The sequence below is a fragment of the Aquarana catesbeiana genome, linkage group LG01 (assembly GCF_042186555.1).
Source record: "Aquarana catesbeiana isolate 2022-GZ linkage group LG01, ASM4218655v1, whole genome shotgun sequence".
NCBI lineage: Eukaryota > Metazoa > Chordata > Amphibia > Anura > Ranidae > Aquarana > Aquarana catesbeiana.
The window spans coordinates 697,156,025-697,300,203 of NC_133324.1; the positions used below are offsets into that span (position 1 = coordinate 697,156,025).

The 144,179-nt window shown below is 43.8% G+C and overlaps 1 protein-coding gene across 1 annotated transcript; it reads left to right on the forward strand.

Moving 5' to 3' along the window:
• The first annotated feature begins 39,656 nt into the window (after window positions 1-39,656).
• Window positions 39,657-40,161, forward strand: LOC141127577 (large ribosomal subunit protein eL42-like). Its single transcript, XM_073614178.1, has 2 exons — window positions 39,657-39,971; window positions 40,084-40,161. The coding sequence occupies exons 1-2, from the start codon at window positions 39,657-39,659 to the stop codon at window positions 40,159-40,161; spliced, it is 393 nt and encodes a 130-aa protein (XP_073470279.1).
• Window positions 40,162-144,179: the final 104,018 nt, after the last annotated feature.

The following is a 144,179-nucleotide window of genomic DNA, read 5'->3' on the forward strand; positions in this document are numbered from 1 at the left end:
AGGCTGGGCAGCAGACAGGAACACATCAGGCTGGGCAGCAGGTTCCAGGTCGTCGAGCTGAGCAGCGGGCAATAAGACATCAGACTGGAAAGCGGGCACATCAGGCTGGAGAGCGGGCACATCAGGCTGGAAGGCGGGCACATCAGGCTGGAAGGCGGGCACATCAGGCTGGAAAGCGGGCTCACTAGGCCCGAAAGCGGGCTCACCAGGCCGGAAAGCGGACACATCAGGCTGGAGAGCGGGCACATCAGGCTGGAAGGCGAGCACATCAGGCTGGAAAGCAGGCTCATCACGCTGGAAAGCGGGCTCACCAGGCCGGAAAGCGGGCACATCAGGCTGGAAGGCGGGCACATCAGGCTGGAAAGCGGGCACATCAGCCTGAAAGGCGGGCACATCAGGCTGGAAAGCAGGCTCATCAGGCTGGAAAGTGGGCTCATCAGGCTGGAAAGCGGGCACATCAGGCTGAAAGGTGGGTACATCAGGCTGGAAAGTGGGCTCATCAGGCTGAAAAGCGGGCACATCAGGCTGGAAAGCGGGCACATCAGGCTGGAAAACGGGCACATCAGGCTGGAAAGTAGGCACTGGCACCTCTGGCTGGAATACTGGCACCTCCGGCTGGAACACTGGCACCTCTGGCTGGAACACTGGCCCCTCACGCTGGAACACCTCCGGCTGGAACACTGGCACCTTCGGCTGGAACACTGGCCCCTCAGGCTGGAACACCTCTGGCTGGAACACTGGCGCCTCCGGCTGGAACACTGGCCCCTCAGGCTGGAACACCTCCGGCTGGAACACTGGCACCTCAGGCTGGAACACTGGCCCCTCAGGCAGGAACACATCAGGCTGGGCAGCGGACAGGAACACATCAGGCTGGGCAGCGGACAGGAAAACATCAGGCTGGGCAGCGGACAGGAACACATCAGGCTGGGCAGCGGACAGGAGCACATCAGGCTGGGCAGCGGACAGGAACACATCAGGCTGGGCAGTGGACAGGAACACATCGGGCTGGGCAGCGGACAGGAACACATCAGGCTGGGCAGCAGGTTCCAGGTCCTTGAGCTGAGCAGCGGGCAATGAGACATCAGACTGGAAAGCAGGCACATCAGGCTGGAGAGCGGGCACATCAGGCTGGAAGGCGGGCACATCAGGCTGGAAAGCGGGCTCACTAGGCCGGAAAGCGGGCACATCAGGCTGGAGAGCTGGCACATCAGGCTGGAAGACGAGCACATCAGGCTGGAAAGCGGGCTCATCAGGCTGGAAAGCGGGCTCACCAGGCCGGAAAGCGGGCACATCAGGCTGGAAGGCGGGGACATCAGGCTGGAAAGCAGGCACATCAGCCTGAAAGGTGGGCACATCAGGCTGGAAAGCGGGCTCATCAGGCTGGAAAGTGGGCTCATCAGGCTGGAAAGTGGGCACATCAGGCTGGAAGGTGGGTACATCGGGCTGGAAAGCGGGCTCATCAGGCTGGAAAGCGGGCACATCAGGCTGGAAAGCGGGCACATCAGGCTGGAGAGCGGGCACATCAGGCTGGAAAGTAGGCACTGGCACCTCAGGCTGGAATACTGGCACCTCCGGCTGGAACACTGGCACCTCTGGCTGGAACACTGGCCCCTCAGGCTGGAACACCTCCAGCTGGAACACTGGCCCCTCAGGCTGGAACACCTCTGGCTGGAACACTGGCACCTCCGGCTGGAACACTGGCCCCTCAGGTTGGAACACCTCCGGCTGGAACACTGGCACCTCAGGCTGGAACACTGGCCCCTCAGGCTGGAACACTGGCCCCTCAGGCTGGAACACTGGCACCTCCGGCTGGAACACTGGCCCCTCCGGCTGGAACACTGGCCCCTCAGGCTGGAACACTGGCCCCTTAGGCTGGAACACTGGCACCTCAGGCTGGAACACTGCTACCTCAGGCTGGAACTCTGGCACTTCAGGCTGGAAGGTGGGTACCAGGACATCAGGCTGGAAAGCGGACATCAGGACATCGGACTGGATAACAGGCACTGGGACGTCAGACTGGATAGCAAGCACTGGGACGTCAGACTGGGTTGCAAGCACTGGGATGTTGGACTGGGTTGCAAGCACTGGGACGTCAGACTGGATAGCAAGCACTGGGACGTCAGACTGGGTAGCAAGCACTGGGACGTCAGACTGGATTGGATTAGCTGGTGCGGAGGCAGGTTGGGTTACTGGCAGGATCGTCTTGGTTGGAAAAAACTTTTGTTTTTTCTTGGGTTTAGTCACTGAGGCTCTGTAGGTGGGGGGTGCAGCAGACTGGAAAGGAGGATTGGGATATGGTGGAAAAGAGATAACCGTAGGTGGGGGAAGTTTTTGTGGATTAGTAGGCAGCTGAGAAGAGGCAGGTGGGTTGAATGCAGGATAGGTACAGGGAGCAGAGACCGGATATGAGTATCTAGTTGGGAGCAATGTATACTGAGCTGCAACTGAGTTTGGCGTGGGTGATGGGGAGACAGACTTGTAGGCAGGTAGGTGTCTGATGGCAGAGGTGGTTTGTTGTGGGTTGGGTGGGGCTGGTTGTAACATATTAGACCATGCTGAGAGTATGGGTTGGACAAAGGACAGATCACATGCTGCCTGTCTAACAAGGGTCTGTACTGAGTGAATACACCCCAAAAGCTTCTGCTGAGAACAGATGGAATAGTGCTCAAAAAAGCATGCGGAATCATCCTCTAACAGCCACACCAGAGACTCCACCTGATCAGCACTGAAAGGGGAGTAAAATCATCACTGGTCTTAAGAACACAGGACAGGGCTAGCTCAGCACATATTTGGATCAAAGGCTGCACATCCCCAAACAACATACAGCCCTGGTCAACCAGGGAGTGAGCCAAACGGATGATCTCAAGTAGCTGGTCATTGGTCCACTCTTTTAGTGAATGGCGGAGATACTCGCCACTTTCTGACGCCAGCAGAGCATAATATGGGATCACATTGGGATTCATTCCAGCAAAGCCAGTAGAACCAAGATGGTTCCTTTGTGCAGCCACTTCTGGTCAGGGATGGCCTTGGTATTCTGTCATGTACCAGATAAGACCAGAACTGTGTGGACTGCAACAGAGGAAACCCAGACGTGTATAAGTGAAAATATAAATGATTTATTAAAAATAAATGAATAAATATAACACAACCACCTCCAAGATCACTCAGTGCACTACAACCAATACAAAACAGAACCCCACAAATAATAATAATAACAGAACAAATATATACAAGTAAGAGAAATACCGAGATCATAAACAGAGCCAGGCCAGGGTCATCAACGGGAGGTCAGCAGCTGGGGAAGGGAAACAAACAGGACAAGTGAGGATGGATGGATCACAGGAGGGATGGGTTAGATACAAGGCTCAGGGTCCAGAGCAAGGAAACAGACAGGGAACTAGAACAACAGGCTCCAGGAATCAGGTCTCAGGTACAGGAATCAGGTTTCAGGAATCAGGTAAACAGGATGCAGGCTGCAGGTCAGGGCTCAAGGAAAATACCAAGGCAAGATGTGTGTGCACCTGCTGGGTATTTATACTGCAGCAGCTAATTAAAGTCAGGTGACACCTGTCTGCAGAGGGGAATACCTGCTCCATACTGCCAGGATTCCTCCGCTGGTGGACACCAGTACTGCGGCCCAAAGGTGACAAAATACCAGCAGGGAATAGCTCTTCTGACAGCTCCAAACTGCCAGGAGACACCTGCTGGTGGACCTCAGTACTGCATGCCAAATGATCGATATTACCAGTGGAGGGGACATTTCCTGACAGGTCTTTTGTACCCCAAAATGTCCTACTTATTATCATGGAAAGTCTTTAATATCAAGAGCCTTACTTGTAATGGGACAAATATTTAGTTTTGAGCCCAAAGCAGACCATCCTACTTTTTTAACGAAGGTACCTCTGGGTCCAAACACTGTCTGGAGGCCTGTTCAATGGCAATTTTTAGATCAGGCTGAGTAAGACAAAGAAAATTTTGAGGAGACAGGATGGTACCATGTTCTGCTGTCTGGATGGCTTCAGGGAACATCCGGGAGAGTGTGTCTGCTTTTCCATTTTTGGAGCCTGGTCGATAGGAGATGTGGAAGTTGAACCTGGAGAAGAATAATGCCCAGCGAGCTTGTCGGGGTCTGAGACATTTTGCAGCCCTGAGGTACTCCAGGTTCTTATGATCCGTGAAGATCATAACGGGATGAGACGCACCCTCCAGAAGATATCTCCACTCCTCCAAAGCAAATTTGATGGCCAGCAGCTCAGGGTCTCCAATGTCATAGCTTCTTTCTGGCGTGGTTAGTTTCCGGGAGGCGAAAGCTACAGGGTGAAGAAGAGCCTTATGACCCCGTCTTTGGGACAGGATTGCTTCTGTAGCTGACTCTGAGGCATCCACTTCCAATACATAGGGCAAAGCGGGATCTGGGTGTTGTAGTGTTGGGGCGGACATGAATAAATCCTTCAGTTTATTGAAAGCTTCCTGTGCTTCTTGGGACCACTGGAACCGGCTCTGCTGGCAAGTCAGTTGGGTGATGGGTGAAATGATTAATGTAAATCCTTTTATGAACCTGCGATAAAAGTTGGCGAAGCCCACAAACCTTTGGACCCCTTTTTTATCCACAGGAGCTGGCCATTCTTGGATTGGTTTCACCTTCTGGGGATCCACTGCGACTCCATCAGTTGAAATGATGAACCCCAAGAATTGGACCACTGTCTTTTCAAACTCACATTTCTCCCCTTTTAGGTAAAGTCCGTGTTTCCTTAGAATCGTGAGTACTTTCTTCACAAGAACTTGGTGCAGCTCTATGGTGGTGGAAAAGATAAGGATATCGTCAAGGTAAACGATTACGAAGTTGTCCAAGTATTCTCGAAAAATATCATTCACCAGATGCTGAAAAGTAGCTGGGGTATTGCACAGCCTGAATGGCATCACTAGATATTTGAAGTGTCCAAATCTGGACCTAAAAGCTGTCTTCCACTTATCCCACGGGTGTATCCGAACAAGGTTGTAGGTGCCTCGTAAGTCTAGTTTAGAGAAGATTGGGGCGGTTCGGAACCGTTGGAACAGCTCTGGGATAAGGGGGAGTGGGTAGAGGTTTTTGATAGTGATTTTGTTGAGCTCCCTATAGTCCACACAAAGTCTTAGTGTGCCATCCTTCTTCTCAACAAAGAAAATCCCTGCTCCAGCTGGGGAAGAGGAAGGGCGAATGAACTCCTTTTCAAGGTTTTCGTCAATGTAGGACCGAAGGGCCTCCAACTCGGTTTCCGATAGCGGGAATATACAGCCAAAAGGGATCTCAGAGCCAGGTAGAAGGTCAATGGGACAGTCGTATGGCCGGTGAGGAGGTAGACTGTCGGCCTTCTTGTCAAAAATGTCCATAAATTCATGGTATACTGAAGGAACCTGCTGGAGATGATCGGGTACCAGCTGGATGGTCAGACAGGAGGTAGTGCTGATGGGACCAGAAATGAAGCAATGTTGGGAGCAGTAGGCAGAGGAAAAGGAGATTTCCTTCTTACTCCAATTAATGTGAGGATCGTGAGCTTGTAACCATGGAAGTCCCAGGATGATGGGGAACATGGGTGAGCATACGATGTCAAAGCGAAGAAATTCCCGATGACCAGAGTCTGTAATGGTGAGAGTGGGTTTGGTCTCCTGGGTAACGTGTCCTGAGCAAGGTGAAGATCCATCGACCAGATGTATTTGGAGACTTTGTCTTTTATCTTGTAGAGGAATATGCAGGCTTCGGGCCAGGAATGCATCCAGGAAGCAACTGCAGGCCCAGAATCAATGATGGCCAGTAGCCGGATGTCCTCGCATGCCACCTGTAGGGAGACAGGAAGGACAAGGTGAGTGGAGGTTGAACCAGCTACTTGAAAGTTCATAGCTTTACGTGAAGGAGACTTAGTGGGCCTCACAGGACAATTGCCCAGAAAGTTGCCTGCCCCTCCACAGTATAGACATAGGTTGGCTTCACGCCAGCGTTGCTTTTCGTCAGGAGTAAGTGGAGCCCGGACCATGACCCAGTTGCATTGGTTCACTTTCAGGAGTGGAAGAAGGAGGGACTGAAGGAGGTGAGTGAACTGGAGGGACCCTGGGTAGCATGGGGGGGCCTGGGGGGCTGGAAACATTCGGAGAGTCGTTCCCGTAGACATCTGTCTAATTTTATGGCTAGTTGGATCAACTCTTCCAGGGTAGAGGGAGAATCAACACGTGCAAGTTCATCCTTAAGGGTTTCTGAGAGTCCCTGGCGGTACTGATATTTGAGAGCCGCCTCATTCCATCCTGTGTCCCCAGACCATTTTCTGAACTCGTGTAATCCTCCACCGGTCTTTTGCCTTGGGTTAAGGTATGCAAGATTGTTTCAGCAGTGGCTGTGCGTTGAGGGTCATCGTACAATTGTCCCATGTATTCAAAGAAAGTTTCCATGGAGTTTAGTAGAGGACTCTTCTGTTCCAGGAGGTTATGGGCCCAGGCTTGGGGTTCCTCGGACAGCAGAGAGATAATGAACCCCCACTTTTACTGTCTCAGAACTAAAAGTCTTAGGTTGGAGAGCCAAGTATAACAAACAAGCATTCTTAAATGCTCTGAACTTTTTTCGATTTCTGGAGAATCGCTCAGGTGTGGGAACCCTGGGCTCTGGAAGAGTCATAACCACTGCAGGAGCTGTGTTGGATCGATCTTGCGAAGAGGTTGCCCCACTGGAGGATGCTGGGGCTGTATCCACAGGAGCAGGAGATAATGTTAGGTGCTGGAGACGACCTTCAAGTTGAAAATAGCCATCTTGTAACCTCTGGACTGCCTGCGTGAGGGCTGTTACCAGCTGGCATAGAGCCTCGAGAGGGAGACCCGCTCTGTCGGCCTCAGACATGGCTAGTTTGTACTGTCAGGGTACTCACCAAGGCCGAGGTGCTGAGAGCGGCTCCCCTTGCAGCTAAGCGCACTCTACCCCTGAAGGTGGTACAGAGGGTATAGGGCACAGAGAGGCATGGGTCGCCAGCAGGTAGATGAGTCTTGAAAGGAGAACTCTTGCAGAGTAGAGGTGTGTAGCAGAGATGAACCGGACACCTGGACTGAAGTAGAAGACCTGGCTGGGGCTCTAACCCAACAGACCCAATAGTGGTTGGGACTGAGTGCAGGAGGGTGCCGGGAGTTAGGCACGGAGTACCCAGTGAAGGCAAGTCCTTAATGCAGGCCGGGGTCATACACAGGTAGCAGGTAGGTAAGGAAGTCCTTAAACAAGCCGGGGTCAAACACAGGAGTAATGCAGCAGAGAAGTCTTGAAGGCAGGCCAGGGTCATGCACTGTGAGCTGGTAGTAGAGAAGTCCGTTAGACAAGCCGGGGCCATACACAGGAAAACAGATGGCAGAGGAATTCTTGAAGCAAGCCGGGGGTCAAACACAGGAGGCAGGTAACAGAGAAGTCCTTTAGACAAGCCAGGGTCAAAGTACTGGAGAGAGGCAGAGCAGGTCAGGGACAATCTGGGTCACAGCAGGTAAACACAGGTAACAGAACTCAGGAACTGAACACTGGAAGCTGAAAGACAAACCAGCAATTAGACAGGGAACAGATCAGCCTTTTATAGGCCAGCATGGGGGTGTAACATTAACGCGCGCACGCTCCCGCGTCATTGTTCCATGTCATGAACCCATGTGCACTGTCCTGCTGTATCGCGCACCTGCATGCGCCGGAGCGTGACTCGAGGCGCATGAGAATGTTCCGATACTGGCAAGTCTTGCTTCTATTATTTCTCTGACAAAATGTTATTGTTGTCCTCCAATTCAGGCAAGAGGCCATTTTTTTGGGGCCCAAACTCATTTGTAACTCTCCCTTCCTTCCCCTTTCCAAAACATCTGCCCATTACCTCCCCCCCACCATAACATTTTTAGAATAGGCCACTAGATGGGGTGAAGAATCAGATAAGTTGACCTTACACATTTTTCTTTAAATACTCATTTAAGTTTTATACTTATGTTGGCCAAGCATGTTTGTGTCAAATCTGCTTGCAATGTTATGTGCAGAAGTAGTCATTTCTTTTTGCTTTTTTTAATCCACAGTTTCCCTCCAACCCACAGCAATGGCAGGACGTTGCAGCCCAGTTCCATCATCAGTGGGATTTTCCCAACTGTGGTGGTGCTATTGATGGAAAACATGTCTGGATTGTTCCGCCACCCAACTCTGGCTCATTTTACTTCAATTATAAGGGTTTTTGCAGCATAGTCCTGCTAGCTGTAGTGTCTGCCACATATGAGTTCTTGTTTCTTGATGTTGGGAAGAACGGCAGCAACTCTGATGGAGGAGTCATTATGCAGAGTTCTACAAGTGGCTCCAGAATAGCACCTTAAACTTGCCACCTGCTGAGGAGAATGTTGAGGGCCTCAGTTTTGTTTTTGTTGCAGATGAGGCCTTTGCTCTGGGGGAACATCTTATGAAGCTGTTTCTTATGAGGAACCTCACCCAGCGGAGAATATTTAATTACAGGCTCTCTCGTGCTGAAAAGGTGGTTGAAAGCGCCTTTGGCATCCTCTCCAGTCAGTTCAGGCTGCTTTTAACACCAATTGACCTGGCACTATACAAAATCAACCATGTGGTATTTTGCTGCTGTATACTTCATAATTAATAATTTTTTATGGAGGAATACTAGCAGCTACCTTGCCTCAGTGCCAACTGATGCGAACCCTGTAGTGGAAGGCCCAGCTGAAGAGGCTGCAGCTCGGCCATCTGTGGGCATGATGACAGCTCTAGAAACTGGCCGTGCTGGATTGCCCAGCCAAAATGCAGAGATATGCGTAAAAAATACCTTGATTTTTTTGCGGGTAGAGGGGCAGTGTCTTGGCAGCAAATTGGAGCTGATCCTGAATAATATTTTTATTTGATCATAAACTCATATTTCATTTGAACTACTGATGTCTGTGTTTCTTATCTGTATAATATGTTCTCAAATGGCCTTTTTTTGGGCCACTTGCTACAATAGTGCAAATGTACCTTATTTGCGACATGAGGTGACAATCTCTTCACCAGCTAACTATTATGGTGTGCTGTGTGTCTGCTACACACACACACACAATGTTTTTGTTCTTGATGTATCTAATGCATGAATTTCAAAAACATTATGCCTATTCAACTTCTTTAATTTTTTGGAGGCCAAAAAATTGCCGGAGTTGGCCACATTTAAGAGCACATTGTCACTGTAACTACAACAACTTAACAAATACACTGTTATTGAGCATTGAAATAATAAGCCACACATTGTTTAGTAAAAAACATTTTATTCAAAGCACATTCACTTGTGCGTTTTGAGGTTTTAAAACAAACCAACATTTTGGTGTATAACATGTATGTTTGCCATTATTTTTCCTTTTTTGTGGCTAAACAGGCATGTTCGAAAACATAAGATACACATCCCCAACTCAGGAACTTACAAAGTTCAAGTTTGGTAAAGTGAAGGCCAAATGAGACATTAGTATCCCAAGACTGTGTGTATGTTGCCTTCCTAAGTTGGGGTGATCTCACCCCTCTCAAAGCCAAAATTTGCAGCCACGTACAAGTAGAGGTCGAACTATTAAATGCCCCTTATGATCCCCTGCCAAAAATATGTGTAGTTCCAAACATGTTATGTTAGAAACCCTCAAAACACACAGTGTGTCAACATGTGCTATCTCCCATCATGGGGTATCAATGAACGCGTTTTGGAGGTGCAACCCCTTCCTCATACCTAAAGTAGGTCAGGGGAAGGGGTTGCAACCCTGAAATACGTCCATTGATACCCCATGATGGGAGCTAGCACATGTTGACACACGATGTGTTTTGGGGCTTTAGCAAACTAGATGTAGGGAAAGACACACAATTTAGGCATGGGATCATGAGGGAAATAAGAATGTTAAGGCACAATTTGTGGGCATCTTCAAATTTTGGCTGTTCTTAAAAACACAGAAAGATTACAATTCACATTACTTAGGGTAGTGTTTCCCAACTCTCCTTCTCAAGATGCAAACCCAGGTCAGGTTTTCTATATTTGTTGAATTTGGCACAGGTGATGTTGTCATTTTCAATGTTAGTAATTCACACAGTCGTTTTTAGACTGAGGGAAATACAGAAAACGGGACCTGATGGTGCACCTAGAGGAGTGGAGAAACACTGAGTTCGGACACTAAACATTCTCATTTAAAAGTCCAAAAAACATAAATATTAAAAGTGCAAATAGGAGCCAACAAGTGGACCAAGAAACTTCCAACCAGGCAAGAGGAAATTAAAATTTGGCAAGAATCAATGGGCGTGGCCGGCTGCAGAGGGAGATGGATGTGTGAGAGCTGAGCTCCTCTCCTCACATATGCAACCACCCTCATATTATAGGACATAGGTTAAACAACTCAGCATACACCATCAGTCTATTTGCTGACAATGTTATACTCATGATCACAGACGTAGAGACCTCATTAGCCTCGATACATCAAGCACTCAAAATGTTCAACAGTATATCCTACTACAAAGTAAACGACACTACTACATCCTTGGCATCAATATACCTCCTAAAACTAGGCGCAAAATGGAACAATTATACCCATACACGTGGAACACCACCAGTATATATCACCTTTACACCGAAGACTGAGGAATTGTTCAAAGCAAATTACTCCATATTCTTAGATAAACTACACCCCAAACTCCAAGTTCTAGCAAAAACAGAATTATCCTGGTCCGGGAGACTGGCAGCCTTTAAAATGGTACTACTACCACAATTTCCATACCTATTTAGGACCATCCCTATCCCAATGCCTAACATCTTCTTTATTAAAGCCCAATCTATGATCAACAGATATCATTGGCAAGGAAAGAGGGCGAGGTGTGCATTCACCAAACTAATCAATACTAGGAAGGCAGGAGGAGTGGGCTTAGTAGTATTTAAAGACTACTACATTGCCTCAATATTGGCGCAAATTAAAACATGGTTCCCTCAAAGCCCCAATACCAGATGGAAAGAATTGGAAAATATACAACTTAAAGGTGGCGATCTTTATCACTTTCTTCTTACTAGTCAACAATACACCCCTAGATACGCATCACTTTCTCCCACCATCACAGCATCACTTTATGCCTGGAGAGCTTTGTTAAACACTCCATCTCAGGACTCCATTACCTCCACGCTATCAATGCCTACCTATAGCTTGACACACATCATACCTGACTTAAATGTCTCAAGCTGGGTGGAAAAAGGGATAGAAAAAATTGAAGATATGATGATAGGTCCAACTCCAAAAACCTTCAGGTACTTACAAATAGAATACAACCTAGCTAACTCAGAATATTACACATACCATAGAATTACACATCTACTACGCTCCAACTTGAAAACAAATATTGAGATGCCATGGAGAGTACTCCAATACTACACAAACCCTACCACCAGGATTAAAGGTATATCGTTGTTCTATAATATACTGAAAAATAAGGATATACCCTTGAAAACAACTCATATGATTGCCTGGGAGAAGGATTTAGATACCTCTTACTTCCTGGAACAATGGCGAAAGGCACTTCACATCACGTACGCTGAGACAAAGAGTGTCAACTTATGGGAATTATGGCATAAAATCCTCTTCAGATGGTATCTGACACCCCATAGAATAGCTAAATTCTCACCACAAAGTTCCAATACCTGCTGGAGGAACTGTGGTGCTGTGGGAACATTGTACCATATACTCTGGTCTTGCCCTACTATAATCCCCTTTTGGAAAGGAGTATATGGAGTAATTTCACAAGTATTGAATATTAAAGTACCCATGTCGCCGGGAAATGCAATTTTATCTTTAGACATAGAGTTAATTCCACCAGAATACAGGACCATAGCCGTGCACATTCTTCTGAGTACACGATTGACGATAATGCGCCATTGGAGAGATCAACAAACCCCGTCTCTACATGAAGTAATAAATACGACTAACACTCATGTAGTGTACGAGATGTTATATGCATCAACCCAAAACAATGACAGTAAAGCCCAAAAAATATGGGAAAAATGGCTAGATTGGTACACAATGAAACATAAGACCTAATTGTATCACTTATAAACCATACTGTACTACCAAATGGAAGTAACTATCTGACTGTGTTTTTCTTCTTTTTTTCCTTTTTTTTTTTTATTTTATATTATTTTATACTTTTATATTTTATAGTTCTTACTTTTTTCTTTTTCGAACACCAATGTCTTTTTCATATACTTCTTAGTCTAACACTAGATGTTATCTAACAATGAAAACAATACAACAACCCTGAAAAGAGGGTTGGGGGTCGCCGCTCACCTCCTGAGCGCAGTGTGTTCCCAGTTGGGGTGCCTGGCAATCTATGCAGGGTAGTGGTGTTCCTCACTCTTGATCTAACAAGATATACTTTATATATCACATTTTTTACCTTGGTTTACATGTCTATTGTATACAGACTTCGTTATAGAATAATCCTCAAGACTGTGTAATAAGCTGAAGAAGTCTGAGTGACTATTTTTCTACATGTTTTTTCACTTATGTTCTGTGAAATATTCAATAAAAAAAATATTGATTTAAAAAAAAAAATGGTAAGAATGTCTACAAAATCACAGATTCTTCACTGTAAAGCAGTGGCAGCCTCGTTTATTTGCTCCAGATTCTTCAAACAATGCAACATATCTGCACTCATTTGGCCAATTGTGCATCTTGGAAGATCATGACCTAGTAAGAAGAGAAAAAAGTATTAAGGGAACGATCGTCAAGTGGCTGAGGCTCTACATACTGAGTTATGGTCAAGTTACTAGTCAAATGCAGGAAATACTTACCTACCCAGTCTATTGTTGCTTGCAACCTGCTTGCCCTTCAGACACCTACACTACTAGTAATGTACACACTGCAACTACTCTGTAATCTTGGCCCTGGTGCCTGGGTCTTCAAAACTCGAGTACCTAGCAACACTGCTATCTCCTTCAACCTCTTCCTTCTCAATGCTAATGTTAAGGCACTACATACTTTGCTAATGTGTGGAGTGGGTGTTTGCTTGTTCAGCTATACACTCGACATGTATACACATTTGAAGCCAGATTCCAAGACTGCGTACTTGCACAAATCAGGGGGGTCCCGAATACTTTCTTCCTCTTCGGGGTCGCTTTGGCCCTCAGTGTGACTTGCGTCAAGGACAGGTTTGTGCTAGGTCAAGGAGTCAGATCCCATTCCTCCAAACCAACATCCTGGGTGAGCTGACCACACTCACTTTACTCTAAAAAGAAACAATACACCATTCATTAAACCACCCCTTGTCCCATCTGTTTCTAGCATCCATTTTGCTACATTAGTTGACCAACCTTGCACTTGGTCTGATAACAATGTTTGCTCCTGACTAGTGGACTCCACCATACTGCACTGTGGTTTTTTTACAGTGAAAAATGCATAGAAAAGGAAAGGTGATGTAATTTTACAGAGGGCAAACACTGGACAAGTGCCAACATTGAAGAAGTCCTGTGGTTGCCCCCCCACCCCTCTTGTCTCCTATGGGATAGGGGATACTGTATATTATGATCATTCTAGCAGGCGTGATTGTGATCTCCGGGGCCTCTCCTCTATCCATGTCTACACTGGCAAGGCTGCATTAATGGGCACTGATGAGCCAGGCAGCAACCAGAAATTGTTCTTTACCCCTTAAGTTCTGCCCTAAGCACATGGCCTTTGGCCCACCTAGAATCACCCCTGTCGGTGGCTAAATGAGTGTGTTTGAAGTTGTCACTTACGTTTTTGGTGGGAAGATGGCCTTGTTGCCTCCCCTGTTGGGGCCCGAGCAAGGGTAGCCTCCTTTCGTCCCTTCTGGTGGCTTGGCTGTTGCCTCATTTTTTAGTACCTCCCTGTTGAAAGAAGCGAAAAAAATGAGGTCCAAAAATAAAGGAATCTCAAAAAACAGAACCAAATAAGAATGTTCATATCTGCTTTCTATTTTACTTCATCTTTAAAATAACAATTCAGACAAAGATTATAGAAAACATTATATATAATTCTCTTGAGCTACTTGGAGAAAGCACATATACAGACCGCTAATTTACACACATACATATTGGTTAAATACAAATATTGCTTATTTTTTTTGAGGATCTTATGTATGGACTCCATCTGGTCTTGCTCACGGTGTTTGAGATCAGACCATCGTTTTCTGATTTGGTCCTTTGTTTGATGCACCAAAAATTTGCCCTGCAAAACGGCGATGACCTTATCCAAAATGCTGTCCTTTCGGCTGTTGGGCCTTTTGTAATTGCGCAGCTTGCAGTCGTAGTCGTGTTTCTCTAGGATGTGCACCATCTCCACCATCTCACCCTTGCTCATGGGGGTTGCTTTGTGCCTCCTATGAGCTCCACCACCGTGGGGATGCCTGTAATCCGCCGATTCTGCCATGTTGTCCCTCCCGAATGTTCCGGCTGTGTGCGTCGCATGCAGAAGAGAGATGGTCACACCCCAGCGCCATGACACACTGAAAGCGGAGTTTGACGCATGCACAGTGTATATAAAGCCAGAACGCATGGTCGATGGAACGGCCGTAGGAACGATCTTGTAGGTAACGACGTTTGTTTGCAAACGCAAGAAGGGAGCCATAAAAGGAAGGGACAATTTGAATTTAGGGCATAGGTGGTTAGTGGCCTATACTGCTTAGATTGAGGCCTATATTGGGACCAACTTATGAGTTAAGCCAGACATTATGGTTTGTCTTGTGTTCTGTCTTGCAGACATCATATAATTTATCATGGTGGATACATTTACAGCGCCTGATTTTTTACCACAATTCATCGACCTGTACAGGGAGCTGCCCTGTCTCTGGAAGGTCAAGAGTCGAGATTACTCCAATAAAATCTTGAGGAAGGCAGCACTGGAGAGACTGCTCGAGTTGGTGAAGTCTTTGTACCCCAGGGCAGACATCAACTATGTCAAGAACAAAATTTCCAACCTGAGGAGTACAACAAGATCATGGACTCTGAGAGATCTGAAGCAGCAGCAGATGACCGATATGTCTAGAGGATATGGTACTACAACAGCCTGCAGTTTTTGACCGACCAGGCAGAACCCAGATGACCAAACCCTAACAAAAAAATCAAATTATGTCCCATTTTCATACACAGGAAAGTGTCAGTCAGGAGGAGCCCATGGCCAGCAGCCAAAGAGCCAGATCCTTCCCCTATGCCCTCCTGCTAAAAGGGCCAGGAAGAACAGGAATCTGGATGAGGCCACAGCTTCCTTCCTCAGCCAGGCCACTACTGCCATATGTACTGACCCAGATGAGTTTGAGGGATTTGGCGTGGTGAGAGCCAATAGGCTAAGGAGGATGGCTGGTGACCAGAGGAGAAGGTGCGAGGAGCTCATCCTGTAGCTCCTCAACAGGGGGGCGACAGGTGAGATCTATGCCACCAATCACCTGTGTGATTTTGTGGGCCCACATACACAACTTCCGCAGTCAACCCACCCACCACAGCAACCCCACCCACCACAGCAGCATGGCGGTCAATGGCAATACCAGCCCCAAGACCTCCAACAAGGCCGCTGGTCTGGGGATTTTCACCCCTTCCACATTTACTAATTATTATTTTATTTTTTGGTTGAATAATGATTTGATTTGTTATATTTTCTATATTTTTGGATGCATAAAATGCACTTTTTGGTTAAGTTCTATTGGCAGATAGCATGTCTAATTTTATTTGTTTACTTTTTTTAATGCACAATAAAAAAGTAGTGTAGAATAATACTTGGCTATGTTTTACTTCAAATGACAGTTTGGGAGTAGGCCAGTGCATTTTCAAAAATACAATGTAAAATTAACAAGGAACACCAACATAGTTGTATCTTTGATATTAAAAACTACAGGATATACTGTATTTGGATGACTATATTTCGAAGTCTATTGTTTACCAGACTGACTGCCCGCCAGTTGCACTTAATTATATGCAACAACACTGTTTAATGTATGTACTTATCTTTATGTATAAAAAAAAATTGTTATTTGAAAAAAAAAAAAAAAAAACTACAGGATAATAGTGTTGTGGTAACTTGGCCAAAAAACAAAACAAAAAAACAAGCATGATAATATTATTCTTGATATCACTATTTGAATTTGAATTCAAATATGTTTGCCATAAATCCATCAGTATCACCAGCAAAGCAGCTTCATTATTATACCATTAAAGAAGAAGAGAATTGTGCGCTGCATTTTGACAATTCATAATTTTCTAAGTCACCAATGTTAAATCTCCATTACGAATGCTAGTTTACAAGACCGACCGCTTCCGGCTCGTCCTTGCTTCCGAGCATGCGTGTTTGTACTTTGGACTTTTGTGTGATGGACTTGTGTACAGACAATAGGAAAATTTAACAACAGACCGCTGTCCACCAAAAATTTACTAGCCTGCCATCCAACATTTGTTGGTGGAAAGTTGAACAACAATTGTCTGATGGAGCGTACTAACGGTCGGATTTTAGACCAACAGTCTATCATCACACAATTCCCTGCCGAAAATCCGATCATGTGTACGAGGTTTAACTCTTCTGAAATTCCCTCGGGAGCAGTGTTATATGGTCATCTTAAAGTGGAGTTCCACCCACTTTTACAACTCTTCAGCATCCCTCACTAAACTGTGCACTGTAAACGAATTGGATACTTTTTTTTTTTTTCTCAGCACCTACTGTATATCTGCTGTTTTCATTTTTCACTTCCTTCTCCCTGGCCGCGGCCCATCGCATCATTTCCTGTTTGCAATGCCTTCTGGGAAGGGGTGGAAACTTCCTCTGACACTGCCGTTGCTATGGAAACCTGACCTGAAACCTATTACACTGCTTGTGCTGCGCTGAGCATGTGCGAGATCTGCAAGGATGAGATCCAGGAAGAAATAGAGTCTGGCTTCAGATTCTCACACTTAAGATGGCCACGGCCTGCTGTAAGTTTATAAAATAACAAACTACTGCTATAAACTAACAAAACAGACCTTAGTTTACAGACTAACTTTACTAGAATACATTAAGCTTGTGTATTATAGGGGTATTTTTTATTTAAAAAGTATAATTTCGGCCGGAACACCACTTTAAATGCATATAAAGTTCAACTGAATCTTTGTCTTATTATTGTGCAATGTTTGTTTTTTCAAAAATGTATTTCTTTCTGCCTAAGCAGTATTGCTGTATTTGATAATTACTAATCATTACTGAAAAGTGTACGGGGACTAGTCCTGGTTGATCTGGTGATGGAGAGATTATTTAATTCTTAATGCTAACTAAATGCATGTGAACTTACTATCGATCAGAATGATGGGCCGCACTTAGGATTATGGTATTGCCAAAATGTAATGAGAATTCATAAAATATGCAATGTCACTGTGTATTGTTGAAGCCTGGGTATGTTTGTTTATGTTGAACTGAATAAACTTTTCTTTGGATTAAAAAAAAAAAAAAATCATTACTGAAAAGTAAACAAAAATAACAAGTTACGGTTGGTTTATATGAAACCTGTTTGATAATATTCACAAATACAACATAATTACATTTCTGGTCATTTAAAAAAAAATGATAGAATTTTCTGTTTTAGAGAAATTTACAATTTAATAAACATTCAATAGTTACTGTGTAGTGAATGTTTTTTATTTAGGTTCAGACTCCACACAAAGATGGTAGATGAATTCACAACAGAGCATACAATGAATTTGTGAATTGGCTAGGCACAAACATATCCAACATACAACAATAAATATTTGCTTTAGGAAGTTTCACAAATGCATAATGAGGATTCAAAACCGTTGTTCTTAAAATCACTCCACGTGCTGCAGATGTTGAAGGTTAGATACCTGTATAATATCTTACATTTTTGTACTCAGCATTACCTTTTTGTATATTTTTGTGGAATCCTGATTTTTTATACTGAGATTAAATTACACACAGGTGGACTCTATTTACTAATTAGGTGACTCCTGAAGACAAATGGTTCCACTATATTTTAGTTAGGGGTATCAGAATAAAGGGGGCTGAATACCAATGCACGCCACACTTTTCAGACATTTATTTTGTAAAAAATTTGGAAAACCATTTATTATTTTCCTTCCACTTCACAATTATGTGCCACTTTTTGTTGGTCTATCACATAAAATCCCAATAAAATACATTTAGGTTTTTGGTTGTAACATGACAAAATGTGGAAAATGTCAAGGGGTATGAATACTTTTTTAAGTCACTGTAGATGCAGCTAAATGCAGCTCTTTGTTCATTAGCCTCATTTGTTGCAGATAAAGTCCAGTCTAAAACGTATATTTACTTAGTGGACACATAGGGGGGAATTCACAGACACCTTTTAGAATTTTGTCAGGCCAGCAAACAATTGTTGGTGCTTGCACCCAATTCTTGTACGTATCACAAACAGGTACATCAATTTATTGGAGCCCAGCATGAGGTTGGAATGTGCATACTAGACACTCCTTCCTTGGTGCACTCCCTCCACAGCCACATCACCCGTAGTGCTGATAGTGGAGCATAGCCCAGGATTTTTGTAGTGGGGAATTAACAGCACATGACAGTGGACAGAGCCATAGCTTCTATTGAGTTTAAACGAGGCTTTCAAATCCAACCAACACTATCCACTGTCAATCAAATGTAAGGCAAACCTGATGGAGAACTAGTCTCTCAGTTCTCCATTAGGGTTTGCCAACCAGCAACTCAATCATTTCTCAGATACAGACATTGCTATAAATGGGTAATGACATCACCACTACCCCTGTCTCCTTGTTAGCCCCAATAATAGAGCCCTGTGACATTCATGACAGCTTTCTAACACAGACATGCTCCACTCTGAGCACTGACGTACCTCTGTATGCCAACTCAGAGCTGGTCATAATTTCCTAATCTGCAAACTGGTTGTAGTATTTAACAAATCTGCCACTGCCGGAGGCACATGCACGGAGGGCTCCAAGATGGCTGCTTAAGCCGGAGCTCCGCCTCACCCAATTGCAGCCAATTAGCGCACCGCATGACTGCCTGTTGTTGATTCATGTACAAGGGGATGGCAAGGAGGGACCTACGGCCACAACTCAGCCGAGAACCGGACCCGTTCGGATCCAAGATGGCAGCCGCAACACAGGCTTGCTCTAACATGGAGGAGGAGATGCCCGCGCTTACAGCTCTTCACCCCCACTGGCAGCACCCAGCCCCACAGTGAGTACTGGCCTCACAAAGGCACCCTCCCCAGCCTCCACAGAATCATTAATAGGCCACACAATGGAGGATACCTCACACAGACACACTCATCAATACAGCAGATCTGTTCAACTATTAAGGCTGACTTTCAGAACCTGGGGGACAGATTGGATGCTATTGAACACAAACTGGATAATACAGTAGCTAGGACCAACCAAAACTCTGACCACATCCAGATTTTACAGGACCAACTGGACACAGCCCTCTCAAGGATTGACAACCTTGAGAACAGATTGCGTAGATATAACTTTAGAATGAGGGGCCTCCCGGAGGAGATTACTGATGTCTCAAAAACAGTCCAGAACTTTATTAAAGACCTCCTTCCTGGCATCCCCCCACATAAGCTGGAATTGGACCGTTCTCACAGAACATTGGGCCTCCCATGGCAAGATGGAGCCCCTAAGGATCTACTGATCAAACCACACTTCTATTCTGTGAAGGAGGATATCATGAAAAAATCTTGCATGCAAACGTCTCTACTTTGCCAAAACCATCCAGTGCAGATTTTTGCAGACATCTCCACATCGAACAAACAAAGACGGTGGGCCCTGAAATCACTGCTGAATGTCCTCACGCAGAAAGACATTAAATACTGGTGGGCCTTTTCGTTCAGGTTCAAATTCTCCTTCAGGTCCTAACCCTCCACTCCTTCTCCAGCCTACAAGGAGGGGAGAAGCTGTTCCTGAGCCTGAGGCTTATCATGCTTGGCCCCCTCACACCCCCCCAACCACCCTACCGGGAGCCACCAAACGTCAGACACCATCCAGCCTTATATCTCCATTGTGGAACAAGAACACCTTCAAGCGTCCTTAGGAAGGCAGACCTCCCTAATTCAAGAAGTATCTGAATCGCCACACCTACCATACTGGATTTACCCAGTCTCCAGGAGTTACACCATTTATAAAATCCTTCTCCGAGACACTCACAAGTTGTTTTATGGTTCATCTTTTTTCAAAATTCATAACTTTCCATCCAGCTGGCCACCAAATTTCCTACACTATCCAGACCAGATCCCTGAGGCCCTGGAAGACAACCTTTACACTTTACTACCTGGAACCAAGCTCTGATCCATGAGATGAGGAAGTGTAGTACCTTAAAAGCATCCTGTACTTGAAAGGACTTCCTAAGCAATGCTAAACGCGTTCCTTTCACCATTTCGCCTTACCCACCTTATCTCAGTCCCTAACCCTTTCCCTCCTCCCTGACCCCATTAACTTGATTTTCACCCTCTCACCCACCTCGTCTACCCCTTACCACACTGGACCTCCAGCCTCTCCTCCTAAGCTCCTACCCAATCCTGACTGGGTCAGATCTATCAGTATATATATATGGACTAGTTGTAGTCAGATGTTTCTGTTTTTTATAAATTTACATACGTTTTGGTGTGTCTAGGGTGGCATGTTTTTACCCCTCCCCCGACCTGATGGTTATGGATTCTCCATACCCACCTGGTGGGAACTTAACCTCTCTTGTTGAGGTTGAGATGATAGATGGTACTAGGGGAGGAGAGAACACTTCTCTCTTTGGCCCATCGGGGCTCCGAGTGGGCTCCCCTGTTCACTTTTGTCTTTTGTTTCTCCTTGCCTGTTCTTACCTATTTTCTCTTTCAGCCAGTCTCCATGAGCTCTCCATCTTTACAACATCAACCAAGGTCCACAAATCCCGGGTCGGGATTCCACGTGCAGTCTAGGCGATCCTCTGAGGTGAGTGACAGAATATCAGGTGAGATTCATTCCCCTCTGCTCGATGGCTAACAACTCTATTCCCTCTCCCCCACTGCGTATCACGTACCATAATGCACAGGGGATAAATTCACCAATGAAACAACGGAAAATTTTATCTATGCATTCACAAAAAATAGACGTCATCCTGCTTCAGGAGACAAACTTCACAGGGCGATATAACCCCTCCTTCCTGCATACCAAATACCCCACGTTCTATCTTTCAAATGGGGAAGGAAAATCCAAGGGAGTGGCAATCCTAAGGGCTCGGAGGGCAGATTTATTCTCATAAAAGGCACCATAGACGACCAATTATACTCCTTTATTTCATACTATACACCCAATCAGGGACAGGTTGCTTTTTTCCAGGCGATGCTTAAAACGCTAGACCCCATGGTGGAAGGGACTGTGATATACGGGGGCGACTTAAATACTGCCCTGGACTAAGGTCTAGATAAATCCAGACCCCCTGGATCCCAACTTATCAGACCCCAAACAGAGCCTAAAAATAGCTAAGTTAATTCACCTACATGGTTTAGTCGATGCATAGAGAGAGATGAATCCAACTAGGAGAGATTACACACGCTTCTCGTGCCCGCATCAGTCCTATGCTAGGATCGTCCGCATTTTCATTTCCACTACCAACATCCCTGCCATAGTTAAATCAGCTATTCGGGATACAGTGTGGTCAGACCCCTCTATAGTCACACTACCCCAAAAGAGAGGCTACATTCGTTCTAATCTCCTTCAGTGGAGACTTAACGAATCCATCCTCAGTCACCCGGTCAGGGCTATGGAAATAGAAAAAGCCATAAAAGAATATTTTCTTCTAAACAGGGTTGAGGGGGTGTCAGCTGAAACTCTATGGGCGGCCCAGAAGGCCACCATTCGGGGCAAAATAATACAAATCTCCTCACAAATTAAAAAAGAACAAATGGCAGACATTGAAAGACAAGAAAAAAAATCCAAAAACCAAAAAAGCCTCCATAAACAAAACCCCAAACGGGTGCACACAGATAAACTGGATGCAATCCGTCTCTCCCTGAATCTGGCTCTCACAGCCAAGGCCAAAAAGAGCATCAGATAAAAAATTTTATCACCACAGAAATAAAATAGGCTCCATGTTAGCAGCCAAACTGACCCCCTGTCTAGACAACGCACCCTACCTAAAATACATGTCTCAGGTGGGACACGCACTTTAATCCGCAACGCATCATGGAAACTTTCCATGTATACTATGAGAAATTATACAACGGGGGGAACAAAGATAACGAGGCCCATAGGAATTTATTCCTGGATTCGCTCCCAATCCCAAAGTTAGAATCCGGACATTGTGAAAAACTGGAGGCCCGATATCAGCGGAAGAAATTATCCAGGTTATTAAGAACCTCAAACAGGGTTCTGCCCCTGGACCGGATGGCTTTTCCATGACATATTATAAAACGTGTGCGGAGACCTTAACTCCACACCTAGCAAAATTCTTCAATTCCAAAACTTCAGGGGCCCCATTAGAGAGACAGCTTAACGCAGCTTTCATCTACGTTATACCCAAACTAAACAAAGACCCGGGGGAGGTGGGGAACTATAGGCCCATTTCCTTAATCAACAATTACATGAAGATCATGACCAAGATCCTAGCAGATCGCATGGCATCCTTCATTGGTCTGTATATTCATAAAGACCAAGTGGGATTCATCCCCGGTCGACAGGGTCCAGACCAAATTAAGAGGGCGATAGACATTATATCAATACTACAATCCAAATGGGCCAGGAAGGGCAGCTAAGATGGTTTGTTACTTTCGCTTGACCTACAAAAAGCCTTTGATTCAGTCTCTTGGCCCTACCTTTTCAACATATTGCACCTCTGGGGTTTTGGTCAGAAATTGATGGGTCTTATGGGGGCCCTCTACTCCCTATTAAAATAGCTAGAGGGACAAGACAGGGATGCCCCCTTTCCCCCCTTATATTCACAGTGACGATAGAAACCCTGGCAATAGCTGTTTGTAACCATCCTGATATACAGGGTGAACAGGAATAGATTCTGGACAGCTGCACTCTTAAAAATAGCCTTGTTTATTGGGAAGATTCACATCAAAATCAAAGGTAACAACAGACAAAAGAGAGCTGACAATTCGCACTAACGTTAGTGCTTACTCATAGCTAACAATCATACAACAGGAAATAGAATAAATACTTACTCTAGTGTTAAACACATGTGGCTAAATGATTAACTGATAACTCAGACTTTTAATGAGCACAGGTGTAGGTGAAGTCCATAGTTAGCCATCATGGGTAACACCTCTTAGTAATATAGCAATTTTTCATGCTCGAGTGTGAATAGATGTGCTAATTCAGCAATGCATAAAGTACATATGTATGTTAAAGTGCAAAATGTGATATGAATAAAGAAGAATATATTTATATTCTTCTTTATTCATATCACATTTTGCACTTTAACATACATATGTACTTTATGCGTTGCTGAATTAGCACATCTATTTACGTTTTTCTCTTCTTTGTGTATACATTTTTTATTGATACACATTTTCAATTCTTTATTCACAGCACTTTATTGTCTTCTTTGTTTCATTTTTCATTCATCACTCATACATCCATTTCTTCACTTCTCAATCACACTCAAGCATGAGAAATTGCTATATTACTAAGAGGTGTTACCCATGATGGCTAACTATGGACTTCACCTACACCTGTGCTCATTAAAAGTCTGAGTTATCAGTTAATCATTTAGCCACATGTGTTTAACACTAGAGTAAGTATTTATTCTATTTCCTGTTGTATGATTGTTAACTATGAGTAAGCACTAACGTTAGTGCGAAACGTCAGCTCTCTTTTGTCTGCTGTTACCTTTGATTTTGATGTGAATCTTCCCAATAAACAAGGCTATTTTTAAGAGTGCGCTGTCCAGAATCTATTCCTGTTCATTGCTATTAGCAATTGCCAGCATCTACGGCCTCCGAACCGAGAGGTATTTCACTTCCTGGCTGTCGAATACCCCTGGAGCGGTGATATCTTTTCCTCTGATATACGGGGGGTTGACTGCCGACAGCAGACGCATAAATGCTCCCTGTTTGCAGATGACCTATTACTCTTTGTCACATCACCAACAATCTCACTCCCAAACATCTGCAAATTACTGGAAGACTTTACTAAGGCCTCGGGGTTAAGGGTCAACATCTCTAAATCCCAAATTCTAAATATAACAATCCCACACCAAAACTCCTTCCAATTTGAATGGAGTGACTTTACCATTTGTTACCTGGGAGTAGAACTCTCCCCGAAAGTCGAACAACTTTATCAGGTTAACTTCCCCCCACTGTATAACGAGCTTGAAGTGGAAGCATAGGCGTGCGCAGCCTATTGCATTAGGGTGTGCACCCCAAAGCTCAAACACACATCCGTATATATATATATACCTATACACTGTATTACCAGAAGTGGGACGCCGGCCTTTACACGCACATGAACTATAATGGCATCCCAGTCTTAGTCCATAGGATTCAATATTGAGTTGGCTTCAACTCTTCTGGGAAGGCTGTCCACAAGGTTTAGGAGTTTGTCTATGGGAATGTTTGACCATTCTTCCAGAAAAGCATTTGTGAGGCCAGGCACTGATGTTGGATGAGAAGGCCTGGCTCGCAGTCTCCACTTTAATGTGAAGGCCAGTCAAGTTCCTCCACCCCAAACTCGCTCATCCATGTCTTTATGGACCTTGCTTTGTGCACTGGTCCAAATCATTTGGTGGAGGGGGGATTATGGTGTGGGGGTTGTTTTTCAGGGGTTGGGCTTGGCCCCTTAGTTCCACTGAAGGGAACTCTTATGCCCTGTACACACGGTCAGATTTTCCAACAGAAAAAGTGCGATCGGATTGTGTTGTCGGAAATTCAGATCGTGTGTGGGCTCCATCGGACTTTTTCCATCGGAATTTCCGACACACAAAGTTTGAGAGCTTGCTATAAAATTTTCCAACAACAAAATCCGATCGGTTAAATTCCGATCGTGTGTACACAAATCCAACGCACATAGTGCCACGCATGCTCAGAATAAATTAAGAGACGAAAGCTATTGGCTACTGCCCTGGTTATAGTCACGACATATGTGTTTTACGTCACCACGTTCAGAACGATCAGATTTTCTGACAACTTTGTGTCACCATGTGTATGCAAGACAAGTTTGACCCAACATCCGTCGGAAAAAATTCATGGATTTTGTTGTCGGAATGTCCGATCAATGTCCGATCGTGTGTACAGGGCATTAAGGCATCAGCATACCAAGACATTTTGGATAATTTCATGCACCCAACGTTGTGAGAACAGTTTGGGGATGGGCCCCTTACTGTTCCAACATGACTGCCCACCAGTGCACAAAGCAAGGTCCATAAAGACATGGACTGAGCAAGGGTGGTGGAAAATTAACTTCAAGCGCAAAAATTCACATTATATTAGTAACTAAAACATATAAAATTAAGTGTAGCAATCTAAACAATAAAAATTCCAAAGTGCTATAATGGTGTGAACCTCCCAACTAAAAAGTTGTTGCACTTGAAGTTAATTTGTATTGCATTTATCTGTAAAGGAGTTTCCACCATACCTGCTAAGTTAAAAAAAAAATGTCTTATTATCATTTTGATGTGTATTACATGTGAAATCACATATCACTAGAATGATTGCACTTGTAGTTAATCTGTATGGCAAATATCTATAGGAGGGGTTTCTACCATTCCTGCTAAGTTTCATTTTTTATTTATTTTTTCAGTTTGATGTGTATTATATGTGACGTTACATATCACCGGTATTGTGGTAATATTGACGTTTATTGAGATTTCCATACATTAGAGGGTTCCACAATTACTGTTAAGTTATTGATTAGTAAGTTAGCGCTGCACTTTTTTTTGTGGTGTGGGAACACATAACAGTGCTTAGTGGCAGGCCTTTTACTGACACTTTTTAAATTTACCTCCAGTAGTTTATTGTAAATAGTAGTGCAGTGATTACGTATTACACTAAAGATCGGCATGTGGCATTAATAAACAGACGGATTTCAGTTGTGCCCCACCAGGCCGGCCCCCATAGACAATGTGCCTAGCTGCTGAGTTCAACTGCCCATCCCTGCACTCAGTGCACGGATGGGCACTGATAGGCAGCGCTCATAGGCACTGATAGGCAGCACTGAAAGCCAGCACTGATTGGCACTGATAGGTGACACTGATTGGCAGCACTTATGGACACTGATAGGCAGCACCGATTGGCAGCACTGATGGGCACTGATAGGTGGTACTGGTTGGCAGCACTGATTGGCAGCACTGATAGGCACTGCATGATGGCACTGATAGGTGGCACTGATTGGCACTAATTGGCAGCACTGATTGGCAATGATAGGCAGCACTGATGGGCAGCACTGATGGGCACTGATATGCAGCACTGATAGGTGGCACTGATGGGCATTGATAGGCAGAACCGATGGGCACTGATAGGCTGCACTGATAGGCAGCACTGATGGGCACTGATTGTCATTGATAGATGGCACTGCTAGGCAACACTGACTGGCAGCGCTGATGGGCACTGATAGGCAACACTGATGGGCACTGATAAGTGGCACTGATTGGAAGCACTGATAGTCAGCACTGATTGGCACTGATAGGCAGCACTGATTGGCACTGATAGGTGGCATTGGTTGGCACTAATAAGCTTCACTGATTGGCAGCACAGGTGGACACTGATAGGCAGCACTGATGGGCACTGATTTATGGCATTGGTTGGCACTGATAGGTGGCACTGATAGGCAGCACTGATGGGCACTCATTGTCAGCACTGATGGGCACTGATTGGCACTGATAGGCAAAACTGATGGGTACTGATAGGCAGTACTGATGGGCACTGATGGACAGCACTGATAGGCACTGATAGGCAGCACTGATAGGTGGCGGCACTGATTGGAAGCACTGTTGGGCACTGATTGGCACTGATAGGTGGCATTGGTTAGCACTGACTGGCAGCACTGATTGGCACTGACAGGTGGCTGGGATTGTCTCTGATAGGTGGCATTGGTTGGCACTGACATATGGAACTGATGGGCACTGACAGGTGGCACTGGTGGGCACTGACAGGTGGCACTGGTGGGCACTGGTTGGCACTGACAGGTGGCACTGATGAGCAATGATTGGCACTGACAGGTGGCACTGGTGGGCACTGATTAACACTGACAGGTGGCACTGATTGACACTGACGGGTGGCACTGATGGGCACTGATTGGCACTGACATATGGCACTGCTGGGCACTGACAGGTGGCACTGATAGGTGGCATTGGTTGGCAATGATAGGTGGCACTGATGGGCATTGATAGGCGGCACCGATTGGCACTGATCTAGGAGAGGCTAAGTTTCCCATTGAGCAGTCAGCTAGGCATGTAAGAGCCGCTCAGTGTGTGAAACTAATGTAATGTCACTGCTTGCAGAGAGGAGCTGTCAGAACTCAGAGCTGATGTCGGGGTGGGTGGGGCCAAACAGCTACCCTATTAAACACAAGCCAATGGGATAGGGGCTGGGCGGGCAGCTCCATGTATGTGGCTCTGCCCCTTTCTATCAGTTACCAAATACCAGCCAAAGGAATAGGGGCTGGGTGGGCTGCTCCGTGTATATGGCTCCACCCCCTTTCTTAAGCAGCCCAGTCATTGAGTGGTGTTTAATAGCTGATAGAAAGGGGGCAGAGCCACATACACGGAGCCGCCCGCCCAGCCCTCAACATCAGCGTGTTTGATAGGCTAGCTGTTTGGTCCCGCCCACCCCCGACATCAGCCCCGAGTTTTGACAGCTCCTATCTGCAAACAGTGACATTACACTACAGTTTAACCACTTCAGCCCCGGAAGGTTTTACCCCCTTCCTGACCAGAGCACTTTTTACAATTCGGCACTGCGTCGCTTTAACTGCTAATTGCGCGGTCATGCAATGCTGTACCCAAACGAAATTTGCGTCCTTTTCTTCCCACAAATAGAGCTTTCTTTTGATGGTATTTGATCACCTCTGCCGTTTTTATTTTTTGCGCTATACACGGAAAAAGACCGAAAATTTTGAAAAAAAATGATATTTTCTACTTTTTGTTCTAAAAAAAATCCAATAAACTCAATTTTAGTCATACATTTAGGCCAAAATGTATTTGGCCACATGTCTTTGGTAGAAAAAATGTCAATAAGTGTATATTTATTGGTTTGCGCAAAAGTTATAGCGCCTACAAACTAGGGTACATTTTCTGGAATTTACACAGCCTTTAATTTATGACTGCCTATGTCGTTTCTTGAGGTGCTAAAATGGCAGGGCAGTACAAAACCCCCACAAATGACCCCATTCTGGAAAGTAGACACCCCAAGGAAATTGCTGAGAGGCATGTTGAGCCCATTGAATATTAATTTTTTTTGTCCCAAGTGATTGAATAATGACAAAAAAAAAAAAAAATTACAAAAAGTTGTCACTAAATGATATATTGCTCACACAGGCCATGGGCATATGTGGAATTGCACCCCAAAATACATTTAGCTGCTTCTCCTGAGTATGGGGATACCACATGTGTGGGACTTTTTGGGAGCATAGCCGCGTACGGGGCCCCGAAAACCAATCACTGCCTTCAGGATTTCTAAGGGCGTACATTTTTGATTTTACTCCTCACTACCTATCACAGTTTTGAAGGCCATAAAATGCCCAGATGGCATAAAACCCCCCCAAATGACACCATTTTGGAAAGTAGACACCCCAAGCTATTTGCTTTGAGGCATGTTGAGTCCATGGAATGTTTTATATTTTGACACAAGTTGCGGGAAAGTGACAAATTTTTTTTTTTTTTTGCACAAAGTTGTCACTAAATGATATATTGCTCACACAGGCCATGGGCATATGTGGAATTGCACCCCAAAATACATTTAGCTGCTTCTCCTGAGTACGGGGATACCACATGTGTGGAACTTTTTGGGAGCCTAGCCGCGTACGGGGCCCCGAAAACCAATCACTGCCTTCAGGATTTCTAATGGCGTACATTTTTGATTTTACTCCTCACTACCTATCACAGTTTCGGAGGCCATGGAATGCCCAGGTGGCACAAACCCCCCCCAAATGACCCCATTTTGGAAAGTAGACACCCCAAGCTATTTGCTGAGAGGCATGGTGAGTATTTTGCAGCTCTCATTTGTTTTTGAAAATAAAGAAAGACGAGAAAAAAAAATTTTTTTTTTCTTTTTTCAATTTTCAAAACTTTGTGACAAAAAGTGAGGTCTGCAAAATACTCACTATACCTCTCATCAAATAGCTTGGGGTGTCTACTTTCCAAAATAGGGTCATTTGGGGGGGGTTGTTGCCACCTGGGCATTCCATGGCCTCCGAAACTGTGATAGGCAGTGAAGAGTGAAATCAAAAATTTACGGCCTTAGAAAGCCTGAAGGCGGTGCTTGGTTTTCGGGGTCCCGTACGCGGCTAGGCTCCCAAAAAGTCTCACACATGTGGTATCCCCGTACTCAGGAGAAGCAACAGAATGTATTTTGGGGTGTAATTTCACATATTCCCATGGCATGTTTGAGCAATATATCATTTAGTGACAACTTTGCGCAAAAAAAAATAAAAAAAATTAAAAATTGTCTCTTTCCCGCAACTTGTGTCACAATATAAAATATTCCATGGACTCGACATGCCTCTCAGCAAATAGCTTGGGGTGTCTACTTTCCAAAATGGGGTCATTTGGGGGGGTTTTGAACTGTCCTGGCATTTTATGCACAACATCTAGAAGCTTATGTCACACATCACCCACTCTTCTAACCACTTGAAGACAAAGCCCTTTCTGACACTTTTTGATTACATAAAAAAATAATTTTTTTTTGCAAGAAAATTACTTTGAACCCCCAAACATTATATATTTTTTTAAAGCAAATGCCCTACAGATTAAAATGGTGGGTGTTTCATTTTTTTTTTTCACACAGTATTTGCGCAGCGATTTTTCAAACGCATTTTTTGGGGAAAAAACACACTTTTTTTAATTTTAATGCACTAAAACACACTATATTGCCCAAATGTTTGATGAAATAAAAAAGATGATCTTAGGCCGAGTACATGGATACCAAACATGACATGCTTTAAAATTGCGCACAAACGTGCAGTGGCGACAAACTAAATACATTTTTAAAAGCCTTTAAAAGCCTTTACAGGTTACCACTTTAGATTTACAGAGGAGGTCTGTAAAATTACTGCCCTCGATCTGACGTTCGCGGTGATACCTCACATGCATGGTGCAATTGCTGTTTACATTTGACGCCAGACCGACGCTTGCGTTCGCCTTAGCGCGAGAGCAGGGGGGGACAGGGGTGCTTTTTTTTTTTTTTTTTTTTTCTTTATTATTATTATTTTTTTATCTTATTTTTAAACTGTTCCTTTCATTTTTTTTTTTTTTTAATCATTTTTATTGTTATCTCAGGGAATGTAAATATCCCCTATCATAGCAATAGGTAGTGACAGGTACTCTTTTTTGCAAAAATTGGGGTCTATTAGACCCTAGATTTCTCCTCTGCCCTCAAAGCATCTGACCACACCAAGATCGATGTGATAAAATGCTTTCCCAATTTCCCAATGGCGCTGTTTACATCCGGCGAAATCTAAGTCATAGAATGCTCGTAGCTTCCGGTTTCTTAGGCCATAGAGATGTTTGGAGCCACTCTGGTCTCTGATCAGCTCTATGGTCAGCTGGCTGAATCACCGGCTGCATTCTCAGGTTCCCTGTTGAGACAGGAGAGCCAGAGAAAAACACGGAAGACGGTGGGGGGGCACTAATTAGCTGCTAGGATTGCTTTTACATGAAAGCCGATCGCTGGCTGAAAAGAATGATACCAAGATGATACCTAAACCTGCAGGCATCATTCTGGTATAACCACTCAAAGTCGTGAATGGCGTACCTGAAGACAAAAAAATGGTTAACAATAAAGCACAGTAAACGGTAAGGTATAAAAAATTGCACATCTGAAAAGCAAACATGATAAAACATAACAACAATAAAACATTGCAGAATAGAATACAGTAAAAAAGAGCAGAACAATAGAGAGAGAATAGAGAGAGAGAGAACAATAAAACGACAACTATTTTTTTTTTATTTTATATTTTTGTATGTGTTTTTTTTTTTTTTTACACTTTTTTTTGTAACTAACTTTTATAACTGTAACCGGTTCCAGGTTCGGGTCTCTCAAAATGCGATGGCATCTTGGGAGACCCTGTGAAAGTGTGCCTAGTCTGTGCAATGCTGTACCCTACGCTAATACTCAACTAGTGAATGGTAGCGTTCAAAACATTCACCAATGCAAAGACCAGGATTGTCAGGACAGGAGGGACAATAATAGCGGGTGTCACGCCTATATCCGCGCTTGCTGCAGACACGACATCTTTTTTGGGGGGGTTCGTTGGGTAGGGGTACTCGGGAGGACATAAAGAAAATGCCTCTCATGCAGCCGACTGCATTTGGTTGGGGATGTGAATGGGGGAAGTACGGGCGCTGCAGAAGCGGTGGGTTCCCAATTAGGATTGGCGAATGCAGCAGGAAGGGCATTATGGGCACGACGGGCCTGTGTTTGTCTTTTTGGTGGCAGCGGGACACTACTTGTGCTTGCCACCTCACCAGCTTGAACTGCACTTATGGGACTCGCCACGTCACCAAGTGTTACTGCAGTGCTGGTTTGACTACGACCGGGGTGTACTAGGCCGCTGGTGCTTGCCAGTTCACCAAAACGCTACCAAAAAAACTGTTAGCGATCGCAGGGATCAGGCCTGACTCTGCGAACGCTGCAGTTATGCGTTTAGTGTTTTGTAAGTGACAGTGATCGATCGATACTGCACTTGGGTGGGCTGGGCCGGGCGGAGGGGCAAAACGCAGGTGCTAGCAGGTATCTGGGCTGATCCCGCTAATACTGCGTGTTTGGGAACCCTAAACTGCTGGGGACGCTAGTATAGATCTGATCGGATCAGATATTGATCCGTTCAGATACTATACCACTAAGGGTGGTGTACGATGCGTGCGTGGGTGTTAGCGGTACTGGCGCTAACCTGACGCTGCCTGGGGCTGGTGCTTGCCAGTTCACCAAAACGCTACCAAGAAAACTGTTAGCGATCGCAGGGATCAGGCCTGACTCTGTGAACGCTGCAGTTATGCGTTTAGTGTTTTGTAAGTGACAGTGATCGATCGATACTGCACTTGGGTGGGCTGGGCCGGGCGGAGGGGTAAAACGCAGGTGCTAGCAGGTATCTGGGCTGATCCCGCTAACACTGCGTTTTTGGGAACCCTAAACTGCTGGGGACGCTAGTATAGATCTGATCGGATCAGATATTGATCCGTTCAGATACTATACCACTAAGGGAGGCGTATGCTGCGTGCGTGGGTGTTAGCGGTACTGGCGCTAATCTGACGCTGCCTGGGGCGACGCATATCACCGCCGGGCGATCAGGGGGCTAAACCTTTATTCGGTAATAAACGGCGGGTGCCCTGACACTATAAAAAATAAACAAACTAACCAGCGTCACCCGTAACGGTTATACGGTGATCAGTGGTGAAAGGGTTAACTAGGGGGAAATCAAGGGGTTAAAACATTTATTAGGTAGTATGTGGGGGTCCCTGTCGCTATAAAACGCTGACGGCGAACCTAAATATTTACCTCCCTAACTAGCGTCACCAGCGACACTAATACAGCGATCAGAAAAATGATCGCTTAGTGACACTGGTGACAGGGGGTGATCAAGGGGTTAAAACTTTATTAGGGGGGGTTAGGGGGGTATCCTAGACCTAAAGGGGGGTAATACTTATTGCCCTAACACTGTAACTGTCACAAACTGACACCATGCAGTAATCAGAAAAAAAAAAAAAAATACTGCTTGCTGTCAGTTTGTGACGGGGGGGGGTGATTGGGGGGGGATCGGGGGGGCGATCGGGGGGGGGATCGGGGGTGTAAAGTATGCCTGGCATGTTCTACTGTGTGTGTGTGTTGTGCATTCACATGTCTTCTCTCCTCGGCGCTGGGACGGAAACTGCCAAGCCGAGGAGAGATGACATCACATCCTCTGCCTGTGTGAAACTACACACAGGCAGGGGAGGATTCCGATTGGCTGGGAGCGATCGCGAGGGGGGGGCCACGATCGGATGGTCTCCCCCTCGCCTCCCGACGCTCCCAGTCAAATGCCGACCGCTGCTGGCACCGGGGGGGGGTCCGATCGGACCCCCCGCCCGCGGGAGGCAGATCACGTACGGGTACGTGATTCTGCCTGCCCGTGCCATTCTGCCGCCGTATATGTGCGTTAGGCGGTCGGCAAGTGGTTAAAGCACTAAGAGGCTCTTACATGCCTCCCTGACCGCTCAATGGGAACCTGTCTCACAGGCAGCTCCCTATACAGTCTCTTGCAGCATCTTACAGCAGATCTCCGGACACACATTAGGGTGTGCCCAGGCACACCTGGCACACCCCGTGCGCATGCCTATGAGAGGAAATCAAAGGTTGGGCCCTCCATGAATTATCCTGGCTAGGGAGGATAAATGCGATCAAGATGACGCTCCTTCCCAAACTACTATATCTTTTCAGATCCCTCCCGATTCCACTGAGGACAGATCACCTACTAAAGTTCCAAAGCAAAATTTTGAAATTTATTTGGGAAACCTCAGGTCACCGTCTTGCGAAGAGAACTCTATTTAGACCAAGAACACAGGGAGGGTTGGGGGTCCCTAAATTAGTTTGGTACTACCGAGCGGCATGCTTGGCACAACTATCAGTCATCTACACATGCCTGGAAATACCTGATTGGCTACACATAGAGCGGCAAGCAGTCCCGACTCACACGTTGGACTTTCTTTTTTGGTGCCCTCCAAGAGACCACCCACCAATCATGTCTCTTGTACTTTCTAACTCGATAGCCCTTTGGGTTAGCCTGAAAAACCTCCCCTCCCTAACTTCAGATATGCAACCGCTAGCACATATTTTTCATAACCCCAAATTCACTCCAGGTATGAACATAACGGCCTTCCGCTGGTGGTTGGATAAGGGGTTATACCGTATTGGCCACTATCTAACTCCTAGGGGTCCACTCTCCCTTAGTGATTGCAAGAATAAACTGGAAATGCCAGAAAGGAGCGGTATAGATTTCTACAAATTTCCCACTTCTTAAATTCCCTATGGAAGAACAAATCAGAACCCCCAAGATTTACGGTTCATGAACAATGGTGTGGCCAAGAGCAGAGGGGGGGGGGGGTATTTTGACTATTTACCTGTCACTGGCCTCAGATAGCACCAAGCTACCTTACATGCATGCATGGGATAATGAAATCCAGGTTAGCTGGAATGCGAAACCTGGAATAGAAACTTTTTCTGAGCCTATAGAGGCATACGCATTAGAGATTGTGCATCAACAGGATCAATGCTTCACATCTGGTGGGATTGCCCGAAGCTGAGGGGATTTTGGAACAGAATCTTCGACATGATTCTCAAGGTAACAGGATATCAGATCCCTAAAAATGCCCAAAGCTGAGGGGATTTTGGAACAGAATCTTCCACATGATCCGCAAGGTAACAGGATATCAGATCACTAAGAATTTTGGGTGCTAAATTGACCATAGCAGGAACATGGAAACAACCATGGCATGGCAAAGGGAAAATAGCAGCCAAAGGGAACATTTCTTGAATAATGGCCCAGGAGAAAATGGTTAGCTCCCTGACTGACACAGTAGCTAGGTTTGATTCTACATGGGACCCCTGGGCGACCTATATAGGTATTTCTGGATGAAAAGGTACACTTCAAAAGATGTGGAGAGCTCATGGAAGATTGGCTGAACTGCTTTCTTTCTTCTTTTTTCTTCTTCTCTACTTTCCTTCCTCCTTTGTGAAAATCCCCTTTCTACTCTCTTGTTATTACTCGTCTTTATTTTCGAGCAAGGAGATACTTACTGCCTACTACATCTAGGCTCAGTTGGTTACCTAACCTGCAGTAGTTGGTATAAGAAATGTTGATTGAAATGTTTTGTATGTCCTGACTCTCTTTATTGTCCTGGAGGCATGCAGGTAACCTCTACAGTTCAACCGTGTTCGACAGTATCACATTTGTTGTAGTTCTGAAAATTTCTATGTACGGAAAATCTTGTTTGCTCTGTTTGATCTAAGGCTCAATAAAAACTTATTGAAAGAAAAATCTGCCACTGCCAGAACAATAGGTTCATAAAGTGATCGCTTGTCGCTTGTATTGGTATTGCTACTGAAAGTGGTGCAAATGCTTGCCTGAATTAGGCGCAGGTAGTTTTAAAAGGACCTACTGCTAGAAAAGTGTAATTAAGCTTTTATTGAATTCCCCAGAGACTGTCATCCAAGTGTTTCTAGTTTGCAGCACAGAATTCACTTTGCCCGGCTAGTCAAATATCTATGGTTTCAGGTATTCTCTTCTGGTCCAGAATCTGACCCCATGAAAATACAAAAAACAGAGTGTCCACTGGTTCAAGTCACTTCTAAGTTTATCCAGCTTTGCCCAATGTCACTGAAGCATAAGACGGAGGTTGAAAAACGAAGAATTATAAAAGACCGTGGTCCTGCCTTGAAGCTCTGCAAGAAACCTTGTAAATCTAACTACCCTACTCAGATAAATGGTAAATTGAGGCTAGTGCACTTGCTTACTTTAGCAATATTTCCTGGATTTCTTGGGTAGCTTCTGTAGAATACCGATTACTTTTATTCATTTCACTTGCATTTTGAGGAGGACGCTTGCAGGGTACATCAATGGGTAAGTAGGGCTTTGGCTACTGAACGACTTGCTGATCGGGCCTTTTTCTGACATTTGTTGCTTAAAAGTTAAAATCAGTATTTTTTGCTAGACAAATACTTATAACATTATATAAATTTTTATAGCAGAGACCCTGGAGAATAAAATGACGGTTGTTGAAATTTTTTATGTCACACAGATTTTATGCACCATTTTTTCAAACGCAATTTTTTTGGGAAAAAATACACTTTAATGAATTAAAAATAAAAATAAAAAAACATAATATATACCCCAATTTTTTCGTATTATATTAAAGATGATGTTATGCTGAGTAAATAGATACTCAACATGGCATGCTTTAAAATTGCACGCGCTCGTGGAATGGCGGCAATCTATGGTACTTAAAAATCTCCATAGGCGACGCTTTAAACATTTCTACAGGTTACCAGTTTAGAGTTACAGAGGAGGTCTAGTGCTAGAATTATTGCTCTTGTTCAAACGTTCGTGGCGATACCTCACATGTGTGGTACAAACACCGTTTACAGTTTACATATGTGGACGTGACCTACGTATGAGTTCACTAATGCGCGTAAGCATGCGGGGACACAGGGGCTTTAAAAATTTTTTTTTTTTTTCTATTTATTGTATTATATTTTTTTAATTTTTATACTGTCCCTTTAAAAAAAAAATGATCACTTTTATTGCTATCGCAAGGAATGTAAGAATCCCTGCGGTAACAATACAGTATGACAGATCCTCTTTATGAAGAGATCTGGGGTCTGAAAGACCCCAAATCTCTTTTCTGCCCTTAAAAAAAGTTTTTTATCTTTTGTTTTAAGAAAAAAAAAATCCTGTTTACATGGCCCAAGAACCGGAAGTGACGTCAGCGTCGCTCTGGCCCTCCAAGAGCATAGAGATGAACGGTGGCCATCTAGCCATTGCTTATCTCTATGGAAAAACCCTGCCGACGCCAGATGGTTCCCAGAGCTAACGATCGGTAACGTTAGCTCAGGAACCACCGGGAAGAGATGGGGGGGGGGGGCACCTCTCCCGTCGCTTCTAAAAGTGATCTTGCGGTGAATCCACCACTGGAATCATTTTATTGGGAAAGCCAACCACCTGAGGAAAAAAATACCGGGATTATGGCATCTAGCTGTAGCCATAATCCCAGTATTTAACCTCAAAATCATGATGTATATTTACAGTTAGGCGGTCGGCAAGTGAAAACATACTGTATATGGCTTTGTATTTATTTATTTTTTCTTTGTTTATTATGCACAGGGAAACAATAAAGTTTTAATTTTTTTAGACAGATACAGATGGAAAAATAGCAAACTCTCTGTGACGCTTGCTCATTGTGTGTGCATCACAACAGAAGTGCAGCAGACAAAAGTGCCTAGCTTGAACATTGTTGGATACTGTTGGATACGTTGGATACGAGAAGTACGAGATACGAGATACGAGAAGTACGAGATACGAGAAGTATAACATATTTCTGATTGTTTTCCTTGATTGTATTACTTTGATATTGTGGTTGTTGCTGTGTTGTTGTTTCTATAAGTGATTGCTTATTAGGGCAGAACATAGATTATGCCATTTTCTTTCCTTCCACAATGGGTGGATGTGGGAATCCCTCCCACCACGCTATTTTATTCTGCTAGCGGGGAACATGGAGAGCCTTCTCTGCCCCAGCAGAACATAATGAATCGTGTTGCCAGCTAAGTCAGCAGCACTAATCACTTGGGAAAAAACAGACAGGCTGGTTGTACACGAGTCGATCAATAGATAGAGTAATGTGTTCCAATTAGTATATATAAGAAGAGTAAGCTATTATACTAATCAGTATGGCTTTTAAGTGGATTAATTACTCCGTGGAGTTTGCTCATTGTGAGTGCATCAGGACAGAAGAGCAGCGAACAAAAGTGCATCGTTTAAACATCAGCAGCTTGAATACATCAGGAATTTGGAGACAGTAGTATTTGTTTTTATAGTAACAATAGTAATTTTTATGAAGCTATTTGAAAAACATGGGGCTATCCCTATTACACCCCTGGCGGAGAAGAGAATGGACTCTCAATATGCAGAAAGTGGCAACAACTGTTATAAAAGAATTCACATTTTATTGTACAAAATTGATTAAAAAAGAAGAACACATATCTATATATATGAATAAAATCAGTAATTACAAAGATACATAGTTTCCTCTAGTTGATGTTTGCTGGTAATATGATGTCCTCAGATGATATTGAAGGCACAGGATGTGATTAATCTTGATGTATAGTGAACCCTACATGTTTCGTGGTAATGATCGCTTCTTCAAGAGAAATTACTTACTATCATCTATGGTAAAAACAACAATCATGATAGCAAGCTTATAAAGGATATATTATTGAATATCTATATTCATATCTATGGATATATGTTCTTCTTTTTTTAATCAATTTGTATAAACTTATTAATATTACAATAAAATGTGAATTCTTTTTTAACAGTTGTTGCCACTTCCTGGGTACCGAGATAGTCCATTCTCTTCTCTGGCATAATAGGGGTAGCCCCAGGCTTTTCAAATATTGCTATCATTAGGATGGTGGTACCCCCATACTTGTAACACTATAGTTGCTTTGAGGCACATACCTCATCTATTTTTTTGAAGATGTCTGGCCTAGTTCAGTGCCAGTACTTGTTTGGCAGTTGCTTTCTATAGTACTCTTTGGAAGCTGGGTTGCCATCCCATCTGTATGCAGATTTACAGGCTACATGGTGGCATTGCTTGCTTGAACACCCATACAATCCGATTCTGGTGCGGACCAAAAAAAGGATCCTGTACGTGTTTGGCCCGAATGAAAATAACTGCTCCAGGTGTACCTGATACGCCCACTGGAACACACAAATGAGTGCTAGCCCCCGCCCGTCTCCATGGTAAATTGTCAAAATAAGAAACGGCTGCACCTCATGTGGGCTCCAAGTAAAGTTTATTGGAATATGAAAATATCCAAAATGACACCAGAGGACACAAGCAGTGGCCAAGGTAGACGCGGTTCACACAACAGAAATGTGCTTAATCATTTATTAACTTAATGATTAAGCACATTTCTGTTGTGTGAAACGCATCTACCTTGACCACTGCTGGTGTGCTCTGGTGTCATTTTGGATATTTTCATATTCCAATAAACTTTACTTGGAGCCCACATGAGGTGCAGCCATTTATTTTTTTGACATACGTGTTTGGTCTGAATGGGATGCGAATTCAGCCATACAATCAGTAGTGCAGTGCAAATCACATGCAATATCTGACATTGCATCAGTGGGAACTGGCACTAAGGCTGCTTGTGGGGGGGCGCTAAAACACACCTTTGCCTGAGTAGACAAAAATCCTTGCATCGGCCCTGCTTCCCAGGATGTTGGTTCAAGCATGCTGTGTGTTTTGACAGTGTATGACAGATTGCGGGGTGGTATCCCCTTTGTAGCCCGAGTGGCTCTTTTGACTTCAGGCAGTTCAGCAGGATCTGGTGGGGAACTTGATTTAGTTGGTCGACCTTTTCTTCTGGTTTGCTTAGCATATTCACTTTACAGCTTTCAGGGATCTGTGATTCTGGTGATGGGCTATCATCAAAATAAACACTACGGCTTATTGTCACTTTGTCAGTCTTTGTGTGTAGGATTCTGTAATCCTTAGTTTGCTCTCTGTAGCCTACTAGAATGCCCTCTATGTCTCTGTTCTCCAGCTTGGATCGCTTCTCACTTGGAATATAGGCATATGCTTTACATCCAAACACTCTGTTGTGCCCTATGTTAGGCTTTGATCCATGCCACATTTCGATTGGAGTACTTTTAATGGCTCCTGAGGGTAGTCTGTTCTGTAGGTAGGTTGCAGTCATGACTGCTTCTACCCAGTATTTGTGAGGTAGGTTGGCATCTGACAACATGCATCTGGACATTTCTATAAGAGTGCGTTTGAAGATGGTGAACTTCCCTAAAACCCACAGAACTTATTGTGAAAAATGTGGGAAGCATCAGCTCCACAAGGTCACCCAGTACAAGAAGGGGAAAGACTCCCTCTACATCCAGGGAAAGAGGCGATATGACCGCAAGCAGAGCGGGTATGGTGGGCAGACCAAGCTGATCTTCCATAAAAAGGCCAAGACCACCAAGAAGATTGTGCTGAGGCTGGAGTGTGTCGACTCCGACTGCCGATCAAAGCGGATGTTGGCTATAAAGAGATGCAAGCACTTTGAACTTGGTGTAGACAAGAAGAGAAAGGGACAAGTCATCCAGGTATTTTCTGAGATTGGTTGAGAAGATAACTTCCATCTTATTCTCTATCTATTTGGATTCCCAGATAGTAGCTAATATTCCCAAGCTCTTTGATTTCAAAATTTTCTTTCAGCTTGTTAACTATCTGATTGTAAACCCCTTCTGGTTCAAAACAAGTTACAATGTCATCGACATAGATAAGGATATATAGCCATCTGTCTTCTTGAGTCTTGGAATAAAGACAGGGGTCTGCTTTACTTCTTGAGAATCCTTCTCTAGTAAGTATTTTGTTCACTTTCTCATTTCACATCCTTGCAGATTGCTTAAGACCATAGATGCTCTTCTGAAGTTTAGACACAGGGTTGTCTCCTTGCCCAAACCCTGGTGGTTGCTCCATGTAGAGATCTTCCTTAATGTCTCCATTTAGGAAAGCAGTTTTGACGTCTAGGTGTCTGACTTGCATGCCCTTCCCTGCTGCAATGCTAATAAGCACTCTGATGGGGGAGTGTTTTACAACGGAAGTGAATGTTTCATTGTAATCTTCACCGAATTTCTGAGAGTAATGCCCTGTACACACGGTCGGACATTGATCGGACATTCCGACAACAAAATCCATGGATTTTTTCCGACGCATGTTGGCTCAAACTTGTCTTGCATACACACATGGTCGCACAAAGTTGTCGGAAAATCCGATCGCTCTGAATGCGGTGACGTAAAACACGTTTGTCGGGACTAAAAACGGAGCAGTAGCCAATAGCTTTCGTCTCTTAATTTATTCTGAGCATGCGTGGCACTTTGTGCGTCGGATTTGTGTACACACGATCGGAATTTCCATCAACTGATTTTGTTGTTGGAAAATTTTATAGTAAGCTCTCAAACTTTGTGTGTCGGAAATTCCTATGGAAAATGTGTGATGGAGCCTACACATGGTCGGAATTTCCGACAACTAGGTCCTATCACACATTTTCCATCGGAAAATCCTATTGTGTGTAGAGGACATAACTCTTGGCAACTAGTCTGGCTTTGCATTTGTGGCTAGCTGAAGGAAATGAAAACTCCTATGGAACCAGACTATCTAAAGAGCAATGAAGCAGAAAACTTGCTACCCAACAATGACATTTTTCGCAGAGCACTTTTCTACTGTCACTCTTTAAAGTTTTTGTGTCAATGTTCCCACATTTACAATCCCAGTCAGCAGGTGGAGTTCTAGGCTCCTTTGCAAGTGTTTGTAGGCTATTATTAGCAATTGGTGCACCCTGGGGTTTAGTCAGGGATGCTCCTTACAAATTTACTTACCAGGAGTACTTACCCTGGTTAATTGTTAGAGATCCATTGATTTCTCCCTAAGCTTGGCTTGGTTGTACTTTTCTCTTCTACCACTAGGTGGCTGGGCACTTGGTGGTATTAGATATGAGAAGGCTAACTCAAGGTCAGGTTATGGGTATATGGGTATCTTAGCCAATAGGCAGGGGTTTTCTTGAATCCCTTGGCCTGCTAGGAGAACCTATATATTCGGGTGGAGTCAGGTGATCTATGTTCTGTGCCACCTGGACGGCTGTCTGGGTGGACGTGTGTCGGGCTGCTAGGCTGGAGATTGGGCCTATCCCGGGTGCATCTGGCTGCTAGGCTGTGTGAGGGCTTCCAGAAGGAAGAGAGCAGCTCAGGGTTGGGATTGCGACTTGCAGTCTAACCAGAAGTGACAATTCTACCGGCTGGAGAACCTGTCAGTGGTTGGAGGTAGAAGGAAAGCTGTCGCCACAAAGGGACCATCCACCTTATTACCAGGGCCCACAGTGAATAACTGAAGCAAGTACCGGAGCAGCATTCTCACCGAACGGGCACGGTGGAGAATCAGGAAACTTCAGGCGGTGATCAAGTCAGGGACCCAACCAGCGGAGATGACGCTTGCAGAGCAGCCTTGTGAGTCAAGCCAGGGACCGAGCCGGTCAGCAGGGGTGAAGCTTGAGAAGTATCTGGTGTGCCAAGTTAGGGACCCAGCAGGGAAGCATGGGTGACGCTTGAGGGAGATACCACCGGAAAGATTGGAGGAGCTCAAGGGATTCAGAGTCAGTGAATCAGAGGGTCTAGCAAGAGACCGGGAGCTCAGTGTTGAAGAACTACAAGAGGCAGTTGTAGTGAAGCTGAAGGAACTGGTACGTTTGAGTTAGGAACTGTTAAAGACTGTTGCCAGACAGCATTCCTGCATGTGCAGATGTGGCGCCTTGCTGGGGCCTTTCACGGTATGGCTGTCCTCCTATTGAAGTCTCGGAGTCTGCCAATTGAATCTACAAATACTTAAGGGTGTCCTGGCACTAACACTCTTTCCCCAAAAAATACAAAAAAAGGACTGTTAAGAGAAATAAAATCTCTTTTACAACCAAGAAGTGTCTGGCGCCCAATAACTTTGTCCACCTTACATCCACTAATGATGTCAGCTATCTTTGGCCTGGAAAGTTCTCATTAGAATGGACAAGGCCAGAGACCTTGCTACACTATTCTTTTCTAAAATGTAAAATGTAAAGAGTATCTACAGTACACGCAAAACTTAATATTTTGGAGGAGTGACTCCCCTCTTCCTGTTCCATTCTCTATCCAGGCAGACCATAAGGAGTTTCAATCAAGGAACCAGACCCTGTAGTTACAACAATCCAATCCAACAGGGACATTTTCAGGTCATATTGAAGCTTGTTATTCCTACACATAACCTATGACCCATCACTATATTTGGGTGTTTCAATTGCCAATAGGAGTGAGCAGGAAGTACAAAGGAGCAGGTAGGCTTTGGCAACATGAGGAAGTGCCAGAGCTTTGTCTGTCAGAACAGACCGAGATATGATTGTAATGCCCCGTACACACGGTCGGATTTTCCGATGGAAAATGTCCGATCGGAGCGTGTTGTCGGACATTCCGACCGTGTGTGGGCTCCATCGGACATTTTCCATCGGATTTTCCGACACACAAAGTTTGAGAGCAGGCTATAAAATTTTCCGACAACAAAATCCGATCACGTCAATTCCGACCGTGTGTGGCCTGTTCCGACGCACAAAGTGCCACGCATGCTCAGAAGAAATTCTGAGACGGAACAGCTCTGTCTGGTAAACTTAGCGTTCGCAATGGATACAACACTTTCGTCACGGTGCAATGTTAAGAATGGTTTAATACAGCGCACTCTCTTCTTCTTTATAATGTGAGAAGAATTAAGTAGTTTTGCTGCTCATATTCATACGGACTTCTCACAAACTTCTTTTTTTATTATTTAGCGGGATTCCCTTAATATATTTAGATTTGTCACATCTGACAACATTTTTTTTGTGTTGGTATTTTTTGTTTTGTTTTTAAGGCAGATTATTGTTTTTTGGTTTGTCTTTTTTTTAAGGCTGATCTTTGTTTTATTGTATTTTTAGTTTTACTCCAGAATATTTTTGTGTGTGTTTTGTGTGTCAAGTTACCACAACACCATTGATAACTTGTATTATTTAATCTGTAGGAGATTGTTTGGTGTTGTTGTCTCTTGTTAATTTCACATTGTACTTTAGAAATTTACCAGAATCGTCACCAACAAACTGTCCTTTTTGGATGAAAACACACATAGGAGAGTATAATTTTCCCAAAAAATTCCTTTATTAAGGGCTCACAACTAAACAAAGAGGGAGGCAACGCTGGAGAAACAGCAGAAATGGGTGAAGCCTTGGACCCCCAGGGCACACATCAAGTATTTTCAAGCAAAATTGGTGGCCTGAGGAGTCCTTATCTAAGGGAGTGCAGTCTGGTCCAGAAGTCCCAAAGATCCGGAAAGCAGCAGATGACATCTGTGTCCCCAGGCTGTGGTCATACGAGAGACTGCATCTTTTGTCAGACCAGACTGAACCCAGGGCCATCACTCTCTGGTCTTCTTTCCACGCTTCCTTCCACGCTGTGGCTGTGGTGGTGGAGTTGTGGCAGCAGGAGGAGGAGGATGGTCCAACTCAATCACGTCGGTCTTGGGTGTTAGTTCCCCACTCACCCCCTTACTTAGGACTTTATAAAGCAGGTCCTCACATAGCTTGCGTTGACCCTCCTGCATGCCCTGCAGTTTTGTGGCAGCCATGCAGGCAAAGGCCTCTTCAGGAGTGGGTAAGGCTCTGAGGGACGCAGAAGCCTCCTGAATAAGCCTGAATGCAGAATCCTGCATGTGAGTCGTCTTCCTCGCTCTTTTGTATGGATGGCGGAGGGGAGGAACCTGCGATTCTGTCAGGCTGCGACTTGTCCCAGGCTCCTCCTGGCTGCCACTAACCCCCGCCTCCTCCTGGCTGCCACATTCCACAGCCTCCTCCTGGCTGAGGTCTTCCTGTGTATGAAAAAGGGACATAGTTTTAGTTTTTTATTCATCAATCACACACAATTTTAACCTCCTGACTGTTGCAAATTGAATGTTAACAAATAGAACAGACTATCATTCTGAACCCAGCATTTTTCATTCTTGTCCCAATTTTGGGTGCCCACTACTGTCTATTGATATGAAAAACACTTTTTTCCAATCAGCAATTAGTGATCAATAATAACATTTAATAAACATCATTTATTTATTGACCAGAAATCTGTAGAAGAATGCTATACCTGACTCCAGCTGGGCTCCTCCACTTCTTCCTGGCTGGAAGGCCCAGGTTGGACATCGGAAGCCTCAGCTGGGGTAGAAGGAAGAGTGGAAGGAAGAGTAGAGAGGGATTCCCTGACTTCAGTCTGGTCTGACAGAAATCGCAGTCTCTCATAGTACCACAGCCTGGGGACATAAACATCATCTGCTGTAGCTCCTGATCTCTGGGAATCTGTGACCTTCTTGCGTTCCCTAAGAAAAGTGCTCCTCAGGCCACCAATTTTGGCTTTTAAATAGGGGATGTTTGCTGTGGGGACCACCGGCGTCACCAACTCCAGCAGTTTCTCCAGCGCTGCCTGCCTCTTTTGTTTGTGATTATAATGCGGGTGTTTCACCTGCCACAGACAGGGCAGCTCCCTGTATTTGTCTATGAACAGGGGGAGGAAATTGTGGTCGTTGAAGCCATCCATTTTCTCTGCAAGACACAACACAAGACAAACCCTAAGGTCAGGCCAAACTCTCCTAATCTTGTTACAATATAGGCTTCAATTTCGAAGCTGTATAGGCCCAAGTTTAGATCTTACCTTCGTTATCACGATCGGCGCCTCTGATGCTCCTTCCTCCGCTCACAGATCGTACGTACTAAGCACGCGTGTTCCGCTTTATACACACTGCGCATGCGTGTAACTCCGCCCGCCCCTGACGTTCTTTCTAATCTATTCCCCGCCCCTTTTCGTTCGGCGCAGTGGGGGAAGAGCACATGACGGATACACAGCAGGTGTGTGCTAATTATAGCAACGAGGAGGAGGAGGAGGAAAGGCCGGAGCCGGAAATGTCCCGATCCAGAAGGAGACGATTTAAGGCCTCAAATATGTCCTTTGTGGAGATGTTGGAGATGGTCGAGATCCTGAAGAAGGCCGACTATGATGGAAAGTATGGACCTTACCCCAACCACAATGTCAGAAAGGCCAAGATCATGGCGAAAGTGGTCAAGAGTCTGCACCGGAATTTCGGGGTACGACTATCGAATGTCGAAATCGTATGAAACTAATTTGTTTGTGTAGATGGGTTTGTTACTAGAATTAAATGAATACTAGATTCTGTGTAAGGAGAGGACACTCAGCAGCAGTTTTCACATCTGGACGCGGGAGCACTAGTGTGGGACACAAGAACACCCTTTTTATTAAGGGGTCCCACACAGGTGCTCCAGTGTATACTATAGGGGTGACTCCATCTGTGAAGCTTGTACAAAACAGGTAAGTATTCAAGCTTGACAAAGGACACTGAAAATGCTACATTTTGGAACTCTGCCAAAATAGACAATTGTACCACACATCCAAGCAATGTTTCCTATTTATAGTTCTGCCATCAAATATCTGTGTGCTAAGTATAGCATTTTTGTTTTACATAGGGGAGAAAAGACTCGGAGGACACCCCTCATCCGAGGAGACCACAGACCCCCCACCTCGGGAAGAAGGGGAAATACCCCCAACCCAAGATGTGCAGGAGGAGGAGGAAGACGTGGTGGAAATTGTCACCACAACAGGTGAGTGTCTGCGACCACAGGCTCAGGTAAGAGATGGATGCCGGCATATTTTTGATACCTGTTTTTTTTTGGTTTCTCTCTTTTTAGGTGATCGTGATGTTGTGGATCCAGATCCTTTCACATCAGAAAGTGCCCAGATCCTGATCGGGGAGATCATGGGCTGTAATTTACAATTGGAAAACCTCAAGAAAAACATCAATGATGTTATTAAAAAAAATAAAAACATCATTGATGTTTTGGGGCGAGTTTAAAACCCCTCCAAATCCCTTTTTTTTGTGTGCTACAATGTTAAAAATGTTTTAGCGATTTTTCGAAAAGCCAAATTTGGAGGATGCACACAGTGTGTCAACATGTGCTATCTGCCATCACGGGAGATCAATGTAGGCCTTTTGGTGGTGCAACCCCTTCCTCAATAATAAAGTAGCTGAGAGGAAGGGGTTTCTCCCCCAAAACACGTCCCTTGATCCCCCGTGATGGCAGCTAGCACATGTTGACATTGGGAAATTTGTGTGCATCTTCCAAATTTGGCTTTTCCTGGGGTGACTTCAACCCATCTGAACGCAATATCAAACACAGTTCCTAAATACTCATGTCTGATATTGCCTTCAAGTTCTACCAAATGTGAACTTTGTACGTTCTAGATTTGTGTCTTTCTTGTTGGTTTTACACATGCCTGTTTTATCTTAAATGGACATTTATCTTTTTTCTAATGCTACCCCAAAAATTGTTATACAACAAACATGTTGGTTTGTTTTAAAAACCTTTTCTAAATGTACATGTGATTGTGCAGGTATTAAAAAGATTGTTAATCAAGAATGTGTGGATTATTGTCTCAACGCTACAACACTTTTGTGGTGATGTAATTGCTGCTTTATGTGAAAATGGGGGTTATTTCCTAAGGGCAAATCCTCTTTGCACTACAAGTGCAGTTTCAGTGCAGTTTCAAGTGCACTTGTAGTGCAAAGTATCTTTGCCTTTAGTAAATAACATCCAACAGTGCTTTGTAAGGTTACACAATCACGCCATTTTCAGGACTCCCCACATTGCTGTCAGGGTCAGCTAAAATAAACACAAGCAGTAAATGTCAACAAAGATTAGCTTTTCTTTTGGTTTTTATTTGATAAAAGCTTCACAAATTTGCTGGCATATTGATGGCCCCCCTACCCGCAAAGAACTCAAGGTATCTTAACCGGACATCACGGACACTCAGTGAGGGCAAGCCACGACGGCCACTTTCAAGCGCCGTCAGGGTTGTTTCATTGATCATTCCGGCCTCAGGCCCAACAGAGCCAGCATAGTTGGCAGAATGTTGGCGTATAAAGTTATGTAGAACACAGCACGCCAGGATTATATGATTAAGTTTATACTCTGCCATATGGATGGGTGTCAGAAATAGGCGGAACCGGCTGGCCATGATTCCAAATGTGTTCTCCACCACTCTTCTGGCTTTGGCCAGCCGGTAATTAAAAACCCTCTGTTCCGGGGTGAGGGTCCTCATCGAGAATGGCCGCATAAGGTCCCCCAGTGCAAATGCTTCATCCGCAACAAAGACGAATGGGAGTCCTTCCACATTCTCTTATGGAGGTGGCAAGTCCAAGCTGCCATTCTGGAGACGCCTGTAAAACTCTGTCTGGGCGATGACTCCACCATCGGACATCCGGCCATTCTTCCCCACGTCCACATACAGGAAGTCGTAATTAGCTGACACCACCGCCAACATCACAATACTATTGAACCCCTTGTAATTATAATAGTACGACCCCGAGTTGGGTGGTGGGACGATGTGGACATGTTTCCCATCAATTGCCCCTCCGCAGTTAGGAAAGTCCCACCGCTGGGCAAAGTGGGAGGCCACAGTCTGCCATTCCTGTGGCGTGGAAGGAAACTGTTGAGGAAAACAAAAAAAACTTAGTATTTTTGCACATAAACATGGAAAGCAGATTAGACACAAACATTCTTGGCCAACATCCAGATAACATTTATTAAGGGGAATTTTACAGCACCAAAGTATAAGGTACACCTATCATATTCCCCCTCCCCCCTCTCATGGGCCATTTCTAACATTATAAGGGGGAGGGGATCTTGGACAGGTAACCCTCTCCACTTCATTGAGAGATGAATACCTAAATACAGGGTATTACTTGGAACAGCCCCTCCTTAGTTACACTATTGGCAGCCCACTGGACAGGTAAGAAGTGTCCTAATACAAAGATATAAATACACACTGTACACATTTGAGCCCATTTGGACATTCTGCTATTACCTATCAAGATAATAAAAGAATCCAAAAACTTGAAACAGTACCATTTGAAAATATACAGGCAGGCCCTTGCACTACATGCTTTGGGGAATTCATCCATACATCTGACCACAAAAGAGATGGGTATAGTGTGTATGGGTTTGGCAAAGTCAGCAAATAGATGATTGAGGATAGATAGAGAATTGTGATCAGCTGACTTAGCAGTTGGGGGGAGGGAGGGTTACTAAAAATGATTTGGGGACACCACAAAAAAAAGCCTCTGGCACTCTGCCTGAATTTAAAGCACAAATCACATTTCAAAACATTTTAGGGGGTGTTTGGGGTAAAGCACTACTATGGAGCTGACAAAATACATTGTTAAGTGACTACATGAGGTGAATATAGGGGCAGGAGAGCATGCTGGGGAGGTAAGTGAAGGCAAATATGTATGAAGGACTAAAAAAATAATTACATAAAAATCCAGCATGCATGAGAACAAAGGGGACATTCACAGCATATTCCAATCATGGTAATTTGGGAATGAGGAGAGAAATACAATATATTAGCAAACATTCAATACAATAAAATGTGATATTAAAAGGGGTGCCTAGGGGGAGATGCCTGTTGAGAACCTCAAGTCCTGCAGGCTTCTCCCTGTCACCAAGTACCGCAGGGTGGCGACAAGCCTCTGCTCCAGAGTGATGGCTTGCCTCATGCAGGTATCCTGCCTGCTGATATAGGGGGTCGGCAAAGCCAACAAATGGTGAAATACGGGTTTTTTTCCTGCCTCCAAATGCCCCTCCATGTCAGCCTGTGTGTCCATGCACACATAGGCTTTTAGCAGTGTTTAGTGGCAGGAGCTTTTAGAGCAGGGATATGCAATTAGCGGACCTCCAGCTGTTGCAAAACTACAAGTCCCATCATTCCTCTGCCTCTAGGTGTCATGCTTGTGGCTGTCAGAGTCTTTCTATGCCTCATGGGACTTGTAGTTCTGCAACAGCTGGAGGTCCGCTAATTGCATATCCCTGTTTTAGAGGCTTTTAGAGGCAGGAAAAAAACCCACTGCCAGTGAATCAAGAAGCAGCAGAGTTTGGGCAGAAAAAACGCTTGACGCTACTAAAAGCTACTAAAAGCTGCTAAATGCACCTAAACGCAGCTGCTTGAGCATTAATTACTTTCAATGACCAGAATAAATTATTTATTCTGGCCAATTAAATGAATTAATGCACAAGAGCTTGACACTTGTAAAAGCTCCTAAAAACATGTAAAAGTTGTAGACACTTACAAGCGTCAGGCATTTTTTCTGGAATAACGCTGCTGGCTTCTAGAAGAGTTAAAAAAATGCCCTGTGCGCATGAGGTGCCACATATGTCTGTTTGTATAAGGAACTGATACAGTGCCTTGAAAAAGTATTCATACCCCTTGACATTTTTCCACATTTTGTCGTGTTACAACCAAAAACGTAAATGTACTTTATTGGGATTTTATGTTATAGACCAACACAAAGCAGCACATAATTGTGAAGTGGAAGGAAAATGATAAATGGTTTTCAAAATTTTTTACAAATAAATATGTGAAAAGTGTGGCGTGCATTTGTATTCAACCCCTCTGAGTCAATACTTTGTAGAACCACCTTTCGCTGCAAGTACAGCTGCAAATCTTTTTGGGTATGTCTCTACCAGCTTTGCAGAGAGTGAAATTTTTGCCCATTCTTCTTTGCAAAATAGCTCAAGCTCTGTCAGATTGGATGGAGAGCGTCTGTGAGCAGCAATTTTCAAGTCTTGCCACAGATTCTCTCTTAGATTTAGGGCTGTACTTTGACTGGGCCATTCTAACAAATGATTATGCTTTGATCTAAACCAGGGATATGCAATTAGCGGACCTCCAGCTGTAGCAAAACTACAAGTTCCATCATCCCTCTGCCCCTGGGTGTCATGCTTGTGGCTGTCAGAGTCTTGCTATGCCTCATGAGACTTGTAGTTCTGCAACAGCTGGAGGTCCGCTAATTGCATATCCCTGATCTAAACCATTCAATTGTACCTCTGGCTGTATGTTTAGGGTCGTTGTCCCGCTGGAAGGTAAACCTCTGCCCCAGTCTCAAGTCTTTTGCAGACTCTAACTGGTTTTCTTCTAAGATTACCCTGTATTTAGCTCCATCCATCTTCCCATCAACTCTGACCAGCTTCCCTGTCCCTGCTGAAGAAAAGCATCCCCACAACTTGATGCTGCCACCACCATGTTTCACAGTGGGGATGGCGTGTTCAGGGTGATGTGCAGTGTTAGTTTTTTGCCACATATAAGGGGTTATTTACGAAAGGCAAATTCACATTGCACTATAAGTGCAAACTACAAGTGCAAAGTGCACTTGAAATTGCACTGAAAGTGCACTTGGAAGTGCAGTCGCTGTAAATCTGAGGGGTAGATCTCAAATGAGGAGAAGCTCTGCTGATTTTATTATCCAATCATGTGCAAGCTAAAATGCTGTTTTTTTATTTTCCTTGCATGTTCCCCTCAGAGCGGTTGGCGACTGCACTTCCAAGTGCACTTTCAAATCAATTTCAAGTGCGCTTTGCAATTGTAGTTTGCACTTGTAGGGCAAAGTGGATTTGCCTTTAGTAAATAACCCCCATAGTGTTTTGCTTTTAGGCCAAAAAGTTCAATTTTGGTTTCATCTGACCAGAGCACCTTCTTCCACATGTTTGCTGTGTCCCCCACAGGGCTTCTCGCAAACTGCAAACGGGACTTCTCATGACTTTCTTTCAACAATGGCTTTCTTCTTGCAACTCATCCATAAAGGCCAGATTTGTTTAATGCACTACTAAAAGTAGTCCTGTGGACGGATTCTCCCATCTGAGCTGTGGATCCCTGCAGCTCCTCCAGAGGTACCATGGGCCTCTTGATTCATTCTTTCCTTACTCGGCCTGTCAGTTTAGGTGGACGGCCATGTCTTGGTAGGTTTGTAGTTGTGCCATACTCTTTCCATTTTTGGATGATGGATTGAACGGTAATCCAGGTTTATAACCTAACCCTGCTTTAAGCTTCTCCACAACTTTATCCCTGACCTGTCTGGTGTGTTCCTTGGCCTTCGTGATGCTGTTTTTTCACTAAGGCTCTCTAACAAACCTCTGAGGGCTTCACAGAATGGCTGTATTAATACTGAGATTAAATTACACACAGGTGGACTCGATTTACTAATTAGGTGACTTCCGAAGGCAATTGGTTCCACTAGATTTTAGTTAGGGGTATCAGACTAAAGGGGGCTGAATACAAATGCACGCCACACTTTTCAGATATTTATTTGTAAAAAAAATGAAAACCATTTATCATTCTCCTTCCACTTCACAATTCTGTGCTTCTTCAAGGCACTGTATACTGTGTATACATTATATATATATATATATATATATATATATATATATATATATATATATATATAAAATTTTTATTATTATTTATTTATTTTAATGTATATATTAAAATACTTCTAAGGTGATGCACTTCCAAAGATACAAGAAATGAGGAAAAAAAAGACTTTATGCTCTAAATCTGATTACTTTCAGCAGAATAAAGTGTGTTTAGTGTATTAGTTTAAGCAAGGACAGGAATTGGTGTAGAAAGCAATTATTCAAACGCACATAATCATCTCCACTGAGCTCAATAACACACGAACCAAATAGAATGAGCAATAGCAGTAGAGCATCTAATGGAAAGAAATATAGTCAATGATGTGTAGTTTCAGTAGAAAAAAGTAAAATAATAGCAGTCAGTAACCCAATGCACAGTCAATGATGTGTATTTCTACCAAAAAAAGAGGAAAATAATAGCAGTGAGAAACCCACTGCACACGGTACACGGTAAGTGGACACAATGATGAGTGGATGCGGACAGTTTACATTGTTCATGAGGTGTAATGGATCAGGAATCAATGACATCAATATGACATTAGGATATACAGTCATTCTCAAGATATAGGACAAATACGTATTCATGCGAAACAAGTGCCTGTATTTTCAGATAAGATTCAAGTAACTTTATAAAAAAAAAACTTTCTGTATGTGGCAGCAATATAGCTACAATAAAGCAATTTCAGTCATGGTACCTCTGCAGATATAAAAATGTAATATATTTGTGCACAGTAACACTGGAAAACATGTTTAACAATATTACAGTGTGTGCAAAAAGCGTTTCTCCTGAGAGAGTTCTCTACTGTTAGGCAGGGCCATGCTTTTATGTTTTTTGTTATTTTTTCTTTTTATTTCTTTTTTTTCCTTTTTGTATTGTCACTTTAGGGCTCATGCACACTGCATCACAAAGAAGCTGCTCCTACAGGCTTTTTAGCTTTTTTGAGCTCTCATTTTTTTCTGCCTGGAAACTCCCCTCCATGTTAGCCAATATGTCCATGCACACTTTGGCTTTTTTTTTAGTTTACAGGCATATGCTCTTACAGGCAGAAAAAAAAACCCACCAAACTTGCGTTTTTGAAAGGAGCTTTTGAGCAAAAAAGACGCCTAAGGTGTCAAAAAAAAAAATCAAAAAAGCATGAAAAAGCGAAAGAAGCATAAAAACGCACAAAGACAAAAGGAGGGAAATGAGCTGAGGGGAGGGATTGTGAAAGAAAAAGGTTATGCTCAAAAAAGCTCAAATAAGCTCAATAAAAACTTAACTTCAAGCTTTTAGGCACAGAAATAAAAGCTCAAATGTCAAAGCATTTTTTTTTTTTTTTTTTTTGCTGCAGTGTGTATTAGCCCTACAAGTGTCATGTTTGTACTATGTTTAAAACTTCAATATAAAGAACTTTCTAAAAAAAAAAAATAAAAAAAAAAATAGGTGTATGCAAAAGATAAACAGTGGATGGGTTAGTACATTGGCGCCTGTTCCCCTCTTTTCTTTGTTGTTAGAGAAATAAACGGATGTTCTGGTACATATCCTATGGGGATCTTGACAAGCAGCGAGAGGTGGATGTGTATGTCAGATGACAAAGATTTTCCCATGGCTTGACTGTTCCCAAATGACTACTGAGATGTCAGTGCATACCTAGTATAGTCCCTATTAGTGAAATAGTTCTTATACTCATAATAAATATAGCTACATAGTAAGAATACATTTGCATGAACCTAGATTTTAATCTTTAGTTTGCAGATTACAATTATTGTTTTTTTTTAGCAGAGCTTTTTAACCAAGAACATTTAAAAAATGCATGCTAATGCAGCTGTGTAATAAATAATACATCATTATTTTTTTCTTAAATTAGTGTAAGTACTTTCATTTCATTAGACTGCCTCCTGCAGTCTACTGTACAGCGGAGCTTGGAAAGGGGGAGGGAGAAGCAGCACAAGGAGCTGACCCGGTGTGAGCTGCGATGCAATGAAAGAATCATGTTGATAGGGAGAGAGTGAGCTCATCCGTTTGCTGCTTCTCCTTTTACTGTCCAGTAACAGGGTGGCAGTGGAGATGAGACCTGTAGTGAAAGTGAAACTGCAACATAGTTGGCTCCCCCCCGTTAGACAGGAAGAGGGGGTAGAGGGGGAGGGGGGAGAAGGGGGGGAAGGAAGTGAGAGAGATCCTAGTCCTGTCTGCAGTCCCTTCAGTGGGAAGGTGTGTGTGACATAGTACCTTCCATGCAGTGGTCAGGTACGTTCATATAGCTGGGTGAGGACAGGGGGTCACTGAGCTGCTCCATCCAGCAGATGTCTTTGCTGCTGTCCTTGGCTGCCTGCTCCCGTTGCCTGCCTGTCCTCGTTCTCCAGTCACCCTGTCCATTGGTCTTGGGTTGGGAGGTCTTTGGAGCTCTTCTCCCTGCTCCAGGGCAATCGGTTCTGGCAACTTCAGTCACAAAGGCACCAGCTAAGCGGGCACTAACAATTTGCCCTATTTGAAGCTCAGTAAGCTCTGACATCCATATTTTTGTCCATGCGCTGTATATATCTTAAAGATATAAAAAAGCGTTCTGGGCTTCTTTCTAAGACAGTTAAATCAAGATTTGGCACTCTCCAAGTGATTTGCCCTAATGAGGCCAGTAGACATTTTTACCAAAATTGGAAGGTTCTGAAAACATTGAGGAAAACAAGTGTGACGGATCCTATTCCACACTCCACTGAGTGCCTCCGTCAATAACACCACTTCCTCCAGTATGACCATCAGACAGATATAATATTATAGCTGCATTAAATACAAGTCTAGTCGATAATAGCTTGTAGAATCTTGACTGCTTTATTGGGCAGAACACAGCCTTTTTATACACATTTAACACAAGGGGTTAGATAACGAGGTAGGGCTGACTCATGGACAATCCCCCCCTCCCCTCTAGCAAAAACTTAAAAGACAATAATATAATTAACATGTCAATTAACACAACACTTAAGGCAGACCTGGTGACCAGACAGTTCATCTCTGCAGGTTAATGTGATCAGCAATTTCAAGAATCATGTATTGTTCAGAATAAACAATTGAGAATAGTCTTTGGGCAAGTTCAAAAAAATAAAAGATTAATATAGAAATACCAAATAACAGGGTGAATGTGGACAGAAAAAGGTCCTTGCAGCCAGTGTCCGCGACAGTGCCCCCCCCCTGTCTCATAGTCCGGCAGACCCAACTAGATCCACCACGGGTCAGCTTGGGGCTGTCCGGGAGAGTTTTATAGTTCCGTTTGCCGGGAAAGTCCATCAGCATTCCCATTCTGCTTTCCTGGCCGATACTGTATGGTAAAATTGTAGGGCTGCAGTGCCAAGCTCCATCGTAACAAACGTCCATTATCCCCGGAGACCCGATTAAGCCAGATTAATGGATTGTGGTCGGTGAGCACCGTAAAAGATCGTCCGGAGAGATAAGGTTGGAATTTCTTGAGAGCCCATACCAGCGCCAAACACTCCTTCTCCACGGCTGCATAACCGACTTCCCTGGGTAGCAGCTTCCGACTGATGTAGGCCACTGGGTGCTCACCGCCATCAGGTCCTACTTGGCTCAGTACTGCCCCCAGCCCGAATGTAGAGGCATCTGTGTGGACACAAAAACGTTTGGTTGGGTCAGGGGCAGCTAGAACAGGAGCTGAAGTTAGTGCATTCTTTAATCGTTGGAAGGCAGCTTCACACTCAGGGGACCACAGTACCTGTCGGGGAAGGTGCTTCTTAGTCAGGTCTGTCAGGGGCTTAGCGATGGAACTATATTGCGGGACAAATTTCCTATAGTACCCAGCTGTGCCGAGGAACGCCAGGACCTGGGTTTTAGTACGGGGGGTCGGCCACTTGGCAACTGCCTCAATCTTAGCAGGCTCAGGTCGTTGTTGTCCACTGCCTACTCGATGTCCAAGGTACTGTACCTCAGACATCCCTATGCTGCATTTCTCTGGCTTAAGGGTTAGTCCTGCAGCCTTGATGCGGTCTAGCACGACACCCAGATGAACCAGATGGTCCTCCCAGGTATCACTGTAGATCGCAATGTCATCCAGATATGCACAAGCATAGTCCTGGAGGCCATCGAGGAGTTGGTCTACCATCCTCTGGAAAGTCGCCGGTGCATTCTTCATCCCAAATGGCATTACTTTAGACTGGTATAAGCCAAATGGGGTAATGAACGCCGATTTATAGATAATAGATTCCGCATCCAGAGGAATTTGCCAGTATCCTTTGCATAGGTCAAGGGTTGTCAGGAATTTTCCCCGAGCAATGCGATCTAACAGATCATCGACCCGGGGCATAGGGTAAGCATCAGTGGTGGTGCACTCATTTAATCTGCGGTAGTCTACACAGAAGCGAGTTGTGCCATCCCGCTTCGGTACAAGGACCACCGGGGAAGCCCAGGGGCTGCTGGATGGCTCAATGACTCCCAATTCAAGCATCTCCTTAATCTCATGATGCATCCCCTCTCTCACTGCGTCAGGTATCCGGTAAGCCGCCTGTCTTAGCGGCAGTTGTCCCGGGGTCTCCACACGGTGCACTGCCATAGTAGTGTACCCAGGGACTGTGGAGAACATTTCCCTTCTCTGACTAAGGACCTGTCTAGCTTGTTCTCTCTGCGTCGGCCCTAGCTGGTCGTCAAGCTTTATCATCTCTATCCCTGCAGTAATTCTATTTAGCTCCGGGAGCACCAGCAGGGGAAGATTCTCAGAATCTTCCACAGCTGGAGCACATATAGTGGCTACCTCTCCTGATCTTTCCCAGTATGCTTTCAACATGTTCACATGAAAGGTCCGTCGGACTCTTTCATCCGAACATTTAGCCACTAGGTAGGTTGTGTCACAGAGCTTTGCCACAACCCGGTAAGGTCCCTGCCAAGTGGCCTGTAACTTGTCCTGCTTGGTTGGTCTGAGGGCAAGAACCTTCTGCCCAACCTCCAGGGTGCGGTTCCGAGCAGTACGATCGTACCATCGTTTCTGCCACCTTTGGGCAGCCCGAAGGTTCTCCTGGACAGTGTCCGTGAGCTCCTTCAGTCTGTCCCTAAACTCAAGAACGTATGCTACGATAGAGGACCCTTGGGGATCAATTCCCCCTTCCCAGTGGGCTCTGACTAGATCTAGGGGCCCCCTCACCCGCCTCCCATACAGTAACTCAAATGGGGAGAACCCGGTAGATTCCTGCGGCACCTCCCGATAAGCGAAGAGAAGGTGTGGCAGATATCTCTCCCAATCCCTGTGAGAGGTTGCAAATGTCCTAAGCAGCTGTTTCAGTGTTCCATTGAACCTCTCACACAGTCCGTTGGTCTGGGGGTGATAGGGAGAGCTCTGTAGGGGCTTTATCCCACACAGCCTCCATAACTGCTGAGTGAGCTCAGCAGTGAACTGGGTCCCCTGGTCAGAGATGATTTCCCGAGGGAAACCCACCCTGGCAAAGATCCGGAGCAAAGCATCAGCCACAGTTTCTGCATGGATATTTGCCAGGGGAATGGACTCCGGGTACCGGGTGGCATAATCCACCACAGTAAGGATATATCTCTTCCCAGAAGGACTAGGTCTGGGCAATGGTCCAACCAGGTCTACGGCAACACGGCTAAAGGGTTCATCAATGATCGGTAAAGGGTGTAGGGGAGCTTTCAGCGGGCCCCCATGCTTACCCACCCGCTGGCATGTGTCACAGGTCCGGCAATACTGTCGGACATCCCCTGTAATCCCTGGCCAAAAAAACGACTGAGTCAGACGGTGGAGGGTCCAGGACATCCCCAGGTGTCCGGCTAAGGGTATGTCATGCCCAATGCGCAGCAGGTCATGACGATATTTCTGCGGCACAACCAGCTGCCGCTTGGGTGGATGGGAGGCTGTCTTTCCCTCAGTAACCCGATAGAGTAATCCCTGGACCCACTCTATTCGCTCCCTCTCCAACCCCCCAGGGTCCAATCCTGCTCTTTCCCTATAGCTAGCTAAGGAAGGGTCGCTAAGAGTTGCCTGAGCAAATTCTTGGGGAGAAGCCCAAGTCGGGGTAGGGATAGTTGGGGTAGTACAGTCTAGGTCAGGGGTGACAGGTCTTACCTGGGTCCCGTCCTCGAGGGAGCGCACCTCCATCCGGGCTTGCTGGCGGGTGGTAACAGGATAGGCTTCCGGGGATACATCCAGGGAGAAGGCTGAATTTAAACGTCCCAAATCGTTGCCCAACAAAACCTCTGCAAGTAAGTTCTGCATTATTCCCACTTCCACTTCTTTGGCCCCCGAACCCCAATCAAGGTGAACCCTGGCAGTGGGGACCCGCATAACATTTCCCCCGGCCACCCGCACAGCCACAGACCGTCCCGTCTGCTCTGCCGGGTTTATCATTCGGGACTGTATCAGGGTAATAGTAGCTCCCGTGTCCCGCAGTCCCTGGGCAGCCCGACCATTAATCCACAGAGCTTGTCGATGGTGCAAACGATTATCTGTAGTGGCAGCTTGCACAGGGTCTGCCTCATGTAGAATTCCAATATTCTCCTCGCTTGGGTAAGTCACATCATCTCTCTCCAGACAGTGTGCAGCAGCCCGGGCAGGTCCAAGGGGCCTGTTGTTCCGCGCGTCCTGGGAAACATTCTGCGGACAATACCTCCTAACATGCCCTGATTGGTTGCATCTGTAGCAGAGGTCCCCTTTTCCTCGTGAAGATGGCAGCTGAGTGGGGCCGGGGATCGATGACTGGTGTGAAGGGGCAAAGCTCCGTGGAATGTTGGGCTCTGGTTGTACAGTCCGCCTTGAATCCACGTATTGGTCAGCTAGGGTGGCAGCTTCATCTACTGTGACTGGCCGCCGATCCTTTACCCAGTCTCTAACCTCATGTGGGGTATGATCGTAGAATTGTTCCAGGAGGATTAGCTGGAGCGCATCTGCCATGGTAACAGCTTGGCGCCCGGTCATCCAACTCTCCGTTGCTCGGGTCATTTGATGAGCCCATTCTGTGTAAGGCTCTCTCTCCTTTCGGCGGAGGTTGCGAAACCTCAAACGGTGTGCCTCTGGAGTAATGCCGAAGCGAGCCAATAGTCTTTCTTTTACCCGGTCATAGTCCTGGCTGATCTCATCAGGGACATTATTGTACGCCTCTGCAGCCCTTCCTGTGAGACGGCTGACCAGGAGCGTGACCCAATCTGCTTTATTGACACCTTGGAGACCGCATTGACGCTCAAACATTTGCAGGTAAACATCCATCTCATCTTCACCATCTTGAAACATGCGGAAGGCGGCATAGGGTAGCTTTTTGCGGGCCGCCGGAGCTTCCCAGTTGAACATAACTGACGCTCCTTGGTCCCGCTGGAGTTCAGCCATTCGCAGCTGAGACACCTCTGTTAACACTTGACTGATAACCTCCTGCGGGGGGTGAGTACCATACAAGGCCAGTCGCCACTGGACGTCACGCTGGAACTCTGTCGCCTCTGAGGTGTCTGCTGGTGGGTTGCTGGCCTGGTCAATCTCCATTAGTTCGGTGATGAGAGTCGCTTTGGATTTGTTGCTGGAGACTTTTCCACGGGCTTCCAAGAGATCCTTCAAGGTGCTGCGCTTGAGTCTGGCGTAGTGATGTTCCATCTGCTGTTAGGAGCAGGGGGTCCCGGTGGTGATTTGGGTGTGCCTAGGCAAGAGGAAGCATCCCAGACCTTGCCACCAATTGTGACGGATCCTATTCCACACTCCACTGTGTGCCTCCGTCAATAACACCGCTTCCTCCAGTATGACCATCAGACAGATATAATATTATAGCTGCATTAAATACAAGTCTAGTCGACATAGGCGTGCGCACGGGGTGTGCCGGGTGTGCCTGGGCACACCCTAATCACCCCCTGCTGTGTCCAGAGATTTGCCCCAAAATGCTGCATCCAAGAGAGTGTGTGGCCCGCGCTGCCTGTGAAACAGTTTCACAGGCAGCAGAGCGTGAGAATTGCCAGAGCTGTTCAGTGTATGAAACTGTCAGATAATGACACTGCATGCAGGGAGAGACACCAGCTGTCAAAATGTCGGGGTGATGTCGGGGTGGGCGGGACAGAACGGCCATCAAACACCAGCCAATGGGATGGTTTCTGGGCGGGCCGCTACATTTATGTGGCCCCGCCCCCTCTCTGAAGCAGCTCAAACATTGGCTGGTGTTTATAGCGCTTGGTCCCGCCCACTCCCGACATCGCGGCTGAGTTGTAAGTCATCACAGCTCAGCCGCGATGTCGGGGGTGGGCGGGATCAAGCGCCAACACCAGCCAATGATTGGGCTGCTTCAGAGAGGGGGCGGAGCCAGAGAAATGTAGCCGCCCGCCCAGACCCATCCTATTGGCTGGTGTTTGGTAACTGTTCAGTCCCGCCCACCACCAACATCACCGTTGACTTTTAACAGCTGGTCTCTCTCCCTGCATGCAGTGTCATTATCTGACAGTTTCATACACTGAACAGCTCTGGCAATTCTCACCATCTCGTGAATGTGAAACTCCCCCTCTCTCCTATCTGTGCCACCCAATGCTGCCAATCAGTGCCACCCAATGCTGCCAATCAGTGCCAACCAATGCTGCCTATCAGTGCCAACCAATGCTGCCAATCAGTGCAAGCCAATGCTGCCAATCAGTGCCAACTAATGCTGTCTATCAGTGCCAACCAATGCTGTCAATCAGTGCAAACCAATGCTGCCTATCAGTGCCAACCAGTACTGCCTATCTGTGCCAGTGCTGCTTATCAGTGCCAACCAATTCTGCCTATCAGTGCCAACCATTGTAAACCAGTGCTGCCTATCAGTGCAAACCAGTGCCGCCTATCAGTGCCAACCAATGCTGCCTATCAGTGCCAGTGCTGCTTATCAGTGCCAACCAATGCTGCCTATCAGTGCCAGTGTTGCCTATCAGTGCCAACCAATGTTGCCTATCAATGCCAACCAGTACTGCCTATCTGTGCCAGTGCTGCTTATCAGTGCCAACCAATTCTGCCTATCAGTGCCAACCAGTGCTGCCTATCAGTGCAAACCAGTGCTGCCTATCAGTGCCAACCAATGCTGCCTATCAGTGCCAACCAATGCTGTAAATCAGTGTCAACCAATGCTGTCAATCAGTGCCAATCAATGCTGCCTATCAGTGCTGCCTATCAGTGCCCATAAGTGCTGCCCATCAGTGCTGCATATCAGTGCCCATCAGTGCTGCCTATCAGTTCCAATCAGTGCTGACAATTAGTGCCCATCAGTGCTGCCAGTCAGTACCCATCAGTGCTGCCAATCAGTGCCAACCAATGCTGCCAATCAGTGCCAACAAATGCCAATCAGTGCCAACCAATGCTGCCTATCAGTGCCAACCAGTACTGCCTATCCGTGCCAGTGCTGCTTATCAGTGCCAACCAATTCTGCCTATCAGTGCCAACCATTGCAAACCAGTGCTGCCTATCAGTGCAAACCAGTGCTGCCTATCAGTGCCAACCAATGCTGCCTATCAGTGCCAGTGCTGCTTATCAGTGTCAACCAATGCTGCCTATCAGTGCCAACCAGTACTGCCTATCTGTGCCAGTGCTGCTTATCAGTGCCAACCAATTCTGCCTATCAGTGCCAACCAGTGCTGCCTATCAGTGCCAACCAGTGCTGCCTATCAGTGCCAACCAATGCTGCCTATCAGTGCTGCATATCAGTGCCCATCGGTGCTGCCTATCAGTGCCCATAAGTGCTGCCCATCAGTGCTGCCAATCAGTGCACATCAGTGCTGCATATCAGTGCCCATCAGTGCTGCATATTAGTGCCCATCAGTGCTGCCTATCAGTGCCAATCAGTGCTGACAATTAGTGCCCATCAGTGCTGCCTATCAGTGCCACCTACCAGTGCCCATCAGTGCTGCCAGTCAGTGCCCATCAGTGCTGCCTATCAGTGCCCATCAGTGCTTCCAGTCAGTGCTGCCTATCAGTGTCCATCAGTGCTGCCAATCAGTGCTGCCAATCAGTGCTGCGAATCAGAGCCTATCAGTGCCCATAAGTGCTACCAATAAGAGCCCATCAGTGATGCATATCAGTGCCCATCAGTGCCACCTATCAGTGCCAATCAGTGCCCATTAGTGCCAATAAGTGCTGCCTATCAGTGCCACCTATCAGTGCACATCGGTGCTACCAATTAGTGCCCATCAACACTGCCAATCAGTGCTGCCTATCAGTGCCCATCAGTGCTGCCTTAGCAGGGATGGTGGAAACCCCTCTACCGATAATTGCAATACAAATTACCTTCAAGTGCAACAACTTTTTAGTTGGGAGGTTCACACCATTATAGCACTTTGGATTTTTGATTTTTTAGAGTGTTACACTTAATTGTATATGTTTTAGTTACAGTTATAATGTGAATTTTTTGCACTTGAAGTTAATTTCCCACCACCCCTGCTAAGTCCATGTCTTTATGGACCTTGCTTTGTGCTCTGGTGCGCAGTCATTTTGAAAGGGGCCATCCCCAAACTGTTCCCTCAAAGTTGAGAGCATGAAATTGTCCAAAATGTCTTGGTATGCTGACGCCTTAAGAGTTCCCTTTTCTGGAACTAAGGGGCCAAGCCCAACCCCTGAAAAACACCCCCACACCATAATCCCCCCTCCCCCAAATGATTTGGACCAGTACACAAAGCAAGGTACATAAAGACATGGATGAGCGCATTTGGGGTGGAGGAACTTGACTGACCTGCAAAGAGTCCTGACCTCAACCCGATAGAACACCTTTGGGATGAATTCGAGTGGAGACTGCGAGCCAGGCCTTCTTGTCCAACATCAGTGCCTGACCTCACAAATGCCCTTCTGGAAGAATGGTCAAACATTCCCATAGACACACTCCTAAACCTTGTGGACAGCCTTCCCAGAAGAGTTGATACTTTTATAGCTGCAAAGTGTGGGCCAACTCAATATTGAACCCTACGGACTAAGACGGCATTAAAGTTCATGTGCGTGTAAAGGCAGGTGTCCCAATACTTTTGACAATATATATGTATGTATGTGTGCTTGAGCTTTCGGGTGCACACCCTAATGCAATAGGCTGCGCACGCCTATGCTAGTCGATAATAGCTTGTAGAATCTTGACTGCTTTATTGGGCAGAACACAGCCTTTTTATACACATTTAACACAAGGGGTTAGATAACGAGGTAGGGCTGACTCATGGACAATCCCCCCCTCCCCTCTAGCAAAAACTTAAAAGACAATAATATAATTAACATGTCAATTAACACAACACTTAAGGCAGACCTGGTGACCAGACAGTTCGTCTCTGCAGGTTAATGTGATCAGCTCTTTCAAGAATCATGTATTGTTCAGAATAAACAACTGAGAATAGTCTTTGGGCAAGTTCAAAAAAATAAAAGATTAATATAGAAATACCAAATAACAGGGTGAATGTGGACAGAAAAAGGTCCTTGCAGCCAGTGTCCACGACAACAAGGAACAGCGTCTGGTGCTGGAGGCCATGGATAAACTATGTGATTAAAATGGTGTAAAGAAAAGTGTTTTCGCTCAATATGATATGGCATAATGCACCAAGTACTGTAATTTAAAGGCTGTTTCCACCTTTGTGGCCAAATTTGAAAAACGGCCACAGCATATTGTGATAAACATATGTATTGTCTGCTGACTTTTAGTCAGCCACAGGTAATTGTTTACCCTCCAGCCTTAAAGTGGTTGTAAAAGCAGAAGTTTTTTTTTTATCTTAATGCATTCTCAGCCCCCCTAATACTTACCTGAGCCCCATCGTGATCCAGCGATGTCCACAAGTGCCTCGGCCATCCAGCACTCTCCCTCCTGATTGGCTGAGACAAAGTCTGTTAGCCAATCAGAAGAGAGAGGGGGCGGGGCCGAAACAATGGCTCCGTGTCTGAATGGATACACAAAGCTATTGCTTGGGTGCCCCAATACCAAGAGCACCGAAGAGGGTCCAGATCTGGGCTGCTCTGTGCAAAACCACTGCACAGAGCAGGTAAGTGTGACACGTTTGTTATTTTTATAGAAAAAAAACAAGACTTTACAATCATTTTAAGCTGGTCAAAGATGGGGTGAATCAAACCAGCCAAATTTTGATCCATGCTCAATGGCTGAATGAAAAAGAATTAAATCATCTATGGCGAACTTTAAAGGAGTTGTAAAGACAAAAAGTTTTTTTATCTTAATGCATTCTATGCATTAAGATAAAAAACCTTTTGTGTGTAGCAGCCCCCCCCAGCTAGGGTTGCCACCTCATCCCTTTAAAACCAAACACATATCAATTACACAGGTTCTGTGGCTGATTAAGGTGGTAACTAAACTCGCTTGGTACCTTATCTGCATTAAATGAGCCTCAGAACCTGTGTAATTAATATTTGTTCGGGTTTAAAGGGATGAGGTGGCAACCCTACCCCAGCACCCTCTAATACTTACCTTGAGCCCCTTCTCTATTCAGCGATGTCCACGATTCCATCCGGGACTCTGTTCCTGATTGCTTTGGGGCATAGCCAAGGTGCCATTGGCTCCTGCGGCTGTCAATCAATGTTAGTTAGCCAATCAGGGGAGGGGAGGCAGGGCCAGGAAGGTGCTCTGTGTCTGAATGGATACACAGAGCGCTGACTCGGCTCGGGTGTCCCCATAGCAAGCTGCTGGTCTATGGGGGCACTCGTCAGGAGGAAGGGGCCAGGGGCAGCGAAGAGGGACCCGAGTAGATGAGGATCTGGTCTGCTCTGTGCATATCCACTGCAACAGGGCAGGTAAGAATAACATGTTTGTTGTTTTTTTTTTAAAGCAAGACTTTACAATCACTTTAAGCTAGGTATACACTAGTAGATTTTCGAGCGAAGATTCCTACAAAAAAATCTCAGTATAGTCAACAACTTGACAAATGTCATTTGAAATTTTGATTGCTTTTAACATTTGATTTTGGAATTAATGTAATTTCCCATACAAACCCACATACACAGAAAAAAGTTAATTCTAGAAATATTTTCAATCCTGCTCCTTCAAATTTCCTCCTCACTATGGTTAGAAACAAACATCAATTTCACCCCACTAATGATTAGAAAATTTAACAATGCTCTTATGGAAAATAAACATTCTCATTCAAAAATCTGCTGGTGTATACCCAGCTTTACAAATAAAACCAAGGAATTTCCAATCGAATTGACCTGTCTAACAGTATGTGTTAAAAAAACACATGTATTCTGATGGATAGATGAAGAGCAGGTGACTGGAGGGCACCCAACCCTCCTTAAAGGCGCAGGAACACACTGAACACCCAGCATACATGTGCTCCCACAGTGGAGACTCTTAAAAGTTAGAGGTAGGGTCTGTAGGATACAGGGTGCCTTGCTGGGGCCTGCAGCTTACGCATGTATTTGCAAATGTGTGTAGCCTAAACCCCTGTTTTTAACGCATACTGTCAGACAGGTCAATTCGGTTGGTCGCAGGCTAGATGGTAAGTTGAGCCTGGAAATTCCTTGGTTTTATTTGACATACATTTGCCCTTCCAGTGCTCCTTGCTGTGAAGACCAGTTATAGGTGGGGGCAGTGACCTTTTTTTGTATACCCAGCTTTAAGTTGGTCATACACTATGCAAATTGTATCCAGTTCCTGATAAAGCAGCCACAATTTGCTCTGTGGGTGGCCCTCTTGCCACCCTCCCATCCCAACACCCTTCAATTAAAAAATGCAATCAGATGCAGCTGCTGTTTAGAAAGTACCAGCTGTCAGAATACAATAGCTAGAGTGGGGAATTCATCCATTTGTGCTGTTTAACGTTGATGGAGGAACCTGTTCAATTTTTGAAAAAAGAAATTCTAATAGTGTGTAGCCAGTTTAGTGCACATCTGCATAAACACTGGAGGTAAGACAATTAACACCTCTATAATGTGGTCCAGGATTTTTGGGCAAATGGTTTCCTCTTATCTGTCTGCAGAATGCACAAAGCTTTGTTGGGTGCTTTATTTATGCCACAGCGGACATAAATGTATAGAAAAGATACATTTATATGTTATAGAAGTACTTAAATATGTTAAGAAATACTTAAAATGAAAAATGTACAAGGATCATTTTTACTATATGTTGTCAGGATTACAGACAGTATGCAGACATGTGGGACACTAGAAAATATTATATATACAATACCAATACCCCAAGGTTTGGTATCTAATGGATTGCCTCAATTAGAGGAGAATTTTAGAAGCAGGTGTTACTAAATGCACTTGGGGGAGGTCATACATAGATGGTGTATATTACATGAAAGCACATTATCTCCCTGTGCTCGGTTTCCTTAGAGAACATTTGTCAGGGTCTGTTGACACCTGTACTTTAAAAGAAACGGGTAAATAAACGGAGATAGTGAGTCAATAGGAGTTTGCTATTATTGGCGTTGGCTTTTGCTGTTATTTGTTGTTGATGGAAGACAGTACAAAGTGAGAAAAATGTATTAATTAGTTAATATTGGAAAATGTTGCTCCAAAAGCACAGCACCATTTTCACACTGGGCAAACAGAACCACTATACCTTACTCAGATTTAAATATTTACAATTTTAAGAAAAAAGACATAAGAACACTTCTGAGTAATAAATAATTCCAACTTCCGATTAGTGATTCTTAGCTCATGAATGGCTTTTTTTCCAGAATATCCTCTCCAGTAGTTTAGCTGCAAATTCCTGACATGACTTTTAGCAATTCACAGCTAAATTCCATTTCCATTTAATGGAAAGAATGTTTATTTTGGAACGATTTGAAATCCACATCATATTCACATTTGAAATCACTTGTTCTACAGGGGCATTGCTTCCAGGGTTACATAGGATTAGCTGGATTAGCATCCGAAGCTGATTATATGGTACCATTCTTTCACTGAGGTGGGAAAAGACTTAACTCTATTTGTTAACCTGAGTATACACACAGTTTTTCAGTTTTTTTTTTTTTTTTTATTCAACGCTACGGGCGGAAACGAGGGGTGAAGCGCAAGCCAAACGCGGACCACGGTACCGTTTAACACCCATCCATATCTGCTGGATTAGCTTAGTGCCGGCTTTAAGGCACTTTTAAATGTGAGTGTACATCTATTGGTTTTTATCTATATAAAAGTTTTAAATATACTGCGCAATGATCGTTTATCCATTACCTTACATGAGGAAAATTTAAGCATAGCTGGTGAGCAGTGATACTAAGGTGGAGTGATACTAAGGTGGAGTGGTTATCCCATGAATGAACCAAAGGCGCATCATTTAACAAGTTCTGGTGAGTGGCCAATCTATAAGGTGGTGGTGTGTCACAAAGTCACATATGAATAGAAGAGACACAGGAGCACGATAAGAACACAGTTACAACGATTGATAGAAGATTTTTTGATTCTCATCTTGGGGACCTTGAAATGTATAATGCACAAGTCAACTAATTTGATTTATGGTTTTGTTTGTTTTGGAATTTTTCTTTGTGATTTTTACACAGACGATGGCTATTGGTATATATGCACGTGTTAGTTAATTTGATTCATGTTTTTTGTTTTTTTGTGACCTTCACACAGAAGTAGGGTACTGTAATATTTAGAAGATACTGTCGCATGATGTAAAATATTTTTTATGACATAATATTAGAAATAGATATATAACATTGTGAGTGGTGGAGATATATGAGCAACGCCACTAGGACTTTGCTGTCTGATCTGCAGCTTTTACCCTGTATAACTGTTCCTGTAATCCTTATCTGATACCTGTCTTTGATCCAGCTTACTCTGACTATGCTTGCTATCCATTATCCTGACCCCGGCTTGCCTTATTGACTCTGCCTTAATCTCTCCGCTGCTTGATATCCTATTGCCAAACCTTGCCTGCATCCTGACCATTCCCTGCCTAACATCTATGTCTGCATCTGATCATCTGTTACCAACCCGGCGTGTCTGACCACGCATCCTGTATCGCCTCTGTTCTGCATGCACCTGCCTAGTCCCTGTTTCCTACTGCCACCAGTCTGGAATCTGCTGACCTGCCAACGCCTGCCGTTTAATCTGCTGGCCCACTCTAGTGACACATCAACCACACGGAAGACGATCTAGGCACCCATAAACTAACACGCTTTTGCAACCACTATTACAACATTGGTGGTCCCTGAGCAGGGGTTGTACAAGAAGCCTTTCCTCTGAACATCAGGCTCAACCGTCAGGTACGTGACAAAGAGATACCTGGAATACCCTGTTCATGGTATCGACCACTACACGCCAATACATATGTAATTTTGGGCATCTCCAGAGCATATGTATGAAATTGCCGTTATCCCATTTACATCTAGAGGACTCAGGTGTTGGTCTCAGACCCATGACATGCAACTTATGAGGGGTATAGTATACCTGCAACAGAATATATATAGCATTTTGGACTTTAACATCAGTAGTAACCCGTTCTATTCAGGCCACCACAATTAGTATTTTTGATATTAGCAGAAAGCCCGACTATTCTGTTAGTAATTTCAAAAAGTATTATTACATCTATTATATTAGGGTTTGAGGTGCTCACCCTCAATTTGCAAAAAAATCTACTAGCTTGGTTTTACCTGAAACCTGACAGTTACTACCCTGGTTATTGAAAAGTACATATCTGGCAAGCCCAGGAAATCATCTCTGATGACAATGGTTGGGTGAATTTATTGGAAGAGTTAAATATGGAGCTGTAGCAACGTCTGCCTGTAACTCCTCTATTCATTTTGTACTAGAACTTTGTAATTAGTGGGACTGCTTTAGCAGTCCCACTATTGTTATTGGATTTTATTTATTTTTATTCTTTAATTTTATTCCGTACATTTTTTGGCTCTGCGTAACTTCTGCATACTTTCAGCTATTAAAACCATTCAACTATTAAAATGTTCGTCTCTTTCAGCTGATGATGGGACTTTTTCAACTTTTTTTCTACCATTTATACTTTTTAAAATATTAAGCTTTTTATCACTTTTTTTTAACATTGAAGTCAATGGGAGCATGCTTCAGATCCTTAAAATCTTCTTCCGCTCCCAAAAGTTTCAGCTCCTTCATACTTTCACCTACAGACGCCAAACAAACTTTAAAATGTTCACAAAATATTCAGCTATCTGGCTATCTTTTCAGTTTGATATCTTTTACAGTTTTTGTGAAAAGCTTTTTATTTAGAGGTCATTTCAGGAAATTTTAGCCATTAATCAGAGTGTACTGTGTTGCTTTTGTTGCCATGGTTACCAAAGCTTCTGTTATACACAGGGGGGAGGTGGCTGCAGCATCTCAGCTCCAATTACAGAGCCCGGGGGAGGGGACAGACACACCATGTACTGATTTATAATAGAGGAATATGATGGGGCAGTTTTGATGGTGGCAATATGATGGGGCAGTTTTGAATGCACAATTCTGACGGGGCAGTTTTGATGGTGGCAATATGATGGGGCAGTTTTGATGGAGCAGTTTTGATGGGGCAATTCTGATGGGGCAGTTTTGATGGTGGCAATATGATGGGGCAGTTTTGATGGGGCAATTCTGATGGGGCAGTTTTGATGGTGGCAATATGATGGGGCAGTTTTGATGGTGGCAATGTGATGGGGCAGTTTTGATGGTGGCAATATGATGGGGCAGTTTTGATAGTTACAATTTTGATGGGGCAATTCTGATGGGGCAGTTTTGATGGCAATATGATGGGGGCAGTTTTGCTGGGGGCCATTTTAGCAATTCAGCTATTCAGCATTCCCACGCATTTTCCCCAGGGAATGCATTTTCTAGTTTATTTTTATTCTTTAATTTTATTCCGTACGTTTTTTGGCTCTGCGTAACTTCTGCATACTTTCAGCTATTAAAACCATTCAACTCTTAAAATGTTCATCTCTTTCAGCTGATGATGGGACTTTTTCAACTTTTTTTCTACTATTTATACTTTTTAAAATATTAAGCTTTTTAACACTTTTTTTAACATTGAAGTCAATGGGAGCATGCTTCAGATCCTTAAAATCTTCTTCCGCTCCCAAAAGTTTCAGCTCCTTCATACTTTCACCTACAGACGCCAAACAAACTTTAAAATGTTCACAAAATATTCCGCTATCTGGCTATATCTTTTCAGTTTGATATCTTTTACAGTTTTTGTGAAAAAGCTTTTTGTTTAGTGGTCATTTCAGGAAATTTTTGCCATTAAATAGAGTGTACTGTGTTGCTTTTGTTGCCATGGTTACCAAAGCTTCTGTTATACACAGGGGGGAGGTGGCTGGAGCATCTCAGCTCTGATTACAGAGCCCGGGGGAGGGTACAGACACACCATGTACTGATTTATAATAGAGGAATATGATAGGGCAGTTTTGATGGGGACAATTTTGATGGAGCAGTTTTGATGGGGACAATTTTGATGGAGCAGATTTGATGGGACAATTCTGATGGAGCAGTTTTGATGGTGGCAATATGATGGGGCAGTTTTGATGGTGGCAATATGATGGGGCAGTTTTGATGGGGCAATTCTGATGGGGCAGTTTTGATGGTGGCAATATGATGGGGCAGTTTTGATGGGGACAATTTTGATGGGGCAATTCTGATGGGGCAGTTTTGATGGCAATATGATGGGGGCAGTTTTGATGGTGGCAACATGATGGGGCAGTTTTGATGGTGGCAATTTGATGGGGCAATTCTGATGGGGCAGTTTTGATGGTGGCAATATGATGGGGCAGTTTTGATGGGGCAATTCTGATGGGGCAGTTTTGATGGTGGCAATATGATGGGGCAATTTTGATGGAGCAATTCTGATGGGGCAGTTTTGATGGCAATATGATGGGGCAGTTTTGCTGGGGGGCATTTTAGTAATTCAGCTATTCAGCATTCCCACGCATTTTCCCCAGGGAATGCATTTTCTAGTTATGGCTTCACAATTCATTCTAGAATGACTATATAACCCCTTCATGACTAGAGCATTTTTTAACTGCCAATTGCTCAGTCATGCAACACTGTACTCAAACTACAATTTTATAATTTTTTTTCACACAAATAGAACTTTCTTCTGGTGGTGTTTAATCACTGCTAGGTTTTTTCGTTTTTGCTATAAAATGAAAAAAATACCAAAAAGTTTGAAAAAAACCCACATTGTTCCAAATTTCTGTTTTAAAAATTTGCAAATAAATGAACTTTTTTCTTAAATTTAGTAATTTTGTAATTTGGTAAAGATAACCCAAATCGGTGTATATTGTTTAGTCTGTGTGAAAGTCAACAGTCCAAGGTATTTAGTAAGAGGCATGGTAAGTTGTAATTCTTTGTCACAATTTTCTGGAAAATTAAGAAATTAAATAAAATGTGTGTTTTTCCACATACTGTCACCAGTACAGTGTTGTCAGTGTGGCAGTGATCAGGGACACTGACTGGTGAAAACATGAAAGAAAAAAAAATTATTTTTTTTTTTATTACATTTTTGAAACTTTTATTTATTTATTTATTTTTTTCCATACTTTCATCAGAGTAGTTAAGTATCACCACAGTGAACTTTATCCCTGACCTATTTGGTGTGTTCCTTGGCCTTATCTGGGGTCCCTAACTGGCGCCCCAGGCCCCTCCTTTTCGGCGAGTGCCCCAAAGGAAAGCCCCTTTCCATGGGGGCACCTGTAAGTGCTTGCTCCCGAGACGCCCAGTCTGTGTCTATTGACACAGACTGAGTGAATCGGCCTCGCCCCCCCCGCTTCCTTGTCATATTTGATTGATAGCAGCGGGAGCCAATGGCTGCGGCTGCTATCAATCTATCCAATGGGGAGGGAGGCAGTGGCGAGAGTGGCTGTTCTTGCGCACATCGCTGGATTGGATCTGGCTCAGGTAAGGGGGAGGGGGGCTGGGAGGCTCCTGCAGCACAGAAGGTTTTTACCTTAATGCGTCAGGGTAAAAAACCTTGTGCCTTTAGAACCACTTTAACTGTCATGACTAGCCGTCAGGTACCCTAGCCACCCAGTTTCACCGGGGAGGGGATAGTGTGCATGTGCTCGGCGATGTACCAGTATGTTGCCCAACCTGACTGTGCCCCCTGCTAACAGAATATGTACTGTTAGTGGCAGCAAGTGGTTAAAAAACAACCTAATTAAAGTATAAGAACATTCCATGGATTTAAAAATATAATAACATTTTACAGTATAAAATGCAAACCTACCTTACAATATGACTAAAGTTAAATTTTTGTCTGACTCATACTTCTTGAAAAATGACTGGTGCTTTGTGTATACATTGCACTCCTGTGTTTCCTGGATGCTATGTGTTTTGTAACACATGCCCTATCACTATTAGCAACTGTGAATAATACCTGGCACAGTTTACTTGCTGCCTGGGCTGTTAAAGTCAGTAAGAATTTATTTAGCAAACATTTGTTTCTCTGTTTGTCTCAACATTACACATGCAAGAGAAACAAATAAAGATGTGATAATGATGCACATAAACTTAACTTGACTTCAAAGTCCTGATTTGAGCGCTCCAATGGAATCAGGCAAAGATTTTTAAACAGGAACAGGCCAGTGTGCAGAGAGATGACAATGAAGAGCAGAACTTGCTACAAAGTTTCCACAATTCATGATCAATTCCCTTAAAAGAAAAAACAAAAAACAAACACTCAAGTGATATCAACAGCTATTGTGCAAGTCAAAAGTATAGAAAAAGTTTACAAACATGGTATGCATTTACTTACCTGCTATAGGGGACATGGGAGAAAAAGGACCGTCTTGGAAACCTACAGGTTCATGCCAGTAACAGTTAGGCAAGTCGGTATTGGAAGCGTACATTGACACCCATAAAATGTATGTTTTCCTTATGGAGAAGAGGGGTTGTTAATCAGCAATTGCCTGAAAAGTTCTGCAGCGTTAGATGCATGTTCACTACCTACTCTGGGGTCTGTGGGAGATTATGGACCACTGTGGCAACCTTAAAGCAATAGTAAACTAGCGGGTATGCCATTCCTGCAGAGGAAAACAGTGTAGACAAATCCGCGCTTGATAAGTGGGGCTGCACCGATACCACTTTTTTATCACAGAGTACAAGTACTGATACTTTTTGTTCAAGTACTCTCCGATACTGATTACCAATACTTTTTTAATGTTACATGACAGTGGCACTAATATGCAGCACTGATGAGCACTGATAGGTGGCACTGATCTACACTGATAAGGCGTGAACTGTGTCAGTAGTTTTCTTTTTTTACAATTTATATATCTTTTTAAATGCTTTCTAATTTTATTTATTATTTTTAACATTTTTCTTTTAAATATTTATTTATTACCATTTTTCTTTTTTTTTTTAATCAACCCTGTTGGTGGGGGGGCTTTGGTGAGATATATTTAACCCCTGACAACTCCCCTTTGAGACAGGGAAATGGACTGAGGACACAGATTCCCCAGTCCCTTTCTCTGTAGCCTCAGCTGCACTGAAGATGAATGGACAAGATGAATGTTCATTCATAAACTGAGGCATCGTAGATACAGTTTTTTATTGTTTTTTAAAATGTAATTATTTTAATACTTTTAAATATTTATTTATTACAATTTTTTCTTTTTTAATCAACCCTGTTGGGGGGGTGCTTTGGTGAGATATCAGGGGACCCCTAACATTTCCCCTTTGAGCCAGTGAAATGGACTGAGGACACAAATTCCCCAGTCCCTTTCTCTGGCAGCCGCGGGAGGGAGAGGAGGAGGAGCGGCTGTCAGAAAAGCTATACAGGGAGATCTGTGCTTGTAACTGCCCCCACCGCCGCACCGATCATCTGTGAGGCTGTCCGGCCCCCCTGCTACACTGAGGATGCCGGGTGTACCGGCCTCCTGACAGGTATTCGGTCAAGCATCAGAGCATTTAGTATCGGTATCTGTGTAACCCGGTATCTGTGCAACTCAAAAAGCAGCTTGCTAAAAAATTGTAATACCAATTCTTGTAATATATGTGTCAAAGCAGCGCTATAGATCAAACAAATAATGTGCAAATAATTGCAATATGAAACAAAGAATGAAGTGCAGAAAGTGTAATATGGAACAGCAAACTATAAGTGCAATATGAGAAAATATTTAAACATGCATGTTCCAATAAGAAACAGTAGACAAAGTGCCAGAGAGTGCAATATGGAACAACATTCAATAAATTGCGGATATACATGCAACATTTAACCGTGCATAAAAGTAACAACAAATGTGAAAACAAACACGGTGCAAGCATAAACATCCTTATGCCATAAATAAAAAGGAAATTGTGAAGTCCATAGTGAGAACAAAGATCATTAGCCTGTGTTCTTCCAAACTATACTATATATTCCAACTGTAAAGAAATCCACCACTGGCTAGGAATAATCATCATGCCTCTTACCAGAAAAGATGGGCCAAAGTTTATAATGGGCAAAAGCGCATGTAGCACAGGCTGGGTGGTCAGCAAGAAAAATGATGGTCATCACTCCACAGTCAATTCCAATGGAATGCCAGGAAAGAAATACGAATCTCCATTGTGGAGTCCATAATAAACATCAAAGTTTATTGAAAGCTTGCAGGGTTCACTGACAAGCTTCACAGCAGGGAGGATCAGCAGGCGGATAGTGTAAAGCATGGAGCACTAGATGGTGCTTTAATATAAGCTTACTAGTAGGTAAAAATACAAAAACAAGAGTTTACTACCACTTTAAGGCCTACATTGGTCACAAATGGGTCAATGTGAGAAGCCTTCAGTAAGGCTCACAAAACCTGTGATGAAGATCAATAATATATTTATATGTATTATATGACCCAAAATCATATGTGAGCTACTGTGTCCAAAAAATCCCTGACACGCTACCGCAACAATCATCCCCGGTTGAGTTGGTAAAGTAATAACTCCATATCGGCTGTCATAATACTAATATTCACAGCATTTCCATTGACACACAGAGCGCAGCTTGGCCCCGCCCCTGACTCCCGCTTTACTGGCTATGATTGAATGTAGTAAGAACCAATGGCTCCCATTGCTGTCTCTGAGCTAATGAGGAGGGAGAGAGCTTCTGCACAGCACTAGATCGAGATCGGGCTCAGGTAAATATTTAGGGTGACTGGGGGTGCTGCTTGCAGAAGGTTTTTTACCTTAATCCATAGAATGCATTATGGTAAAAAAAAAAAAAAACTTTCTGGCTTTAGAACCACTTTAATGTTTCTGAAAATGTTTCGAGAGTGCTTTGGTAATATTACCATTTTGTATTTTCCTACTATAAACTTGGACTTGCAAAATATGACTTTGGATTTTTGTGCGGTGTTGTTGTTCAAATAATACCTGGAAAAAATAGAAGTGGAATTTTATCTCTTTTCACGTATGTAAAAATGGACTATACCTGGGGGAACAAAGATATTAAAACGTGTCCTGGGGGGGGGCGTGGCCGGACGCTGACCAAGCTGGACGTGTGATTTCCTCGCTCCTCACGGACCTGCTTTGAGATCGCATTTCCTGGGGACACAGCTCCACTCTGATGGGCAAGAACAGAGCCAGCAAAACACCAAGACAAGGGGGTACCTCCGGACGCTCTAATTCGCGGGGTCCCCGATCCAATCTTGCTTCTCGCCGCTCCCGGACTCCGCCATGCTAGACATGGACTGCATCGCCTTCATCCAGAGGCCTGGGAGGAGAATCGGGCAGCTGCGGAGGCTCCAGCGGATGTCTCAGTGAGCGGTATGATTACCCGCAGCAGACCCGCTACCAAAACCTTAGCTCCACCGATGAGGTCCGGTCCTACTTCATCTCCCCATGGAGAAAACTCCCCGCCATCTTGCGGCCTACACACTGCGCCGCTACAAACAGCTCCAGGGGTGAGTCTCTCTTTGATCCCCCCCTCTTGCTGCTCACCCTACCCACGAACAGGACTCACTCTCCCTGCGGGGCACCCCTCCTGCCTTCCAACACTGGGGACTGTCTCCTGATCTCCAGCAGAGCCGCTAACAATCCCTGCCGTGGCTGTGGCCTACTTCTCCAGCCACCCTAACCCTATCCTCTGCCCCAGGCTCCCCAAAGCCACAGAGGCCTCTCCGTTCCCGCGAATCCAGCACCGCGGCCTTGACTGGAGAGCCCCCACCATCATCTCCTGGCCCGCACATGAGCCCCGCAAGGGAATGGTTTGAACCCTGGGCCCCCCCTTCGCAGCCCCTGGCTCACCAGCAGCCCCTACCCAAGATACCCTCCATCCTCACAGCAGATGAGCTGATCTCTTGGCGACTACAACTACACTCACTGCCCACAAAAGCAGACTTTAAAACGCTGATTTCTGAGGTCAAAGAAGCCTGCCGCAGCGAAATTAAGACTCTCTAAGCAGATTTTCGCCAACTGGCCACACAGGTAGAAGACCTAGATGAAGACCTGCAAGCCACTAAACTCACAGTCCATCGAACTCAATCCCATCAAACAGATGATCGATATATGCTCCGTGACATGCAACGTCACTTGGAAGATCTGGACAATCGCAATCGCCGCAACAATATTAGGATTCGGGGGCTCCCGGAGTCTTCTGGTCCAGAAGACCTACATTCGATTCTACAAACAATTTTCAAAAATTTGCTGGGAGTCCCTACTTCCATGCACAATGAAATGGACAGGGCCCACAGAGCTTTAAGGCCTAAAGCAAGGCTCGGGCAATTAAACCTATCCTTGTGTATGGCACCCCAATTCAACTTTTCCCTGATCTTATATGGATCACTCTGCAGAAGCATAGGCTGCTCCAGCCACTCCTCCACTCTCTACAAGACAACAACATCAGCTATCGATGGGGGTTCCCATTTAGCCTCACAGCTACACATGCCGGCAAGACGGCGACGCTTCGAGTTCCTGAGGACCTTCTTTTTTCTGTGAGACTCTCACTGTCCCTACCCCAGATCTCCCAGGATGGGACATTATCCCCCCCCCCCCCCATCGACCGGCTGGCAAAAAGTTCTGGCCAAGCGTAGAAGACAACCCCCAGATGGCCCTCGGATGAGCCCCAAACACCGGCCTACATGAACATTACTACTGGCCTCCTTGATTCACCTCTTTTTTTTTTCCCATAGTAGACGGGCCCGCTCCGGAAGGGACACACTGACCGGGCACAGTTTGATATACTTAGCTTTGGTTTGTGTGTTGACTATATTAACTAGGTATTCGCCCCTAGGTGTTTAGTCCCTTCTACTAGGAGCCGGATCCTGTCCCTCCTGGACATTATGTCCTCTGAGGTCTGGACCGTCAGGTCAAGGTTTTGACCTCTCTGGAGTCTGGTCCAGACCCGGACGACCTTAAGTTGGTGGTTCATAGCCTGCCTGTTTTTGCCCACAGGTTCAGAATGTTTGATTTACTTATAACGACTAGTATTGTCCCCTAGCCTTTGTTTAAATATTTAACAGTTTGATCTCTTAGCGGGTCCTAGATCATAGGTACCGATTAGACTTTTTCCCGGTACTACCCGCCTCGTTTAGTTAGTGATTTAATAGTCCCCCTGTAATTATCACTTACACCCTTCGTTCTTGATAGACGATGGGGGTAACATGGGACTTTTACTTATTGTGTTGATTATGGTACACTCAGTTTTTTTTGTTTACCTGTTCTTTTCTTTTTCCTTCCTCTTCTTTTCTTTCCCATGGCTCGTCTCTCCTGGGCCCCTGAGTTACTCCTTGGATGGAGGGGACTGTCCCTGGTCTTGGAACGCATCTCCCTGGGCTCATAGGCCAGATAAGTATACCGCACCACGATACATGCCTCTTTATCATTTCTCGTCCACACTTAAACCACAACATGGTACGAATACACTCACATAATGTAAATGGCCTTAACTCTAATTTTAAACATCAATTAGCACTACGAAGTTTCAAGGACTCTGGCGTGGAGGTCATTTTTATACAAGAAACACACTTTAACAAAACAGGCACTCTGGCGTTTGGGTCGCGATTATTCCCCACGGGATACCTTGCCTCTAGCACTAAAAAGAAAGCAGGGGTGGCCATCTTGATTAAAAAGGGATCTCCGTTCACTCCCACTTCCTCTTACTCTGACCCTCATGGTCGTTTTTTGATCCTTAGTGGCAGATGGCAACAATCTGACATAACTTTCTGCAACATTTATGCACCAAATGTGAATCAGATGCCCTTTGTGACTAAGGTTTATAACCGTCTTTTCCGCACTAAACATTCCTTTTTAGTCGTAGGCGGAGATTTTAACCTCCCGTTCTCCCCCACTTCGGATAGAACATCCCTCACCAAAAAAATCCCCTCTGCGCATCTTTCCAAACAATCTCAACAATTTCATCAGGTCACTCGTAAATTTGCTCTGTTTGATGCATGGCGCGTAGAACACCCAGTGGACCGTCAATACTCCCAATACTCTCACCCATTTAGCACACATGCTCGTCTAGACTACTTTTTTGTTAATGCTCCCTCCTTGCGTGCGATCGCGGACATAAATATCCTACCTATGTCATGGTCTGATCATGCGCCAATCTCTTTGACACTTAAACTGCACCCTTCTAAAATCAAACACTGCCATTGGCAGCTAAAGACTTCCTCTTGAAAGATCTCACATATAGGTTGGAAATTGAGAAAACTTTAAAACTATACTTTGTAGAAAATAATACCCCTGAGATCTCTGCAGGAACCCTCTGGGAGGTACATAAGACTGTTATAAGAGGACAATGCATTTCAATCTCCACAGCTTGGAAGAAAAACACCACACTATTGAGACAACAGACGGTACAGCGCTTGCAGGAGCTAGAATCCAGGCTCATAAACTCATCCTCAATCCGTTTATTGAGGGAAATTATACGGCTCAGAGCTACACTCAAAAGTATAGACATAGGCAGAGTAGAGAAAGCCCTTCAGAGATTACGCCAGCTATACTATGATAAAGGCAATAAGGCCCACACCCTGTTAGCACGTAAACTCCGGGAAAATACACACACGTCGGCCCCCCCAAACTCTACAAGACCCAACAGGTACCCTTCACTCCCATGCTGACCGTATTGCTCAATTACTTAGGGACTACTATTCAGATCTCTATAATAACCCTTCCATACCGAATTTACCTATCCAAGATACTTTTACAGAACATGTCAGGACTTATCTTGCCACCAGTGGGGTGTCCACTTTATCATCAGAGGCCCTACACTCCCTTAACTCCCCTATTACTGACGAGGAAATTTCTGACACTCTAAAACACCTCCCAAATAATAAGGCTCCGGGTCCTGATGGCCTTCCTTATGAGTATTACAAGACATTCCTACCTACCCTACTGCCACATATGGTTTGTTTATTTAACGGTTTTATGGGCAAGGAAGAAATACCTAGAGACATGCAGACATCACACCTTACGCTTATACCCAAGCCCGATAAAGACCACACGCTGTGTGGGAATTACAGACCCATAGCGCTATTAAATTCAGATCTGAAAATCTTTACAAAAATACTGTCCCTCCGAGTAAATGAGGTCCTCCCCTCCCTGATCCATAAAGATCAGGTTGGCTTTGTCCCGGGTCATCAAGCAGGGGACAACACTAGAAGAGCCATCAATCTAATAGATATCATTAACAGACAAAAAAACAAAGTGCTTCTCCTTAGTCTGGATGCTGAGAAAGCCTTTGATAGGCTCAGCTGGCCTTTTATGTTCTCCCCCCTTGAGCATCTGGGCTTTCGGGGGCCGTTCCTCGCGGCGATTAGGCACCTGTATGCAACCCCAACCGCTTCTATCAAAACGCCTTTTGTGGCAACCACCTCCTTCCCTATTTCGAACGGAACTAGGCAGGGTTGTCCACTCTCGAGCCCCTGGTGGCCCAGATCCGGGGAGACCCAAATATTAAGGGGGTAATGGCTAGAGGTCGCGAATTTAAAATTTCACTGTTTGCGGACGATGTCCTCTTGACCCCGACACAGCCACATATTACTCTCCCTAACCTCCATAAACTTTTGCAGGAATATGGATCCCTATCGGGCTACAAGGTTAACCCAACTAAATTGGAAGCCCTCCCGCTTAACCTACCTTCAGTGGAGGTACACCATCTGTTGGAAAACTTTCCATATGCTTGGAAGTCACAGTCCATTAAATACTTAGGGGTGCACCTTACGCCTCGATATGAATCCCTATATAATGCAAAATTTGGACCTCTATTCGCATCCATCCGATCCCTTCTGACCAAATGGAGACACTATCCGATGTCTTGGTTTGGTCGAATCGCTTTGATCAAAATGAACGTATTACCTAAACTCCTGTACTGCTTTATGACTCTCCCAGTACCCATCCCATCGGCCCACCTCACAAAACTCCAAAATGACCTTCTAAATTTTACATGGATTTACAAACAACGCCGAATAGCTAGATCTGTAATGTTTGCTTCCAGAGGGAACGGGAGTTTGGCCTTTCCGCACCTTCAATGCTACTACTATGCTGCACAACTGAGAGCCATAACTTCTTGGGTCACTCTTCCAGCGTACAATCGCTGGACTCAGTTAGAAAAAATATGGCTGGCTCCCATTCACCCGCACAATTTATTGTGGAACGCCAGTGCCGATGCCCCCGCCTCTGCCCTACTACACACTATGCATCTCTTACGCACTCAGGAGGCGGCTAAACAATACCACCCCCCTACAATCTGAGGCCTGTCTGGTGACGGCCTTCTTTATAACACTAAATTACCTGACAGCTTAACCTCTCAGATAATCTTCCCATGGCAGCAAAGAAAATTCTTTCATTATGGACACTTGGTGGACCCGGTGTCCAGGATCTTGTTATCCTTTGACAAACTCAGAGCCAAATATGAGCTCACCCCTAGTGCTTTTTTGGCTACCTCCAGATACGGCATTATGCACTCACCATCTCCCCTACCCTCCAATTTTCCAAGCCATCCCCTTTTGAATGTTTGGTTCTATCAGGCCCCATGCAGAAAGGTCTGACTTCAGACATATATAAGATCATAAACTCATATGACATGCTTACTAGGGGTAGACATAAATACATGCATAGGTGGGAGGAACAACTTGGAGAGGAACTGACACCTGAACAATGGGCCATTATATGGAAATGGGCAGCTAGGAGCTCTATATGCACACTTTATAAAGAAAACTCATACAAGGTGCTCCTTCATTAGTACCTTACCCCATCACGTTTGCGGGCCATATACCCGTCGGCCTCAGATCGCTGCTGGAGGTGTCGCCGGGACCGGGGTACGCTATATCACATTTATTGGAGCTGTTCCTCTCTCCAGCCCTACTGGCGGGCAGTTCAGGACCTCCTTCACTGGCTATTTGAGGTAGAAATTCCTCTCTCTCCTAAATTTTTCTTATTGGGGCTCCCTCCCGCCATACTTCCAGGACTAGCCAAAAAACTGACAACGCAAATACTCACGGCAGCCAGATGTATCTTTCTGATTTGTATACCAGAATTAAAGACGTAGAGATTATGGAATCCATGACAGCCAGACTTACAGATGGATTGGATAGACACATAGCAACATGGGAGCCTTGGCGCAAGCGAATGGATCCCCCCGCGATTCCATGAAACCCCCCCCGCCTTGTAGGATGTACATACTTGGGGCCCCGGGGAGATGAGCCTTAATATATGGGTTCTTTTTATCTACTTCTTTCACTTCCCTTTTCTCTCTTTTCTTCTCTCTCTCGTCTCTTACCCCCTCTTTGAGCAGCATGGACAAAACACTATTTATGTGCTCGTCTAGATTCCTAAGGTCCGGTTGTCCTTTTTCCTAGAGAAATTTGTTATGACTGCTATGCTTATATTGCCTCTATTTTCTCTATGTTTATGTTTTGTTGTACATACGATGTTAGTTTCAACAATTGTATTGTATAATTGTAGAAACTTAATAAAAATCGTCAATTATAAAAAAAAAAAAAAAAATAATGGCTTATTGGAGGAGGGTCTGCTTGCTTGCTCGGGAACTTGGACTCCCATGTCTTATGGTCCCAGGGTGTTTGGTGGGACTACCTGCACCCCCCAGTGTAAACAGAGAGGCCTGTCATAGTCCTGTGAATAAGTTTTTTCAGACCAGATGTACAATATGAGTGAGTAACCTGAAAAGTGGTGAATAGAAGGGGTGGTTACTGGGGTCCCAGACCTGCCACCACTGAAAATTAGAGTGTAGGCCTCCACATAGAAACTGGCTTAACAACTCACCACAAGGGATCACTATAACTATATATATATATATATATATATATATATATATATATATATGTATAAATATAGTTTGGTTGTAAGGGCTCAAGGTCTTTTACCAGCATGCATTCTATGCATGAAGGTAAAAAACCTTCTGTGTGTGGCAGGCCCCCCCAGTACTTACCTAAACCCCATCTTGGCCCAGCGATGTGCACGAGAGTAGAGGCTCTCTGGGTCTCTGCCTCCTCATTGACTGAGACAGCAGCAGGAGCCATTGCATCTAGCTACTGTCAATCCCAGCCAGTGAGCCAGTGAGGAGAGAATGGGGGCGGAGCCAAGCAACGCTGTGTGTCTGAATGGACAAACAGGGCAGCAGCTTGGAAGCGAGCCTGATTGGGTGCCCCCATAGCAAGCTGCTTGCTATGGGGGCACTCGGCAGGAGGGAGGGGCCAGAAGCACCAGCAGGGGACCTGAGAAGAGGAGGATCGGGGCTTCTCTGTGCAAATCCACTGCACAGAGCAGGTAAGTATATAAGTATAACATTTTTTTAATCAGCCTTTAATATTACTTTTCAAAAGTTAAGAAAAAATAAGTCACAAAAAATTTACACCTAAACCCCCCAAATATATTAATAATGTATTTATTTTTTTGTGTCAGGGTTAGGGTGTTTAGTTATTTATTATTTTATTTTTAATGCCAAAGGTCAAAATCGCCAATAAAAACGTGTAAGTTGTGCATTAAAAACGCGCCAAAATCACGCATAAAAACGCACAAAAAAACACAGGCCACAACACTCATTTTTATTTCTAAACATTTTGTAAACTTCTTTTGTTGTTTTTAAGTAGTGTAAGACAAACTCAAGCACATAGTATATCAGGTAATCAATAGAGGCAAAGGTTTTGGCAGTTCAAGGCTATGAATCTGCCTTTTCTTTTCTCATAAGAGTTGACCTTTAAGGCTCTTCTATTGGTTCTTGTGCATTCATAATTGAATCTGCTCTTGTAGTTGATGTTAGTTTGTTTAGCATATTGATTTGTCTCACAGTTAAAAAGGAAGCATAGCTGAAATTCAAAAACTGATAAAAACCCAGAAGAATTTAATAAAAAAAGAACATATTTTTAAAATAATATTGTAAGGATGAACGGCCTGTAGAGAGGAAAGGGAGGAAATTCAGAGTCATTGTGTACTTAAGTGCACCTTGTCAAGACTGACATGAGGGTGGAATGACTAATACATTCATCAAATAATATTTAAATATGTTTATAAAAGCCTTGAAAGTATTGAATTTAATTAAGGCTGTGTACACACAGATGTTCAATTTCAAGTTTAAATGTTTTATACATGATTAGTATTGTATAAGGGTTCAGAAACGCTTTCCTATATTTGCTAAAAGAGCTCAGAAATATTTTCAGGCTCAGTGAGCAGAATACCTCTCCAAGGCTTCCTGTAAGGGAAGATCCATTGACCAGTTGGTGTAGGCACCTGTCTATATGTGCATATCAGTGCACAGCTCTCCAGGTGTACGCTCAAAGGGGTCAGTTTGTGGACTTCACAGCATGTGTGTGGGCATGCATTCCACATCTAGCACTAGAATTGGCTTCAAGCAATGCTAAATGATCTTCAGCTGTAATCCTTGTTATCTTTCCAACACTGCCAAGTGCCCACAGGTTTTGGCCTAGGCAGACAAGGCCCAGTCCTAGGGCGGCACTTTGCGGGGGGCGACAAATAAGTCGCCCACCCCCATGACAAAGGCACCTGCCCCCTCCTCCGACGCCGCACACAGGTCCACCATCAGGGAAGTACAGCTGAAGAGAGCAGTGGCGTCGCGGGTGCTTAGGGGGCCAGGAAGCAGTTTTAGTAGGTGCCCTCAAGCCGCCCCCCCCCTTGGTACAGTGGTGACTCTCTCTCTGATTGGCCCTCTGCTGTGGCCAATCATGGGGAGGGAAACAGCGGGCAGGGAAGTGAGCGGCGATGCGGTGAACCCAATTAGAGCCGCTCTTTCTCTTCTCCCTTCGGCTGATAGGAGAAAGGGGAGGGGGGGGCGAGTGGAGGAGATACATAGACAGCCCACAGCTCGCCACAATGAGCTCCAACGCTGGGCCTCCAGTCCAAAAATAGGGGGGGTGACACCATTTTTACTGCACCAGGTAACACCAACCCTAGAGATGCCACTGTCCAGGAGCCCAGTGCCACAACAAGTTCCAGCACTGAGCTCTGGTAACTGGCCAGACAGGGGTGCACTAGGGTGGGCACCCAGGACATCTGCCACCTGGGTTCCCACAAGCGGCGATCAGCTTCCCGTAGCAGCTGACACTCTCTCCCCACTGTCAGCCACACACACTCCTCGGCTCCTCCTCGGCTCCAATGTTCTAGTGTACACAGCCAGGAGGAGGAGGAGCCACAGAGGAGGGACACGACTTCAGTGCAAGAGCCGCGCTGCTGGTCTGAGGTCTGTGTATAGTTTACAGTGGAGGGGGACACAGTAATTGGAAATGGGGGGCAGATAACAGATGCACACATGGAGTGATAGGAGGGGGGTAAGGGGATATGTGCTGGGTGCTTTGGGAGGGAAGAGGATATGTGCTAATGGGGGGGTCTGATGCCCCCCCCACAACTAGCACATATCCTCTCCCCCTCTCCCCTCCCCAAGCACCCGGCACATATCCCCTTACCCCCTCTCTCCCCCCAAATGAAAATATGCCACATCCCTCTCTGTCTTCTTCTCATGGCGTCCCTCTGTCCTCTTCCCGTGGGGTCCCTCTGTTCTCTTCCCGTGGCGTCCCTCTGTCATCCTCCCATGAAGATGACAGGGCGGATTTTAAAAAGGAAGGGGTTTGGCATTGACAGGAAGGAGTGGCTCATATTTAAATTAGGGGGTGCGTGAATTTAGTTAGGCCTGGGGGAGCACAAAACCTAAATACACCACTGCCTGTGGGTGCTTGTTCTCCTTACCTGATTCTCAATATCCATTTCTAGTGAAATACCTAGACTGGAGATGGATAGTGTGGATATATGCCTCTCTATCAGGAACCATGTATCAGACCAAGACAAAAGTATAGTTAAATCACACTTGTTTATTAATAATAATAAAAAGGTAAACAGAGTAAGGGTGGTCAAAAAAAGCCAGAGTTCAGTACCTGGATCAGGTAGTCAGCCAAGCCAATGTCAGAGAGCCAGAGGCAAACGTAGTAGTACAGCAAGCAGGATCAGGAGCCAGAAGGGACGTCAGCCGAGCAAGTCTTCAACAGGAACGCAGGAGAAAGTCTCTGCCTTGACAAAGGCGAAGGCAGAGATTAAGTGAGCTGGACGGCTTTAAGTAGGCAGGACTGACGAGCAGAATCAACAACAGCTGGGTAACTGTGGAGAGAGATGGGAGCTGGCAATTAGCTGACAGCTGAGCGGTCAGCAGAGAGAAGGAAGGACTGAGCCCAGCCCTGACAGTACCCCCTCCTCAACGACCACTCCCCCTCGGAGGACCACCAGGCTTGAGGGGAAACTGTCTATGGAAATCACAGAGGAGGACAGGGGCATGTATGTTCGAGGATGAGACCCGAAAGCGTTCCTCCGGACCGTACCCCTTCCAATGCACCAGGTACTGTATGCGCCCACGAAACCTACGGGAGTCAACAATGGACTGTAGTTCATACTCCTCATGGTTCTCAACCTGTACAGGGTGAAGACGTGGCACCGAGGTGGTAAAACGGTTGCAGACCAAAGGTTTTAATAAGGAGACATGAAATACATTCTAAATATGCATAGCAGAAGGAAGGTCTAATGCGTAAGCCACTGGGTTAATCCTGCGAAGAATACGGAAGGGCCCAATAAACCGAGGTGCGAACTTCAGTGAGGGAACACGAGGTCGGAGGTTGCGAGATGGAAAAGAGATGTGTAAATATCGCACTGTCCTGTGAAAAAAGCTAGATAAGCGGCTAATACAACAAGTGATCTAATCTTGCAAGGAAAATGTGGTATAGAAAAGTGCAGCGCTAAAGAATGTGAAGGTAGTTAATAAGACTATTTCGTATAATGCAACAAGTAATGCTTATCAGTGCATAAGATCCATAAGCATGTGATAACATATGATTGACATTCTTAATTGTATAAATTGAGTCCATACACAGGTGACACACAAAAATGTGGCACACATATACTTGGTGTTCTTAATTACATAAATCCAATAAAATATACATATATATGGAGCCACGGCCTAACATGGAAAACCAAAGTGACAGATACATATTCTATAAAAGTCTATAAAATGTATATTATAAATATTATCCAACGTGGACAGAATTTTTTTTTTTTTTTTTTTTTATAATTCAAGAAGGACAGACATGAGAAAGCATACTGATTTAGGATTGATTAATAAAGGCGTTAATGTCCCACTCGACATTGAGCACCAATGGCAAGTGGGATTGGAGCTCATATATTCAGTAAGTCTCTAACTGTGATACGCCCCGAGTTAAAGTCCCTCCCCGCCCGGATGGACATTATTCTAATGTCACCCTTAAATGTAACCTGGTTTGTGTATATTTTTGATACAAAGTTTATCAATATACACATTTACACTGTTTTGTTTGTAAGAACCAGTGAAATACAAGGTCTATTAATACACATATTTACACTGCCTGTTTGTAAGAACTGGTGAGACATGTTTATTTGTTGTTTTTACTATAAGTCCACCTTGCAATGCAGGACCTTGTACATACATTTTAATTTTATATACACATGTTATTATTTAATGTTTTCTAGTAGGACACTCCGTTACTAGTCAATTTATGCAAATTTTCGAGAAGGTGTCTCACTGTAAACATGGAGACGTCTCCGCTGTGAGCTCCACCCGTCTCCTTCCACAGTGAGGCTAGAAGGGCAGCGTCGTGATGTCACGACGCCGGCCCCTTAACTCAGACGCCGTCAGCGATGCATCGATGTGTTCCGGACATGCGCTCTGTGAGTTCTCTGAGAGTAAGAGCGAGGCTTGCAACGCAGGATGTTATCATGACGTGCTTTACATTTGTGTGCCTCAATATATCTATTCAAAGCGAGGCTTGCAGCTCACGCGGCCAGCGCCATTTTGCGTACCCGGAAGTTGCTGTCATTGAACGGCGTCGCCGATTGGAGCCACGTCTCAACATGGAGGTCTCTTACTGTATATATAGGGCAGTGTATGCAGTGGTGTGGTACCCCAGATGATGTCCTAAAGGACGAAAAGCGTCGGGATGGATTACTGACACCACTGACACTGCCATACCATCCATCTATTAAGCGCTTTTTTATTCTTAACAAATGTGAGTGTTTTTTATCTTCAATAAACATGCTTTAAGCTTTTTATACAGTATTACGCTATGTGTTCTCACATTCCTTCCACATATACTTTGGATGCCTGATTGGACCTGCCCTTTTACCAAATATATCCTTGCAAGCACCCGGGCCACCTGGAATTGCGTTTTTTGCAACAGTTACCATCAAGGATCCCCACTTTACAAGCTTGATTGACTCAGTGGGTGTATGCCTATCTGTGTCCAATCTTTGTGGTAAGCCTCCTATAAGAGCGGTGGTGAATCTCCTATCAACACTTTATTTTCAATTTCACTTTTTCCGGAGGTTGCGAGATGACAGACAGACCCTGTCCCCAACCTGGTAGGAAGGCACAGGTGCGTCTGTGGTCAGCATGGAGTCTGTACCTATCATTAGCATGACGCAAAGCCTCCTGGACTTGTGCCCAAGTGGAACGAAGACCACAGAGATGCTCCTCTAATGCAGGAATACTCTGCAGAACAAACGAGTCAGGCAACATGGAAGGTTGGAAACCATCATTTACTATAAACGGGGACAATCGGGAAGCAGAATTCAAGGCACTGTTGTGAGCAAACTCTGCCCACGGTAATAGGTCTGACCAGTTGTTATGATGGTCAGAATTATAGCAACGTAGGAATTGCTCCAAGGACTGGTTGGCTCGTTCTGCGGCCCCATTAGACTGCGGGTGATACACAGAGGAGAAAGCAAGCTGAATTCCCAACTGTGCGCAAAAGGCTCGCCAGAACCGGGAGACAAACTGACTACCCCTGTCCAAGACAATCACCTTGGGTAGCCCATGTAAGCGAAAGATCTCCCGAGCAAAAATGGAAGCCAGTTCCTTAGAAGTGGGCAACTTCTTAAGTGGAATACAATGACACATCTTTGAGAACCGGTCAACCACCATAAGGATAACAGTGTTGCCTTGGGAGTTGGGTAACTTCACAATTAAATCCATAGATAGGTGGGTCCAGGGCCTCTCTCCATTGGGTATGGGTTGTAGGAGGCCCACTGGAAGGTGTCATGGAGTCTTACTCTGAACACACACGGAACAGGCAGCTACGAAGGCAGTTACATCAGCCCGTAGACTAGGCCACCAGAATTGTTGGGAAATAGCCCAAACGAGTTGATTCTTCCCAGGGTGGCCAGCTGCCTTGGGAGAATGGTAAGTCTGGAGCACAGCAGTACAGAGACTCTCTGGGACAAAGCAGCGCTCACAAGGTTTCTCAGGAGGAGCATGGACCTGAGCAGCAAGAATTTTGTCACCCAAAGGAGAAGTAAGACTGGTGCGAACCGTTGCCAGAATATGATCATGAGGAATCATAGGAACCGTCACCAATCTCATAATTGCACTATGCAAGTGACAATTTCTTGGAAAAGTAGACACAAGGATGCATAGCGCTCTCAGAGGTAGGACGTTGAGACAGAAGGGCACCAACACCAGTCTCAGAAGCATCAACCTCAAGGATAAAAGGCAACGTAGGATCAGGATGTGCCAACACAGGAGCAGAAACAAAGGCAGCCTTGAGACTCTCAAAGGCCTAATGGACTCCGGAAACCAACTCTGTGGGTTACCATCCTTTCTGGTCATATCAGTCAGGGGCTTGACCAGAGATGATAAGTTACTAATAAACTTCCGATAATGGTTGGCAAAGCCCAGGAAACGTTGCAGAGGATGTAAACCCACGGGTCAGGGCCACTGTAGGACTGCCGAAAGTTTCTCTGGGTCTATCGAAAAACCAGCACTGGAAATGACATAGCCCAGGAATGTAACCTGTTCACGATGATAGAGATTGTTCTCTCTTAGTTTCTGAAGCACACAACAGACATCTGTGTGGTGGCTCTCCAGGGACTTGGAAAATATGAGGATATCATAGAGATAAACCACCACACATAACTGCAACAAGTTTCGGAGGACATCGTTAATAAATTCCTGAAAAACTGCCGGGTTGTTACAAAGGCCAAAAGGCATTACAAGGTACTCATAATGGCCTGTTCTGGTATTAAACGCAGTTTTCCACTCGTGGCCCTCCCTAATCCGCACAAGATCGTATGCCCCTCTCAAATCAAGCTTCGTGAGAACCGTTGCTCCCTTGAGGCGGTCAAATAACTCTGTAATCAATGGAATTGGATAGGCATTCTTAATCGTGAAACGATTGAGACCCCTATAATCAATATAAGGTCTCAGTTCACTACTCTTCTTCTTCACAAAGAAGAAACCAGCACCAGCAGGAGACGAGGATTTGCTGATGAAACCTCGAGAAAGTGCATCTGCAACATACTCCTCCATGGCCTTATCCTCCAAGACCGACAAAGGGTAAACCCGGCCACGAGGGAGTATGGCACCAGGTTGAATGTCAATTGCGCAATCATAAGGCCGGTGTGGAGGCAAACTAACGGCCTGACCTTTGTCAAAGACATTGGTAAAATCGTGGTACTCCTCCAGCAGGGAGGAGAGTGAAGAGGTGCACAGGACCTTGGCTACCTTCTGGAAGCATGTCTCAATGCATTGAGGTGACCAGGAGAGAACCTCAGCACGGAGCCAATAAAAAGAGGGATTGTGCCTCTGTAACCAAGGATAACCAATAACCAGCGGAAACCTAGGTGAGGAAATAACTTGGAATTGGATTATCTCATGGTGAAGAGCCCCTATGGCCATGGACAACGGAACCGTCTCATGAGTCACATGGGCAGGCTGTAGAGGTCTCCCATCAAGAGCCTTAATGGCAAGTGGAGTGTCTTGTAGCTGCAGCAGAATCGAGTGCTGCGATACAAAGGCAGCATCAATGAACAGGCCTGCAGCCCCAGAGTCGATTAGAGCCTGTATCTCGATGGACGACTCAGCCCAAGAAAGGGTGACCGAAACCAGGGGCTTATCCTTCTGGATAACTGGGGACAAAACAACGCCACCTAAGGTCTGTCCATGAAAGGACCTCAAGGTTCGGGCGTTCCCTGGACGGGTAGGACAAGACTTCAAAAAGTGACCTGTCTGGCCACAATAAAGGCACAATCTCTCCCTCCAAGGTTCTCTCATCCACAGAGAGACGAGTGGAGCCCAAGTGCATGGGTTCATCTTCACTGACCAACTCGGTACCAGGAGGCATGGGAGGTGAGGGAGGCACGGGTGGGATTGCAATGCTCGGAGGCAAACATACAGGAGGCTTCCGCAAGCGCTCCTTAAAAGAGAGTCTCTCTCTGAGTCTGGAGTCAATGAGGATGGCAAATGTGATCAACCTCTCCAGCTCAGCGGGTATATCTTGGGCTACTATCTCATCCTTGATGGAATCCGAGAGACCATGAGAAAAGGCAGCCACGAGGGCCTCATTGTTCCAAGCAACCTCTGCTGCCAGAGTACGGAATTTAATGGCGTACTCGGCAACAATTATCTTACTCTGTTTGATGGACATGAGGCACTTAGCAGCAGAAGTGGAGCGTGCGGGGATGTCAAATACCCTTTTAAAGTAGGCCACAAACGCTGGGTAACTTAAGACAATGGCATCTCCCATAGAGGGTTTGCCAGGCCAAGGCTCTCTCTGAAAGCAAAGATATCACGAAACCTACTTTGTTTCTGTCCGTGGGAAACGCCTGGGGCAGCATCTCAAAGTATATCTCAACCTGGTTAAGAAACCCTCTGCATTGAACTGGATTGCCCCTAAATCACTGGGGAAGCGGAGCGGAACCAGACATACCTTTTATAGGGGTAATACTCAAGGCGAGTGCATGCACAGAGACTGGTGAAGCAGCAGGGATGGCCTGCAACTCAGGTTGTACCAGAGCAGCCACAGTGGGAGATTCCAGGTGAGCCGTGCAACTCAGGAGCGTTTGTAATGCTATGGCAAACTGATCCATGTGGTGATCTTGCTTATCCAATCTGGAAAAAATATTACCAACAAGTGAAATGACTGTATCTTCTGAATTCATGGCCTTCGCCTACTATTAGGAACCATGAATCAGACCGAGACAGAAGTATAGTTAAATCACACTCGTTTAATAATGATAATGAAAAGGTAAACAGAGTAAGTGTGGTCAAAACAAGCCAGAGTTCAGTAACTGGATCGGGTAGTCAGCCAAGCCAATGTCAGAGAGCCAGAGGTAAACGTAGTAGTACAGCAAGCAGGATCAGGAGCTAGAAGGGACGTCAGCCGAGCAAGTCTACAACAGAAACGCAGGAGAAAGTCTCTGTGATGTTGACAAAGGCGAAGGCAGAGATCAAGTGAGCTAGATGGCTTTAAGTAGGCAGGACTGACGAGCAGAATCAACAACAGTTGGGTAACTGTGGAGAGAGATGGGAGCTGGCAATTAGCTGACAGCTGAGTGGCCAGCTCAGAGAAGGAAGGGCTGAGCCCAGCCCTGACACTCTCTTCACTTCCAGTTAAAGTAAACCTGTATGAGATAAATCCAAGTGTTGCCATGAAGATATCCTGGCATTTTCTGTTGTCTGGCCACTATGTTGACCGACCACCAATTCTTTGAGCTGGAACAAGCAAGCAAATTGGGAAAATTAGTTGTTCTTGGTCAGTGAAGTAAATTATAATTATAGTGTTAAATGAAACTAATATTAACACTGCGCTAACCCAATATAAAAAGTGAAGCTGCTACACACAAATGTGACCAATATTCAAAACATACTATAATATAAATGTAGCGCTAAGACAAAAACGAAATCCAAAATGTGAACATATGATATAGTGGCCAGTGGATATAGCCCACTGGGACATAAAAGCATAAGACCAAGGTGATGTGTAAAGTTAAATAGTTCATGTATATTATAGACTAAGACATGAGTATGAATAAGTGAAACAATGAAGTCCCATAGTGTAAAAAGTAAAAAATAAATCCAGTGTGAATGGAAGATCTTCTGTTCTGTGACTCATCAGCATGAAAATCTTGAGTTGGAAATAGATGGAATACTCTTACCAGAACAGGTGGATTCAAATGTCAGCGACACCGAATCAAACAGGCTTAGAGATCCAAAGGGGAAGTTGTCCTAAAGGGAGTCCTGGATCACAAGGGACATCTCCTCTCCGCTCTGCCATTCAGGATGATGACCATCAATCATCTTGATGGCCTGTTGAATCTGATGAAACGCGTCGGACAAGGTATACTCTTCACTACACTTTATTTTATCCTACGTGATCACGCTTTTAATTGTTTTGTTTATTGGTGTGACCCAATAAATGTATCTTTTGATCCGCACTATTGGCGCATTTCAATTTTTTCCCCCCACATCCCTGGGACTCCCTATGAGATTTGGATATCTCCATCTTTCCCTCACGGTCCTTCTTGATTGATGGTCATCATCCTGACTGGTGGAGCGGAGAGGAGATGTCCCTTGTGATCCGGGACTCCCTTCAGGACAACTTCCCCTTTGGATCTCTAAGCCTGTTTGATTCGGTGTCGCTAACATTTGAATCCACCTGTTCTGGTAAGAGTATTCCATCTATTTCCAACTCAAGATTTTCATGCTGATGAGTCACAGATTTATTTTTTACTTTTTACACTATGGGACTTCATTGTTTCACTTATTCATACTCATGTCTTAGTCTATAATATACATGAACTATTGAACTTTACACATCACCTTGGTCTTCTGCTTTTATGTCCCAGTGGGCTATATCCACTGGCCACTATAACATCTGTTCACATTTTGGATTTCGTTTTTGTCTTATCGCTACATTTAAATTATAGTATAATTATAGTGTATTTCTAGTGAGCCCATATTTTGAGGTTTTTTTTTTGTTTTTTTTTCAATAGCTTACTTTTTGTGACTTTTACATCTTTTAAGTGCTTCTTCCATGTTTTTGTTACTCTGGTATATGTTCCCTCCTCCAGTAGGGGGCAGCATAACACATTGCATATGTTGCTGAACTCCAGACAAATAAAAAAAATGATTGTAGCCATTTATTTATTTTTGTTAAATTATTAAAGTGTATTTTAAATGCAACTAATATAGGTAGGGAAATAAAAGGAGTAAACATTAGGTACTATAAAACAAGAACAATTCATAAAGGGGTTAAAGCCCAACTTCAGCAAAAAGTAAACTCCTCCCTTGCAGTGGGGCTGCACCTTCACCACAAATTTTAAATGCTCGTTTCTGTCATGAGGGCAGTAAAAACGAATTAGCTAAATAAAAAGTGCTTTTCCGAATCAGCTAGAGCAGGGGTGTTGAACTGTGACCCTCCAGCTGTTGCAGAACTACAAGTCCTATCACGCCTCTGCCTTTGGGAATCATGCTTGTAACTGTCAGCCTTGCAATGCCTCATGGGACTTGTAGTTGGGCAACAGCTGGAGGTCTGCAGTTTGACACCTCTGCCCTAGAACTATAGAAGTAGTTAATTTTAATGCAGATGCAGCCCTACTGAAAGGGAAGAGTTTTAGTTTTCCTGGAGTTCAGCTTTAGGGGGTCCTACAAAAAGGAAAACAAGAAAAATACTGGAGTGTGTGTGTATGAACAAAATGTTTTATTTAGTTTTAGAGTAGGGAAGGATTAAGAACCTTATCAGGTTTTGTTTCCTTTCTGTATCCCAATGAAGACATTTTCCTTTACTTCCTGTTCTGAAAATGCAAAAGAAAGTTAGAGGAACTTCCAAAGTGAAGATAACCCCTTTAGACAATTGTCACCTTAACAGGTATTTCCAATTGAAATTTTACCATTTTACTTGTTCTATTGACAACTGTAAATTATTGTATATTCCCTAACTTTCTGTCTGTTTGACATTGGCTACCAATTCAAATTAAGGGGTGAATTGAGGGGTTTTGCTTTACATACACTTTAAACCAGAAAAGACAAATACATGTGATAGGTACAAAATGTTTTAAAACCCAACCACAGCATGCCTATCTTTTTTTTTATGTATATAACTTAAAAAACACACAGTACTGTACAAATGTTTTAGGCAAGTGTGAAGAAATGCTTTAAAGTAAGAATGCTTTTAAAAATATATATTTTAATTGTTTTTTGTGATCAATTTACAAAATGCAAAGTGAGCGAACAGAAAAACAATTGAAATCAAATCAACATTTGGTGTGACTACCTTTTGGCTTCAAAACAACATCAGTTCTTTTAGGTGCACATGCACACAGTTTTTGAAGGAATTTGGCAGGTAGGTTGTTCCAAACATCTTGGAGAACTCACCACAGATCTTCTGTGGATGTAGGCTGCCTCAAACCCTTTGGTTTGAAATCCCAGACAGATCTGATGCTGATATCAGGGCTCTGTGGGGACCAAACCATCACTTCCAGGACTCCTTGTTCTTCTTTACTCTGAAGATAGTTCTTATTAATGTTGGCTGTATGTTTGGTGTCGTTGTCCTGCTGCAAAATAAGTTTGGGGAAAATCATATATCTCCCTGATGATATGGCATGATGGATAAGTATCTATATATCTCAGCATTGAGGATATCTCAGCATCATTGAGTCTGTCTGGGATTACATGAAGAGACAGAAGGATTAGAGGCAGCCTACATCCACAGAAGATCTGTGCACTGATAAAAATGATTCTGTTGGCTTATAACTTTAACATAAAATTTTTATAATTTTCAACATAAAAATAAATGTTAATTAATTTACTTTGATATTTTAATTACCCTTCTTAATTTTCATTAATTCTTAAAACACATCTTTTACATTTACAAAAATAATGTATAATATTGAGTAATCTAGACAAAAAACTTTTAAGGTATTTCATTTGACTGAAATTGTGGGACGCATATGTTTGCCAAACGTGCAACCGCATGAGTTTTAATGCTTTATATTTTAAAGAGCTTGACTTCTTTTGGAACTTTGAAAGCCTGCAGAAGGCAGTTCCCATACATTTGAGGCCCATCAGGACAAGAGAGCACCACCAGTAACAAGAATTTTTCCAAGTCACTACAAAGCCATTCAATGCCATAGAAAGGTAAGTGTGAACATTGAACAAATTATTGTAAACATGCTTTAAATTTGCTTAAAATACAATCCAAAATGTTTATTTTATTTGCAGATTGATATATTTATAATAAATGGACATACGTCCATTGTGTACACCTATTGGGACAACTCACTTGTGCGCACGCAAAGTTGGCGCTTACTGCATGCGGTAGAACGCAACCAAGATGCAGAGTGAGGTGCCGCCAGCTGTTAAGCTTAAAAATAAATTTATGCCACAAAAATGAATGTTTCAGCCGGTTCGGTTTTTGAGATATTGGAATTCAAATTCAGATTATGTAACATAAAGCCCCGCCCACTTTGCATCCAATGTTATTAAAATTTAAAAACAAAGATAACATTCATTTGCACTGCATCTGTGCCGATTTGTGCTGCAAAAATGAACGTATGTGCTGGTTTGGTTTCAGAGATATCGTACATTATAGTTGATGAAACCTCTCCCACTTTGCACCACTTATTATTACATTTTAAAAGCAATTATATAATTTGTTTGTGCTGCGTGTGTGCTGATTTGTAGCACGAAAACAAAATTTCAGTTTGTTTGGTTTTTGAGATATTAGACATTCAATGTTAGAGTATGTAACCTAAAGCCCCGCTTTGCAATGTTATTACATTTCAAAAACAAATATACCATATTTATGCTGCATTGGCAGGAAAAACAAGCATATTGATATAGTGTATTTTTTTCATATAGCACTCTCATTTTGTATCAGAAAGAATGATCATGGGACTCATTTATGCTTTTAGCCTGAGCTACCATGAAAACCTAAAATAAACCTTTGAAGTTTTTCAGAAGATCTTTTAGAGCTAGATGTGGGGAATCTATCTTCAAAAGTTCACACTTTAACTGCTTGCTGACCAGCCACCATCATTATACTGCGGCAGGTCTGCTCTCCTGCGCAAACCGCCATAGGTGTACGACGGTCTATGCAAAGAAGATGGTGGGCGTGCAGAACGGGGAACTGCCTATGTAAAAAAGGCGATTCCCTGTTCTGCCAGATGACATGTCAGAGATCTTCTGTTCCCAGTGATCGAGAACAGCTATCTCTGTCATGTCCCTGGTAGCCAACCCCCACACAGTTAGAACACACCCGGGAACACAGTTAATCCCTTGATTTCCCCCTAGTGTTAACTCCTTCCCTGCCAGTGTCATTTATACATTGATCAGTGCATTTTTATAGCACTGATTAATGTAATAATGTCACTGATCCTAAAAAGTGTGATTTGGGGTCAGATTTGTCTGCTGCAATGTCACAGTCCCACTAAAAATCACAGATCGCCGCCATTACCAGTAAAAACAATGAAAAAAATAAAAGTCCCTAAATCTATCTCATAGTCTGTAGACGCCTTAACCTTTGCGCAAACCAATCAATATACGCCTATTGCATTTTTTTTTACCAAAAATATGTAGAAGAATATATGTCGACCTAAACTGAGAAATAATTTAGTTTTTTTTTATATTTTTTGGATATGTATTATAGCAGAAAGTAAAAAATTATAAAAAATAAAAGTCCCTAACTCTATCCCATAGTCTGTAGACGTGTTAACTTTTGCACAAACCAATCAATATACGCCTATTGCAATTTTTTTTACCAAAAATATGTAGACGAACATATATCGGCCTAAACCGTTAAATAAATTAGTTTTTTTATATTTTTGGGATATGTATTATAACAGAAAGTAAAAAATTGTCGTTTTTTTTTTGTTTATAGCACAAAAAACAAAAACCGCAGAGGTGATCAAATACCAACAAAAGAAAGCCCTATTTGTGGGGAAAAAAAGGACGTCAATTTTGTTGGGGTATAACATTGCACGACCACCCAATTGTCAGTTAAAGCGATGCAGTGCAGTATCGCAAAAAATGTCCTGGTCATTAAGGGGGCAAATCCTTCCAGGGCCGAAGTAGTTAAAGTACAAATTACTTTCCTAAAAGGCTTAAAAAAAGTGAATACATTCTGTATTATATGTTCTTTACAGATATATTGTATATACATGTGTGTGTTTTAGTTTGATTTGTTAGCTGAGAAAGAGGCTTTTTTTTAAAATGTTTACATTTCATGCTGCTTTAATAATATTACATTTGTAACACTTTATTAAAAACCGTATTATTATATTATTTTTATATAAAAACATATATCAAATACATTTGGAAAATAAGTTTTGCCAACTTAAAAAAACTGAGTAAGTTGCAAGTTAATATCACTTAAAACTGAGTAATAGAGTAGCACAGTGGTGTAGTGATTAGCACTTTCACCTAGCAGCAAAAGGGTCGCTGGTTTGGATCCCGACCACGACGCTACCTTTGCCTGCGAAGGTTTCCTCCCACACTCCAAAGACATGCTGGTAGGGTAATTGGCTCCTGTGTAAATTTGCCCTAGTATATGAATGTGAGTTAGGGATCCTTTGGTTGAAAGCTCCTTGAGGGCAGGGACTGATGTGAATGTATAATGCTAGGGGATCTTTGATTGAAAGCTCCTTGAGGGCAGGGACTGATGTGAATGTATAATGCATATGTAAAGCGCTCCGTAAATTGAAAGGGCTATATACAGTAAGTACCTGAAATAAGTTAATCTATGTGTTCCTAACTTAAGATTTTCTAGAAACTGGAAAAATGTAGTTGGCTTTACTTGAACCTATGGTTTATAAACTGGAAAAATGTAGTTGGCTTTACTTAAAACTATAGTTCCAGGAAAGTTAACCACTTCAGCCCCGGAAGGATTTACCCCCTTCCTGACCAGAGCACTTTTTACAATTTGGCACTGCGTCTCTTTAACTGCAATGCTGTACCCAAACAAAATTTGCGTCCTTTTCTTCCCACAATTTGATCACCTCCGCCGTTTTTATTCTTTGCGCTATAAATGGAAAAAGAACAAAAATTTTGAAAAAAAATGATATTTTCTACTTTTTGTTATAAAAAAATCCAATAAACTCAATTTTAGTCATACATTTAGGCCAAAATGTATTCGGCCACATGTCTTTGGTAAAAAAAAGTCAATAAGTGTATATTTATTGGTTTGCGCAAAAGTTATAGCGCCTACAAACTAGGGTACATTTTCTGGAATTTACACAGCTTTTAGTTTATGACTGCCTATGTCATTTCTTGAGGTGCTAAAATGGCAGGGCAGTACAAACCCCCCCAAATGACCCCATTTTGGAAAGTAGACACCCCAAGTAAATTGCTGAGAGGCATGTTGAGCCCATTGAATGTTAATTTTTTTGTCCCAAGTGATTGAATAATGACAAAAAAAAAAAATTTACAAAAAGTTGTCACTAAATGATATATTGCTCACACAGGCCATGGGCATATGTGGAATTGCACCCCAAAATACATTCAGCTGCTTTTCCTGAGTATGGGGATACCACATGTGTGGGACTTTTTGGGAGCCTAGCCGCGTACGGGGCCCCGAAAACCAATCACCGCCTTCAGGATTTCTAAGGGCGTAAATTTTTGATTTCAATGAGAGGGGCGCCTCTGAATATATATCAATAAGTCATTTATTTAAAAAACACAATATCCACTCACATGAAGGACTGCGTGTATGCGTATGAGCATGTCTCAGAAGGAGAATGGTGGAGGAGGACTAGAGGTCTCAGCAAGTCCATGGATGGCTGGCATCAGATCCAATGGGGATGGTGTAAGATGGTGAGGCACAGCGGTTAGTCCTTAGGCTCATCAGGATGGCACACTTGGCAGATGTGAAGTCCCTGGTGTGGTTATCCAGGTATAAGTTCCGGGGATAGGGGAAATAGACGCCTGGTCCCGTCACGGGCTGTGCCACGGTATTAAGGTAGCTCGTCTGGCGTCCCGGTGGAAGGAAAGTCACGGCCGTGTATGGGGAGCCAGAACAAGGCCTGGAGAGCACAGCGGAGCGTGTCGCAGGGCCGTGATGTCACAAGAATGCGACGCGTTTCTGAGTATTCACGCTATGGATGGAAAACATATCAGCACTCCTTTTGTCTCCTTTGCTTGAGTTTTACTTGTTTAAATTTTTGATTTCACTCCTCCCTACATATTACAGTTTTGAAGGCCATAAAATGCCCAGATGGCAAACCCCCCCCCCCCCTCAATGACCCCATTTTGGAAAGTAGACACCCCAAGCTATTTGCTGAGAGGCATGTTGAGTCCATGGAATATTTTATATTTTGACACAAGTTGCGGGAAAGTGACAATTTTTTTTTTTTTTTGCACAAAGTTGTCACTAAATGATATATTGCTAACACAGGCCATGGGCATATGTGGAATTGCACCCCAAAATACATTTATCTGCTTCTCCTGAGTACGGGGACACCACATGTGTGGGACTTTTTGGGAGCCTAGCCGCATACAGGGCTCCGAAAACCGAACACCGCCTTTGATTTCACTCTTCACTGCCTATCACAGTTTCGGGGGCCATGGAATGCCCAGAGGGCACAAACCCCCCCAAATGACCCCATTTTGGAAAGTAGACATCCCAAGCTATTTGCTGAGAGGCATGGTGAGTATTTTGCAGACAAGAAAAAAACATTTTTTTTTTTTTAAATTTTCAAAACTTTGTGACAAAAAGTGAGGTCTGCAAAATACTCACTATATCTCTCAGCAAATAGCTTAGGCTGTCTACTTTCCAAAATAGGGTCATTTGGGGGGGGGGGGGTTGTGCCACCTGGGCATTCCATGGCCTCCGAAACTGTGATAGGCAGTGAAGAATGAAATAAAAAATTTACGCCCTTAGAAACCCTGAAGGCGGTGCTTGGTTTTCGGGGTCCCGTATGCGGCTAGGCTCCTAAAAAGTCTCACACATGTGGTATCCCCATACTCAGGAGAAGCAACAGAATGTATTTTGGGGTGTAATGTCACATATTCTCATGGCATGTTTGAGCAATATATCATTTAGTGACAACTTTGTGCAAAAAAAAAAAATTTGTCTCTTTCCCGCAACTTGTGTCACAATATAAAATATTCCATGGACTCGACATGCCTCTCAGCAAATAGCTTGGGGTGTCTACTTTCCAAAATGGGGTCATTTGGGGGGGGTTTGAACTGTCCTGGCATTTAGAAGCTTATGTCACGTATCACCCACTCTTCTAACCACTTGAAGACAAAGCCCTTTCTGACACTTTTTGTTTACATGAAAAAATTATTTTTTTTGCAAGAAAATTACTGTGAACCCCCAAACATTATCTATTATTTTAAAGCAAATGCCCTACAGAATAAAATGGTGGGTGTTTCATTTTTTTTTCACACAATATTTGCACAGCGATTTTTCAAACGCATTTTTGGGGGAAAAAACACACTTTTTTAAATTTTAATGCATTAAAACACACTATATTGCCCAAATGTTTGATGAAATAAAAAAGATGATCTTAGGCCGAGTACATGGATACCAAACATGACATGCTTTAAAATTGCGCACAAACGTGCAGTGGCGACAAACTAAATACATTTTTAAAAGCCTTTAAAAGCCTTTACAGGTTACCACTTTAGATTTACAGAGACGGTCTACTGCTAAAATTACTGCCCTCGATCTGACCTTCGCGGTGATACCTCACATGCATAGTGCAATTGCTGTGTACATTTGACGCCAGACCGACGCTTGCGTTCACCTTTGCGCGAGAGCAGGGGGGGACAGGGGTGCTTTTTTTTTTTGCTTTTTTTTTTTTGCTTTTTTATCTTATTTTTAAACTGTTCCTTTCATATTTTTTTTTTGATCATTTTTATTATCTCAGGGAATGTAAATATCCCCTATGATAGCAATAGGTAGTGACAGGTGCTCTTTTTTGAAAAAAATGGGGTCTATTAGACCCTAGATCTCTCCTCTGCCCTCAAAGCATCTGACCACACCAAGATCGGTGTGATAAAATGCTTTCCCAATTTCCCAATGGCGCTGTTTACTTCCGGCGAAATCTAAGTCATTAAATGCTCGTAGCTTCCGGTTTCTTAGGCCATAGAGATGTTTGGAGCCACTCTGGTCTCTGATCAGGTCTATGGTCAGCTGGCTGAATCACCGGCTGCATTCTCAGGTTCCCTGTTGGGACAGGAGAGCCAGAGAAAAACATGGAAGATGGTGGGGGGGCATTCCCTCCCACTGCTTGTAAAAGCAGTCTAGAGGCTAATTAGCCACTAGGATTGCTTTTACATGAAAGCCGACCGCTGGCTGAAAGAATGATACCAAGATGATACCTAAACCTGCAGGCATCATTCTGGTATAACCACTCAAAGTCCAGCAACATACCAGTATGTTGCTGGTCCTTGTTGGGCATATATTGTAATCTTTTTTTTTTCATGCAGCCTGTGGGCTGAACGAAAAAAAGAGATTGATCGGTGGGTATGCCCACCATTAGAATACCTCCCTTCATCCACCCACTTCTAATGATGGGCATACATGCATTGTTTATATATGCCGAAGCATGGGGGCATCCTCCCGCAAAATTTAGGAGCAAATCGCTCCTCCGCCCCTGCTGCCCCCATGCTTCGGCATATATCACCTCCGGTGGAGTCACGGCTTTATATATCGTGGGAGCAAACGCTGTTGCTGTCAAGATAAATAAATCTGCGCTGCAGCTGAATGCCGTACCTGAAGACAAAAAAATGGTAAAGTATAAAAAATTGCATACCTGATAAGCAAACATGATAAAACTTAATAACAATAAAACATTGCAGAATAGAATACAATAAAAAAGAGCAGAACAATAGAGAGAGAATAGTGAGCGAGAACAATAAAACGACAACTATTTTTTTTTATATTTTTTTGTGTTTTTTTTTTTTTTAACAGAAAATTTTTATTAAACAAATCAGCATTACAATACAAAAAACATTAGTACAATCATTGTGGTGATAATAATGATAGTAAGATCTATCTTCAGCCGATAGCCACTATTTATCAGCTATTCCAGTTGTGTAAGTATCAGAAGTTTCGCTTAACAATACTCCTATGGCATTACATCCTTATAAACTCTTAGATAATATATAGTAAATAACCAATATTCAATCAAGCCTGGTGGGGGCGGCGGAGAGGGGGGGAGAAGAATGGGGGGTTGGGAAGGAAGGGAATGAAGGGGAATGGGCATAAGAAGAATAGACCTGAAATGTAGGATGTCCTCCACTGTGCTCCACATCCTAATTATGGGGTAGGGGGTTCAGGGTCCCGGAGGCGTCCACCCAGGAGGACCAGATTTTGTCGAACTTCCCCGGGCATTGCCTACTTTCATATGTTAATTTATATAGGGGGAGTACCATATTCACCGACCTTTTCCACGAGGCCGGGGTAGGAGGCTCTACCAGTTTCCATCCCAGTAAAATTTCTCGCCTAGCGTAGTACAATGTGAAGGTTAGACACAGTTTACTATACCTATCTACCTCAACATCCTCCAGATGACTGAGCAATAGTATTTGGGGATCCACCGGTAAGTTTGAGCCTATGACTTTGCTCAGTGTGGAGGCAACTGCTGACCAAAAGGGTCGGATTTTGGGACAAGACCAGACCATGTGCCAGAACGTGCCCACCTCCTGCCTGCATCTCTGACAGCTGGGATCTCTTTGATGCCAAATGCGCGCCAGTCTCTGTGGGGTGAAATACGCTCTGTGTAGGAACTTAAATTGTATGAACCTGTCTTTTGCAGCGATCATGGAGGGAATGTAGGAGATTAAACACTCCTTCCATTCCTCCTCGTCCAAAGAGGGAATATCAACCCTCCACTTTTCCCAGGTTTTAGTTAATTTGGCATCATACTCCACTGTAAGATAAAGATATAGTGTTCAGAGAGGCTTCCCCATCACACTGGAAGTCAAGAGCCGTTCAATGGAATCTGGTTCTAGAATGAGGGGGGCTGGGAACTGAGCTTCAAAGGCGTGTTTCAGCTGCCAGTACCTAAATTGGAAGGAGGACAGAATACCGAAGGATTGCCTCAGGGCTTGGAAAGTCATAAGCCTACCATCCTTTACCACATGTTTTAATGTAAGGATTCCCTTTTTCGCCCAGAGAGAGGGGTCCAGTATACTGTAAAAGTGGGGGAGCATAGGGTTACCCCACAGGGGCATGTGAGGTGAAATGTAATTGGGCTTCCGATATATTTTCCTAGCCTCCTGCCAGACCCTCACGGTGGTTCGCATCAGAGTTGTCATGGACGAATTGGCCCAGAGTCCACGAAACGGGAGATTGCTCAGGGCAGCAAAGGAGCCCAGAATGGCCGCCTCAAGAGTGACCGCCAGATTCTGTGTGGGCTGGGAGAACCACCACCGAATCATGACCAGAACAGATGCCCAATAGTAGATTTGAAAATTCAGCAGCGCCAGACCCCCCATCCCCCCCCCCCGAAAGTGGGAGATATAAGATCTGCTTGGCCACCCTGGGTGGCCTCCCAGCCCAGACAAATTGTATCAGCAGACTCTCCAGCCTTCGGAAGAAAGTCCTAGGGATGTGTATGGGTGTGCTACGGAAGAAGTAGAGATACTTGGGAAGGTAAATCGTTTTTAGTAAATTGACTCTGCCAACAGGGGTCAGTGGAAGGGAACGCCAAGCAGCACACCTAGCCGTAAGCTACGTAATGAGTGGTCGCAAATTATTGTCCACATAGTCCTGGACTTTAGCGCTAGTTTTAATCCCCAAGTATTTGAAGTCATCCACCCATTTGAGCTGCGAGTGTGGTACCCTTGGGGTTGAGGGATGGAGCGGGAAGAGAACCGACTTGTCCCAATTAATGTGAATCCCCGAGTAGCCACCGAATCGGTTAATCAGATCCAGTGCGGTTTGCAACGAGGACGAGGCGTCCGCTAAATAGAGCAGAGCATCGTCCGCGTACAAAGATATCTTCTCCTCCATTGGACCTACTTGAAGTCCCCTTACCCCAGGGTCAGCCCTCAGCAAAACAGCCAGGGGCTCCATCACCAGAGCAAATAGGCCTGGGGAGAGGGGGCATCCCTGTCGTGAGCCTCAAAACAGTTGGAACTTCCCCGATAGGCATCCATTGGTACGTATTCTAGCTGAGGGGCCATGGTATAACATGCGGAGCCATTTCGTGAAACCCGGGCCAAACCCGAATCGTGATAGCACTTCCCATAGGTAGCCCCACTCGACGGAGTCAAAAGCCTTCTCCGCGTCGAGTGAGGCCACCGTTCCTTTAGTCACCTCGTCTGCCCTGTCTATGTGAGTGTGAAGGCGTCTGATATTAATGTCAGTTCCCTGCCCGTTTGATCCCTGTGGATGAAGGCAGTAATGACCAAGTTAAGCCTATTGGCCAATACCTTTGCCAGTACCTTTGCATCCACGTTCAGAAGGGATATAGGGCGATACGAGGAGCATAACGTGGGGTCTTTCCCTGGCTTAGGGTTCACCACTATGATCGCTTCGCTCATTGTGTCCGGGAGTTTTTCGAGACGCGTTGATGTAGAGAAAAGGCCCTGAAGTTTATCAACTAGTTCTGTAGCATATTGTTTATAAAACTCCAATGGGATGCCATCAGGTCCCGGTGTTTTCCCTGTCTGCATCGATTTAAGTGCCAGGAGTATCTCCAGGGACGTAATTGGGGCGTCAAGCTTGTCACGATACGTTACTGTAAGGGTTGGAATATCAATGTCATCTAAGTATGCTACCAGATCCTCCCCTCTGTAGTCTACCCTGGACCTGTAGAGAGATTCAAAGAATTGCGCAAAACAGCCATTGATCCCTTCAGGTGTATGGATCAGCTGTCCCGAGGAGACCCTAATATGTGAGATGCTCATCCCTCCCACCTGTTCCCTGGAAAGCCAGGCCAACAAACGGCCTTACCTCTCTTCCTGCTCAAATATCCGTTGGGATTGAGCCAACATTTTCTTCTGGGTAAGAGAGGTACGGAGACGAACCACCTCCTTCGTCATAAGTTGTAGATGCGAATAGTGCACAGGGTCTCGATTACGAACAAAAAGAGCCTCTGCACTACTTGCCTCCCTCTCTGCCTTAACCAAGTCCGCCCTATGCTCCAGACGGACTCTGGCAATGATGGTCTGGTAATGTCCCCTCGTCGTGGCCTTGAAGGCATCCCACACAACTGTGGGGTCAGCTGAGCCCACATTTACGGCCCAGAAGTCAAGCAGTTCCGTTCTAAATTGGGAGTCTACTGCAGTGTCTGAAATCCAAAATCTGGAGAGCCTCCATATCCTTTCTACTGTGCCCAGGGAAAGGTCCAAGGACAACAACAAGGGTGCGTAGTCGGAGATTCCCCTAGGGAGTATTTGTATGTCCGTGACCCGTGGGAGGACCGGGCTCCCTGCGAAGACCAAGTCTATGCGGGAAAATGTTCTGTGAGAGGCCGAGTGGCATGTGTATGCCCTGGTCTGGGGGTGACGCCACCTCCAGACATCCGTCAGGCCATAGGTATCCGCCCACTCAGCCAACCCAGGGCAATGATGTCCTGCAGGAGTTAGCCTGTCAAAGTCCGGGTTAGGGACCAGATTAAAATCACCCAATATAACATTATTGCCGGTGATCTGATTGAGCACCAGCAAGGAAGCCAGAGGAGGTAAATATAAGCCCACAATGGTCCACGTTAGAGAGTATATTTTAGCATGAATAATAACATACCGACCGTCAGGGTCCAGGGCCACGTCCAGAAGCCGAAAAGGAAGTGATTTCAATACCAGAATAGTAACACCCCTAGAGAAAGTGGAGTGCGTAGAGTGGTAATGGTGGCCCACCCATGTTTTTTTTAGGGCCAGAACCCTACGTCCTGTTAGGAGTGTCTCTTGGAGCACACATATATGTGGGTTATAAGTTTTAATGAATTGGAACACCAGGGAACGCTTGACCGGGGAGTTCAGTCCCCTGGTGTTCCAGGAGATGATGTTAAGGGAGGACATGTCTACCAAGAATAATAAGAGTGTTAGGAGTAATGCAGGTCACGGCTCCTGAACTGGACCCTGGGACACATCTGGAAACAGTGCAATGCTGATAAGTCAAGTATTTTGGTACAATTATCAAACAAAAACAAAACCAAACTAAAAAAAAAAGGATGAGGATACCAATATCTAAAGTAGATGAAACTTGCCCCATTAGGGGAACTTTCCCCACCCCCCACCCCACCCAACCCCCCAAAACTGAGGCAATCCCAAACTTATTCAGCTCGCCGGCTGCAACAGGGGGTCCGTGGAAGAGGCGAGCCCACCCCCCCGAGACTTCACACGGGGGGAGGAAGCAGCAGTTCAAGCAGCTTTCCACACATGAGATCTCCACTTGTGATACAGCAGGCTGTGAGGACCTAGAAAGTTAGACGAAGGGGATTAGCCCATAATGCGGCCTCACAGTGAAGTCGATCCGTGTGTAGGAGGATATACAGAACAAGAACTCCAACAGTCCTCAAGGGAACAAGCAAGTGTAAAGAAACTGCATATCTCAACGGTCTCCTGACCAAGTTCTTTGGCAGGGGCATTAACTTAAAGTTTCCCTGGTAGGGATAGTGAGCATCCCCCTCAAATCCGTACACAGCATAGGTTGAACTGGGCATAACCTGTGCAACAAAACTAAATCATCAATGTGGTAGTTCGTGTGGTAACTCAGACCTGGGCCCAGGTTATGGTGGGTAAACAGTGAAAAGGGTCATACAACACATACCAGGTAGACCCTCATCGAATCTGAGGTAGGGAGTCCAGCCAGGCGGAGGCCTCTCTCGGTGTAGTAAAGAAACGAGTTGTCTCGCCGTCCTGGACTCTGAGGCGTGCAGGGTAAAGTACACTGTAGTGAATGCTGCGTGATCGCAAAGCCGCTTTAACTTGGTCAAAAGATTTCCTGAGATTCTGGGTCTCTACCGAGTAGTCCGGGAAGATCATCAGCTTAGTGTTCTGGAATCTGAGGTCCCCGACATTTCTAGAAGCGCGGAGAACTTCGTCTCTGTCTCTGAAGTTGAGGAGATGGAGAATGAAGGTGCAGGGAGGGGATCCAGGAGGCCCCGGCTTAGGCGGGATGCGGTGCGCCCTCTCTACCGTGTAATAAGGTGACCAGCGGGCCTCAGGTAACAGGTCACGCAACAGACCCTCTATGAAGGAGGTAGGATTATTCCCCTCCACCCCCTCTGGTAAACCAACAATGCGAAGATTATTACGCCGCTTCCTGTTCTCCGCATCCTCGGCTCTGTATTCAAGGGCCTTTACTTTGGTTTGAAGCATACATGGTGATACCCCATGTTCCGCAATAGTGTCTTCGGTGGTACTCAGTCTTTGCTCCGTCTCAGTGACTCGCGATCTGATTTTATCTATATCTTGGCGAATTAGACCCATATCCAGATGGACACTTTCAATTTTTGTTGTTAACGTGGATTGGCAAGTGGCGATGGCCGCCATGACGTCCGCCAGCCAGGGGGGCCGAGAGTCATCCGACTCCATAGTGGTCATCTGCGAGGCTCTGTGGGAACTGCTTGTAGTAAGATCCTCTGGAGAGGGGCAGGCGGGCGTCTGAGGGGAGTCCAACTGTGGTGGAAAAGTCAACCTCTTACCCCCTTTACTATATTTTGCGCTGGAGTTCCTGCGTCTCATTCAGGTGTTAGGAAGCCCAAAGCCGGGCAGTAGTCAGCAACTGAGTGTGGGAGCCTGTCTGCAGGGTCAGGGGTAGTCAAGCAGTAGGTATGGTGCAGTGTGTGTCCCCTTAACAGTCTTTCCTCTTACCTGCAGTTAAATAATGTAGAAGCTGTCCACTTCAGGCCTCCACAGGCTTATCGGAGTATTCAGCCCAGCCGGCTCCCCCCACAATCGGGAGGACAGGGGGTGAAGGTGCTCCAGGAATTGTTCCTCTTCACAGGCAGATGTCCCCAACCGTCACAGGGCCTCCTCCTCCAGGCCACCAGGATCAGGGCCTCCCCCAGGCAGTCCGACGGCTCCAGACCTTCAGGGAAGGCCGCGATTGTGGCCTAGTTACACGTGGGGGGGAAGGAGAGTCCAGGCCCAGAGCACGGCCTATTTGCTGTCCAGGGTCACCTCACCCGCCCCCATCCACAGTCCACGGCAGCCGGTTAGATCTAACAGCAGGGGCGATCGTGGCTCCCTTGGGTGGGCTGGGCTGGGCCGGGCGGGGGGCAAAACGCAGGTGCTAGCAGGTATCTGGGCTGATCCCGCTAACACTGCGTTTTTGGAAACCCTAAACTGCTGGGGACGCTAGTATAGATCTGGTCGGATCAGATATTGATCCGTTCAGATACTATACCACTAAGGGAAGTGTATGCTGCGTGCGTGGGTGTTAGCGGTACTGGCGCTAACCTGACGCTGCCTGGGGTGACGCAGACCTTATCTGACCCTAAAACCTAAGTTATATCACCGCCGGGCGATCAGGGGGCTAAACCTTTATTCGGTAATAAACGGCGGGTGCCCTGACGCTATAAAAAATAAACAAACTAACCAGTGTCACCCGTAACAGTTATATGGTGATCACTGGTGAAAGGGTTAACTAGGGGGCAATCAAGGGGTTAAAACCTTTATTAGGTAGTATATGGGGGTCCCTGGCGCTATAAAACGCTGACGGCGAACCTAAATATTTACCTCCCTAACTAGCGTCACCAGTGACACTAATACAGCGATCAGAAAAATGATCGCTTAGTGACACTGGCGACGGGGGGTAATTAAGGGGTTAAAACTTTATTAGGGGGGGTTAGGGGGGTACCCTAGACCTAAAGGGGGCTAACACTAACTGCCCTACCACACTAACTGTCACAAACTGACACCAATGCAGTAATCAGAAAAAAAAAAACTGCTTGGTGTCAGTGTGACGGGGGGGGGGGGGTGATTAGGGGGTGATCTCGGGGTGATCGGGGGGTAAAGGGGGGTGTACAGTATTCCTGGCATGTTCTACTGTGTGTGTAGTGTTTGTGCACACATATCGATGTCTTCTCTCCTCGGCGCCGGAACAGAAAATACCGAGCCAAGGAGAGATGACATCACTTCCTCCGCTTCTGTTTACTATGCAGAAGCCGAGGAAGCCTGTCATTCGCCAGGAGCGATCGCGAGGGGGGAGCCACGAATGAGTGGCCTCCCCCTCACCTCTTATCGCTCCTGACGAGAATCCGACTGCCGCAGGCACCGGGGGGGTCCGATCGGACCCCCCGCCCGCGAGGAGGCAAGGACGTACCTGTAAGTCCTTTTGCCTGCCCGTGCCATTCTGCCGACGTACATCGTCGTGCGGCGGTCGGCAAGTGGTTAAGGTATGTATTCCTAACTTAAAACACTATGGTCTATAAACTGAAAAAAATTGAGTTGGCTTTACTTAAAACAACAAAGTTGAAAACATGAAAAGTCTAATGAGTCAGACAAAAATAAATTTAGTTGACAGTACTTAACCAGCTAATGCAAATATTGCCTCAATTTTTGAGTAGACCCAGCACAATATTTTTTACAGTGTGGTTAGTTCTCCAAGATGTTTGGAACAACCTACCTGTTGAGTTCCTTCAAAAACTGTGTGCAAGTGTACCTAGAAGAACTGATGCTGTGTTGAATCCAAAGGGTAGTCACACCAAATACTGATTTGATTTAGATTTTTCTTCTGCAAATGAATTAGCATTTTGTAAATTCATAAAAAAAAAAGCAAATAAAATATATATTTGTGAAACCATTCTTACATTATAACATTTCTTCACACCTGCTTTTTGCACAGTTCTGTACCTATAAAATAAGTAATAAAAATAATATTAAAAAAGTAATAAAAATGCAAGACGTATTTTCAAATATCTGGTTACTAAAATACATTGGTATCTTGCACCTTTGCCATTATGTAACTCCCAATGTTTCCAAATAATTTTATGAGTTCTCTTCTTACTGCTTTATTATATGCCCTTTTGTTATTATTAATGTCTGTAATTCTTATGGAAGTATTAAAACCAAACCTCAGAGTCCACAAGGCCGCATGCTTACAACCAATTAGCTTGTTCTATACAACCATTTTTTGTGATCTTAATATTTCTGTGCACAGCTTCCAGCCTGCTCTGTGAATTAATCATTGGCTTCCTGCGCCGAGTTCAAAGAAAATTACAGTTCATTGTTCTCATTTGTTAATCAATTAATCCTCTAGCACTCTTCTACTGCTACTCTGCTACTGTTATATAGACTAGCAGAGACCTGTGGAGTGTCATTTATGTTATGATGTATTTCAAATGGAAATCGAAATTTTCATGACATTTCACCAAGATCACAGAACAGAATGCCAACCCTGATATAATTAGACCAAATCTTTATCTTAATTTTTTGTTTTCTAAAGACCCTTTTCTACACATAGCCTTTTCATAAAATTAAAGTATTTGTTAACCCATACATAAAAAACACTGCCAGCCCCTCTATTATAGGCAGGCATACCACACTGTACATGTCTTTTATAAAAACGAGGCATGTAAATACCTTTTTAGAGCTATCTTCAGACCGGTCACGTGACTCGAGGGCGCTTTTCAGCTCTGATACATGGCTTCTTCAGGGGGGGCCGAGAACTCCCTCTGACGTCAGCCGGGGAGATCACATGGCCGCTCAGCCCCTCCTGCAGTAGCCCTGGAAAATGGCTGAGAGTCGCTCTAAAAAGATATTTACATGCCTCGTTTTTATAAAAGACTAATACATTGTGGTATGGCAATCTATAATAGCGGGGCTGGAAGGGACCCTTTAGAATTTTTTATTTGTACTAATAGCGGTGGAGGGGAGGGGGGCGGACACAGAGACACAGAACACGGAGCTGACAGGCAGGAAGGAGGGGGTGAGGGGGAGAGAGGAGAGCTGAGAGCAGGGCTGCGAATGACAGAGGGACGTACGCTGACCACGGTGGTCAGGGCTCAGCAGCCCTGATTTTCGTGGTCAGCACAGAGAGGGGGATACAGGAAAAATGACAGGATCGGGCAGGTTTTTACAGCTTAGAGGGGGGCAGATTACACAGCATAAGCACCGTGCTGTTTATTCTCTTATATCTCTTTTTTTTGGGGGGGGGGGGTTACAAACACTTTAAACATTTTTAAAGAAATATTACCTTAGGGCATAATTTATGTTTAAATATCTAAATGTATCTATCTTTAAAGTACAACTGTATTTTTTTAACACATAGGGTTTTTTTTAACTATATCAATGAGTATCAAGAATCTTTAACCTCTGCCTGTTTCATCTCTCTGCTTGGAGAGCTATCATCATGTGTCCAGGACAGCATAAACATTGTTTTTGCTGTCTAAAACTGCAGACAAGGACTGACAACAGTGAAGTCATCTACTCCACATACCTGTTGAATGTCAAATGTCTTCATTAACAAGACAAATAAATGATGATTCCTATACCGAAATTCACTTATTCAATGTTTGGAGAGCACAACCTACTAGAAACCAGCAGTCTCCACTACACTAAAATGACCATGTCTCCAGGCCAGTGCTGAGAACAATGAAGGTATCAGGTATTTCTCGGAATGTGCTTTCTGTTTTTCACAGTTGTCTTTTTCTATCTCATGCAGGGGCTACCATCTGGCAGTTTGTGATCTCTACTGATTACATGAAGGCACTGTAGCATAGATATAATGATTTTTGGCTCCTTGCATTATTGACATTCATTGTAAGCCTTGTGATCTCCCCAATGCTCCCTATAGTACAGAGCCTCACAAATCCAGGGTATTTCTATTCCTCACTGCTTTTTTAGCAGCAATAACGTTTGTGCTAAACCTGGTCTCTATAGCCCACTGATAATGATTGTGTCCATCTTGTTTTCCTCCTCTCATTGCTTTTCCTCTAGGTCAGATCTTTAGAAGTCTATGTAAAATCTTATACACCCAGAAGCAATTGAAACCTGGAAGCACACTGTGTGGCATATCTCTAACTCTTCACTACTTCTCCAATTTAAGAGAAACTATGCTTTTGAGTCCATGTTTTTAAGTTAATATTTTAAACCACTTGAACTCTGGAAGATTTTACCCCCTTCATGGTCAGGCCATTTTTTGCTATTTGGCACTGCACTACTTTAAAATGGATGTAAACCCTCACATATACCCAGTGAAGTGCACAGCCTCAGGTGATACACAGGGATGAAACAAATCTCCCTTGATAATTTTTTTTTAAACTGCGTTTTTTTATTAATCTTTATCACAGAAAGAATACATTATAAGCATAGTACATGGTAAATGTAGTGTACATTTAACAATTTGTCAGTGTCATATGTATTTTTTTCATACATATATTCAATACAAGAGATTTTGTATTCAATTCTTAAGCAAATAGAAAAATTTTACACTTATTCACTAAACAACCCTAGCCATCTGAACACTTGCACATATATCAATGAATAGTACATTTTTTAAATTTTTAAGACGCCATAGTTCTTGTTTCCTAGATATTATAGGTAAATAAGATTTTTAGTCCCCATTCGAGTAGATTCAGTTCTTATGATCACACAACTGGATTACAGCCCATCATTCAAGGATGTCACATGTATCCGTAAGTTCCGTCCATTCTCCCCATATTGTCATACATTTACCAGCACACCCCCTGGCTTCGTATGTGAGTTTATATGTCGGTAATACCTGGTTAATCAGATTTTTCCATTGATTAAGATACATTGGTGTAGAATGTATCCACTGCAAAACTACTGTGTTTCTGGCATAATATAATAGGAAGCACAGGAATTGTTTTTGATATGAGCCCAGCTCCACATCCTCAAAAATTGCCAATATACACCACTTTGGGCTGCAAATATTAGGCAAATTAAAGTTACTCGCAATAAAGTGGGTTACTTGTGACCAGAACAGTCATATTTTTTCACAGCTCCAGAGCATGTGGAGTAGGTCTCCTGTGTTCCTATGACACTTATGGCAGATGGGACTGGTTAGCTTCCGCATACGGAAAAGCCGCAGAGGAGTGTAATAAATTCTATGAAAGATACGTAATTGTATCATCCTGTCCCTAGCAGAAATCGCAGTGACAAAATACATATTAAGGAGTTCTTTCCAATTATCATCCGATATATCTGGAATATCTGCTATCCAATGGTTTTTAAGAGCCTGTAATCGAGTGGATTTATATTGCCTCAACATCTTATAATAGGTGGAGATCAGCCCTGTGTGTGCTGGTTGTATTAATGCTCCTTCTAAGACAGAGTTTTGAAAGAAAACATTTCTAAGACCTATTTGAGCCATGGCTGCATCTTTTAGTTGAAGATACTTAAAACTCCATGTGTTAGGTATCCCAAGTTCCTGCCGTAGTGTTGGAAAAGATTTAAATTGACCTTGATCATATAACATATAACTATATATTTTAGGCCCATTGTCGCCCAGAGACAGGTATCAGGTAGATCATAAAAAGGAGGAAATGTAGGGTTAAACCATATAGGATGATTTGGAGATATAGAAGCTGAGTCATCTGGAACCAAGGGGAGACATTGTTTGTATATCTTAAGAGAGACCTTTATTATATCTGTACCCTCATCAACTCTAACCATTTTCCTAAATATTACATTATTTAGAGCTTCATAAGAGGAAAGCAGAGCCTCCTCTGCTGCAGTAGCAGCATTATCCAGCTGTGGAAAAGGCCACCAGTGTATGTAAACCAGTTGTGAAGCATAATAGTAAAGTCTCAAATTTGGCAGAGCTAGTCCACCCTGAGTTGTAGGTAATTGTAACGTACACAAAGCTATTCTAGGGTTCTTAGGAAACCATAAAAATGTTGACAGTAGAGAATCGATTTCTTGAAAAAAAAATTTTGCGTACAGGGCTGTTTGCCAAAATATACAAGAATTTGGGAAAGAAATACCATTTAAAATAGATTTACTCTACCCATTAGTGTCAATGGCAGATTTGCCCAACTGGTTATTTTGTTTTTAAAGGATTCTATGCATGTTAAGAGATTATTTATAATGTAGTTGGAAATCGGTAATTGTATGGTAACTCCCAGATATTTAAACTTTGGAGTGACTTGTAACGGGCAGTCCAAAGGGGAGATCACATGGGAGGGTGGGATCCACAGGGAAAACATTAGATTTAGTCCAATTCACCCTGAGACCGGAAAAGGTTCCAAATTTACTCATTAGTAAGTAAAGTAAAGTAACATATCATCCGCCTAAAGTGATATGCGTTCTTCTAGTGAACCGATCCACATACCTTGTAGATCAAATGAGGACCTAAGAAGTCTGGCCAGGGGTTCTATAGCGAGCACGAATAATAGTGGTGAGAGTGGGCACCCCTGCCTGGTGCCTCTATGAATTGTGAATGGTTTGGATACCATTCCATTAATCCTAATGCGGGCTATAGAACGGTTATATAATATTCTGATCCAGGTAAGAAAGTTCTTTCCAAAAAATAGGAATTTTTATGATTTTGGGGTGGGCAGCCTCTCCTCTTCCCAGGTGTCTCCCCTCTTTTAGAAAGTTCTTTCCAAACCCGATTTTTTTCCATTATATATAGTAGATAAGGCCATTCAACTGAATCAAATGCCTTGTGGGCATCAAGGGATACGACTGCTCTAGGGACCATCGACGTATTAGGTTTGTAAACAATCTACGTATATTACTATATGTAGATCTCCCCGGGATACGATTCACAGTAGAGGGGGTCCTTATTGGGCTTAGGAATCAGTATAACTAGAGCCTCCTTCATAGATGGAGGTAGACTTTTCTGTGTAAAGATAGTGGAGTAAAGCTTATGCAATCTCGGTACCATAACCTCTCGGTGCTCTAGATACCACTCAAGGGGAAAACCATCCGGTCCTGGGGTTTTATGTTTGGCAAGTGCTTTGGAGAGAGATAAGAATAGATAAGAATACGCTACAGCTATATAGGCATACCCCACTTTTAAGTACACAATGGGGTTTATTTACTAAAGCTGAAAAGCGCAAAATCAGGCTCACTTCTGCATAGAAACCAAAGAGCTTCTAACTCCAGCTTGTTCAATTAAGCTTTGGTAATAAAACCTGGAAGCTCATTGGTTTCTATGCAGAAGTGAGCCTGATGTTTCACTTTCCAGCTTTAGTAAATAAACTCCATTCTGTACTTAAATGTGGGCTATGCCTGTATGTGCTTAGGTCAAATTTCACAAATCAGGTTTACATCCACTTTAACTGGTAATTGTACGGTCATGCAACACTGTACCCAAACAAAATTAATATCATTTTTTTCAGAGCTTTCGTTAGGTGATATTTGATCATTACTGTGTTTTGTTTTGTTTTTGCGATATAAACAAAAAAAGGTGGGTAAAAAAACAATATTTTTTACTTTCTGTCATAAAACATATCCAATAAAAAAATGTTAAATATCTAATTTCTTCAAAAATTTTGCTCAAAATGTATTCTGCTACGTATTTGATAAAAAAAAATCCCAAAAAGTATTGATATTTTGTGTGAAAGTTATAGCGCTACTAATGGCAGCAACTTGTAACAGGACTGCGACATTGCAGCAGTCAATCTGACACTAACTGGCGCTGGGGGGAACTGATTAACTGCAACTGACATTACTAAAGTGATCAATGACACTATACACTGTCACTGTACTAATGACACTGGCTGGGAAGGGGTTAACATCTTGGACAATCATATATTTGACTGTATATATATATATATATATATACATAAATATATTTTAATACACCTCCTGAAGTGTATTAGAAACAGTACATCACTGAATGCACTGTAGATATAAGCTACACTGGATGCAGATTTTATATATATATATACAGTGGGGACGGAAGGTATTCAGACCCCCTTAAATTTTTCACTCTTTGCTATATTGCAGCCATTTGCTAAAATCATTTAAGTTCATTTTTTTCCACATTAATGTACACACAGCACCCCATATTGACAGAAAAACACAGAATTATTGACATTTTTGCAGATTTATTCTCCTAGGCCATCTATTTGTAGAGCAACAATTCGTTTTTTCAGATCCTCAGAGAGTTCTATATATATATGTATATATATGTGTGTGTGTGTGTGTATAAATATAAATGTGAAATATAAATGTGTATAAATGTAATGTCAATTTTGTATTTCCCTGGCTAGAAAAAATAAATATTTTTAAAATTGATGTTTTAGTCTTCAGCATAGTAAGTAAAAAGTAAATACATCTGTAGCACAGGGGTTTGCTACGAAGGTTATCATGTTAAGTAATGCATTGTTTCTTAAGTAAGGGTTTGGCTCCCTCTAGTGACTGCTGAAACTTAATCAGGATCTTTCTCTCTTCTAAGAGACAAATAGCTATGCATTGTGGGATATGTAGTTTGATGAGGAAAAGACTATTGTTGTTAACTCAGTTTGGGAACTACTGGACCCACAATGCCAAGTCACAGAACAGCCTGTTGAGAGCAGTAATAAAAGGGACAGCGCGGCCATCTTTCGGCCTCTCCGGACGTCATTCAACAACCAGCAGGGAGGTCTCAGGGAGGTCTCTGTGTGTGTGACCAATGGACTGTGGCCTACATGGCGCGGAGCGGAATCGCCAGCCTCTGAGGGACTTCGGGATACAGTCCCGCCAGCTCAGCAAGCAGATCGATGTGCAGTGCCAGGACATCTGGAAGTTTCCTATATCTCAGCTATCCGGAGGAGCGGTACAGCGCGGCGGCGCCATCTTTTCATTAGACTGAGACATCCAGGAGGAGAGTCCGGATGGAGCCTCACAGCCTCTGGGTCTATTGTGGTGAGAGCGCACCTGCCCATTTCAGTAGAGTGCAATATTTGCTGAGTGAGTTAATAACAGACTGCTGGTGAGACTTGTAGTCCCACAGAAATTATCTTACCTACTCACAGGCCTCATACAACTGAACTCTATGGATTATTATTCCCTGTGCTATAAATCCAGTATTGTATTATACTCACAGATAAGGAGGAAGTGTCACAAGAGCTCTATTCCTTCAGTTAAACAGTTATCAGCGCATCATTTATTCTACAGTTTGCTTTCTTTCTGTTTCCCTGTTGGATTACAAATACCGCAGTTTAAGCTACAGGCTAGCTGAAGATACCTGGAGAAAGGGAACTCTCATCATCTTCTGCAAAGTATCCCAGCTCTATTTTATAGTTTGAACATTGAATCACCGCCTAATGGGACCCGTTGAGTACAGGTTAAAATTGCATAGTATTATTGAATGTGAGAAATATTATACTGCAATTTGGTGTGTGTGTTGAGGCTTCAGTGGGAAGGTGTCCAACCACCTGCCGACCGCCGCATGCCGATGTACGTCCAAAGTTTGGTGGCGGATATTATTGTTATGGCAGCAGCTAGCTGCCATAACCCTGGTATCCCCATTTTCGTGCGGCTGTCAGCTTTCAGATAAAAGTGGTCTCTGCAGCGGATTCACCACAAGATCACTTTTATCAGTGGCGGGAGAGGGCCCTCCCTTTCCCGCCGCGATTCGGTGCCCTCCGCCACTTACTGGAGCCGTCGGTAGTGGCGGAGGCGATTGCGTCTGTCTCCCTACTGTGCCTGGAGACGAGTGAGGCTAAGATGGCGCCCATTCGTCTCCATGACACTGCTGGGCGGAAGCGACGTCAAAATGTCACTTCCGCCCCTACGTCTTAAAGGCACATTTTTTTCAATGTCATTTTTTTAAATGACTTTTTTTTTTTAATTATTGCATTTTAGTGTAAATATGAGATCTGAGGTCTTTTTGACCCCAGATCTCATATTTAAGAGGTCCTGTCATGCTTTTTTCTATTACAAGGGATGTTTACATTCCTTGTAATAGGAATAAAAGTGACACAATTTTTTTTTAAACAGTGTAAAAATAAATAAAATCATGTAAAATAAATAATAAAAATGAAAATTTTTTTTTAAATGAACGCATACGTGAGTATCGCCCGCATATGAAAACGGTGGTCAAACCACACGTGAGGTATCGCCGCAATCGTTAGAGCAAGAGCAATAATTCTAGCCCTAGACCTCCTCTGTAACGCAAAACATGCAACCTGTAGAATTTTTTAAACGTCGCCTATGGAGATTTTTGAGGGTAAAAGTTTGACGCCATTCCACGAGCGGGCGCAATTTTGAAGCATGACATGTTGGGTATCAATTTATTCGGCGTAACATTATCTTTCAGAATATAAAAAAAATTGGGCTAACTTTACTTTTGTCTTATTTTTTTATTCAAAAAGTGATTTTTTTCCAAAAAAAGTGCGCTTGTAAGACCAAATACGGTGTGAAAAAAAGTATTGCAATGACTGCCATTTTATTCTCTAGGGTGTTAGAAAAAAAACAATATATAATGTCTAGCAAAAAAACCTATTTTAAACATGTAAACACCTAAAATCCAAAACGAGGCTGGTCCTTAAGTGGTTAATATAGGTCTTGGAGAATATTGAACACTTGTCCCACTGTACACCTGTATACATATACTCACTAGACTACGGTGACTATTGAATCTACAGTTGTCATATCCATTATCAGTTGATCATTATTAACTGTCATTTCTTGTTTGTATTTGGACACATTGTTCATTGCATTTAATATCCACTTTAGTAAACTGTCTGAGTGGTTAATTGATATTCTGTGTGAGTCTCTATTACTTCTACAGCTGATGAAGGGACGGGATCCAGGGCCATGGTAAATAAATTTTATGGTTGGTCATTACTGCGTTTCTCTCTATTGCTGGATCCCCCATTAATATTACCAAGCAGATGTGCCAGAGGGATTGAGACCGCAGGGTGCAGAATCAAACCTTGGGGTTGAGAGGCAGGGTGCAGAATCAAACATTCATTAGCAGCTCCTTCGGGGGTAGTGCTACTCTGCAACCAAAACCCACCCTGGACAGCACCCCTATTAGCACCAGAATGGATCCCACCACTGTGATTCAGTGGTGCAAAAAGAAGGTGTCCGTTCGGAAGGGAGCATGGCAATTGAACTTGGGCGGAAAAACAAATCAGTCATGTTGTGAAGGTGCTGTCCCCAGACAGAAAGGCGTGGGTGATTGCTGTCAGACCAGATCGTGAGACCTCCCGCACTCACACATTGTTGGAATGGAGAAAGGGGGTATCTGAAAGTTTCAAAGGCACCATTCTTGGGGTTGAGAGGCAGGGTGCAGAATCAAACATTCATTAGCAGCTCCTTAAGGGGGTAGTGCTACACATCCAAAAATGCTATACATATTAAAGTGGTTGTAAAGCCATTTTGTTTGTTCCTATAATGCCCTGTGTTATCTTAAAGTATGTGCCCCAGTGCATGTTATTTATTTAAAAAATGCCGCTTCATACCTAATTTCAGAGCGCCCCTCGCCCCTCACGTGACCGGCTGCCGCTGTGTTCCCCGTCAGCCGGGAGAAGGGGAGGAGAGCGCCGGGTGGTCACTTGAGAGCTGAGGGGCGCTCCAAAGTATGAAGCAGCATTTTTTTTATAAATAACATACACTGTCAACGCAACTTGTCAGACTCCAGGTATAATCTATCTAGCTCAATGCAGTTGTGGTGGTTTTTATGTGGTCAAAACGAAACGACCATTCTTTAAACGAATCAGAGACCACATAAAACCCATCCTTAAAAAACGAATGGATACAGCTATTGCCAGGCATGTGGGTCTGCACCATAATTTTAACCCCAACACCATTAAGTTCCGAACTTTGGAGCATGTCCCGCTGGATGAAAGAGGGGGCAGTGTCGACAGGACATTGCTCCAGCTTGAAGCCCGCTGGATTCACACTCTTAAAGCCACTCATTTCCCAGGCCTGAACGAAAGCCTGAGCTATAGACCCTTCCTCTAAATGAATAGCTATCCATGTATGGTCTTAGGTGTCACATCCAACAGACACCCCCATCCCCCTCCCCCCCATCTTCTCCCCTTTTTTCCCCCTCCTCCAATGCCTTGTCCCCCCTCTTGTCATTTGTACATAATGACTTGTCTCTATCAACAAATGTAATTAATTGCTTCATAAGTTTTTATTTGTGGACTTGATGTGTAGTTATGTGTAACCTCATATATCATACATGTATTTTTGTTCTTTATGTAACTGTATTCCTGGTAATACGTGTTGTCCCTCTGTCGAACAGAGCCAATCGAGATTGGAGGATCTGTGGTCTCCTCCTTCTCGATCGACTACCTCTTTGGCCCGTCCTTGTCAGACCACACCTGGCCCACACCATGCTGGGACATATTTGGGGCCACCGCATCCACACGGACGCCCGGGGCACACCATTAGATGTGCCCATTCCGCGCTGTGCCTCCCCGCTAGACCTAATCCACTTAGGGCACTCTATGTGCCCTCCCCCTGCCCTCCTGTCCCATGACGCTGCTTCAGTACGTAGGGGGAGCCGCCGCGCGCTGTACTGCGCATGTCGGCCCCCTCGGCAGCCGCTGTGGTTCATGGGAACTGGAGTCTGGACTGGGCCCTGGTCTCCCGGGCATGCGCACTGGCGCCATCACGTCCGCATCGAGCCGGCGACGTCACACGCCGGCTCGATGGGGAGCATTATTTAACCGGCTTACCTGACAGTTCTGTCTGCCAGCGCCGGTAGATGGAAGCAAGATACTTAGCAGAGTGAGTGACTGGTGAGAACATCACACTCTGCTCTACATATACATGTTCATCCCTGTTCTTATCCTTCCATTCAACTTCCTTAGATCCCATACTATTTATTACTATTACCAGTTCACATAATCTTGAGACCTTGTGGGCTTGATTTAATAACCTAAACATATTATTATGACGTTTTTGTAAATTGTCAATATTCACCAATAGATATATTACTAGTTTAAATTACTTAGTCCAGTACCCTTCCTTACAGTAATATAGAAAAAAACTTTTTTGCCTTATTCATTTTTCTAGCCTGATCTATCCACCATTCCAACAATCCGTGCCACCACCATTCTACTGACACTGACGTATATCTGTATCCTTGCTTGCAGTTTTTATCAGTTATTGGTGTAAGTTTTAAACTTATTAGTTCTCTAATTCTAAATTAACCCTTTACATATAATCCTGCCGTTCATTAAATTTTTACCACCTATTATTCACACAACAGCTCCATCTTTTTGCTCCCTGTGGTTGCACAGAGGCCTTTATGCTATCCGATCTTGGTTGGGTCTGGTTACGCCGGTGCTGTTGAGGCTTTGCTGGGTCTAATATTGGGGGTAAGCCATCTTGGACTTCTCAGAGTGACAACACGTGTTTTTTCCTCTGTATCTATCTTTTGCAATATTAACATTGAACATTATGTATGTATGCACATAAATATTCTTTTTCTTTCTATTTTTGTAGAATTGCTAAAAGTGTTGGATGACTCACTTAACAGTTGCATATCCCTTGAAAAAGCGACAATGCGAAACATGTCGGGTTAATATGCAACAACTACCATCTGTGAATTTGTAGTATAAACTCCTTTTCTTTCCCTAATTTGACCACTTTATGTTTTACTATTACTATTGTAAAATGAATTTTGTCTGCTACTATATATAAATGATATTCTCTTTTTAATTGTTTGTAAACAATAAACTGTTTTTAAGAAAGTAAAAATCGCACCGTTAAAATCCCTTTAGTTCTTTTCTATGTTTATATACACTGGGGCACATACTTTAATACAACACAGGAGATTATTGCAAGATGACAATAATTTTTGCAGCAAGAGGAGAGGGATGGGCACTGACAGAACTGATAGGCAGGTAGGGGAGGGGGGAGAGGACAGGGGAGAGGAGGACAGAGGAGAGCTGCGGATGACGGAGGCACGTAAACCACGGTGTCAGGGCTCAGCAACCATGATAAACTGTGGTCAGTTTATAGGGGGGAGTGCAGAACCAGGCAGGATCAGCCAGGTAATTCAGGTGGTGCAGGTGGCCAAATTACACAACACAAGCACTGTATAATATGCATAATATGCTTTAAGGGAACACATTCCATTTTTTTTTTTTTTTTAGGGTAACATACGCTTTAAAGCCACAAGGAGATATTTATAATATAGTCAGTGTGCAAAACATGAACATTTTGGTTATGTACACAAAATATACGAGACAATGTAATTAATAAAGCCCAACTGCAGGCAACCTTGTTTCCATAGTTCTACAAGTGTTATTATGTGTAAGTTTTTTTTTTTATCCAATCTATTTTTATTTGCCATTTAGGTAAATAAGGCCTAATCTCTTCCAAGACCTAAAAATCTTGTTTTCCACATTTCCACATAACACAGCTCCCTGTGTACTTCCACACGAATTCACCAGCACTGGTGTTGTGTCTCTGTACCCATCTACTGTACACTTGGCCATTTACAAAACACCTAGCCATAGTATTGTTACAGGCTGCATTTTGTAAATGATTAAGCATAAAGAACAGGTGGAGACACTATACCAGCACTTGGTGTATATCATACAGGCAGCCTTGATGTAGACAGGGGACTGGAAGTACAGTGGTGTAGTGGGTAGCACTTTCACCTAACAGCAATCAGGTCGCTAGTTCAAATCCCGACCACGACACCATCTGCCTGGAGTTTGCATGTTCTCCCTGTGCCTGTGTGGGTTTCCTCCGGGTACTCCGGTTTCCTCCCACACTCCAAAGACATTCTGGTAGGTTAATTAGATCCTGTCAGAAAAATTAGCCAAATATGTGTGTGTGTTTGTAAGCGTGTCGGGACCCCATGGGGCAAAGGACCGCGCTATACCGCAGATGGACACCGGCAGCAAAAAAGCGCCCTGAGGCGATTCAGTTCGCATAGGTAGCGCTATACAAGTCACTCATTCATTCAACTGGAGTTGTACTATCCTGTAAAACTGAAAGCAATGTTTTTAAGCTTTTGGAAGAGATGAAACATTAACCTAATTAATCACAGAGATAAATGCTTAATAACCACTGTATAGCTATGAAAATTATGGTGTGCATCTGAAAAAAGAATAATGAGCAGAAAACGTTATGCAATCAAAGTAAGAAAACAAAGGTCCTCCACGACACTGTAATGCCGCGTACACACGACCGCACATTCCGACAACAAAATCCATGTTTTTTTTCCAACGGATGTTGGCTCAAACTTGTCTTGCATACACACGGTCACACAAATCTTGTCGGAAATTCCGAACGTCAAGAACGCGGTGACGTACAACAACACGTATGACGGCACTAGAAAAAGGAAGTTCAATAGCCAATGCGCCACCCTTTGGGCTCCTTCTGCTAATCTTGTGTTAGTAGAACTTTGGTGAGAGACGATTCGCGCTTTTCAGCCTCATGCTTTTCCGATCTTCAGTTTGTGCTTGTGGGTTCGTATCTGGTTTTCAGTACGTGTAGCCAGTTCGCATTTGTTTTTCAGTGTGTAATATTATTATTATAGTATGTATTTGATCTTCAGTGCGTTCTTGTCCGCTCGTTTCTGATTTTCAGCTCGCTCTTCTCAGGCCTTTCTGATTTTCCGTGCGTTCTGTTAGTTTGTTCTGACCAGCTGACCGTTTGAAGCCATGTTGCGGGTACATACATACTCACATATGTATACATATACATATGCGACATACTCGTCGTAGAGTTTGTGCTGTGCAGGGGCTTGGTACTGGGATTCTTACTCTGACCCAAGCCCAGTCCATGAACAGGGCGGGGAGGAGTTCATGGACCAAGAATTGGTTACTCCAGTGTGACCAATTCTCCCATATGCCTTTGTTGCGGGAGATCTGTGAGAATAATCCTGATGATTTCATCAATTATCTTTGGATGACGGACCCCATTTTTCACCGTCTGTTGGCTTTGCTGTCCCCTTATATTACCAAGCAGGACACCTGCTTGCGGCAAGCCATCACTCCCGAGCAGAGGCTAGTTGCCATGTTGCGGTACTTGGCGACATGGAGAGGTCTGTTTTCTCCTTTAACATCACATTCTATATATTTAATGTTTGCTAATGTATTGTATTTCTTTCATCATTCCCTAATTACCATGATTGTAATATGCTGTGAATGTCCCCTTTGTTCTCATGCATGCTTGAATTTTTTAAACTTCCTTTTTTGTCCTTCATGCATATTTGCCTTCACTAACCTCCCCAGTATGCTATCCTAGGCCCATACACACCTAGCCACTTAACAATGTATTTTGTCAGCTCCATAGTAGTGCTTTACCCTAAATACCCCCTAAAATGTGTACAAATGTTATTTGTGTCCTTAAATTCATGCAGAGTGCCAGAGGCTATTTTTTTGGGTCCAAAAATCATTTGGAACCCTCCCCCCCCAACCGCTAAGTCAACCGATACCAATCCTCTATCTGCTGACTTTGCCAAACCCATACACACTATACTTACCTTTTTTGTGGCCAGATTTCTGTATGAATTCACCAAAGCATGTAGTGAAAGGTCCTGCCAGAATACTTTCAAATGGTACTGTTTAGTTTTCTCCTATTATCTTGATAGGTAATTGCAGAATGTAAAAAAGTGCTTCAATTTGTACAGTGTATATTTATATTTTTGTATTACGACACTTCTTACCTGTCCAGTGGGCTGCCAATAGTGTAGGTAAGGAGGGGCTGGCCAAAGTAAAAGACATTATTTATGCATTCAGTTTTCAATGAAGTGGAGAGAGTTACCTGTCCTAACCCCCTCCCCCCCTCAATTTTTTACAATGGGCCATCAGAGAAGGTGAGGAATCTGATTTTTGTCTTTAAATACTCCTTGAAATAAATGTTATACTGATGTTGGCCAAGAATGTTTGTGTCTAATCTGCTTGCAATGTTTATATGCAAAATGACTAAGTTCTTTTTTCTTGTTTGACTCCACAGTTTCCTTCAACGCCACAGGAATGGCAGACTGTGGCTTCCCAATTTTCCCAGCGGTGGGACTTTCCCAACCGCGGAGGGGCAATTGATGGGAAACACGTCCACATCGTGCCACTCTCCAACTCAGGGTCATACTATTATAATTACAAGGGGTTTAATAGTATTGTGATGTTGGCAGTGGTGTCGGCGACATGTGAGTTTCTCTATGTGGACGTGGGGAAGAATGGTCAGATGTCGGATGGTGGAGTCATCGCCTAGAAAGAGTTCTACACATGACTCCAGAATGGTGGCTTGGGATTGCCACCTGCTGAAACGTGGAAGGACTCCCATTCGTCTTTGTCGCTGATGAAGCGTTTGGGCTGGGTGATCACAGGTGATTGCGTTCCCGATGAGGACCCTCACCCTGAACCAGAGGGTTTTTAACTACCGGCTGGCCAGAGCCAGAAGAGTGGTGGAGAATGCTTTCAGGATAATGGCCAGCCGGTTCCGCCTATTCCTTGCGGCAATCAACATGGTAGAATATAAACTTAACCATATAATCCTTGCATGTTGCATTCTCCACAACTATTTAAGGAGAAATTTAATGAACTATGTTGCCTCAGTTGGGCCTGAGGTCGGACTTAACGAACAAACCCTGATGGTGCTTGAAGCTGGCCGTCCTGGCTTGCCCCCCCAAAGCTCACCCGAGGTCCGTATGAAATATATGGAGTACTTTGCGGGTAGCCATTGATATGCCAGAAAATGTTTAAGAAATATTTTTAAAATACATTTTTGATTAAAACTGAAATAAGATTTCCTTTGATTTACTCCGTGTGTTTCTTTTAGCTGTCTCCTAAGTTCACCAATGGGCTTTTCTTTTTGGCCATTTTCTTCAATAGTGCAAACGTAATTTATTTGATACATGAGGTGACAATCTCTTCTTCAGCGAACTATTATTATGTTGTGGGTCTGCTACACACACACTTTGTTTTTGTTGTTAATGTATGTAATGCATTACTTATAAAAATTAACATAATTTTCAGCACCATGAATGAACTTTGGTAAGTCACAAAAATAGCATGCTTGTGGCAAATTATAAAGCACTGTGGGAGTTATTTGCTAAAGGAAAATCCACTTTGAAATCCAAATGCACTGCAAAAGTGCACATGAAACTGCACTTGAAACTGCACTGAAAGTGCACTTGTAGTGCAAAGTGGATTTGCCTTTAGTAAATAACCCCCATTTCAGTGTAAACACCAACTTAGTCCCAAAAATGATATTGAGCATTGAAAGAAGAAGCCACACATTATTGAGTTTTACTCTGTGCACATTCACATGTGCCTTAGAAAAGGGTTTTTGAACAAACCAACATATTTTCTTAATAACATTTTTGTTTTTGACAGTACAAATAGCCTTTTTTGTGTTAAAGCAGGCATGTTTAAAATCATAAAACAATACACAACTCAGGAACTTACAAAGTTCAACTTTGACAAAGTGAAGGCAATATCAGACATTAAAAAAATATGTTACCAAGGGTAGTGGCGCTTCCTATAGGGTAATAAATGGGAGGGGTGGTTACCCAGATGGTTTCTTTCAGTAGATCCCAATGGAGGTAACTGGTACCTACCAGGGAGAAAAAACCTTTAATTACCGTGAGGGTATATATGTCTGTACCTACACACACATATATCCCCATACACCCGTGTATATCAGCAGGTATAAATGAATAAATAGATGAGCAATGTCTTCAAAGGGTCTGGCCTGAGGCCCCTAATAATGTGGTAAATTTACACCATATGCCACCACTAGGTGAAAATATCAATATCATATATACATACTACTGATCTAAAATAATTAAACCATCAAAATAAACCTTTGCTCATCGTGCAGAAAAAACATGTGTAAGTATGAGTAAAAGACATTACATAATATCGAATTAGTGCAAATAAACGTAATAAAATCACTTATGTCCAAAGAAACAATTATATCCAAAGAAACAATTTTGCAGTGATTAAAGTCCTTAAAGTGAAAAAAATCCTTAGAATGAAAAGGCTTATGTGAAAAAACTTTTTAGTGAAACAATTTTTTGTTCAAATCCAACGTTTCAACAATTCCGTGACTTGAGTGCTCTCGGAAAATTCCTGTGACTTTTGTGCACCCCCTTCGGGTCCCCACTCACCAGATCCAACAGCCCCAAAAGGGGTGACCAGCATAAGATATCTCAATCACGGTCTCCTTTCCACGATAGTTATACGGGCTCTCCAAGGTGGTTTCCGTGCCTCTGGTTTTCCCAATGGATTCCTCCAATCTCAGATGGAGCAGGCTGCAAGGGGGGTTGCGGTCCCAATATTCTCTCCCCCACCTTCCTACCGACCATCCAAATAGTTTCCCACTATTGGTTTCAATGTACGCAGTGGCTCCCTCATAGAAAGAAAAGATAGGAAGCTCCCATGGTGTAGTATATATAAAAAACGCTTTTATTCAAAAAAACTCCATCAGCTTACAGCGGAGTAAAAAATGGTAAATATACCATAAAATTAACTAAATAAAACAACCAGTGAATAAACAGATTAATGAATAAAAACAAATTAGCTCACTCAGAGATGCCCTGAGAACAGGCCCGTAGCGGTAAAAAATATTGAAATTACGTGCCGCTGGTTAGAGCTATTGCGCTCCACCTGCGTTCCAGCTAGGGCCCGTACCCGGAAGTCCTGTTGGATCTGGTGAGTGGGGACCCGAAGGGGGTGCACAAAAGTCACAGGAATTTTCCGAGAGCACTCAAGTCACGGAATTGTTGAAACGTTGGATTTGAACAAAAAATTGTTTCACTAAAAAGTTTTTTCACATAAGCCTTTTCATTCTAAGGATTTTTTTCACTTTAAGGACTTTAATCACTGCAAAATTGTTTCTTTGGATATAATTGTTTCTTTGGACATAAGTGATTTTATTACGTTTATTTGCACTAATTCGATATTATGTAATGTCTTTTACTCATACTTACACATGTTTTTTCTGCACGATGAGCAAAGGTTTATTTTGATGGTTTAATTATTTTAGATCAGTAGTATGTATATATGATATTGATATTTTCACCTAGTGGTGGCATATGGTGTAAATTTACCACATTATTAGGGGCCTCAGGCCAGACCCTTTGAAGACATTGCTCATCTATTTATTCATTTATACCTGCTGATATACACGGGTGTATGGGGATATATGTGTGTGTAGGTACAGACATATATACCCTCACGGTAATTAAAGGTTTTTTCTCCCTGGTAGGTACCAGTTACCTCCATTGGGATCTACTGAAAGAAACCATCTGGGTAACCACCTCTCCCATTTATTACCCTATAGGAAGCGCCACTACCCTTGGTAACATATTTTTTAGTTAGCAGAGAATCCCTAGGGAAGCTCTTTTAAGGGAGGCAGCACACCTAAACTACTGTCCTAAGCGCAGCTCTTTGTATTCAACTTTAATATCAGACATTAGTATGTCCAAACTGTGTTGATGTTGCCTTCATCAGATGGGGTGATGTCACCCCTGTGAAAGCCAAATTTTGAAGATGCACACAAATTGAGAGTCAAAATGAGGATTTCCTTCCTGATCCCATGCCTAATGTCAACATGTGCTAGCTCTCATCATGGGTGATCAATGAACGTGTTTCGGGGGTGCAACCTCTTCCTCTCATCTACTTTAGTTGCGAGGAAGGGGTTGCACCCCCAAAATGCGTACCTTGATATCCTGCGAGGGTAGATAGCACATGTTGACACACTATGTGCATCTTCAAAATTTGGCTTTCTAAAAATATTTAAAATGTGTGAAAATAATAAAAATACAAACAAACTAGAAGAATTTTAGGGGTGTTTTAGATTCTGCCTAAAACATCAGTGATGTTTTTGAGTCATTTTTTCCATATCATTGATGTCTTCCTTGATCTTCTGTAAATCACGATTGCACACTATGATCTCCCCGATGAGGATGTGTGCACTTGCACTTGTGAAAAGAGATTCTTCTTCCACAACATCCACATCACCTAAAATAATAAAACACACCATTTATTATAAATATGCAGGCATCTATCTATTACCTGAAGCTGTGGTCTCAGACACTCACCTGTTGTGGTCACTATTTTGCCCACTTCATAAACCCCTCCTTCCTCCACATCTTCTGGATGTGGTGTGGGGATTTCCTTTTCTTTCGGAGGTGGGGGGTCCCTGGTGTCCTCAGATGTCCCTACTCTTTTCTCCCCTATGTGAATAAAAAAAAGGCATACTTAGCACACAGATATTTGATGCGAGAAATAGTAATATGAAACATTGCTTGGAAGTGTCGTACAATTGTCTTTTTTGGCAGAGTTCCAAGCTGAAGACATTATGTTTTTCCCTTTATAAAGCTGGAATACTTACCTTTTTTGTACAATTTTCACACATGGAGACACCACTTGTATCCACTGGAGCACCTGTGGGACACGCTAAAAAGGGTGTTCTGGTGTCCCACACTAGTGCTCCTGCATCCAGATGTATAAACAGCTGCTGAGTGCCCTCTCCTTACACTGTATCAAGTTTGCATTTCATTATAGTTACAAACCCATCTAGACAACAAACTTCTTTTAATACAAATAGGCATGAACAAATGTAGTTAACCTGCATCTGGCAAAAACATTGTATTAGTGAGTGAACAAACGATGTTTACTACGAACGATTACTGCGCATACGAACCTGAAACTTGCCCTTTTAAACTGTACAGCAGTAAAGAAAACACATGGAGCAGCATGCAAGTAATAATAATAATAGGAACACACGACAACTACTTACTTTTTTTGAAGAACTCTCTTGATCTTACTGTACTGATCGTGCTCCCTCAATTTGAGGTCTGACCATTGTTTCCTCAATTGATTCTTGGATCACCGTACCCCAAAATTCCTGTGCAGACTTTTCACAACTTTAGTCATGATCTTGGCCTTTCTCACATTTGGGTAAGGTCCATGCTTCCCGTCATAGTCAGCCCATCTCCACCATCTCTATAAAGGACATATTTGAGGCCTTAAATCTCCTTCGGGATCGGGAAGTTCGTGGCTCCGGCCTTTCGTCATTGCTGCTGTCTGCATGCACTTGCTCTTTCTCCGCCATGTGCTCCCTACTGCGCCAAGCGTCAGGGGCGGGCGGAGTTTTACGCATACACAGTGTATATAAAGCGTAACACGCGTGCGTCGTACATACGATCTGTGAGCGGAGGAAGAAGTAGCAGAAGCACCAATCATTCTAACGAAGGTACAAGTTTAACTTGGTGCATCAGTGGCCTATACTGCTTCTAGATTGAGGCCTATATTGGGAAAAGATTAGGAAAGTTTAGCCTGACATTAGGGTTTGTCTTGTGTTGTGTCTTGTAGAGAAAATGATGGCTTCAATGATCACAACTTCCTCCCCCTATTCATAGACAAGTAGGAAGCTGCCCTGTCTGTGGCAGGTGCAACACCCGCATTATAATCATAAACAAAAGAGGCAGGCAGCGCTGGAGAAACTGCTTGAGTTGGTGAAGCCGCAGATCCCCACGGCAATCATCCCCTATTTGAAGGCAAAAATTGGTGGGCTGAGGAGCACTTATAATAGGGAGCGCAATAAGGTCCAGGATTCCATGAGATCAGGAGCTGCAGCAGATGCCATTTATGTCCCCAGGCTGTGGTACTATGACAGACTGCGTTTTCTGTCAGACCAGACTGAAGTCAGACAATCACTCTTAACCCTTCCTTCCACTCTTCCTTCCATGCTTCCTTCCATCCCAGCTGAGGCTTCCGACGTCCAACCTGGGCCTTCCAGCCAGGAAGAAGTGGAGGAGCCCAGCTTGAGCCAGGTATAACATTGTTCTACATATTTCTTGTCATAAAATTAATGATGTTAACTAGATGTTATTATTGATCACTAATTGCTGATTTAATAAATTGTTTTACATATCAATAGACAGTAGTGGCCAAAAATGTTTGGCACAAGAATGAAAAATGCTGGGGTCAGAATGATAGTCTTTTCTATTTGTTAACATTCAATTTGCAACAGTCATGAGCTCAAAATTGTGTGTGATTGATGAATAAAAAACTAAAACTATGTCCCATTTTCATACACAGGAAAGCTTCAGCCAGGAGGAGGGCGTGGAATGTGGCAGCCAGGAGGAGGCTGTGGAATGTGGCAGACAGGAGGTGGTGGGGGAAAGTGGCAGCCCGGAGGTGGCGGGGGAAAGTGGCAGCCAGGAGGTGGCGGGGGGTAAGTGGCAGCCAGGAGGTGGCCCGGCCCAGTAGCCTGACCGAATCCCAGGTCCCACCCCTCCGCCTTCCAACCAAAAGGCCCAGGAAGGGGAGTAACGTGGAGGAGGCAGTGCTTGGGCTGATTCAGGAGGCTAATGCTGCCCTCAGAACCACCCCCACTTTTCAAGAGGCCTTTGCCTCCATGGCTGCATGCAAAATGCAGGAAATGGAGGAGGGCCAATGCCTCATCTGTGAGGAAATTATGTATCTGTCCCTAAATAAGGGGTTGAGGGGCCAACTCACAACCAAAACCCACCTGTGTGAGTTCGACCATCCTCCTCCTCCTCCAACTCCTGCCACAACTCCAAAAACACAGCCTGGAAGCAAGCCTGGAATGAAGACTGGAAGGAAGACAAGAGTGTGATGGCCTGGGTTCAGTCTGGTCTGACAAAAGTTGTTGTATGACCACAGCCTGGGGACATATATATCATCTGCTGCTGTTCCTGATCTCTTGTAGGCCAGGATCAGATTGTGCTCACTATTATATGGACTCCTCATGCTACCAATTTTGGCTGTAAAATAGCTGATGTGTGCCCTGGGGTACAAAGGCTTTGTCAATATCACCAGTTTCTCCAGCGTTGCCTTCCTCCTTATTTTATTATGACCCATAATAAATGGCTATTTTGGATTCACAAATACTTGCCTATGTGTTTTACTTAAAAAAGGACAGTTTATTTGCGAGTAGGCAGGTACATTTCCTAAATACAATGTCAAATTAACAAGGGACACAACACAAACCAACCTCCTTGAGGTTAAAAAAATACAAGATAATAATGGCGTTGTGGTAACTTGACAAACAAAATGAAAAACAATATTATGGAGAGCACTAAAAAAAAAAAACAGGAGATCTTGATAAAAAAAAAAAAAAACACTATAAACAAAAATTAAAAACATTATTATGGAGATCTGACGGAAAAAAAAAATATTCAGGAGATCACGAGAAATAATAAAGAAATCATTTTTTCAGAACTCTGTGTGAATATGAGCAGCAAAACAACTTCATTATTCTAGCATTATAAAGAAGAAGAGAATGCGCTGCATTAAAAGATTTAAAAATTTGCAGCGCGACGAATGTGCTATCTCCATTACGAAAGCTAGTTTTACCAGACCAAGCGCTTCCGTCTCATAATTGATTCAGAGCATGCGGGGAACTTTGTGCGTCGGAATTGTGTACACACAATCGGAATTTACGAGAACGGATTTGGTTGTCGGAAAATTTGAGATCCAGATCTCAAATTTTGTTTGTGGGAAATTCCGACGGAAAATGTCCGATGGAGCCTACACACGGTCGGAATTTCCGACAACAAGCTCCCATCGAACATTTGTTGTCGGAAATTCCGACAGTGTGTACGCAGCATAAGCCTTTGTCATTGATTTCTCCTTAAATCCAATTATTGTGCTGCTTATCCACAGTATAAATATATACTAAACTGTTGTAGTAATGCTTTGTTCTGTCTTTTGATTAATATAGAATGCCTTATTGAAGAGGTGTATAAAAGATGAACTACTTGATATACAGATAACTCTCTCAAACCCTTCATTAACTACAGAATTGGACCCTGCTTACTAATTAATTGTCTGATTGATTTTTAGTTTATCCGTGGATTTAATTTGCAATAATGACATAAAAACCCTGCATTATTTAAAAATGTGCTTTGGTGACTATTCTCCTGCAGCTTTTGCTGCTCAGCTTATATACAGTGCATTGAAAAAGTATTCATACCCCTTGAAATTTTCCACATTTTGTCATGTTACAACCAAAAACGTAAATGTATTTTATTGGGATTTTATGTGATAGACCAACTCAAAGTGGCACATAATTGTGAAGTGGAAGGAAAATGATAAATGGTTTTCCACATTTTTTACAAATAAATATGTGAACAGCTGCAAGTTATTTTGGGTATGTCTCTACCAGCTTGGCACATCTAAAGAGTGGCATTTTTGCCCATTCTTCTTTGCAAAATATCTCAAGCTCTGTCAGATTGGATGGAAAGCATCTGTGAACAGCAATTTTCAAGTCTTGCCACAGATTCCCAATTGCATTTAGGTCTGGACTTTGGCCAAGTGCCTTTGAGTGCCTTTGGCCAATCATGGCTCAGGGGGACTAAGTCCACGCCCCACACTATATAAGGTTGCTTACATAGCGGCCGTGTGTAGTGTTGTTGGTGTGGACAGAGAGATAGCTTGAGTTAGAATAAGCAGGCAGGTTATTCAGATAGTGGCATTGTATTTGATATATATATATATATATATATATATATATATATATATATATATATATATATATATACAGTATTTCACAAAAGTGAGTACATCCCTCCCATTTTTGTAAATATATTTTATTATATCTGTGACAACACTGAAGAAATTACACTTTGCTACATTGTAAAGTAGTGAGTGTACAGCTTGTATAACAGTGTAAATTTGCTGTCCCCTCAAAATAACTCAACACACAGCCATTAATATCTAAACCGCTGGCAACAAAAGTGAGTACACCCCTAAGTGAAACTGTCCAAATTGGGCCCAGTTAGCCATTTTCCCTCCCCTGTGTCATGTGACTCATTAGTGTTACGAAGTCTCAGGTGTGAATGGGGAGCAGGTGTGTTAAATTTGGTGTTATCGCTCTCACTCTCTCATACTTTTCACTGGAAGTTCAACGTGGCATCTCATGGCAAAGAACTCTCTGAGGATCTGAAAAAAAAAATTGTTGCTCTACGTAAAGATGGCCTAGGCTATAAGAAGATTGTCAAGACCCTGAAACTGAGCTGCAGCACGTTGGCCAAGACCATACAGTGATTTAACAGGACAGGTTCTACTCAGAACAGACTTTGCCATGGTCGACCAAAGAAGTTGAGTGCACATGCTCAGCGTCATATCAAGAGGTTGTCTTTGGTCTGATGAGACCAAGATAAACTTATTTGGTTCGGATGGTGTCAAGCATGTGTGGCGGCAACTAGGCGAGGAGTACAAAGACAAGTGTGTCTTGCCTACAGTCAAGCATGGTGGTGAGAGTGTCATAGTCTGGGGCTGCTGAGTGCTGTCGGCACTGGGGAGCTACAGTTCATTAAGGGAACCATGAATGCCAACATGTACTGTGACATACTGAAGCAGAGCATGATCCCCTCCCTTCGGAGACTGGGCCGCAGGGCAATATTCTAACATGATAACAACCTCAAACACACCTCGAGGATGACCACTGGCTTGCTAATGAATCTGAGGGCAAAGGTGATGGACCAGCCAAACATGTCTCCAGACCTAAACCCTATTGTGCATCTGTGGGTCATCCTCAAATGGAAGGGGGATGAGCGAAAGGTCTCTAACATCCACCAGCTCCGTGATGTCATCATGGAGGAGTGGAAGAGGACTCCAGTGGCAACCTGTGAAGATCTGGTGAACTCCATGCCCAAGAGGGTTAAGGCGGTGCTGAAAAATAATGGTGGCGACACAAAATATTGACACTTTGAGCCTAGTTTGGAAATTTTCACTTAGGGGTGTACTCCCTTTTGTTGCCAGCGGTTTAGACATTAATGGCTGCATGTTGTATATATATATATATATATATATATATATATATATATATATATATATATGCAGTGGGGACGGAAAGTATTCAGACCCCCTTAAATTTTTCACTCTTTGTTATATTGCAGCCATTTGCTAAATCGATTAAGTTTTTTCCTCATTAATGTACACACAGCACCCCATATTGACAGAAAAACACAGAATTGTTGACATTTTTGCAGATTTATTAAAAAAGAAAAACTGAAATATCACATGGTCCTAAGTATTCAGACCCTTTGCTCAGTATTTAGTAAAAGCACCCTTTTGATCTAATACAGCCATGAGTCTTTTTGGGAAAGATGCAACAAGTTTTTCACACCTGGATTTGGGGATCCTCTGCCATTCCTCCTTGCAGATCCTCTCCAGTTCTGTCAGGTTGGATGGTAAACGTTGGCGGACAGCCATTTTTAGTTCTCACCAGAGATGCTCAATTGGGTTTAAGTCAGGGCTCTGGCTGGGCCATTCAAGAACAGTCGAGTTGTGGTGAAGCCACTCCTTCGTTATTTTAGCTGTGTGCTTAGGGTCATTGTCTTGTTAGAAGGTACACCTTCGGCCCAGTCTGAGGTCCTGAGCACTCTGGAGAAGGTTTTCGTCCAGGATATCCCTGTACTTGGCCGCATTCATTTTTCCTTCGATTGCAACCAGTCGTCCTGCCCCTGCAGCTGAAAAACACCCCCACAACATGATGCTGCCACCACCATTCTTCACTGTTGGGACTGTATTGGACAGGTGATGAGCAGTGCCTGGTTTTCTCCACACATACCGCTTAGAATTAAGGCCAAAAAGTTCTATATTGGTCTCATCAGACCAAAGAATCTTATTTCTCACCATCTTGGAGTCCTTTGGGTGTTTCTTAGCAAACTCCATGCGGGCTTTCATGTGTCTTGCACTGAGGAGAGGCTTCCGTCGGGCCACTCTGCCATAAAGCCCCGACTGGTGGAGGGCTGCATTGATGGCTGACTTTCTACAACTTTCTCCCATCTCCCGACTGCATCTCTGGAGCTCAGCCACAGTGGTCTTTGGGTTCTTCTTTACCTCTCTCACCAAAGCTCTTCTCCCCCGATAGCTCAGTTTGGCCGGACGGCCAGCTCTAGGAAGGGTTCTGGTCATCCCAAACATCTTCCATTTAAGGATTATGGAGGCCACTGTGCTCTTAGGAACTTTAAGTGCAGCAGAATTTTTTTGTAACCTTGGCCAGATCTGTGCCTTGCCATAATTCTGTCTCTGAGCTCTTCAGGCAGTTCCTTTGACCTCATGATTCTCATTTGCTCTGACATGCACTGTGAGCTGTAAGGTCTTATATAGACAGGTGTGTCCTAATCAGGTCCAATCAGTATAATCCAACACAGCTGGACTCAAATTTTTCTTTTTGAATAAAGCTGCAAAAATGTCAACAATTCTGTGTTTTTCTGTCAATATGGGGTGCTGTGTGTACATTAATGAGGAAAAAAATGAACTTAAACGATTTTAGCAAATGGCTGCAATATAACAAAGAGTGAAAAATGTAAGGGGGTCTGAATACTTTCCGTCCCCACTGTATATATATAAATATATATATATATATATATATATATATATATATATATATATATATATATATATATATATATATATACACACACTCTGCATTCAGTGTAGCCTAAACATACAGTGCGTTCAGTGGTGTATAGTTTCTAATACACTTCAGGCGGTGTACACAGTATACAATAAAGTGCAGTGCAGTGTGGTGTTGCAAAATAAAAAATACATCATGTCCGGAAGGCCACCAAGGTGAGGCAGACACTCACAGGCCACTAAAAGAGGGCAAGCAGCCTCTGTGTCTACAGTAGTGGTCGTGGACATGGTGCATCCTCTGCAGGTGGCCGTGGGGCATGCTTGTACTTTTTTCTGCTGCTGGCCGTGTTATTGAGCCAGAACATGCAGAAGAGTTGGTGGAGTGGATAACGAAGCTGTCCTCATCCTCTGTCACCCAGGCTCAGAGCAGTTTGCCTTCCAACGCAGCTGCCAAAGTTGCATATTCCACCAGCTCCCTGTCCACAGTCACTCCTTCCGTAGTCCCACCATCATGCAGGAGGAGTCCCCAGAATTAGTTGACCACAGTGTCGGTTATATGCTGCTGGAGGATGCGCAGCGATTTGATGTTGGTTCACAGGTTGAGGAAGAGAGTAACGTGAGCCTAGAGAGAGGGGGTGCCACAGAAGGACAAGAAACTGACAGTCATCTTCCCCGAGCTGCAGCATACTGCCAATTTGCTCTATTGACGAGGAGGGAGGAGATGTGATGAGGTCACTGGCTGTTCTTGGGTGCCTGAGAGAAGAGAGGAGGAGGTGGAGGAGGTGGCGCAACTCCAGCGAGGCAGGATGTCCTTAGGGGGCAGCTTAAGGGCAGGCACCCTATTGCATCACACCGCAGAGCTCTGCAGGTGCAGGGCGCTGCTGACTCCCCGCTGACTTTTAAAAGTTCCTTGGTGTGGGCCACAGATCACACCATTGCTGTTTGCAACCTATGTCTGAAGCGGATCAAGCATGGCCAGAACAGCAACAGCACGACCAGACATATGACGACCTGCCATTCAGTCCGTTGGCAACAGCACTTGAAAGACCCACATCATAGAAAAAGGCGGACTTCTCCTTGCTCCTCATCTGGGATCTCCAACACTACTATACTTCCAGTCCTCTCAAAAACCTGCACTGAGGGGAATAAAAGTATAGCAACAGGTGTCACAAGTACTTGCAGCCAATCTGCTAGCAGTACACCACCAACTGATTTTAGCAGGCAAATTTCCCTACCCCAGTTGCTGAACCGTAAAAATAAATTCGGTTTCAGCCATCCACATGCTCAGCGTTTAATGCTAGCTTGGCCAAATTGCTAGCACTGCAACTGATGCCTTTTCAGCTGGTAGACTCTGCCCCCTTTTGTGAATTTCTGGAATGTCCTGTACCTCAGTGGCAGGTTCCAAAACGCCATTTCTTTTCACGGAAGGCCATTCTGGCTCTCTACCGGCATGTGGAAGGCAATGTTTTGGCCTTGCAAGGTTCATTTTACCGCTGACTCATGGTCCAGCAGGCATGGGCAGGGACGTTACTTTTCCTTCACGACGCACTGGGTAACTCTGCTGGCAGCTGGGAAGGATGCAGGACAGGGTTCAGTGTTGTTGGAGCTTGTTCCGCCACCACACCTCCAAAATGCTAGTGGTGATTCTGCCACAGCTCTCTCCTCCACCCCCTCCTCTTCTTCTTTCTCTATGGCCTCTTCTGCAGATTTGTCCTCTGAACCAGCGGTGCTCAGTAATCGTAAGCGGAACCAGAGGGGCTATGCAAGCAGTCAGGCTAAAAGATGCAATGCGGTGCTTGAGTTGGTCTGCCCAGGGGACAGGAGCCACACTGGGGCAGAGATTCTGTCATCTCTGCAGGGGCAGACTCAGAGCAGACTCAGAGGTGGTTGACACCATGCCAGTTTTAGCCAGGAATGGTTATATGCGACAATGGCACCAACCTTCTCCCTGCCATCCGACAGGGACACTTGAACCAAGTTTCATGTTTGGCACATGTCCTGAATTTGGTGGTGCAGCGGTTCTTGACCAGGTACCCAGGCCTACAAGATCTCCTGAGGCAGGCCAGAAAAGTCTGTGGTCATTTCTGCCGGTCATACAATGGCAGTGCTCAGCTGGCTTACATTCAAAGGGAATGCAATCTGCCCAACAACTGCCTCATTTGTGACATGCCTGACAGGTGGAATTCAACGTGGCAATGCTGCAGCAGCTGAACACACAGCAGAGGGCCATCAATAAGTACCTGTGCGTGTATGGCATCAGGACAGGATCAGGGGAGCTTGGCTTCTTTTTGCCACACCAGTGGCTACTGGTCAAGGATGCATGCACTGTCCTGTCACCATTTGAGGATGCCACAAGGATGGTGAGCAGTGACAATGCATGCATCAGTGACACTATCCGTCTAGTCTTCCTGCTGGAGCACATGCTTTGTGGAATCATGGACAGGGCACTTAAGGCAGAACAACGGGAGGAAAAGGAGGACTTCCTTTCCTCTCAAGGCCCCCTTTATCCAGATAGCATTCCTGTGGGCCCGCCAAACACACAGGAAGAAGAGGAGGAGCATTGTGTCAGCATGGATGCAGATAACACTCAGCAGCAGTCTTCAAGGGATGGTTTTCAGTCCCCAGAAACCCAAGGAGTTGTACGTGGCTGGGAGGAGGTAGTTACGGATAATGTTATCCTTAGTGACCCAGAGGAATCGAATGCCTCTGCAAACTTACACTGCATGGCTTCCCTGATTCTGCAAAGCCTGCAAAAGGACCCTAGGATTCGTGGTATAAAGGAGAGAGATCATTACTGGCTGACAACCCTTCTTGATCCACGTTACAAGGGTAAAGTTGCAGAACTCATCCTGCCTTCGCAGAGGGAGCAGATGATGAAACATCTTCAGGAGGCCTTGAAGAAAGGTTTGTGTAATGCATTTTCAGACCCTGGGAGGTTACCATTTCCTGGTGCTGGACGTGTTGCTGAGGCTTCGTTCAGTCAGAGGAAGAGCGGTGGAGACGGTGGCTGGCTGACCAATGCCTTTAAACAATATTTCAGTCCTCAGCGCCATGATCTTATCTGTTCAAGTAACCATCGCCAGCGTCTGCATTATATGGTGCAGGAATATCTAGGGGCAAGAGCAAACTTGGAGACCTTTCCAACAGAGCATCCACTGGGTTACTGGCCAGAACTTGCTCAATATGCAATTGAGCTACTGGCCTGTCCCACATCCAGCATGTTTTCTGAACGCACATTCAGTGCTGCTGGAGGGTTTGTAATGGATCAAAGGGTGTGCCTGTCCACAGACTCAGTTGATAGTCTCACATTCTTAAAAATGAGTCAGCCTTGGATCAGCAGCTATCAAGCACCTGATGCTGATGTAACTGATTGAATTTGCTATGGATCAGATTAATCTTAAATTGCAAAATATAGAGGCTTTATCTCTAACTGTATATAAAAGATACAAGGTATTATTCTTAGGTCACATCTGAAGCTCTAATCGAGAATTGAAGATACCTCATACAGATGAGGATAGCTAGCTTAATTATTATGGACAGTAAAGACCTGTACTTGCAAGAATGCACACTGTAATAGTATCCACCCAGTTGAAAATTGTTTAGATGACCCTGGATTTAGTACACATTTTATACTGTACTTGTTTCTTTTAATCAAGATTGTATTCTCTTTTGTGAAAACTTCAATAAAAATATTGAAACGAGAATTTGCTATGGATCTGGGATCCCTTGAAGACTGCCTATGCTGACTATCTTTTTCCTCCTCAATCTTGATGATGCTAGCTTCCAACAATATTTTTGGTTTAGGGCACCACCACCACCACCACCCAAGGCCCAATTTGTCAGCCCATGTTTAACAGGGGGATGTAATTACAATTTTTGATATAATATTTCACAGCAGGGCTGTTCCTGCACCCAACAAGAGTATCTGTGAGGGGTTACAGTGTTGTGGCACCACCATCACCACCCAAGGCCCAATTTTTCTGCCCCTGTTTAAAAGGGGCATGTAATTACAATTATTAATATAATATTTCACAGCAGGGCCCTTTCCTGTGCACAGCAAGAGTAATTGTGAAGGCTTACAGTGTTCTGGCACCACCAAAACCAAAGGCCAAATTTTTTTGCCCCTGTTTAACAGGAGCATGTAATTACTATTTTTAAAATAATAGTTAAACAGGGCCCATTCCTGTGCCCAACAAGAGTTACTGTGAGGAGTTACAGTGTTCTGGTGCCACCAAAACCAAAGGCCCACTTTTTCTGCTCTTGTTTAACAGGGGCATGTAATTACAATTTTTGATATATTATTTCACAGCAGAGCTCGTTCCTGCGCCAAACAAGAGTAACTGTGAGGGCTTACAGTGTTCTGGCGCCACCAAAACCAAAGGTCCAATTTTTCTGCCCCTGTTTAACAGGGGCATGTAATTACTAATTTTGAAATAATAGTTAAGCAGGGCCCGTTCCTGCGCCCCACAGGAGTAACTATGAGGGGTTACAATGTTCTGGCACTACCAAAACCAAAGGCCCAATTTTTTTGTATGAGGTGTGTTTCCAAAGATTGGTACAGTGAGCATGACCTTAGTGTGAATACATTGATCCATATGCCAAAGGTGAATGCACATTTGGACACACCATTACCAGTTTATCATTTATAATTATTTTTATATAGGTTTAACCATCCATTGTTATAATACATTTAAATTCATGGTTTTGTGATACAATTATATACAATATTTACAGATGAATTACTATGCATTATATTATGCATGGGTCCAAGACATATAAAAAAATGTTGATATACTAGGTTTGAATCTGTTTGGGATTCAATACATTAAAAGATATTTATACCTTGTAAATATAGTTGAACACGTTACAAACACTAAAATTTACCATATATTATACCTACCCACAGAACTTCCCGGATGATCAACCGACCACCAGTGAATTCTTCATGGATACTTTGTTTCCCCTTCCTGGTCCACCACTGCAATCTGGTGTACATTGATGTGGCCCCCTCAGCTCCTGTGGGGGACACTTTTGGGATGGCCTGTTGGTGTTGGCACTTAGTGCCCATGGGGGTAGCAGATTTTGTGAGTAATTCCAACTAAATTTTGATCTTTGCCCTCATTTGGGCTATATTTTTATTTCATGACTATTTTGAATACAGTGGTACTTATGCATACTCATATGTTACTCATAGATGGATGGTTGTCGCTTGCTCCTGATGAGTGATGGTTCACGAAATGCATCGAGCATGCTGTGCGACAACCCTATTGATCGACCATTAAATACACAACACTATGTACCTACCATTTCTGATTTGATTGTTGTATGTTTTATTGCTGTAATTCTGCTAAGCTATGATTTCAATGAAACTTCTTGATTCCTTTTATATCTTGCAACATGGTTACAACTGTGAAAAGATGCTCTAATAAAGTGCTTCTTGAAATGTGCATTCACCTTTGGCATATGGATCAATGTATTCCCACTAAGGTCATACTTCCTGTACCGATCTTTGGAAACACACCTCATATAAAGTCCCAAACCTCTTTTTGTCTACTATAGGCCCAATTTTTTTGCCCCTGTTTAACAGGGCCATGTAGTTACAATTTTTGATATAATATTTCACAGGAGGGCCTGTTCCTGCACCCAATAAGAGTAACTGTGAGGGGTTACAGTGTTCTAGTACCACCAACATCTAAGGCCCAGTTTTTCTGCAGAGTATATAGGGCATATAGTATAGTATATATACTCATGTTCAGAGTATATAGTGCCTGGGGGCCTGGGGGACCACCACGCCATTTTTTTTACATTTTGGTGTGAGGTTCCCCTTAATATCCATACCAGATCTGAAGGGCCTGGTATGGATTTTGGTGGAGACATCCACGACATTTTTTTAAAATATTTTTGGTGCAGGGTTCCCCATTATTTTTATCTATATTGCTGGGATCCGTCAATACACTACAGCCGCGAGCAGTTTTAAATTACATTTTTTTCTTTAGAAACGGCATTTTGCTGTGGTACTGTTATAAACATGGGAAAGTTGTGTTACTTTACAGGCATACTAAGGACACCCCCCAGGCACGATATTTAAAGGAATATTTCATTTTTATTGTTTCACTTTAAGCATTGTTAAAATCACTCCTCCCGAAAAACGGCAGTTTTTAAAACTTTTTTTTGTATTGATACATGTCCCCTGGGGCAGGACCCGGGTCCCCAAACACTTTTTGTGGCAATAACTTACATATAAGCCTTTAAAATGAGCACTTTTGATTTTTCACATTCACGTCACATAGACTTTAACGATGTTTGCGTATTTTGCCTGTTCACATGTTTTGCTGCAAACCGAGGGGTGTTTGGCTCATCGCTATTGATCAGCTCTGTGTTTTTTATTTTTTGCGCTATAAACAAAAAAAGACCAGCAATTTTGAAAAAAACACAATATGTTTTACTTTGTTATAAAACCTATCCAACTGAAAAAAAAATTGAAAAAAACGAAATTTCTTCATAAATTTAGGCCAAAATGTATTCTGCTACACATTTTTGATAAACAAAAAATACCAATAAGCGTATATTGATTGGTTTGCACAAAAGTTATAGCGTCTACAAACTATGGGATATATTTATGTTTTTTTTTTATTAACTTTTTCTTTACTAGTAACGGCGGCGATCGGCAACTAATAGCGGGACTGCGATATTGCGGTAGACAAATTAGACACTAACTGTAATTTATATAGTTTGGTTTGTGCAAAAGTTATAGCATCTACAAACTATGGGATATATACTGGAATTTTTATTTATTTATTTATTTTTATACTAGTAATGACAGCGATCATCGACTTATAGCAGGACTGCGATGTTGCCCCGGACATAATACTAAGTGACACTTTGGGTGATTTTTGGGGACCAGTGACATTTATACAATGATCAGTGCTAAAAAATATGTCACTGTACTAATGACGTTGGTTGGGAAGGGGTTAACATCAGGGACGATCAAAGGGTTAACTGTGTGCCTAACCAGTGATTTAACTGTGTGCTTATACTGTGTTAGGTGCTTTTACTAGGGGAAGAGATGGTTGGATTGTCAGAACAGCGATCTGCCTTGTTTACATAGGCAGATTGTCGTTCTGCCTCTCTGCCTAATGATCAGCGGGTGCCGGAGGACATCAAGTACTGTGAACCCGCCAACTGGCTGTGAGTGCACACAGCGGAATTGAGCCTCCAGCAGCATGAATGTGTGCCCCCTACCTTGAAATGTCAGATCACATATACAGTATATACATGTTCTGGTGCACAGGTGCCTCCCTATAGCAGTAAAACTGCTATAGGGCAGACCTGAAGCAGTTAAAAAAGTGATTGACTGTTTTAACAAAAAACATAGAAAATCTTACTCGGTTAGGCGATTAAAAGTCTGCTACATTGCCCCAGTCCACTACTGTTCAGTACAGTAAAATCTACTTGGTGAGGGTAGATTTTGCCGTAATGTGAAAGTATGTACCATAAGGTAAAGGAGTCACCCCCAATCTGGATATTGTGGCCAGCGCTGGGGGTACCTTTAAGATGCCAAGGACAATATGCTAAAATTCCTGAGTGTATGCACAGGAGTTCCATCTTAGTGACCTCTCAATGACCAAAGAGGAGGATTGGAAGCTTGGGAAAAGCAGAGGTGGGTGTACCAGTGACTGATAACTAGAACAGACACCAGTGGAAAAGGGCTAACATGTATGGTAAGTGTGCCGTGTTGTGCAATTATGCTTGGCCATGGCATACTTGCAGATCATAGATGCACACCAGCCACCATATAGTGGTTTAGTTCTGCTCTAATTTTTTTGTAAATCTTGGATTGGGTTAATTGATATGTCCATCCCTAGACATAAACACTTTGTTTTGCAGGCACAAATGATACAAGCAATGATTTAGCAATTCACAAAATGATTTTGTGAAAAATAATTACAATTTATAAAAAATCTTTTAAAAGAATAGTCTTTTCTGTTATAACGTTCTTTGACTGAATTTGTGATAAAAAAAATAAAATAGATAAAAATGTGTCTAGGATAATTATTTTTAATATAAAATATTGATTTCAACATGACATGTCAACTGTTTTCTTTGAAATATAACTAACAATCGTTCTTCATGTATCTGTTTAAAGTGAAACACTAGTTACGGGTATTCTTTTTTTTGTTTGTTTATTTTGGATAGAGTGGGAAAGAAACTGTTGGGTTTTTACTGCCCATATCGGGAAGATTTCCTTTCACTTACAGTTCTATTGACAGTTATTGCATGGACAG

What these genes read in the sequence shown, in the direction of transcription:
- LOC141127577 (XM_073614178.1), top strand. Translation starts at nt 39,657, where the DNA reads ATGGTGAACTTCCCTAAAACCCACAGAACTTATTGTGAAAAATGTGGG. An exon ending in GAAAGGGACAAGTCATCCAG is followed by an intron (nt 39,972 to 40,083) that starts GTATTTTCTGAG and finishes ATTTTCTTTCAG; the next exon opens with CTTGTTAACTATCTGATTGT.